The sequence below is a fragment of the Podarcis erhardii genome (genome assembly GCF_964252035.2).
Source record: "Podarcis erhardii genome assembly, chromosome: 4".
NCBI lineage: Eukaryota > Metazoa > Chordata > Lepidosauria > Squamata > Lacertidae > Podarcis > Podarcis erhardii.
The window spans coordinates 78,761,673-78,876,134 of record NC_138508.1 but is presented as its reverse complement, the minus strand read 5'-3'; the positions used below and the strand labels follow the sequence as shown (position 1 = coordinate 78,876,134).

The 114,462-nt window shown below is 43.6% G+C and overlaps 3 protein-coding genes across 10 annotated transcripts; 1 reads left to right on the top strand and 2 right to left on the bottom strand.

The window, feature by feature from the left end:
* The first annotated feature begins 5,050 nt into the window (after positions 1–5,050).
* TGFBRAP1 (transforming growth factor beta receptor associated protein 1) lies at positions 5,051–30,109 on the top strand. Its single transcript, XM_081858075.1, is given in 14 exon segments — positions 5,051–5,272; positions 7,220–7,325; positions 9,192–9,893; positions 12,326–12,520; positions 14,379–14,533; positions 17,001–17,083; positions 19,484–19,825; positions 21,078–21,135; positions 22,210–22,353; positions 22,884–23,030; positions 24,985–25,144; positions 26,877–27,310; positions 28,809–28,965; positions 28,968–30,109. Coding segments are annotated over 13 exon segments (2,652 nt in total). The 5' UTR covers positions 5,051–5,272; positions 7,220–7,279; the 3' UTR covers positions 28,997–30,109.
* A 993-nt stretch (positions 30,110–31,102) lies between these two features.
* On the bottom strand, positions 31,103–43,266 carry GPR45 (G protein-coupled receptor 45). Of its 7 annotated transcripts, XM_081858267.1 has the most exons (3): positions 43,154–43,266; positions 40,485–40,532; positions 31,103–33,402 (listed from the first exon to the last, which is right to left on the bottom strand). In XM_081858267.1, the coding sequence occupies exon 3, from the start codon at positions 33,160–33,162 to the stop codon at positions 32,026–32,028; it is 1,137 nt and encodes a 378-aa protein (XP_081714393.1). In that variant the 5' UTR covers positions 33,163–33,402; positions 40,485–40,532; positions 43,154–43,266; the 3' UTR covers positions 31,103–32,025. The 7 variants fall into 7 exon arrangements, with proteins under 7 accessions (XP_081714393.1, XP_081714391.1, XP_081714394.1 ...); XM_081858265.1 differs by lacking the exon at positions 40,485–40,532 and having other exon boundaries at positions 43,154–43,259; XM_081858268.1 differs by lacking the exons at positions 40,485–40,532; positions 43,154–43,266 and adding an exon at positions 42,715–42,874.
* Positions 43,267–49,282: 6,016 nt separating this feature from the next.
* MRPS9 (mitochondrial ribosomal protein S9) lies at positions 49,283–90,605 on the bottom strand. 2 transcript variants are annotated; one of them, XM_081858255.1, is made up of 11 exons: positions 90,448–90,605; positions 82,137–82,316; positions 72,756–72,818; positions 72,636–72,666; positions 71,018–71,097; positions 60,585–60,673; positions 58,373–58,448; positions 55,599–55,767; positions 52,309–52,417; positions 50,461–50,630; positions 49,283–49,487 (listed from the first exon to the last, which is right to left on the bottom strand). In XM_081858255.1, exons 1-11 carry the CDS (start codon positions 90,535–90,537, stop codon positions 49,396–49,398), a joined length of 1,149 nt encoding a protein of 382 aa, XP_081714381.1. In that variant the 5' UTR covers positions 90,538–90,605; the 3' UTR covers positions 49,283–49,395. The 2 variants fall into 2 exon arrangements, with proteins under 2 accessions (XP_081714381.1, XP_081714382.1); XM_081858256.1 differs by lacking the exon at positions 90,448–90,605 and adding an exon at positions 90,296–90,343.
* Positions 90,606–114,462: the final 23,857 nt, after the last annotated feature.

Sequence of the window (114,462 nt, the reverse complement as noted above, 5' to 3'; positions counted from 1 at the left end):
GCTGCGCGCATAGAAATGACGCAAAGGAGGCGGAGTCCGGGCCACGAAGGCAGCATCCGTGTTTGGAGAGCTGTGTTTACGTGTGCCGAGAGAGTGCAGTTGGGAAGGCTTCTGTATTCTTGATCACAGTGCTGCATTATCATTATTAAAATTTGTTTAATCCAGTTGAATTGTTTAATCCTATTGAATATTCGCTTGCAGCTCACCATGCATCTTTTAGAAGGATTGGTTTCTGTGCGTGTTTTTGTTTTATGGCAACTGGGATGTGCTAAAGGGTGGCTAATTCACATAAAAGGGTGGCTAATTTACTCATAATCTTGATGCAAACCAGAATGTGTTTATTTTTAACTGTTTGATTTTGTAAACTGTTTGTAAACGTCCTGTCTGCAGTTCTGCTTCGTGGCTGGCAGAAATCAGCTAGAAAAATCTTTTGCTTTTATTATTTACTTGCTTCTCACAGCGGGGAAAAACTCCACATATTTCTTTTATCATGCAAACTTGTGCATACAGTGGTACCTCGGGTTACAGACGCTTCAGGTTACAGACTCTGCTAACCCAGAAATAGTACCTTGGGTTAAGAACTTTTTTTATTTTAATTGGATTATGATTTGATATGTTAATTGGATGTTTTTTATTGGAAAATTAATAAAAACAATTTAACAAAGAAAACCTTTGCTTCAGGATGAGAACAGAAATCGTGTGGTGGCAACACAGCGCCAGCAGGAGGCCCCCTTAGCTAAAGTGGTACCACAGGTTAAGAACAGTTTCAGGTTCAGAACGGACCTCGAAAACAAATTAAGTTCCTAACCCAAGGTACCACTGTACTGTATATACTTAAAATGTAAGGCCTACTGTGTGGGCCTTCTTTCCAGATAAGTCTGCACCAGATTGCAGAATTGGGCTGGAAATCTACACACCCCTTTGTGCCCGGAAGGTGGGTGGAGGTTTCCCTCTACCCAACAAGAGAGAGGCGTGTTTTCCTCCTGCCAAATGTGTGGGTAGAAGTGCTGCCAGCAGCCCTCGAACAGGCTGTTGTGGAAGGGTTTGGCCAGCCTGGGATCCACTGGATCCTAAGGGGATCCCCCTGCTGTCACTGAATAGAATTGAACCCAATTTGGGTTTGATTGCTGTGCCAGTGCCAGGCTGGTGCAGTGAATTGCCTTCCCACCTTCTGCCCCCACTGTGCTGTGGGTGTGGCATTGACTGCCGTTTTGTCGCACCACTGTTGCCTGGCTGGAGTTTGAATTTTCTTGTTAGTTACCTCTGCCTGTTGAAGCCATAGAAACACTACCTGAAGATGTTGCCATCAAAAATAATATATTGTGGATAGAATTGGCAGTACATGGATTAGGTTTTTGACTGAATATGATGAGGCATATTACTTTGGCATTGATGTGTGAAGGATGGAACCAGTGCTTTTTTCTGGGGGTACGCATACTCCTAAACATTTTGTGAGTCTTTGTACTTTTGTACATTTACTGTATTTATTTTTCCTGATTTGAAGTATAAAACGGTTGTTTTCTTGAGTCAAAATGAGAGTACCTCTAAACATTTTTTTTAGGAAAAAAAGCACTGGATGGAACTATGAACACACACCATCATGAAGGACCTCTTGGACTGTATAATGATAGAAATGGCTACGATTTTAATACTTTAGACTAGTTTGTATATGCTTGTTTGTACAGTAATTTGAAAACCACTTCAAGGCTGGCTTTGTGAAGTAACCAATTCACATTTCATTATCCTTATTTTTCTAACAAATATATTTAACATTGTAATCAAAGTGTATCTGCTCAGAAGTATGTTTCACCTGCAAGTAAGCACCTTGGTACTTAAATGAACTTGTATTTGAGTAGTGTTTATATATATATATATATATATATATATATATATATATATATATATGCACGCACTGCTAGGCTGTAGTCCTATGCAGCATTATCTGGGAGTTAAGTTCCATTGAATATAATGGGGTTTATTTCTGAGCATGTATATATGTATACAATTGCACTGTTAATATTTAAATTGTTAGAAGGTCAAGTCTATAGGAGTGGTTGATTGCACAGATTCTGCCCGTGCAATAATCAGTATTTTTATTTGATTAGCTCATGCTGCTTGCATGTTTCCTATTCATTCCTGGGTTTTGCTACAAACTCCCAACTGGTCTTTGGGCGATTAAAAGGAAAATAAGAATGTGTACACAGATAATTGTGCTTAAACGACACATATTGTGCCTATGTGCAACTGCATGGGAGTGGCGTAACTGGACAGCTTATCAACAAATTTGTGTATTAAGAAATAAAAAAGAATGTCAACTCAGGTGGTTTTGCTCAGCCCTTGGGCAACAATGTTTTCAAGAAGTCCTTTCTCTGAGTAGTCCCACCTTTCCACTTTACTGCTTCCTATACCCTTGCTCTGACCTTCTGGGCACAATCTGCATCACTGCACAGAAGGAAAATAGGCAGCTTTCAAAAGTGTGGACTGGCGCTATATTTCTGCTTATTGTAAGTAGTTTTTAAATCACCTCAGTATCGAAAGACTTGCATGTATCTTAGTTCTGCTGTTAAAAACCACATGGATTCCAGTTCTTTTAATGGAGCTTATTTTCAGATAAATGGGTCTAGAATTGCAGCCTTTAAGGTATTAGATGGTGCCATTCTAATATACTATTTGCATAAAGAGCCTATGCTATGTATGAGAGTCTTGGGGCAGTTCTATCTAAGACATGGTCTGTTTCACTCTATCCTTCAGAGGACTTGGGAGACTTCATACAACTACCTGATGCATCACCACAAAGAAAATAATTAACGTAGAAACTTGCTGTACTGGTTGTTAATGTTTGATTCTGCTTTCTGATCCTGCCTAGCCCAGTTAAATGGGAGTAGCTGGAGTAAGCTGAAGGGGAATCATCATAACATATTTGGTATTGCAGTGGTTACAGAATCTCAGTGATTGCCGTGTGGCCAGACAGTTTTAAGTCCATGTTGTTTTCTTGGGGTTTGCCTCCTTCATTGTAGCTTTTGGGTCCTTGTCTTCATAAATGTATTTTTTATTTTATGAAATTATAAGAAAATACATAATTAAGACCAGGAAAAAAAATATTACAACTGAAAATCTATTGTACAGTTTTTAATGTTTTTTGACATACTCCTTTGTAAGTTTAAATCTGTTTCAACGTAATGGAAATGCTCCTTGACCTTTGTTTGTAACTACTGCTATTTAATTTTCAACATAATTGTCAGTCTGGACTGGACTCGTTTCCCATTGCTTTACAATTCAAATATCCATAAATATATATAAAATCTGCCAACGTAGCGTAAGACGTCATGGATCTGTAGAGCAGAAAAGCTTATACCATAATAAATCTGTTAATAAATACCGTACATGTCATGTGTTAATAGATACCATAATAAAACTTTAAGAGAGGGGTGGGGAACTAGTCCCCAGCCAGATTTCATATAGTGAGGAAGCAGCAGGGGAATGGTGGCACCAAAAGACTGAATAGGGGTGTCCCACCCACTTTGGGCTATGACATCACTGATGTGCACTCACAACCATTACACCTGGTGAAAAGGCTCAACTTGTCTAAGGTGCTACGGATACTAAAATCACTTCCTAGTCTGACCAAAATTTCAGGGCACACTTACTAGAGAGCAAACCCCATTGACCACACCCTGGAAAATCACTTTGCCGCTAACATGCCTTGGCATTGGGCTCCATACCCACCTTAGGACTGCAACCAGGGCTGGGCCCACCCATGAGGCCAGGTAAGGTGATTGCCTCAGCGGACAAGATCCACAGGGGAAGCAGATCCCAACGTAGATTGCAGAATGGTAGAGTTGGAAGGGACCAGGGTGGGGGAGCTCTAGCCCGACCCCCTGCCGTGCACCCAATGCCCTTTTAAAATGTTTTGGAGAGCATTATTGGGTTGCTCTTGTTTTTATTTCTATTATACACATTTTGTGTTTTTATGTTGTGAACCGCCCTGAGAGCTGCAGGTATAGGGCGGTATACAGATTTAAATAATAGTAAATAAACAAGAATGGAGGAATCTCAACTGAAGTACCAAGCACAGGTGGCCTTTGCTTTAAAAACCTCCCAAGGAAAGTGCAGTCTACCACCTTCCAAGGGCACCCGTCCCATTGCCATGCAGCTCTTACCTCCAGAAAGTTCCTGGTGAAGAAGAAGAAGATGACTTTATTATTGGGTTGACAGAAGAAGGAGGAGGAGGAGGTGGAGGAAGAAGACTTTATTATTGGGTTGACTACTGAAGAAGACGACTTATGGGTTGACTGAAGAAGAAGACGACTTTATTATTGGGTTGACAGAAGAAGGAGAAGAAGAGGAGGAAGAAGAAGACTTTATTATTGCGTTGACTACTGAAGAAGACTTACTGGGTTGACTGAAGAAGAACAATACTTTCTTATTGGGTTGGCTGGGTTGCCCCAGCCACTTGGGTCGGCTCCCAACCCATGAAAACACAACAGCGCACCCAACATCTAAAACTTCCCCATACAGGGCTGCCTTCAGACGTCTTCTAAAAACCAGAGAGTTGTTTTATTTCCTTGAACATCCGTGTTTCCCCCTCCTCCCTTGTCCCTGGCAGCCGGAGGCGCCTTTCGGGCAGGACTGCGACCCGAGGAACATCCTTTGGGGAGCATCCCTCTCCTCCGCTCTAGCCTGGAATAGCTCCGTCGGTTGGAACGCGGCGCGGGGGGCGCCGAGCCCGCAGGTTCGATCCCCGCCGGGGGCAGCTGCGTCTCCCTGCCCCGCGGCAGGGGGCTGGACTAGATGTCCTCCCTCCCTCTGCTCCCTCCCTTCCAGCGGGAGGAGCCTCCGTCTGTCAGCCTCGCCTTGTGACCGGAAGGGCCGCGGCGCCGCCGCCGCCGCCCCCGGAGGGAGAGACTCAGCTGCCGCTGGCTTCGCCACCGCGGCGGCGGGAGAGCCGCGGAGCAGCGCCGGCGGGGCCTGGAAGGAGGAGCGGGCTCGGCTCGCTGCGGAGGCCTCGGCTCGGACGGTCAACGGGGGCTGGGGGGGAAAAGACGCCACGCCCGCGCCTTCCTCGCCCCCCTCCTCCTTCCCGGGTCTCCCTGCCTCCGCCTCGGTCCGGCACCCTTTGCTGGCAGGGGGTCAACCCCGCGCCCGCCCCGGGGTGGGCGTGGTGCCCTTGGGTGCTGGGGGTGTCGCTGCTGCTAAGCCCAAGACTGCTCGCCTGGCCTGGTGCGTTGCTTGGTACAAAGCGCAGTTTCCCTTTCCCGATCTGGGAGGGTTAGTAAGTACTACTCGTGTGTAGCAAGTGGACGGGGTTTTTTAACTGGGGTGGGGGGTAAAGGAAGGAGGGGTGAGGCTGGTGGTAGTGGGCTGGGCTGGGGCTGGGTTGCAGCAGCCGGAGCTCCTCCCTGCATCTTGGTAAGAATGGTGCAGAGACACCATCTAAGCACCATTAGGCTCATGTATATTATATACGGTGTTTAGAAGGCATCCCTGTATAGGGAAGTTTGTTAAATGTTTTAAATACGTTTGATGCCCTGTTGTGTTTTCATTGGTTGGAAACCGACCAATATATATATTTACATAGGCTTGATAAACTTTACGCAATTTACAACAAATTTCTTAGCAATTCAGCTTCCCATTCTTACATTCTTGGCAGCAGAATAAGTACTGTGCATAAGGCAGCAGGTAATTGCAGGGGGTGGAGGAAATCCCCACCCCCTGCAATTGCCTGCTGCCTTATGCGCAGTACTTATTCTGCTGCATGTTTCTTTCTTTACTTCGTTATTACTATCTTCCCCTTGCTTATACTTCAAGGTTTAGTCATGCTGCTGGCCATATGACCCGGAAAACTGTCTGTGGACAAATGCCGGCTCCCTCGGCCTGAAAAGTGAGATGAGTGCCAAAACCCCATTGTTACCTTTGACTGGACTTAACTGTCCAGGGGTCCTTTACCTTTACCTTACTTCAAGGCTCTCTCTCTGTGTGTTTGTTTGGTTAGCTTTCGGCTAACCAGCTCAAGTTCTCACTAGGTATAGGGGCTGGGCTGGGCTGGGCTGGGCTGATTGCCTCTGTGCAGTTTCAAAAAGTAATGACGGCCATATTCCACGCCTAAAGGAAGAAAAGGTCAAGAACTGACCCCGCCTCCACACACAGGCTTCTTCCTGACTCCCTTGGAGTAGAAATAATGGCAGTAGAAAAAACACTGGTTGTAGGCAAGTTTAATGGAAGTCACACTGTCCCCAGAAGTTTGAGCAGTTCCACACTCTTCATAAGCAGCAGTGTTAGAAAGCCTTACAACATCACCTGCTGTTCTGTGGTATGTCATGTTGTTGATGTCTTAATAGAGTGGACACAGGTAATCTGTATAAAAGGAAGGTGCCATAGAGTCATTCTGGTTATCAAAATCCAGGGAGGAAGCACAGGTGTGCTGCATTTCACAATTGCAGGCGGACTACTGTGTCATTCGTGTGTTGCAATATTCAGTTGTGGATTGGCGTGGCTGAGTCTGCTGTTGTTGTATTCTATGAACTCCTCGGCACTCGAGAGCACATTAGTCAGCCCAGAATACTCATCATTGTCACTTATTAGATTTGTGTGTCGCCTACTCAACAGCCTCTGTGCGTCTTGAAAATATGCAAAACCACGAATCCAAAGTTTTAAGGCATAATTTACATGTAAGAAAACAACAATCTACAATGAGGCCCCGCATTATAGAAAAATCTTAATAAGTCTCCTTTTAACAGTAGAATTAAGATCAGTAGAATTGAGAGAAAGGTGAGAAATATTATCACATGAAAACTATTATTGTTATACAGTGGTACCTCGGGTTAAGTACTTAATTTGTTCCAGAGGTCTGTTCTTAACCTGAAACTGTTCTTAACTTGAAGCACCACTTTAGCTAATGGGGCCTCCTGCTGCCGCCGCGCTGTCGGAGCACAATTTCTGTTCTCATCCTGAAGCAAAGTTCTTAACCCGAGGTACTATTTCTGGGTTAGCAGAGTCTGTAACCTGAAGCTTATGTAACTTGAAGCGTATGTAACCCGAGGTACCACTGTGCCTTGTATACCTCTGTTGTTATTGCCACACTTAATACACGGTTAAATAGCTACAACATGCAATGGGATGAAAACTGGCAATTGCTCAGGAAAACATCGGGGAAAAAGAGCTATGCTGGAGGAGAAAAAAGTCCTGCCTAGTGACTAGTCTTTCACCCTTTTCCCCACAGTGGCCTACAAGATGCTCCTAGCAAGCCCAGAGGCAAGATGGCAACCGGTGTCCTCAGCAAATGAAACTGAGGCACGCGCCTCTTAAAGCCACTGCTTATATCAGAGGTGGGGAACCTTTTTTCAGCCTGAGGGCAGCATTGTTTCTTGGGCAGCCTTGGGGGGGGGGCGTGTCTCGTGCCAGTGGTAGGCAGGTCCACAGGCAAAAGCAGGTGGAGCAACAGGTTAAATTCCAGCCACACACAAAAGCCAGAGTGTCTACACCAATACATCTCTCCATTTCTCATCGAAGCAACGTGCCTGCACATCTCTCCATATAGGAAAGTGAAAGGCAGTTTGAGGGCTTTTTCCAGCCACGCAAAAGCATTCAATAAGAGGGTCAATGGAGGGGCATGACTTGGGTATAAAGGAGAGTCCCCTGGGCCTGAGGTTCCCCACACTTCTCTTACACCACCTTGTCTTATTTGTTGCATTTCTATCCCACCTTTTCCTCCATGGAGCTCAAAGTGACTTTCATTCTCCCCCCTCCTCATTAAAACCCCACCACAACCCTGCAAGGTAGGCTAGACTGAGAGGCAGTGACTGGACTAAGGCCACCCAGTGAGCTTCATGTCTGAGTGGAGAATCAAACCCTGGTCTCCTAAGCCCTAGTCCAACACTCTGACCACTGCAATATGTGTGGCAGAAGGAGAATATGATGCAGGTATTTTGAAGTCAGATTACACGCCTCACATTCTCTGCTGAGCCACTGGGAGTGAGCTCTTAATTCCAAAAAGTATTCCCAACCCTTATGATGGCTTTAGGAAGTCAGAAAATTGGATAGCGGCACTGTTTAGGATTCAAAAAATTGGGAAGATCTAGAAGCCGTCTTGCTTTCTTGAAAGGTTTTGAAGGTATACTCGGTTTTATGTCAGGATTAAAGTGAAAGTGACTCCCTCGCAGCTGTGTGAACAGGTAATGTGAATACAGTATTTCTGAAGCCGTAAAAGGAGAGGGGGGAAGCCACGGCTGTGCAGGAACACGGTCTCAGGGCACAGGCAGCCATATTGCAGTGTCTGGATTGGGGAATGCCTGGGGATGCCATGTGTGCTGCTTTGGAAAAAAGAAAGCAACAAAGGTGTACTAAATCAAAGAGAAGTGCATTACATACATCATCCTAAAGCAGGGGTTCCCAAACTGGTCTGTGGACGACCAGTACCTGTGAGCTACATTCAGGTGGTTATTTCATATATTGTATTTTATTGTACAGTAGACCCACAACTTATGCACATTTAACTTGTGTGCATTTAGCTTCACGTGCTAATAATAATAATATTTTTTAAGGGGATGAGTGTGTGTGGAGGGGACTTTGGCAATCCCACCCACCATTGCACCCCGTGTGTTTTGACTATATGCAATGATGGCTTTATGCGCTGTTCCTGGAACATAACCCCCAAATTAGTTGTGAGTCTGCTGTATTACAATTTGAATTCTATGGAATTCCAGATCCAAGAATTAAAAAGCAGTGGAAACAATTAAAACATCATATAGAGTCTAGTACAGCACATTACAATTGTTGCAATGGGCAGAAAAATCATTAGGTGCTCTGACAAGACTCTCAACAGTTTTTAAAGTGGTCCATGGTGGAAAAGGTTTCTTGGACAAACATACATGCAACATGTATGCCCAGTGAACCAAGGGAGGTGCTTTTCCTCTTCCTGCTGTCTGCCTGGAGCCGATAAAGTTATAGACTGCAGATTTTGAGCCAATCTGCACCAGTCTGCTTGCCTTATATTAGCTTCAGGCTAGCCACGTACAGTACAGAGACAAGTTAACAGATGTACCATTTCTGGTGTCGGGTCGGAAAGGGCACCTGTTTACAGGCGCTGTTAACAAACTGAAGGTCTGGGTTGATTCCCTTTAAACGTTCTGTTTGTTCTCCCTGCTGCTTGGGTGTGGATAAAAATAAGCTTCTCTTCTCCTTTTCCGCGGCAGGCCATCTGGAAAGCGCGATGAGTGTCAAGGCCTTCAGGCTTGTCCCCGCGGTTGAGCGGGACTTGCTGATGGGCGACAAAGCTCGGATCAACATCGAATGCATCGAGTGCTGCGGGAAGAACCTGTATATCGGAACCAATGACTGTTCCATCTACTACTTCCTGCTGGAAGAAAAGAACTCGCCAGCTGAGAAAACGTCCTTTTCCGTCTCCAAACAGCTGCACAAATACCTGAGTTTTCGGAAGCCCGTGGGGGAGCTGAAAGCCGCTTCGGCGCTCAATCGGCTCCTGGTGCTTTGCGACAACACCATAACACTGATGAACATGATGAACCTGGAGCCCATCCCCACGGGGGCCAGGATCAAGGGAGCTACGATGTTCACGTTGAATGAGAACCCCATGAGCGGGGATCCTTTCTGCGTTGAGGTTTGTATCGTTTCAGTCAAGCGCAGGACCATCCAGCTCTTCTTGGTCTATGAGGACCGCGTTCAGATTGTGAAGGAGCTTCTCACCCCGGAGCAGCCTTGTGCCGTGGCTATAGACGGCCACTATTTATGCCTCGCTCTCACCACCCAGTACATTATTCTGAACTACGACACTGGCGTTTCCCAGGACCTCTTTCCTTACTCTAGCGAAGAGAGACGGCCCATTGTGAAAAGAGTAGGCAGGCAAGAATTCCTGTTGGCGGGACCTGGAGGATTAGGTAAGGTCATAATGTTCTCTGCCTCCTGTTGGAAGGTTTTTGGGTTCGCTTAGAAAGGGTTTGTTCCTCCCATGATATGTCAAATCTTGATCCATTTGTTCCTTTGTGCTATGCTATCCAGTCTTAAAGGTAAAGGGACCCCTGACCATTAGGTCCAGTCGTAACCAGCTCTGGGGTTGTGGCACTCATCTCGCTTTATTGGCCGAGGGAGCCGGCGTACAGCTTCTTAGCATGACTAAGCTGCTTCTGGCGAACCAGAGCAGCGCACAGAAACGCCGTTTACCTTTCCACTGGAGCACTACCTATTTATCTACTTGCACTTTGACGTGCTTTCAAACTGCTAGGTGGGCAGGAGCAGGGACCGAGCAACGGGAACTCACCCCATCACGGGGATTTGAACCACCGACCTTCTGATCAGCAAGTCCTAGGCTCTGTGGTTTAACCCACAGCGCCACCTGCGTCCTTCCTATCTGGTCTTACCAATACCTTATATCTGTGCAATGAGCTGTGATCTCACAGCAGGAGAGCATGCAGACGACAAAAGAAATAAGGAAATAAAAAGCAAAAGTTGGCATACTGTTGTGGACACCGGGCTGGAGTGCTGCATTTAAAGATGCCCAGCAAATGCTTATGACAGTTGTGCAGGCACATCCCAGGCAACAGTTGTAATAGGAATGAATGCATTGAATCAGCAGGGTAAAAGGCTGTGTCCCACCAGGGCTCTATTTTCTAACTTGAGAAAACGCTATAAAATCATAGTCTGGAGGGAGATGTGCTGCTTATTGTACTGAAAACCAATTGTGTGGAAAGGCCCCAATACTCTAGCAACTGCTGATAAATCTTGTTTTGTTTTTTAAAAAATAACATGAATGAGTAGTCTGATCTTGGAAATTTGTGCTTCCTTACAGCCTGATCCTAATCAGTGCTAGGCATGCTTGAGCCCATTGAAATCAATGGGATTGGGTTTGCTTTGCTCACTGTAGGATCAGGCTGTTAGTGGCATTCCACTAAAATTGAATTCTGATGTTTTCTGGAATTTCGGGTGCCTCCCGTGTAACTTACTTGACTCATCCAATTCAGGGCTTGAATTGTAAACAGAATTGTGCCAGGACCTTCCTACTGTAAGAAACAAACTAAGTAAAGTAGCACAGGGTAACTTTGTTAAGCCAACACTGGAGTCAGTGGTGCTGCTTCAAGATTCAAACTGCATGTGCATGCTCGGGGGGGAATCGCAACCTCCTTGCTAATACCTGTTTATTTATTGTCCTGTTTTCTAACGTGCTTGGATTCCTTTTGCAGGTTGTAGAATTAAGGTTGTTTTTGTAAAGCTGCTATCCGTAAGCATTTATGGCTCAGCCGTAGCTCAGTGTAAGACCCCCAGCTTTGCCTGAGATAAGGTGAATCCTACATGGCGTAAATAGCTTGTTAAAGATGAGGGTCCGCTCTTGCTTTCCTTAATAAGTGGAGCCTTCTGTTCTTATGGAGAGGGCAGGTGGCTATTTGTTTCTGGAGGAAACATCTGTGTACTGTTGTTAGGCTTGATAGCACATGGAGCAATCCCTAAGTCCTAGATCCACAGGCTGCAGGAGATGAGGAACGGAGCAGAGGGGCCTCTCCACCAGTGAGCAAGACCTTTGCCAGCAGAGGGGCACATCTACTGCAGAGAACCGCACTATAGCCGTAGATAGTTCAGTGGGCATGTATCTACCGCCGAACACTATGGACCTTACTTTCAAACAAATATACTTGACTGTATGGTGTCCATTCCTTCTACTGTATGGTGAAGGACAGAACATTGCTGATGACCAAACGGAAATGTCATCCAACGTTCTAACATTAAATGCAACTGAGGCACCCAACATCTGGTTGAAATCAGCGTCCGCACAACTGATTCTCGCACAAAGACAGCTCACTCATCAAAGCAGTGGGCGGGGTTTGCAACCTGGCATGGGCTTCCTGTGCCTGGGTGACACCCCCTTTGCTTGCTGGCCATTCCTCCGCCCCCTCCCCGCCTAGCCAATCAGCTGCCAGCTGGGGGGGTGGAGTGAGAGCCAGGTAGGGCAGGCTCCAGCCGACCATCTCTCCAGTCAGTCTTCGGAGCGTCACAACAGTCCACACAACCGATTCTCGCACAACCTATCCTTTTATCTATTTGTCTCTAAAACATCACTTGTGAGACGGAATATTCCATACTGGTTGACACAGTTTAAAAAGGTGTAGCTTTTACTTCCAACGGTGCATGGTAGGTTTTGCTTGTCGGTGTGCAAGTTACTGTCGTGCTTGAGAGAAACTTTTCTTCAGAGCTCCTGAGAAGGCACTTTCATGGAGAATTCTTAGTGGGTAACTTTATGCAGATAACTATGTAGAAGCCGGGCAATCAGCTGGTTGTCCGATCAGACTTCTAACTCATCGCTCCCTTTCTAAACCGGCAGGCATGTTTGCAACTGTTGACGGCATTTCCCAGCGTGCTCCTGTTCACTGGTCAGAAAACGTGGTTGGTGCAGCCCTCTGCTTTCCTTACGTAGTTGCACTGGACGAGGAGTTCATTACGGTGCATAGTATGCTGGACCAGCAGCAAAAACAGACACTACCCTTTAAGGATGGTCATATCCTGCAAGACTTTGAAGGTACCTAATTGTGTACACACGTGTGTGTGTGTGTGTGTGTGTGTGTGTTGAATTACTTTGGGGAAGATCTAAGTGTTTTTCTTACAGTCTTTAAAAACATAAAAGGCAGGGACTGGCTCAAGAGCAAACCACTGAACTGCTTTTCTTAAGCCAAGGATGAAGAATCTGTGGTTCTCCAATGTTTTTGAACTCCCAACAGCCCCCAGCCAGCATGGCCAGTTGTCAAGGATGATGGGAGCTGCGGTCCATCAGCAATCTGGTTCCCCATCTTAGTCCTCAGCATTTCTCACTCCAAGTATTAAGTATTGTATTACATTCCCAGGTTATCTGTACTGCTCGGCCTGTGTGTGGTGTAGTGGTTAAGAGTGGTGGACTCGTAATCTGGTGAACCGGGTTTGCTTCCCCGCTCCTCCACATGCAGCTGCTGGGTGACCTTGGGCCAGTCACACTTCTCTGAAGTCTCTCAGCCCCACTCACCTCACAGAGTGTTTGTTGTGGGGGAGGAAGGGAAAGGAGAATGTTAGCTGCTTTGAGACGCCTTCGGGTAGTGATAAAGCGGAATATCAAATCCAAACTCTTCTACTCTTCTTATACGTGTAGCCGCAAAACATGCCCTAAGGAGCTAATGAGCTGAATGGCTTTTATTGTGTATTCTCAGGACTGATCGCACTCTTAAGGAAAGGTCGTATAATCTGTGACTCTCTAGGTGTTGCTACACATCAACACCGACATTTAGCCATGCTTTCTGGGGTTGATGGAAGTTGGAGTTCCTCATCCATGTTCTGAGGAACAATTATGCTCTGGAGCTAAGGAAACCCATACTTCGAATGTGCATACAGTGATTGAAAAATGCATATATGGGCAAACCCCCGAAAGGGGTCACTTTCCAGGTCATTGTGCGTGTCAACCTGTCGTGTCCCCGCCTAGTTCCTCCCCCTTCTGGGGCCAAAATTGGCGCACATGTTGGCACATTCGTGTGTCACTTGGACGCACACAAAATGGCCGCCGGCTGTAAATAGCTGGTTGATTCAAGAGGTTGCACTTCCTATAATAAGGCTCTGTTGTCCAACGTGAAAGATATTTATTGCCATCAGACAAAAAATATCTCTCCTGTGGGGGTGACATGGAAGTACTTCCTATGAAAGATCGTAGACACTCAAAAAATAAAGCGGTTGACAGCGTTTGTTTGGCGCTTTTGGAAAGCATGAGCAAGATTTGAGATTGTGCAAGTGCAGCACTCTTAATGTTGTTTGTACAAGTGTTGCTTCAAGTTCCTTTTTTATTCCTTTTTATGTGGAAATACAACTGGCATATTCTAAAAATAAACTGCCGGGCACTAGCTAAACCGAACCGATGTGGAGTTTCATTTCTTCATTTTAAAATGGAGGAAGAAAACGTGTTTGTAGAACCATCAGCGGCCATTTGTGTACTTGTAACTTAAATCCATGTTCCATCACTAAAATGTCAGCAACGATACTTGATCCCAATGGTAACTACATTTTTGCAAGGCCAGGTGTGCCTTCCTAACTTTGACATTATCTGATATATTGCTGTGTTTGCATTGCGCTGGATTTGCAATAATAATAATTTATTTATATCCCGCCCTCCCCAGCTGAAGCCAGGCTCAGAGTGGCTAACAACAATAAAAGTAAAACAGTTTACATAAAATCATAATCAATTAATTGAAATGCATTCTAAAATCACTTCATTCTAAAATCAATTCAAAATCAAATTTCCTCTTTAAGTTGCATTTAGTTTCTGCATCTCAGTGACTTTTCTATATATGTTTTGTTTTGTTTTTTTAAGTCATTTGTGATCATGTAAAATGGACATCTTGTTTTCATTCTTTTCCCCCCAGGCAGAGTAATTGTGGCTACCACCAAAGGGGTCTATATCTTGGTCCCACTACCTCTGGAAACACAGATTCAGGATCTTTTGGCCAGCCACAGAGTCGAAGAGGCGTTAGTCTTAGCAAAGGGAGCCCGAAGAAATATTCCGAAAGAGAAATTTCAGGTCTGTTGGTATTTTTTGAATGCATCTGGGCATGTGAAGGCAAGCAGAATTGCAAGCAAGCTTTGAAAAGCTGGAAGTCTTATTTTGAAGTATCTAGCTAGAAACTGGAGCCATTTACATGCTGGTATCGGAAGAGAGATGGGACACGGGTGGCGCTGTGGGTTAAACCACAGAGCCTAGGACTTGCCGATCAGAAGGTTGGCGGTTCTAATCCCTGCGACGGGGTGAGCTCCCATTGCTTGGTCCCTGCTCCTGCCAACCTAGCAGTTCAAAAGCACGTCAAAGTGCAAGTAGATAAACAGGTACCGCTCCAGCGGGAAGGTAAACGGGGTTTCCGTGCGCTGCTCTGGTTTGCCAGAAGCGGCTTAGTCATGCTGGCCACATGACCCAGAAGCTGTACCCCAGCTCCCTCAACCTGTAAAGTGAGATGAGCGCCGCAACCCCAGAGTCGGTCACGACTACACCTAATGGTCAGGGGTCCCTTTACCTTTACCTTTTATCACAAGAGAGAGAGAGCTGTTCTTAGAGCTGCTTCCTGGTTGCCATCTTTAAGCTATGAGATATTAGGAAGCTATAGCGCTTAGTTGGAGTGGGTGTGTTAAGAGTTAAGATTGTTCCGTTTTCTGAGTGATAAACATCCCTGTAAGCATTTGCAACTGGGATAAAAAGGCCATATGCCACCTTTTGAGCTGACTAACTTTAATCTTAAACTATTTCTTGTGAAAAAGCAAGTTTCATTTACTTCAACAGATCTTGCTTTCAGGCGGGAGTAGTAGTTTAGCAAGCGTAAAAGGTGGTGACAGGCATTTGTGGAATGTAAATATCTGTGTTCATTGGCATCATTATCTCTTTGTTGCATCTCTGAGGGTGGGAGTGACTCGCATAGACACTGTGCTCATAAGCATTGGGCTAGGACCTGGGAGATCAGGGTTCAAATTCCCACTCAGCCATGAAATCCATGGTTGACTATGGGGCAGTTGAAATATTTTGGCCTAACCTCCCTCACAGGGGTGTTGTGATGATAAAATGGGGGAAGGAGAAGACGCACGATACCACCCTGAGCTCCTTGGAAGGCAAGGTGGGCTATAAATAAAATTAATTGATTAGATCTTCTCTTAGCTATTATGCTGTACCAGCTCTCTGAAACAATTTAGGCTTTCTTGGATATAGGATCACCGTTCAAACTTTCTTGACCCAGCAACCCTTCATAAAGTCTACCTAAGGGTGGGGGGCTTTGCAGTCTCCCCACCCACTCACCTTCTCGTTTTGCCTTCAAATCACATTAGCTTGAACGCTCTTCAGATGGATAACTTGACTCTACCACCAGAGCTTATTTCATGTCCATGGATTCCCCCACCCCGTGTAATTTTGTATTGCTTAAGGCTAGATAAATTTAATTAAATTACAGTAAAGTTTAGAAGACAAATTAAGACATCAGATTCTTTTTACCGTAGAGCATTATTTCATTAGCCACAGTTGAGTCCTCTTGTTTCATCTCCTTTCGCTTTGTGCCAACGCTCGTCTTCACATGTTTTTGTATATTTATTGCTGGTGCATTTATATCTCATCCTTCTTCCAAGGAGCTCGAGGCAACATTACGTGATTCTCCACAGACACACAGACACTCTCTCACTCTTTCTCTCGCACATACACACCCCTTTGTACTTGCAGTGGTCTTGCGAGGTGGCTTAGTCAGAATGATTGCTCCAAGGTCCAGGTGCATCTCAAGAGAGTGCTTGGGAAAGGTTGCAATAGGTCTAGAATACACTATGAGTTTGCCAGGTTTAGCTTCTGCTCAAATCAGTGAATGGAGGAAACAAGTATAAATAAGCGTGCTACTTGTGGATTTTGAAAACGTTGCATCTCGATTCAAAGTAGTTGGGTTGTAGACTGTTCTACTGCCATATAACGCTTGCTTCGGGTATGAAAACTGTTTGGAACAGTTTCCACATCTGAGAGAGCATGCAACCCAGTTGCAACTTGCACGTATGTGCATTTTGCGGTGTGCACATTACATTGCTACTTTGTATGCACACAATCCACATGTTCTTATGCTGTTTCCTTCATGGGATTGATCAGCTCTGGGAATCTCATTGACTTGGAAGTGCCTGTAGGTTCTCAGCACAGACATTGCTGGAGTCACCTGGAAAAGTTTCTCATGTGTGCTTCTTTCTCTGTTGCAACTGGCACCCTTTCGCAGTCCCCAGAGGACTTGCCGGGAAGCTGATAGCTAGATAGCTATGCTTCGTAGTCTCAGGGTGGACTTGCAGCCTTACCCAACTCTCTGATTCTCCATATTGTGAAAGTCATACAAATTGCATGCAGTTATGAGCTTTAAATCAAGTCAGATTCTGGCTTAGTCCTCGTTTCAGCATGGCACAACTAGTGTATGAGCCACGCTATATATATTTTTCTTTCATCGGTTTCCTAAACGGGTGGTATTTTCCCCTCTTTGTTTCCCATTTAGGTTATGTACAAACGAATCTTGCAGCAAGCGGGATTTATACAGTTTGCACAGCTTCAGTTCCTAGAAGCAAAAGAACTCTTCAGGTAATCCCTCATGTGGGGCGAAGAACACTTTTTGAGTGTTACTTGGCAACCGATTCGATCCTTGTGCTTGGGTTTAAAGGCTTCCGAGTTCTGAAATATTGTCATGAGGCAGGACTGAAACACTTCTTAGAAGGCAAAAGATTTAGGATCGCGGACCAAAGCAAATTTGGGGTTGCTCTTTTTTGATTCGGTAGTGGCTGATGAGTGACGAAACTCTCTGACGTGTTCCCAAGTCCTCCTGATTGCTGTATACTGAAACTGTTAAAAGGCCGTGAGATAGTGCTCGTCTGTTCTGCCCACAGGCCCCTGTCTTGCTTGCATCTAGGCAACAGCTGACGTACCAGGTTTGATTTTGAATCAGCTGGGTGTTGGCAACAGTTGCCTTGGCTTTCCCCTTAATATTGGTACAGTGGTACCTCGGGCTAAGAACTTAATTTGTTCTGGAGGTCTGTTCTTAACCTGAAGCTGTTCTTAACCTGAAGTACCACTTTAGCTAATGTGGCCTGCCGCTGCTGTGCAATTTCTGTTCTCATCCTGAAGCAAAGTTCTTAACCCGAGGTACTATTTCTGGGTTAGCGGAGTCTGTAACCTGAAGCGTCTGTAACCTGAAGCGTCTGTAACCCCAGGTACCACTGTATAGGCATTCTGACGCATACTGTGTGTGTTTGCGTGCCGGCAAACTGCATAGCTTCTGGGAACTGAGCTTTTCAGTTTGCTGTTGCACATACAACGGAAGCGATGGTAAATATGGAAATAGAGTTCTTTTTGTAACGTAGCTTAGATCTGGGATTACCAACACAGCACCCACAGGCACCATGACACCAACTGCCTCTTGGGCACCCTCCAAAAACCCCTGCCTGCCCTAAAGTTTCTGAGCACAATTCAAAGTGTTGGTGCTGACCTTTAAAGCCCTAAATGGCGTTGGTCCTGTATTCCTGAAAGAGCGTCTCCACCCCAGTCGTTCAGCCCGGACACTGAGGTCCAGCGCCGAGTGCCTTCTGGTGGTTCCCTCACTGCGAGAAGTGAGGTTACAGAGAACCAGGCAGAGGGCCTTCTCGGTAGTGGCACCCGCCCTGTGGAATGCCCTCCCACCAGATGTCAAAGAGAAAAACAACTACAAGGCTTTTTGAAGAGATCTGAAGGCAGCCCTGTTTAGGGGAGCTTTTAATGTTCGATGCATTATAGTTTTTTAATATTTTGTTGGAAGCCTCCCAGAGTGGCTGGGGAGGCCCAGCCAGATGGGCAGGGTATAATTAATTAATTAATTAACTAACTAACAAACAAACAAACAAACAAGTAAATATTAACTTTTGTGGTGTGCATTAATTTCCTTGGCTTCCCATGGGCCTGCCCTCTGCCATTCCCCACATGAGCTGCAGGCATTCAAACGAAGGGAAGAGGGCAGGGCAGCTGCAGCCTTGCTTTCCAGGATGCCAACACTCCTAGTTGCCCCTCAGGAAAGGGAAACAAGGAAGAAAAGAGCAGGATCCTGCCTTATGAGTGAGGATGAGGTGGCAGGAGAAGTCTAGAGCTTCATGTGCAGGGGAAGCAACCTGGAGCATCGAAGGAGGGAGAGAGGGTTTCCCCATATACGTTCATCTGCATGGGGTGCCCAATCGTGGGTCCTAGTGGGACACTAGGAGGGGGCTTGCAGTGCTTTAACCCTTTGTCCCCCGCTGGGGTTCTAATCTAGATTTCTTAATGCTAAGTTATGGGCAGCTGTAACAAGTGTCCACATTTCCCTATTATTATTTATCAATTTGTATACCACCCTATACCCGGTCTCAGGGTGGTCACAACATAAAATCGCAAAATAAAAACGCAAAATACATAATAATAATAATAATAATAAACCCCCAATAACTGCCCCCCCCAAACACATTTTTAAAGGGCATCGGATGTCAATCAGCCAAAGGCCCAGTTGAGAGGGAACGTTTTTGCCCGGTGTCTAAAGGCAAAATGAAGGCACCAGGCAAACCTCCCTGGGGAGAGCATTCCACAGACGGGGAGCCAGTGCGGAAAAGGCCCCATTCTCGTCTTGCCACTTTCCAGATCTCACAAGGAGCTGCCACACAAAGAAGGGCTTCCGAAGGTGGTCTCATGGGTAGGTTCATATGAAAAGAGGTGGTATTGTGTGGTCCTGAGCCATTTAAGGCTTTATAGGTCAAAACCAGCGCTTTGAATTGGGCCTGGAAACGTAACTGGTAGCCAGTACAGTCGGACCAGGATAGATGTAAGATGCTCAAACTGTCCTGCTCCTGTGAGCAACCTGGTCACTGAATTCTGCCCTGCTTGAAGTATGTACCAAGCTAAGTGTCCTCTGTGTGCATGCGCACGCATGCTCCTCTGTATACTTTCCCCTTTCTTTTTGCTTCATTTAGTTTGACCCTGTAATTGCAGAGGCGGCCAGCTGGACGTCCGGGAGCTGATCTCTCTCTACCCCTTCCTGCTGCCTTCTTCCTCTTCCTTCATGCGGACTCACCCTCCCCTCCACGAATACGCGGACTTGAACCAGCTGACGCAGGGGGACCAGGAGAAGATGGCCAAGTGCAAGCAGTTCCTCATGAGCTACCTGAACGAAGTGCGCAGCACCGACGTGGCCAACGGCTACAAGGAGGACGTCGACACGGCCCTGCTCAAGCTCTACGCGGAGTCCGGTCACGAAAGCCTGCTAGATCTGCTGGTCTCCGAGAATTTCTGTCTTCTCGCGGATTGCGCCGCGTGGTTGGAAAAGCACAAAAAGTAAGCCTCTGGGTGACATTTACTAACCCCCAGTAGAGCTCAAAGTGAGCAGTTGGGCTTCCTTAGAAATGCCCAGTCGCTACCCTAATTATTTTCTGGGTTGTTGTTTTTTAACATCTTTTAACTAGATGCCCATGTTCCATTTTTAATGGTATGAGGCCTCCAGTGAGCAACTAATTTTTCTCCATAACCATTTTTCATTTTAAAAATGCAAGCAGCAAAATAGCGTTCTAAGTCCCCTAGTGCCAACTCCCGAGACTACTCTGTGTGTGTGTGTGTGTGTGTGTGTGTGTGTAAGATTATTTAATATTGTTTGTTGAAAAAAGGGATTTTAGAGCAGCTTGCAAAAGATGGTACCTGCCCTCAGGGTGTTGGTCCAAAAAGTCATGGCACGTGAGGAAAAACGGAATGGGAGGGAGGAGGGGAAAGCAAGCTCAGCACAGTACATATTCCCAGTGCTTTTTTTCTGGAGGTGCTCAAGGGTAAGCAGTACTGGCACCTGTTTTTTCTCGAAGAAAAGCAGTGGCTAAAAGTGTGGCAACTTCATGGTGAGTCCTGGCACCATTTTTTTTCCGAAGAAAAGCACTGCACATTCCTAAAATAAACATTTCTTCCTCATAACCCCTAAGTGACTTCCCCTTTTTGCCTTTTAGCATCATCATAGCTCGAAAAGAGAGCCTAACTTTCGAGAAATGTTCCTTTTCTTCCGAAGGATCTTGAGTCACCCACATAAGAACTGTTAGCTGTTGTGTAACTGTGGCATCCAAATACAGCCGTGCTTGTTGCGTAACTGTAGGAGCCTGAACTTTATGGCTGAGCAAAGGTTTGAAGGACCACCTATGTCGATCCTTCCCACTGACTTGTTCCTGCTTCAGCTGAGAAGAGGGCAGAAGACTATCGGTCTCTCTTCCAAGTGAACGTGAGAACAACCTGATGAATCAGGCCAGTGGCCCACCTGGTCCTGGTGTGTGTGCTCTTCAGAAGCTGGCTGTGTTGTGTTCTGGAATCAAGGCTACAACCTCACCCCAAAGTAGCAAATAGAAGGAAGAAATGTGACCTCCTTCGCATGTAAAGTGGGAATAAATAGACCCAGCTCACAGAAACTTTGCAAGAACAAATCCAATTCAGTTGGTCTTTATTACAATCGCAAATCAGCCTCAATAATTAAATCATTAAGCCCGTTTATCACGCAGAATGCCAAATAATGATTCTACACATTTGCCTTTTTTTAACAATACTGCTTCTTATGCAGGTTCTTCGCGCTCGGACTCCTGTATCACGCAAACGGTCAAGACGCGGCGGCACTACAGGTTAGAACGCAGCAATGTCTCCAAGGAAATCAAAGCAACACGTAAACCTTTCATGGCGAAGCAAAACGTTTCAACTCGCGTTTCAGTTCCCGTTCTGGCCATTAGGCAATTGTCATGCATGTTCATGCATTTAAAGCTGTTGTTGTTGCTCTCCAGGTAGAGAGCTGAGCTAATGAAAGGGGAACAGAATTCCTGGTGTGTCTGTGTTGCTCCCTTTTTCTGGTTACCTTTCAGCTCTTTCAGCATATCTGGGCAAGAGGGTGGCGGCAGCAGCGACCGGGTGGCAATATCAGTTGAAGGTCAGGCATGCTATTCAGGTGGCTGGTCACCCACCATCCCAGCCATGCGTATCATCTAGTTGTCTCCTGGCTTCTGGCTCTATTCCTTGTCCAGCCGTTCTGGACATTTCTCTGGACATTTCTGGTTTGCCTATCTTGCAGCAGTGAAAAAAAAAGTGCTTATTATATGAGCTTAAAACCACAATAGCTCATCTAAGATCAACTTAGGACAAGTCCCTCTTGCCTCTCTGCAGGTGGGGGAAGGTTCATAAGTCAGTGTGAAATAGTAGCTACCTAATTTTAATCCGCTTTGGAGCGCTTGTGGTCACTCTGATATCTTTGCACTTACAGGCCAAAACATTAGAAGCTGGGAGCAGGTTCGCTTATTAAGAATCGGGTAGAATGCTGCCTGTGTTCTGTGAATAAAAGAGGGTGGAGAGATTTGTACATACAAAAAGGAAGAAGGCAGGCAATGATTTGGAGTGTAGATGGGGAAGATCACATCGGGGAGATGGCACAGCATGGGCAAGCGTGCCCAATTGTTGCCAGGATGATGGGCAGGGAATGTTTACTTTTGCTCTAGGAGTCCAGCGCAGAGGCAAGGGGAAAGACCTGTACTTTGCACCCGTGCTCAGCTCCTGTTGGTGCTGTTACACAAGTCTTTGGCATCGGTGTGCTAAGTCTGTGGTTTGGGTAAATTTATATTAACTAACAGCCTGAAGAAAAATAGCAGCTGGCTTTATTGCCGTGGGATTCAACCTGAACCTGATTGTTTCATGCTTCTTTTCGGCTTCAGTTATGGGTGAAAATTGTTAACGGTGACATCCAGGACTCAACACGCACAGATCTTTACGAGTATATAGTCGACTTCCTTACGTCCTGTGCAGACCATGAATTGGTGTGGAAGTATGCAGAATGGGTCCTGCAGCGAAGCGAAGAGGTTTGTGGCTGGGTATTTGTGGGGTGAGGTTTTTGAAATTGAAATTGCTGTTGCTTGGGATATTTGAGTACCATAGACTTGTAGCATTGGCAGGGACCCCAAGAGTCATCTAGTCCAAGCCCTAGGTAGGTGTGCCATCCATATTGGTTGTCGAAACCTTCCAGGTCTAACAAATCTGTATTTCTTAATGTCATCCACTCCCGGATCCAGGTGAGATGGGCCGCCTCATGATATAATTTCAAATTAAAAATATATTTTAAAGAGAGAGGCAGCAGCACAGCTGTGTGTCCCCACCATTAATCCTGTATAAACTGAATATTGTGCATTCCCTCCCTCAAACATCCATTGTTGCACACTGTCATGTTTTCATCGATTTTATTAGCACTAGAAAAGGTCAGATATTTTCAGTCCCTTTTAACAAGTATGAGGCAACAGGTATTGATAACCTGGCACCAGAGACTTGTGTGTGGCGTCAGCCATTTATGTAAGCTTTGCAAATCTTAATATTTTTTTAATGCATCTTGCTTTAGGTTGGTGTGTACATCTTCACTAGAAGACCCTTGGAAGAAGAACAGAAGAACAGCTTTAATCCAGACGACGTCATCAGCTGCCTTAACAAATATCCCGTATCACTAGTAAAATATCTAGAGTTCTTGGTTCTAGAAAGAAGAGTGAAAGTAAGTGGTGATAGTTGGATCTGGTAGCATAAAAACTGGTGTGCATCTGTTTCGATGTTCAGTTTATGCCTGAAGCTCAAAAATAAGTCCAGGAGGTTCCTTTAGTTCTCTAGATTGCTGCAGGGCAACCATGGTAACTTGCAGCTTTAAAATACTTCTCCTATTCCATTCTGCTTGCTTATTGAGACTCTAAGTAGGCCCATTACCAAGCTGGATAATTTAACACCAGGAGGCAATTATGGCACAAAGTACACACATAAGGTGACCCTTTTGCTTATCTATGGGAGCAACGGAAAAACAAGACTTACCCTTTACATTATTTGCTCTCAGAAGCCCAGTTCTGTTTACTGTTGCAGCGTAAGCAGAGGAGGAAATGCCTCCTATAGAATCCTGCTCCCTTCTCCGGCTGCTTTTGAGCAGCCCTAAATGCATGTCCGTCCCACCCCTAATCCCAGAAAGGTGCTCTTGGGCAGCTTCTGAGGCAAAGGTACAATGTCCTTCTATACCAGACTAGAAAAGGAACTTGGCCCTCCAGATGTTTTGGGACTACAGCTCCCATGATCCCTAGCTAACATGGCCAGTGGTCAGGGATGGTGGGAGTTGTAGTCCCAAAACATTTGGAGGGCCGAGTTTGCCTATGCCTGCTCTACACTGAGGTCCAGTTCCGAGGGCCTTCTGCAAGAAGTGAGGTTACAGGGAACCAGGCAGAGGGCCTTCACGGTAGTGGCACCCGCCCTGTAGAACGCCCTCCCAGCAGATGTCAAGGCAATAAGCAACTATCTTACTTTTAAAAGACATCTGAAGGCAGCCCTGTTTAGGGAAGTTTGTTGTTGTTGTTGTTGTTGTTGTTGTTACAGTTCCCATCATCCCTGACCACTGATCCTGCTAGCTAGGGACGATGGGAGTTGTAGTTCAAGACCCATCAAGGACGGGGAACCTCAGGCCCAGGGACCACACGTGCCCCTCCTGACCTCTGTCTGACCTTCAAGACTCTTCCCACCCCCAAGCCGCATCCCTCATTGGTCCTTCCCTTCCTCAAGTGCTTTTAATTGGTTTGATTTTGTCCTTAAATTGTGGTGATGCCTCTTGCTTGTCTGATGACTCTTTGCATGGCTGGAATGTATCCTCCTATAAAAAAATAAACATTAAAAATGCTTCATTCATTTTGCCTGCCCCCACCAACCGCTGCCATGCGGCCCCTGGAAGGTTCCCCACAGTAAATGTGGCCCTTGGGCTGCAAAGGATCCCCCACCCCTGCCCAAATCTCCCTTGTCTGATGAAGTGTTTTCTCTGGGTGTTGGGTGTTCCAGCATGACTGGTGTCTCCCAACTTCTCCTGCATCAACGGGGCAAAAGCTTCCTTCTCTCCTTGCACTAGGAGTGTAGGATCTCTAGAATGTGGAATTAGGCTGTTAAAAAGATGAGCTCCCCCCCCTTTCTTTTCTCTTTTTTAAAAGCCAGCCAGTGGGTGGTTAGGAAGAAGCAATTCCAAGATTATAATTTTTTGCATAACTTCAAATGCTTTAGAAGCACGATTTTATATAATAATTGTTTTACCAAAAGCGAGAAGGACCCTGGCTTAGGTAAGCCCGCTGAATTCGAATGGGTGAGATGCAAATGGGAGGAAGGAGTGACAAAATTGTGATAAGGTAAAAGCGGCATGTGAATTAATAGATAATAGGATTCGTGCTCCTTGAGTTATTGCTAATGGTGATCATATTTTGAAAGGCAAGTGAATTATTTCTGTTTAAGTGCTGCTCCAGAATCCCTTTGCTCTTGCAGCGCACGTGGAATTTCAAACTTCTGAATTTGTCAGAGCACAGGTGCCCAGTCCTTTTGAAATGTTTTTGTTTTCTTTTTAACCATTTTGTTGTTTTTGAAAAATTGTTGGAGTATTAATAAAGCTACTTATGGAGAAAGTCTTGGAATTAAAATATTGTCTTTTATACTGGCAGAAGGAAAAATTCCACACCCACCTGGCAGTCCTTTACCTGGAGGAAGTCCTGCGTCTGAAATCACTGGCTGCAGAGAAGAGTGAAGAATTGAGCAAATCGCAGGCGAAGCTACGCAGTCTTCTGCAGAAATCTGACCTTTATAGAATTCGTTTTATTTTAGGTAAGAGAACTGAAATTGTATTTTATATGCGTCTGATGAAGGGCGTGTTGTTGTTTTTTAACCAGCTACGCAGGCAGAGAAAAGGAAAAGAACATTTGAATTGCACAAGGGTGATTTGAACTCAAGTTGTCTGAGGGATAACGCTAAATGCTTTGTGTTGATGCCGGTTCCTGTTGCAACATTACAGTGTCAGGATAACTCGGGCCTAGTTCAGCTTGCTATGGGATCCAGGAGCAGCTTCCTGCAATTCAGTGTGTTCCAGAATTTGATGCAGGCATCAGCGTAACGTGCCTGATTGCCAGAATCCTTCCACTATAACTTCTGAAGTGAGGGATCCTGGGCAACTGGACATAGCCCGTATTAGGTCATTTTGGCAAGTGTGTGGGTCTGTTCCCTGTTGCAGTATGGCAACAAATGAACCCAGCCAGCTGTCAGCATCGCCCTTGAGCCAGTGCCACCAACTGGACTCATACACTTCAGCCCTGACTGGGCTAGGCGAGCTGGGTAGCACTTCCAGAGACCACCTTCTGCACAGAAACAGGTCAAAGTGCTGTGGACTCACAGCTTAGAGTTGTGAGCACCGGATTCACTCCAACAAGAAGACAGTCGTCGCACAGCAGAGTATAGCAGAGCATAAACAACTCAGAGAGCAGCTCTGTAGAATAGCTACTTTTATTCTATCTACAACTATCATACAAATTATATACAGAGCTAAATGGAGAAGCTGAACTGCACTGAGTGTCTGCAGCTGCTCTTAGCAGCAACCTTATCTATACACACAATCTCTAACACTCAGTCTCTCTCTCTCTCCGACACACTGATTGACTCTTTGATGTGGTGCTGGAGCAGATTAAGTAGAGAGCAGAACACTGCCCCTCCTCTCTGGAAAATCACCAGACTCATCAGGAGATTCTTGGATATGGGAGGGGTGAAACCTCCTCACCAGCAACGTGTGAATTCTAAGAAGTGGCTTTAGCGGCATAAGAACATAGGTCTTTTAAACTGTGTGTTTAATGCGTTAAATGCAACCGCACTGTCAAAAATAAGGTAAATATCAGCAGGGATCCCAGTAGCAGGCTTGCACCAGAGTCTTCCCCGGGGCTCTGCTTTCTGCTGCATTTCCTCCTAGCTCCCCAAAAACTGTTTCTGAGAACTGGGGGAATCCTGCAGAGTAATGAGTAAAACAGTTGCGTTAGGTGGGATGCCAGCCCTGTGTCGGAAAGGGAATGTCTTCTGTTCGTGAATGAGTCTTATTTCCATCCTGCTCATTGTACAGTGGTACCTCGGGTTACATACGCTTCAGGTTACATACGCTTCAGGTTACATACGCTTCAGGTTACAGACTCTGCTAACCCAGAAATAGTACCTCGGGTTAAGAACTTTGCTTCAGGATGAGAACAGAAATCGTGCTCTGGTGGCACAGTGGCAGCAGGAGGCTCCATTAGCTAAAGTGGTGCTTCAGGTTAAGAACAGTTTCAGGTTAAGAACAGACCTCCGGAACGAATTAAGTACTTAACCCGAGGTACCATTGTATTCAGAAACATAACGATGAGCCCAGAACTCTACACATAACTGCCCTGCTAAGTGTCGAGAGGGAATTTTTGTTCTTGATTTTATCATTCTGCTTGCTCTTCGTTTTCCGTTGTTCTTTTAAGACGGCTAGCTTATCTGAGGAATATAGCTTTCTCTTGCACTCTAACAAGGCCTCTGCTTCAAACGTTACATTCGGCAGATAAAATCAGCGGCACAGATCTTCACATGGAGTGTGCGATACTATTTGGGAAACTGGAACAGCACGATAAAGCTTTGCATATCCTGGTCCACGAACTGAAGGACTTTGCTGCTGCGGAGGAGTACTGCGTGTGGAATTCGGAGAGCAAAGACCTTACTTACAGGAAGAAGCTTTTCCACATGCTCCTTTCGGAGTATCTAAATTCCAGCACATCGGAGCACCAACTGGCCATGGCGGCTGTAGACCTCCTAAACAACCACGCGGCCGAATTTGACGCGGCCTGTGTTTTGCAGCTCATACCGGACACCTGGTCGGTGCAGCTCCTCTCCTCGTTTCTCTGCGGCTCCATGCGGGAAAGCATCCATGCACAAAGAATGACGCAGATCGCACTGGGCTTAGCAAAAGCGGAGAACCTTACTTACACGCATGAGAAGGTGAGTACAGTGGACCCCCCAGATACAAATTAAATTCATTCCGGGGGTCCATCTGCAACCCGAAAAGTCCGTAGGCAGAGGCGCTGCTTCTGTGCATGCACGAGGTGCACAGAGCGCTTCAGCACATGCGCATGTGGTGAAACCCGGAAGTATTTGCCACGTTTAAATAATAATAATAATAATTTTTATTTATACCCCGCCCTCCCCAGCTAAGGCCAGGCTCAGGGCAGCTAACGAGCAATAATAAAAACAAGTTGAATGAATACAACTTAAAAACAAGATTAAAATACAACATTAAAATATTGAAACATTAATATATTAAAATGCAGCCTCATCACAGGAGGAGAAAGGAAAAAGAAAGAGGGGGAGGGAATCAAATTGGCTCCCTTAGGAAGCTGCCTCCCGTGCCCTTGCACTAAAATGGTTTTGCCACGTTCGTAACCTGAAAGTTACGTATCCAGAGCGGTACATAACTAGAGGGTCCACTGTATGTCATTTTAGCTGTTGTTCAACGTGGCAAAACCTTTTTAGTGCAAGGGCACGGGGAGGCAGCTTCCTAAGGCAGGTTTTCAGCTGTGTCAGAAGGTAATAAGCCACGGGAAAGAGGCAAGCCTTCCTAGACATTGGGGTGGGAAACCTGCAGTCCTCCAGGTGTTGTTGAACTGTAGCTCTCATCCTTCTTGCCTCTTGGCCAGGCTGGTTGGAGCTGATGGGAATTTCAAGTTCAGCAGCATCAAGAAGGTATGAGATTGGCTACCTCTGCTGTACACACACACAGAACCGGTGTGAGGGATGTTCTCCCAAAGCTGCCCTGGGAGAAGGAAGCAGAGTTGGGAAGAGGGGAGTATTTCCATCTTTACCAGAATATAATATATAAAATAGTGAACTATAAGCCCTAACTCCGCCTTCCATAGACCTTATTCGTCTCATAAAGTTGACACACTGCTTGACTGTAAAAGCAAGCAAACCTCAAAGCAGTTTTAAAAACAAACAAAGCAATAGAATTCTCATTAAAACGACTATTTAAATGTTCTTTAAATTTTTAAATTGGCCATAAACCAAAAGCAGATTAAAGCACACGTCTACATCCTACATATGGAATTTTGCATTCATGTACAGATGAACTACATGGCTGCTCCCCTAAAGAGCTTTTTAATACCCCTTACTGTCAGGGCTTCCAGAAAGAAACTTTGGAATTGTAGCTTGATTAGTTTACCAAAAAGCATGTCAGGGAATGATCATTGCACCAATTCTAGTAGACGGCATATGCCACCAGTGAAGTACGCAGAGGGTCGCACTCAGCTAAGTCCAACTCACGAGTAGCCCCTTTGAAATGAATGAACCTAAGTGACTCCTGTCCATTCACTTCAATGGGTCCACTCTAGCACTGAATACCATTCAGAGTAGCAATAGTCCCTGTGACAAAACGGCAGCCTCTTAGCACCCTCATCGGTTCACGTTTTCAGCAGCTCTTTGGCTTGTTTCTCCCGCTTTGCAGGTGAAGCTAAAAGGGATCCCAACGGTTCTATCGGACAGAAAGGTCTGCCAGATGTGTCAAAGCCCTTTCGGCGAGCCTGCGTTCGTCAGGTACCCAAACGGCAGCGTGGTCCACACACACTGTGCTGCGAACCGACATGTGAATTCCAGCACAAACCACATCTCTCCAGCCCCAGTGGACGGACATGAAATATGCCCAAGGTAGTGCCAGACGCTGCGTTGGTTAACTCCTTAGAGTAACCGAAGGGGACTCTGCTGGGCGAAAGAACAAAAATAAGTCAAGGAGAGAGGAGTTTGCCCTGGGGTTGATGGAGGAGGACTTTTGGTCAAACACGGCCTCTTAAACTGCTGATCTCTTATGAATGTAGGCAGCACAAGAAATTGCAGGTGTTTATATAACGAACAAATACTTTCCTCACGGTAAGGGTGCTGGGGAGGGGGTGGGGAACGGAAAAGCTTTTTAAAAATACATATACCTATATTGAAACGTGCACTGAATTCGGTGATCAAGTGGTCTAGGAAGGAGAGGGGCTGATGAGCAAAAATATCTCTTCCCCGGAAAACCGATTCTGTCTCTTGAATAAGTGGCATGAAGGAGCACTTTTCTCTTGAGAGTAGGGCATAGCCTGCATTATGTTCTCTGCCGGGTCTAAATTTTGCCTGCCGGGACAGCGTCATGAACTTGTTCTGTGCTCTTGATACTGGTTTTTTTTTTTTTTTTTTGTAAAAAAACAAAAACGATTTGTTGCACTTTTGAGCCTTTGTCCTTTATTCTCTGCCATGCAAGTCCATTTGTTACAAAACCTCTTCGAAGCGCTAGGACCCCATGGGAGCTCCTGAGGAGGGAATGAGAGAATGCATGATGGCAGGATCACCATGCTGTGAAAAGGCCACTGTTTCTGACACTACTAATTGCAGCAAAATCACCAGGGTCTGCCACCTGGATTCATAAACCATCGACCGGAGGTGGGTGTGGGTAGGTGGGTGGGAAGGAAGAGTCTTTAATAACTGTAACGACTTATTTATTATCATACAGATGTTCTGTAAATACAGTTGAATGAAATGGTTTTTATATCGGCATTCCCCTAGAGCAAACACATGTAACCGGTAATTCCAGGTATAGCTTTTGAAGAGTCTACACCTGAGGTTATGTGAAGAAATAATCTGCGGTTCTGAGCTCCTTTGCAAGAGTGGGTTCATTCAAAGGGATTAAGGGATGCAGTCACTGCAGCGTCCGTGGTTGCATCGTGATGGTGCGCAGTAAGCTTGATAACACTTAATAAATGCTCTGTGGCTACGGAAGTATAGCGTGCCAAACTTTTTTTTTTTTGAAAAGACACCACTGTGTGTAGGTAATGTGCTGTTTTACTACATTATTTGTACATACAAACATACACACCCATCTGTGTTGCTCTGTGTCACTCCTAACACAGTGGTACCTCGAGTTAAATACTTAATTTGTTCCAGAGGTCCATTCTTAACCTGAAACTGTTCTTAACCTGAAGCACCACATTAGCTAATGGGGCCTCCTGCTACTGCTGTGCCACCGGAGCACGATTTCTGTTCTCAACCTGAAGCAAAGTTCTTAACCTGAGGTACTATTTCTGGGTTAGCGGAGTCTGTAACCTGAAGCGTATGTAACCCGAGGTACCACTTTATTCAGTTTAAAAGATTGGAAAAGCAGTGCTGCCTCTTTGAGTGAAACCTTTACATTTATTTTGGGGAGGCTGTGCTATTCCTCCAGAAAACCCAAAGCAAGCTTTGGGTGCTTTTCTTCACCTTATAATGCAGGTGTGATACAGCCGAACAACTCCCTTCGTCCCCTGCTCTCTGGGACTGATGGTGGGCAGGGGGAGCAGTTCAGCAGTATCAGGAGGGTCAAAGGTCCCCCACACCTGATACAGGCTTTTGTACTTTGCACCTGAAGCAAAAGTCCTTGGAACGAAAATGGGCAGAGTGGCTGCAGAGTTGCATCGGTGCACCATGAATGTTTCAAGAGGTTTCTCCTCCCAGAAGGCTCAGTCAACTCTTGTGCTTAGCTAGTGACTGAATAGAACTGATTGTTTAAAGCAGGGTTTCCCAAACTTGGGTCTCCAGCTGCTTTTGGACTATAATTCCCACCATCGCTGACCACTGGTCCTGCTAGCTAGGGATGATGGGAGTTGTAGACTTAAGGGTCAGACTAGGTGCGGTATTATTTATCATGGCTGCCTAATAACCTCCTAGGACCAGCAAACAAGCACGAAACTATAAAAAGACCATTTAAAACATTAGTTAATAAATACAGAAACAATCGCAGCCAAAAATTATATATTGGAGAACTAGTTTTCACATCGTAAACAAGATACATGACATAAAACAGTGGATTATAGCTGAGATGTTAAAATCACAAAGGGTGTAAGAGAATTAAACATCCTCCTGGCACCTAAAGGCGCCAGATGAGCCTCTCAGGTAAGGGTATTCCACAACTTGGGTGCCATTCCTGAGAGGTCCTCTCTCCAGTGGCCATTGGAAACTTTGTTCACGAAACTGATGGTGGGTGGTGGTCCTTCATCAGTATAGCAGCCAGGGGGTTGGGCTCATCTCCTGCAGCCTCCGTGATCCCAAAACTGATCTCTCTCTCTCTCTCTCTCTCTCTCTCTCTCTCTCATACTGTTATTTTTAAGAGAATAAGCCTAGAAAGAACAAAATGTGATCTTGCATTTAACAGCACATACATAACCTGGGCTCTTCCATGAAATTAAATGTTTTAAATCACAACCCACTTTTGCTAGATTGTGCAAAATGATAGATAAAAAACAAGGGAAGATTTCTGCCTCATTGTGTTTTGTTGGGCTTCACACTGCCAATTTGTTGCCGCGTGTTGCTCTTTGCAGGACAAACCTAAATAATATAATGGGGAGTCATGGAGCTAAAATCCGATACCGATTATTTCACCGTGTGCGCTTGGCTGTTGGTGATGCTTTTTCCTAAGCAGAAGAAAACAGAAGAAAATACAGGCAGTATATTTTATTTGGCAGTGTATTTGGTAAGACCACAACACTTGTTTAACCTGACAATGAGACTAGTGTGGGAAGTGCTTCAATTTAATGGATAACAAGAACAAAACTCCCTAAGTATTCTGGGTTACAATCAACACATTAAAGAAAACAGCATGGTGCTGTGAGGGCAGTGACGGAAGATATAAGCTGCTCAGTATTTTTTTCTTTTTACGGTTCCTAAACTGCGGATTGGTGCTCGCTACAGACATATATTGTGCTTGGCCTTATTCTCCTTTTCGTTCGTCCAGGCACTTTGGGGAAGATCTTGAATGTTTTTGGCATGAACTCCAGACAGGCCTCGCGGAACTTCTTGATCCTCCAACAATAGATGACAGGGTTGAATACGGATTTGAGGTAACTCAGCCACAACACACAGGTACTGGTGATGTAGAAAGAAGGGCTGTAGTAGAAATTTCTGCTAAACACAGACATCAGGCTAAACACCGTGTGCGGAAGCCAGCACAGAGAGAAGCCAACAAAAAGGATGAGGATAGTCGTGAAGGCCCTGGTCTTGAAACTCATGTCTACGTTCATCTGGCGAGGCTTCTGCAGCCCGGTGAGGCCTAGTTTGCTCACCTGACTCAAGCAGACGCTCTCGGCGTGGTTGTGGATTCTGACGGTGTTGCGGCGGACGGTGTTCAGGATGCAGAGGTAAGAGTACAGCATGATGCTGAACGGGACGAAGAAAGCAGTCACAAGAAGCATCACGGCGTAGGCTCGGTCTGCAGGGCATTCTGTGTAGCCCAGGACACACTGGGGAGCGCGGCTCGGGACTTCTACGAACATCCACCCAACCACTGAAGGGAAAGAGATGCAGAAGGAAAAGGCCCAAGAAACCGCAATCATGACTTTGGCGCGCTGGGGGTTGAGTTTGTCTTGGCGCTGGACGATGATGAGGAATCGATCGACGCTAATGATCAAGAGTATCGAGACCCCTTCCAAGACGAAGAACCAGTACAGCATGGCAGATATTCGGCAGAAGCGAGCCCCGAAGTTCCAGCTCACCGTCAGAATAGTGACGGCGGTGAAAGGCATGCAAAACAATGACAGCATGATATCCGAGAAAGCCAAGGTAGCTAAAAGCAGGTTGATCGCCGAACGCATGGCTGGTTTCTGGTAGACAATCAGGCAGACGACAGCATTGCCCAGAAATCCAACAGCAATCATGAATAGCATGATAATGGCCAGCAGTAGCCTGAGCGGGGTTGGGAGCACTGTGTAACTGGGGTCTGTGAGCCAGGTGCTTACATTCAGAGCGACAACGAAGTCTGCAGGAGTCTGGTTGCATGCCATCACAGTGCAAAAAGCCGGCATCTGAGATGCAAAACCCTCTTCCTGCTAACTCAATCGCGGCTGCCATTTTCCCATCTTATCGGTATCGGCCATACAAACTCAAAGCAGGTGTTAGTCTGTGGCTAAGTCTGTCTGAAAAAATGTTTCTTCAGCAAGCGTTGACAAAGCAGATTGCAGCAATTTTAGAGGAGCACGGGCTTCTGCAACACCCAAATAGAAGCGTGGCCATTATCAAGTGCGTATCTTCAGAGAGACGTGGCTCTGGAAAATCAGAGAAAAGAAATATGGTGGTAACTCATCTATTGGTTTTTTAGTAATATGTCTACATTGATGGTTTCCTTTCCATTGAAAAAGTATGGGCAAGGTACTGAATACTCAGTACAGTGGTACCTCGGGTTAAGTACTTAATTCGTTCCGGAGGTCCGTTCTTAACCTGAAACTGTTCTTAACCTGAAGCACCACTTTAGCTAATGGGGCCTCCCGCTGCCACCGTGCCGCCGGAGCACGATTTCTGTTCTCATCCTGAAGCAAAGTTCTTAACCCGAGGTACTATTTGTGGGTTAGCGGAGTCTGTAACCTGAAGTGTATGTAACCTGAAGCGTATGTAACCCAAGGTACCACTGTATCATACAACAAAGTGCCACTTCTTAGTTTACAACAGCTAGCTTCTACTTACATTTAGATCTATTACTCTGGTAAGCCACTTATTCAGTGACTGGGAAAACCTTGGAAACTGGTTGCCTGGCCATTTAATAGCTTCCTTCCGACATGAACCTTAAAACCTTTTTGTTTATAGTATTTCTAAATGATCTTATTGAAATATTCAAATCAAAATCGCATGGACAAACATTAAGCAAAAGCAAGCTTCCGAGTTGTAACATGGTTCAGCATTATCTGAAAAATATTGGCACCTTGTGATTACCTCCACAGTGTGCCAATTATATTAGTTTCATTACTGCGGGATCAGGTTTCATGGCTGCTGACGGCTACAGCGAACACATTCTGTACCAGAGGCCTAAATGCTGCTCTAACTGCTGATCCTGCTCTGTATTCAGAAGCCAATCTCCTTGCTGGGACAGGACTATCTCTGATACAGGAATCAGCCTGCGGAAAAAATATGCTTAAAATAGCAGCATGGAGCAACCTAAGATGAAGAAGGGAGCATGTTTTGCTCTCTTTCATGTAGAGCAGGGGTTGGTGGCCTGTGACCAGCCAGATCTTTGCTGGAGTACAACTTCCTTTATTCCTGACCCTTGGCCATTCTGGCTGGGTCTAATGGGAGTCCAACAACTTATGGAGAGCCTCACTCCTATTGTAGAGAATGGATTTCCTTCTCCCTTTCTCTGTATGTGAACAAAGCAGGCACGTGAATTAAACACACACATATGGCTGCCCTAGGTGTAACAAATAAATACAAAATAAAAAAAATCCTTCCAGTAGCACCTTAAGGACCCCTGACCATTAGGTCGTCGTGGCCTACTCTGGGGTTGCGGCGCTCATCTCGCTTTATTGGCCAAGGGAGCTGGTGTACAGCTTCCGGGCCATGTGGCCAGCTTCTGGCGAACCAGAGCAGCGCACGGAAACACCGTTTACCTTCCCGCTGGAGCGGTACCTATTTATCTACTTGCACTTTGACATGCTTTTGAACTGCTAGGTTGGCAGGAGCAGGGACTGAGCAACGGGAGCTCACCCTGTCGCGGGGCTTCAAACCGCCGACCTTCTGATCAGCAAGCCCTAGGCTCTGTGGTTTAACCCACAGCACCACCCGCGTCCCATAGTAGCACCTTAGAGACCAACTAAATTTGTTATTGGTATGAGCTTCCGTGTGCATGCATCAGGTATCTGAAGAAGTGTGCATGCACATGAAAGCTCATAGCAATAACAAACTTAGTTGGTCTCTAAGGTGCTACTGGAAGGAATTTTTTCATTTTGTTTCGACTACGGCAGACCAACACGGCAACCTACCTGTCAATAAATACAAACCAACTGAAACACTTCTACACATAACTGTATTGCGGCCGCTCAAATAATGCAGTCTATTCAGTAATGCAATTCAGAACATCAGAAATCAGAAGTAACGAAAGCAGGAAAAAGTGCCTTGGAACAGCAGTGTTCCCTTCTGCAGAACCATCAGCTCAGCAATAACAAGATGTTCTTTTTCTGCACAATGTTCTCTCCACAAGCGGCAAACAAGCACCTCCCGTTGTCTCCTAGGCATGAGTAAGTTCTCTTGTAGGGTCCTAGGCTGCCTTAAAGTATGTTTGCTCCAAATCCCTTGTCCCCGCCCCCCCAATATTGCTCTGCTACGATTAAGAAGTTAACACACACACACAAATGCAACTCATATGTAGCCCCCGGCTTCCAACACTGCAGGGGGGGGGGTGATGGTCAGTGCATTCACTTGCAGGTTTGGGTTTGCTCAGGTGAGTTGATTTCACCCAGGAGGGAGGACCTTTAGTCCTCCAGAGGTTGCTGAACCACAACTCCCATCATCCCTAGCCACTGGCCACGCTTTTGAGGGCTGATAGCTGCCGCAGTTCAGCAACCGCTGGAAGGCAAAGGTGCCCAGCTCCTGATTCAGCAAAATAATATGGGGTCAACTGATTCTTGCCTTCCTCCACAGGCAGATTTGAGGAATGTTGAGCTAGCCCTTTAGAACAACCGCTGAGTCTGGGTCCTGCTTCCTGCAGTTCTTGTTCAGTGTTCACTCTCCCCTCCATGTGCTGTCAGCCTCGTAAAACTTGCCTCATGCACCAACCATGCGCAGTGGCTGGGTGCAGCTGTGGAGTTAGAAGCCGGACCCAAAGATGCAATGAGCTACATCCGGCCTGCAGGCTAGCAGTTCACCATCTGCAATATCAAGGAGGGATAAATTTCCTGTGCATTGCCTTTTTTGGGTTTAGCTCCCCACCGCTAACCTCCTGAGGTATCAGAACATTAACTCTTGGATCTGGACCCACGATCAGTTGTAAAGAAATATAAAATAAAGCCTGTTCACATCACCATCATAATTATACCCCACCATCTGATTTTTTTCCCTCCAGAAGTTTGCTTTAATTTATTCCCAACAAAAGATACATTGGTTTCCCCCCCCCCATTAAATACCGTATTTTCCGCTCTATAAGACGCACCAGACCACAAGACGCACCTAGTTTTTGGAGGAGGAAAACAAGAAAAATATATATTCTGAATCTCAGAAGCCAGAACAGCAGGAGGGATCGCTGCGCAGTGAAAGCAGCAATCCCTCTTGCTGTTCTGGCTTCTAGGATAGCTGCGCAGCCTGCATTCGCTCCATAAGACGCACACACATTTCCCCTTACTTTTTAGGAGGGAAAAAGTGAGTCTTATAGAGCAAAAAATACGGTATTTTCCCGAGTTTGCTCTGAAACAACAAAAATAATAATATTTGAGGAAGAAGTTTCAAAAAGGATGTCGTGGAACAACCTACCCGCTGATCTGTTGTCATTATAACCCGCTGCCTGTCAGGCCTGGTAGTGAAAAATTGCCCCATTTTTTTTTTTTTAAAGAAATTGACACGACAGAGATACATGGGCAATATTTAAATGAGCCACTTAACCTGACAGTTCCAAATGTTTCCCGTTGAAACGAAACATTGGTCTTTAAATAAATGTGCTTTGTTAAATGTTGGACAAAAGCAAGGCTTCCAACTTGAACCTTGTGATAAGAGCTATCTCTGATCAATGAACTGTCGCAGCAAGGTAGCTCTTTGTGAATGGCACAGAGCTGTGCATGCCATTCTCCCCCACGCAAGGCTTCAGCGGGGCTCCATTAGCCGGTTGACTCGGATCTCATCAGGCAAGGAAACAGCATTCATATCCGTCTAGGTGTCACCATGGCAATCCCTCACTTGAAAAGGAGACACGACCTCGGTGGTAAATTAGCGAGTGATCCCTCGTAACCAAGGGAGAATAGCGCATATTTGAAGCAAACTGACAACTTGGGGGGAAATTAGAAAACAAAGCTGGGGGGGGGGGGGGAGAAGCACCGTAAAGTAGAAGTGCGACTGGGCTGGATGAGACCAGAACACTTCCAGAAACAAGGACCAGCCAGGCAAGGGTGGGTCTCACAATCTTGGCTTATTTAAGTAGGTGGCTTCCCACAGTGAGAAGTTTACCTGCAATGTTCAACGCTCAATCAGTTATAGCTCAGTAGGAATGAATCTGCCCTACGTTCTTGCATCATAATACAGTGGTACCTCAGGTTAGGGATGCGAGTGGCACTGTGGGTTAAACCACACAGCCTAGGACTTGCCGATCAGAAGGTCGGCGGTTTGAATCTCCGCGACGAGGTGAGCTCCGGTTGTTCAGTCCCAGCTCCTGCCCATCTAGCAGTTTGAAAGCACGTCAAAGTACAAGTAGATAAATAGGTACAGCTCTGGCAGGAAGGTAAACGGCATTTCTGTGTGCTGCTCTGGTTCGCCAGAAGCGGCTTAGTCATGTTGGCCACATGACCAGGAAGCTGTATGCCGGCTCCCTTGGCCAATAAAGCGAGATGAGCGCCACAACCCCAGTCAGTCACGACTGGACCTAATGGTCAGGGGTCCCTTTACCTTTACCTCAGGTTAAGAACTTAATTCATTCTGGAGGTCCGTTCTTAACCTGAAACTGTTCTTAACCTGAGGTACCACTTTAGCTAATGGGGCCTCCCACTGCCACCGCGCGATTTCTGTTCTCATCCTGAAGCAAAGTTCTTAACTTGAGGTACTATTTCTGGGTTAGCTGAGACTGTAACATGAAGTGTCTGTAACCTGAGGTACCACTGTAGTAGTAGTAGTAGTAGTAATAATAATAATAATAATAATAATTGATTTAACTCGTTTCAGTTCCATTGTACTGATCCTCCTATACACCACTTAGAGACAGACGTAATTAAGCGGTATATAAATTGTCTAGATAAATAAATAATCTGCTTTGCATGCAAAAGGTCCCAGGTTCAATCCTTGGGCGTAGGGCTGAGAAAGAAGGATGCCTGAATGCTTGCATAGAAAGTCCCTGGTTCAGTCTCAAGCCTCTCAGAGTATGATGGGTGGGGGGAATGCCCTTTCAGTGGTCTACTCAGGAGTAGGTAAAAAGGGAGAAATTCAAGTCTCCTCCTTGACAACTACAGTCTGTGTCCTTTCCTGGCCACTTTATCAAGTATTATTAGTCTAACCCAAACGCTCTAAGCAAAACGGGGGAACCACCAAACCTTGAGTGTGTCCAAAAATCAGTATCCAATTAAGCAGGTTATTTTAAAGTTGTCTTGAAAATGGGGTAACGGGGAGAAACACCAAGTCTGTGCAATCAAAATGAAAATAAAGCAGTAAACCAGAACATTCGTCTGACCCTACACTGGGCAAAAGTTAGCATAGAAAAATTTACTCTTAATGGTCTCGTCTGAGAAGCTTCTGGTGTCAGTTGCAAAATGAAGATGTGTGCCCCTCTGTGCCCAGGCAGCTTCCAGGCAATGATAATAATAATAATAATAAAATTATTTCTACCCCGCCCAACTGGCTGGGTTTCCCCAGCCACTCTGGGTGGCTCCCAACAGATTAAAAACAGAATAAAACATCAAACATTAAAAACTTCCCTAAACAGGGCTGCCTTCAGATGTCTTCTAAAAGTCGGATAGTCATTTATTTCCTTGACATCTGACAAGGAGGGTGTTCCACAGGGCAGGCACCACTACCATGAAGGCCCTCTGCCTGGTTCCCTGTAACCTCACTTCTCACAGGGAGGGAACTGCCAGAAGGCCTTCAGAGCTGGACCTCAGTGTCCAGGCTGAATGATGAGGGTGGAGACGCTCCCTCAGGTATACTGGGCTGAGGCCATTTAGGGCTTTGAAGGTCAGCACCAACACTTTGAATTGTGATCGGAAACGTACCGGGAGCCAATGTAGGTCTTTCAAGACCGGTGTTATATGGTCCCAGCGGCCACTCCCAGTCACCAGTCTAGCTGCCGCATTCTGGATTAGTTGCAGTTTCCGGGTCACTTTCATAGGTAGCCCCACATAAAGCACATTGCAGTAGTCCAAGCAGGAGATAACTAGAGCATGCTAGTGATTGAGATGTACTTCAGGAAAGGGCCATTTTTGTAAAGTTGTAGAGGAGGTGGGCTGTCTTGGTGATAACTAGTGCCAGATTTGCAAGGCTTCCCTGAGAGATGCTAAGTTGGTGCATTGGACTACATGGTGTTCCCATCCTTAGGAAACAGAAGCTGACTGAACTGTAGGTTTTTGGAGAGAAAGGCTGAGGGCATGCCAGAACTACACTACACCCTGCAATGACAGTTTCCAGGAATCCCTAGGAGAAAGAACACCTCTTAAACTGGCCTAAGTCTGAAGCACAGATTTACCCAAATACTGTGCAGGATCTTGGTGGAATAACTGGCGCAGTGAGTTAAGACGCCAGCCTGCTTGGTTCAGCTAGGTTACTAGGCTAAGGAAGTCAAGGATTTAGTTTTTTAACTAAAGGCATTTTAAGAGATGACGCCAAGCTGGAAGATGTTTTAGAGAGATCCACTTCAAACAGGTGTTCCATCTGTTATTGCCCCAGAGAGGCTCGGATGTTTTGTAAAAATATTAAGAACTTGGGGTGGCAGAAAGGGAGAAAGAAGCAAAGTTATGAGCACTGAAAATGGAAAGGTTTCAAAACTCTGGAAATCTGGTCAATAAATAGACAGGGCACACTAAAATATGAAATAAACAGAAAGACAAAAACATCAAACTGCTGCATTATTATTATTATTTTGCAGATGAGGCAATTCTCCTGAGAATTAAGAACCTATATGTTATATAAACTTGAAGGAAAGTGTGTTCAGTAAAGAGTGTACCAGTTATTGGGGGCGGGGGGAAAGAGGTAACTCTTAACCCAGGGGTTCCCAACTTGGCGTCCACAGGGAACTCCTGTGGCATTCATGAAAGGTCTCAGTAAATTTCCCCTCAAAAATCCCTCATCCATTTGAGGCTTACCTCTCTCCACAGTCTATTTCCCAGTAATCATTTTCTTCTCGGTTAGGCTCCAACCTTTGAAGTGAACTCCAGTGGGGAAAAAGTGCCTCATCAAACAGAGAGCGAGCCTCTAAGACGTGGGTAAGTTAGGAAGACTCAGAACTTCTGACCTACACATTCCTTTCACTTTCAAAATTTATTCCTCTTCAGTTTGGCTCAAGAAGCATTACTAACAGCAAACAGCACTATTAAGGAAAGCTAATTTGAGAAAACACAGAAATATCTTTGTGTCCAGAATAATAAATAGCAAGGTCACTTATTTTTCTATGTTACAAAATTTTCAGCTTTTTTTAAAAAAAACTTTTCCTGACAATATGTATTAGAATCAGACTCACAGTATAGAAGAACTGGAAGGGACCACGACGGTCATCAAGTCCAACCCCCTAAAATGCAGGAATATTTTGACAATGTGAGCTTGAACGCATGACCCTGAGATTGAGTCTCATGCTCCACTGACTGAGCTACTATGTCTGTGTTGTGTTCCCCCCTTTTGCACTTTGTCATCTTATACATCACGTTTATGACGCCAGAAGGTTTTGCTCTATATCTCCTTAGAAATATTGTTTATAATAAAATAAAAGGATCCCTGGCCTCGTTTCATAGGTAATTGGGAGAGACCCGCATTTAGGAGAAACGGGCTCTGCTGCCATCATGGATGCTTAAGCTGCAATTCCTGCATTGCAAGGTCCCTTGAGGTTCCTCCTAACTCTACAATTCTATGATTCTAGGGCAATTTGGCTGTGAGATACCAGAGGTGAATTATTTGCTCTGCAATGAAGCTGTAGATCAGATGCCCGAAGTAAGAGCCACCCAGACAAACTGACAAATAGCTTCCTTTGGGCAAACCGCCATGAAGACAACATGCAGTACAGCAACGCACAACCATTAGCACCATACAGTGGTACCTCGGGTTATAGATGCTTCAGGTTACAGACTCCGCAAACCCAGAAACAGTACCTCGGGTTAAGAACTTTACTTCAGGATGAGAACAGAAATTGTGCTCTGGCGGTGTGGCGGCAGCGGGAGGCCCCATTAGCTATAGTGGTACCTCAGGTTAATAACAGTTTCCGGTTAAGAAAGGACCTCCAGAACAAATTAAGTTCTTAACCCGAGGTACCACTGTACTGAACAATCTTCTATGCACTTACTTCAAAGTCAGCATCTCAAGTTCATGCCCAGGTGCACAGGATATTTGGAAATCGTGGATCAGGTGAGGTATAAACCAGGCACCAGACCAGAAGGTCGATTATCTAGTGCAGGCTTCCTCAACCCCGGCCCTCCAGATGTTTTTGGCCTACAACTCCCATGATCCTTAGCAAGCAGGACCAGTGGTCAGGGATGCTGGGAATTGTAGTCTCAAAACATCTGGAGGGCTGAGGTTGAGGAAGCCTAATCTAGTGCAAGATCCTGTTCTCACAGCAACCACCCAGATGCCTGCGGGAAACCCTCAGGCCCGAGGTCACTCTCCCATTCTGTGGTTTCCAGCAAGTGATATTCAGGAGCAATACTGCCTCCGACGCTGAAGGCAGAGAGCACCCTTTGGAGCGATAGCCTTCCCTTTAGTAGTGATGCATGTCTGGAAGGTCCTTCTGTGACCCTGACTCACCTCCTTAATTAGGAATTCCTTCGGGAGGCGAACTGGGTCTGTTTTTGAGCCACGCTCCAGGTGGTAGTGGTGTGTGTGTGTGTGTGTGTGTGTGTGTGTGTCACCCTTCTGCGGACCACTGCCTTGCAGCAGAATGGTCTTGAATGAAGGGGACTCTGCCTCGCCAACTTAAAGTAAAGGCAAAGGTACCCCTGCCTGTACGGGCCAGTCTTGCCAGACTCTAGGGTTGTGCGCTCATCTCACTCTATAGGCCGGGAGCCAGCGCTGTCCGCAGACACTTCTGGGTCACGTGGCCAGCGTGACAAGCTGCATCTGGCGAGCCAGCGCAGCACACGGAACGCCGTTTACCTTCCCGCTGGTAAGCGGTCCCTATTTATCTACTTGCACCCGGGGGTGCTTTCGAACTGCTAGGTTGGCAGGCGCTGGGACCGAACGGCGGAAACGCACCCCGCCGCGGGGATTCGAACCGCCGACCATGCGATCGGCAAGTCCTAGGTGCTGAGGTTTTACCCACAGCGCCACCCACGTCCCTCGCCAACTTAGAATCACAGAATTGCAGAGTTGCAAAAGGACCTCGAGGGTCATTCTGGTCCAACCCCCTGCAATGCAGGAATCTCAACCAAAGCATCCATGACAGATGGCCATCCAACCTCTGCCTGAAAACTTCCAAGGAAGGAGATAAAAACCACTGCAATAAAAAAACAGGGTTTCCCCACAAGGGACTGTTGACTTTCCAACTGAGCCATCATTTTAGCGAAGTTCCGGCTCTCATTAAAATTTTTGACCACATCCCTTCATAAGGACCCTACATACAGTGTTTCCTTACCAGCTTTGACCGTTCGTTTCTACGCTGCACATGCTGAAGTGCAATTTAAAAAAAAGAAAAGATGATGAGGCAGAAAACTAAGTGCGGGCTAGTTACATAATACGTTTAGCTTCCTCTCCTGCACCTCGCTTACCGTAGCATTTTGCAGAGATCGGTGCAACACCCCGATTTAGTGGTGGTGGTGGAGGAGTATTTGGAAAAATGCCTATCAAGAGAGACAGGCTGCTGCCAAGAAAACCGGCCGGATAGCGAAGCGCACCATCAGAGCTCCCAGACAGACCAAAGTGCTGCACCTTGGCGCTAGACAGCTACTGCAGGCAGCGCCACGCAAACAGCCAGTCCGGGCTTCAGTTTCTTGCAGCACCGGGAAATGCACGGCTTCCCTCCCCCCCCCCTTTTTTTTTCTGCTATGCATGATGATCCCCGGTTGCTGAGAGTTTAATTCAGGCCAGATGAATATGCCTAGTTAAAAGGTAGCAGGAGGTTTCTCCACTCCCCGCAAACCCTTAAAAAAATAAAAATCCGGTAGCTCGCCCCTCCAGACAACGCGTGCGCGCATCCGAGCCACGTACCTCGTTTCCGTTGCAAGGAAGCAGGCAGCCGCGGAGAGGCGAGCGCTGCGCCCCCGAGACGGCGACCCCGGCGCGCTCCAGCCAGCGCGCACTCGGCGCTCCCGCCGAGCGCCCATCCGCGCCCAAGCGGCTCCAGGGCTGGGAGGCGGCCGAGGACGGTGAAGGGGAAAGCGCCCCCTCTACAGGCGCTCCCCCGCGGCCCACAACCGACAAGCGAGGGCCCGCTCTTTCTCGGAAACAAAAATAGATACGTCTTTATACCGCTAACCATTCCCATCCCCAGCGGCTAATAATAATAATAATAATAATAATAATAATAATAATAATAATAATAATAATAATAGTTGTTGTTGTTGTTGTCGTTTAGTCGTGTCCGACTCTTCGTGACCCCATGGACCAGAGCACGCCAGGCACTCCTGTCTTCCACTGCCTCCCGCAGTTTGGTCAAGCTCATGCTGGTAGCTTCGAAAACACTGTCCAACCATCTCGTCCTCTGTCGTCCCCTTCTCCTTATGCCCTCCATCTTTCCCAGCATCAGGGTCTTTTCCAGGGGGTCTTCTCTACTCATGAGGTGGCCAAAGTATTGGAGCCTCAGCTTCAGGATCTGTCCTTCCAGTGAGCACTCAGGGCTGAATTCCTTAAGAATGGATCGGTTTGATCTTCTTGCAGTCCATGGGACTCTCAAGAGTCTCCTCCAGCACCATAATTCAAAAGCATCAATTCTTCAGCGACTGGCCTTCTTTGTGGTCCAGCTCCCACTTCCATACATCACTACTGGGAAACCATAGCTTTAATGATACGGACCTTAATAATAGTAGTAGTAGTAGTAATAATAATAATAATAATAATAATACAAAAGAACAAGATGAAGCAAGCTTCTTTTCTCCAGCTCCGCAGGGTCGGACTCGAACCAATGGCTTCAAGTTACCAGAAAGGAGATTCCGACTAAATCTCAAGAAGAACTTTCTGACTGTAAATCAGAACTGTTCCACAATGGAAGGCATTCCCTCAAGAAGTGGTGGGCTCTGCTTCATTGGAAGTGCTAAGGCTGGATGGCTGTCTGTCATGGATGCTTTAGTTGAGATTTCTGCATTGCAGGGGGTTGGACTAGATGACCCTGGGACCCAGTTCTCTCTTGTGGCTCCTAGAAGTTGTCAGCATGCCATAGTGGCCATGCTGGCCGGCCATAGTGCATGCCATAGTGGCTTGGAATGGCCAGCTGAACCTGCATGCGAAGGTAGGCTCAGTGGATTGAATAGAGGAGACAAATAGTGGGTCCAACAGTCAAGAAGGTCTTTTTGGCAAATTCACCTGGGAAGGTAGCCCATCTAGGAGAAGGAAAACTCTGATCCTAAACCTCCACTGCCTTGTGGGATATCTTTGGGAGATGAAAAGGCTAAGGAGTGAACCCTACACAAATCCAGAGTGCAGTCCCCAAGACGGTTGGATGGTGCTTTGTACACCTTCCTTCTGGCAACTCCTGCAACTAAGCTGGTGCCAGACATATTGCTCTGCTTTCCTTTGGACCATTTCAGCGAGGTCTTGTCTGGGCAGCAGACCAGGACTTCTATACAGTGCCCAAGTTTGTGTCCCAGGGCGGTCACTTCAGTGCTGCTAACACAACAGTTTGACTCCACAGATGGATGCCTTTTCACACCCACCCACAACATAATTGAAGGACTGGCATCCTGCATTCATAGAATCCTAGAATGGTAGGGCTAGAAGGGATCTCAAGGGTTATATAGTCTAACTTCCTGCAATGCATAAATCTTTTGTGCGACGTGAGGCTCGAACCCACAACCTGAGATTAAGAGCCTCCTGATCTACCAACAGAGTTATCAGTCAAGAGAAAACTATGTGGCTCCTATGGAACATCCCCCCATTTCCCTTTCCCTCTCCTTATCACCAACCGATAAATAAAAAGCAATAAAGTGAGCAAATGGAACTAAAGACAACAAAAACTACATCTGCAGAACATTTAGAGCCACTCCCAAAGCACGCAGAGTAAGGAGCTTGCATCTGTATGTAAACTGTAATTGTGCCACTTTCTTCTTGACATTACACAGTCTTAACAGTGAGTCCAGAAGTAACTGTGGAGGCCACAGTGGGGACATCGGTTTCCAGGCAGGAGTTGATCACATTTGAGGATTTGCCAAGCGTGCCTTCCTCTTAGCTTGTTTCTCCTTTTTGTCCCGAGTTTGTGCTTCTTCAAAGTCCATGATGCCTTTGGTAAAGGCTCCCCAATTAGGAGCGCTCGCAGGCCAGTGTTTCTCAATTTTGTGTGCTTATAAATGCATTTTTTTAGATTTGCCTTGCGAGCATATTTAAATCTCTTTTGTAGTCCACCAGTATTTCACTTTCCAATCTACTAACTTACCTTAAAGGGTTCTTGCTAGTGCTACGTTAGCAATAATATACAAGCAGATTTGTCCAAACTAACAGGAATAATGCAGTTTTTTTGTGTCCATCCCACTTTAAGACAGGCTGCAGTCGCTCCAGAACCCTGCAGTGATTGTTGAGTGGAATACCTGGACATGCAGCCATTACCTTTATGCTGAGGGAACGGCACTGGCTACTGACTAGTCACAGGGCCATGTAAACGTTTATTAACATTATAAAGCCCACAAAAACTTGGGGGCAGGGTGCTCATCCCAATAGACTTCTAAGATCACCCAAGGAAATATTACTCATGGCACCACTCTACAGAACATAGGATGATAGCTCTAAAATGGGCATTTTCTGCTGCTACATCACTTTGGAATGCCTTTCACTCTGCCATACGTGAAGCAGCAATTATTTGCTTCAGTTATCTTCAGATGTATCTGTTTGTGCCAGCTTTCCCTGATCTCTGAATCAATGGGCTTCTGTTTTGATATTGATTTAAGTGTTTTTATGTTGATTCATACTGTTGCACACCACTTGGAAACGTTTAAAACATTAAGCGGTTTTGAAATACTTTCAAATTTAATTCAGTAAATACAGTATTCTAAAAAAATAATAATACTTTTCTAAAAAGATGGAAGAGTAAAGCTAAAGGCATCGTACAGGTGTCAAGCCTGTGTTAGTCTTTCGTTCTTCTGAAAATTCACTTTTTGGCAGAAGAGCCATTGGGGGAAAACAGGATGACAATGATTGGATGATGGTGTCGTGTGGATACCTCATAAAGAGCAAGTGAAGAATGGCAATTCCACTCTAAGCATGTGGCGTGGAAGCATCTTCCCCACAATGGTCAGAAAAGAAGTTGTGTTCCAGCTTGCTTCTCTGCAAAATCTTCTGGTGCAAATTAAAATTTCAAGGGTTGGGTGTTCTTTGGTTCGGTTCAGACATGCTGGTCTAAATAGCTTGTCAAAATATTGGTGCTGCTGGCTTCTCAGAGAGGAATGCCGTGATTTCCTCTTTTCAGAACCTGCTTTTCTCTTGCACCTTTAAGTACATTATTTACATTGGGAGGGTAGGCAGCTGCTGTCTCTGGGCATCCTTACAGGAGATGCAACAACAACAAAACAAAACTGGTTACCCACAATGCACTATCCAGCTTCTTTTCTTGCAACTACTGCATTATCACCGGTGTAGGCCGTGGTTCCATGATGCTGGGGCTGCTGCCCAGCCTTTCACAAGCTAGGCTCTATAGAAAGCCAATGTCCATAGAAAAGCTTGTTACGGAAATTACCGGGTGGGGTGGGGGGGCACATCTTTAAAGTTGTTAAATGATACAAATATTGTGCATAAATGTATCCTTTCGACTAGCAGGGAAGTTACCTAGCTTTAAAAATCATATAAAATCAACTCCTTTGCTAGTTTCCTTCATTCCGCCGCCAATTTGCTTCATCGGCCAAGGACTTGGAAACCACTCGGTCCCCGCCATAATCCCTCAAGTGGGAGGACACCTACACACAGGAGTACTCACTCAGAGGTGTCAATCGCTGGGCAAAGGCACTCCTCCAGACTTGCCCAGGTGGCAGACTATGCAAACCAAATTTCTATTGTCTCTTTGTAGTAGGTGCTTAGAATGTACTTCCCAATACATATCCTGTATCCGCCTGTGTTAATCATGTATAACCCTCCCCTTTTCTGATGTAGCAATGATGTAGTGATGATGCTTAATGAACTGTATGCTGGGATAAAACAGAAACTTTTAAAAGTCCTTGTCACCCTATCCTCGGGGTTCAAAATTCCTCTTTGAACTGTTGCGCAATAAACTTTGGTCTACAGCTATTTGCTCCGGTTGGTGGCTGAACTCCATCCTTTATTCCACAGGGACCCGTGGGCTCTGCCCGATGAGCTGGGTGACTGAGCAGGCTCGCACCTAGATTTTTCCGTAACAGCTGGTAATTGAATTTATCAACACTGTTTTTAGAATCCTAGAATTGTAGAGTTGGAAGGGACCCTAAGAATCATCCAGTCCAACCCCCTGAAATGCAGGACTGTGCAGTCGACCCATACAGGGATCAAACTTGCAACCTTGGCGTGATCAGCACAACACTCTAACCAACTGAGCTATCCAGGCTGTTATTTACAATGGCAAGAGATAATGATTATGCAGTGCACCAGTACAGAGACATGTTATTTAGCTTCTGCCTGAATTTACCGTTTCTGTTCCTGTATAGCTCACACAATTATTCCTCTATCCTCAGTGGGTCTTTGACATTAGCGTAAGTCTCCCACAGCATTCCTCCCCTCCCAAATAATAATTGTTAGGGCTAGTAATTAAGATAATCATAGTACATTAACTGTATGATAATTGCATAAATCTGCATACGAATAAAATAATTCTGGAGAGAGCAAAAAAAGCATTCTTCACTTTTAGATAATGCATACAGGTGTTGAAGCACAAATTATTTTAGAGAAGATGTCTCTTAAGATGCTATCTGCTTCCTGGGGTTTTTGTAATGACTTGTATTAAACACAGGCTGCCTGATTAACAGGGACACCTTTTTAGTTTATCAAAAGGTTTGCAAATTGATTAGTTTAACCAATCAACTAATTATTGCAACCCTCATAATGTTCAAGCAATTAAAAACCCTCCAAATTAGTGACCTTACTTACACTAATGCCCCCCAAAAAGTATTGTGTAAAACAGTCTGGGCTCTAACAATAACCGAGCTCATGATTTAAATAGTTTCATAAGCATATGTGTGTTAAAAAGTCTGATGCAATTCTACACAATCTCCACATTTCCTTATTTTTGCCCCCTTTGGAAATCTATGTAATTTTGTAAGGTAGACTGTAAACAGCTCCATCTTGTGGTAAGAAGGTTGTATTGACAGCCAGAATTAAATTCAATTTTAAAAACTGATTAAAATAGTTTGTGTGTGGATTAAAAGCTGCAAAGAAGGTATACATTTTTCATGCAAACAGTGACTTGGGGCATCACAGATTCTAAATATGACTTGCATATGATGACAGAACATAGACCAAACATGCTGTTTTCAGAAAGAGGATTCCTAATACAGTGGTGCCTCGCAAGACGAAATTAATCCGTTCCGTGAGGCTCTTCGTATAGCGGTTTTTTCGTCTTGCGAAGCAAGCCCATTGACAGCTTAGCGGATTAGCGCTATTAGCGGTTTAGCGGCTTTTAGCAGATCAGCTGATAAGCGGCTTAGGGCTTAGGAAAAGGGGGAAAAAGGGGGAAAAAACCCGCAGGAACTCGCAAGACATTTTCGTCTTGCGAAGCAAGCCCATAGGGAAATTCGTTTTGCGAAGCGCCTCCAAAACGGAAAACCCTTTCGTCTAGGGGGTTTTCCGTCTTGCGAGGCGTTCGTCTTGTGGGGCACCACTGTAGTTTCACCAAGGAAGAAATAATTCATTGTCCTGCTTTTTCATACTGAAGGCTCGATACTTTTGTACCTTCTGCTTTAACAACAAATGGCAGAGCTCTTGAAGAGCAACTCACATTGCCTCCCTATTCATCCTACAACTGCTGCCTCGTTCTGCACTTCCTTCCATGTTTAGCTGCCTCTATTCTGTTCCGCTCTATCCTGTCCCCACGTTTATTAAAGTTAGTTCCCACTGCTCATTCAGTAGGAAAGCAACTTTGACATCAAGCAAGTTTAATGCCTCCAACTGACACCTCTTTTTGTTTTGTCCTTTTCGTAAAAGAAGAAAAAACATGAATGGGAATTGGGGGTGGGTGGGAGAGAAACAGTTTAATTACAAATATATAGATATATATTTACACACATCCACATGTCTAAAATTTATCCATCGCAACAGATGCAATGCACTTTGTTTGACTTCTGAACTTAGCGCTTCTGCCAGGTGAACTTTTTGCGGGATCCCGCTTGGCCGGGCTTCTTCCGCTCTCTCACACGTGGATCAACTGCTAGGAGACCAGCTGCAGGGGCAAGAGAAAGGTTAGAAGAAGTTCAGTCACGGTGCTTCTATACTACACTCAGAACAGCAGCTGAACTTGGGAGAAGAAAACAGGAAAGTGCAAGCTGAAGCCCAGAGGGATGAGATCAGCTAATGATGAGATTGTACACTTTAAAATATGAAGTACGTTTCCATTGTTTCTGGATTATATTTTTTGGTTTTTGTCTTATCAAAGACAAATGTTTAAATGATTATTTATGCAGACAAGGATTAAGTGTAAGGTATTGGTTGTGTTTAGAATAGATTTATGAAAGATTTAGAAAACCTACTGATTAGAATATTTGTATGAGATTGTATGGGGAAAATACGGAATAACAGATACAAATTTGCTTAAAATGTATACAGGAAGTGCAGTGTAAGCAATGGAAGTCAATCAATGAAATTTTATTGTTGAGATATTTGTGGAGTGAATTTGGAGGAAATTCTTCCAATTTTTCTCCTTTTTCCAATATTTCTCCTTTTTTTCTTTTTATCCTTTTTTCTTTTTTGTTCTTTTTTATATATGTGTGCTTATCTGAAATATATATATGTGTATGTATTTGTATGTATTTTGCTTGCATTTTGTAATAATTATGTTAAATAAAATTTAATAATAAGAAAACAAAAAATAAAAATATGAAGTACGACCACTTTTCATGAGTGGGTTTCATAAGAGTTGCAGCCGATGGATTCCATGCCTCAAGGAATAAATTTCTGTTCAGGCAGCAATAATTCCTCTTTTTCTCCCTACCCCTCATCTGCTCTGGACGGTTGGGAGACCTTCTGGAGCAATTTGGGAAGGAGTACGAAGGGATTGCTTGGGGTGGAAGAGGAAAGAAGGGTGAAGTCCTGCTGTGTGAATGGATGTCCACTTAAGCAATGCTGGATGCAGCCCAAACGTATCTAATGTAAAACACACAGATGAGCCAGGGCAACTTTCTTCTTCATGATTATACCTTGCCTCATGGACTCCACCTCGTTTTCGGTGACGAAGCTACACAACGCTCTTGAGGAAGCTAAGCGGATCGCTCCGGCCTGTGCTGCTCTTCCTCCCCCAGAAACAGAGCAAACCATGTCGTGCTTCTCCAGGCGATCGAGAAACTGGAAGGGGAACATCAGCTGTTCTCTGAAAAACATACAAATGCATCCAGCATTATTGGCTCGCGTAGTCCAGTTGTAACACCAGCAATCAGGGAGACAGGTGGAAATGATCTAGATCAGTGGTTCCCGATCTTTCCCCACAAAATTGTAGAGGGTCTGGGTGGACCGCTTGATTATTATTATTTTTGCCTGTTGTATCAACTGTAAAGCACTGTGCTAGATGCTGTATGGTTTGTAATTGCATTTTTATCCCTCCTTTCACTTCTTTTATGTTGCATGTATATATTCCATAAAATTCAGCTTGCCTTTAATGGCAAACATAGCATGGTTGCCCGCAAAATGATGTTAATATAAAACTATGTCAAATGAAAACTCCCAAAGCAAATATCTAGAACAGGCTCATTTGCAAAGAAAGAAAGAAAGAAAGAAAGATAACCAACATAACCCTCTCTTTCTCTTTCTCTTTTGCAGTGTCACAGTCAACAAACAAATGAGTTTTGTTAAGCTTCTGAAAGGCTGCATTTGGCTTGGTGGGGAACAACTTATGCAGGCGTCTAAAGATCAGTTTCCAATAAGGAAACTGCAGCCTTCTTGTGAGTTTAAATGCATTAATCTAGCCCTAGTTACAAACAGGATGCCTTTGGTCCAATCTGGTAGGCCTCTTGCATAAATGGCACCTAGAATACCCCTCTGTTCCAATCCGTGCCCAAGATTAACGAGACTAGGTGCATTGTATCTCTGAAATCCTGGCTTGATAAATGAATTTGCATCATCACTCTCTCACGTTGGGTGGTACATTTTCCCAAGTGGAACAATCCACTTGGTGAGAAGATGAACAAACACAGAGCTTGTACAGTGGTGCCTCGCAAGACGAAATTAATTTGTTCCGCGAGTTGCTTCGTCTTGCGATTTTTTCGTCTTGCGGAGCGCAGATTCCCCGGGTATTAACGGTTTTACGAAAAAGGAAGCAAACCCGCAAGACGTTTTCGTCTTGCAAAGCAAGCCCATAGGGAAATTCGTCTTGCGAAGCACCTCGAAAAACCGAAAACCCTTTCGTCTAGCGAGTTTTTCGTCTTGCGAGGCACCACTGTATTAGGTGCTATGACAAAAGATCATGCAGAATGCTTATCCAGTTTGAGTGCAAAAAACAAAAACAAAAATACAGTGATAGAAGGAAATAGTTTAGCCCAGGAGAGAAACTTTATTTATTTATTTTTAATATACAGTATTTATGCCACTCGTTCAGCTATAGTCTAATTGTTTACAAATGCTTTTGACTTTGTTGTTTTTCAGCGCAATCCTGCACTCGGGGACCCCAGGTTTTATTGGGTGGCATGGAAAAGTCTCCAGGTGAGATGTCTTTAGTCCATCATCTTCCTGGAAGTCCTCTTGATGGGCGGTGTTCAACTCAGACATTTGTGACTTTGGTTAAACAATGGCAAGAAATAAGATGCTCCCAATTTTTTGTAAGTATTGATGGTAGGGTGGTGTGCACATGTAATACAACCTTAATCTTTAAACAAAAATGAAAACTGAAGAAACTAAGAAACCTATTCATATCCCTGCCTTCCTCTCGAAGTCACCCAGGGCAGCAGTCTTTGCTAAGACTAGACTGGCTATAGTCTTTGTTTCAGCAACATATCCCCTTGAATTTTTTTAAATAAAATAACTATCTACAGTAAACACTGACTTAGTTCACTCACCTGTCCTGCAAGACTGGAAAGTAAAGTATATAATCATCTCCATTTATAGTAATTTTCCCACTTCCATTGTCATAAACCTTAACGGTTGCTTTTGCTGTCTTTCTCCAGCCTTGAAAAAATAACACACGTTTATACTTAGCATCTCAAAATCACACGTGGCATGCTCATCATGGGAAAATCCTTGCAAAAGTGAAATTCTCTCATAATAAATATTATTTAATCCAAGTTCATCACACAGCATTCTTTCCTGGCCAATTGCAGTACTGCCCATGTTTCTTTTTCCTATGAGGCAAAGTTTCTATTTGTAATGTAACAAAAGCTATTTTATCCATCCTGGGGCCCAATACTGATTTAGTGCCTAAATTTGTTCCGGAATGGGAAAGGCTTGAGTTGCCTGCCTTTTGACACTTCCATATGTGTGAAGCTGCCTCAACTGTTCAGGTCATGGAAACAACAGAGAGTCCATCTCATAGCCAATAAATAGGGACTGTTATTCTAGGTATTGGCCATTGAGTGGGTTCTGATGCTTCCTGCTTATCTATGGTTGCTTAAATGATACCAAGGAAATTTGCATTATTATTATTATTTATTATTTAGCTGCTGGGAAACCCAAGTGGTATGGCTAAGCCCTGAGATTAGTATTATTGTCTTATGGCAGAGACACTAGCATCTTTCGACAACAAAGGCTTTACACATAATCTCTCTCCATCCGTGCAAGTAGTTGTTATAAAAATACTGAAAAGAGCTGAATAAATTGAAAAAAGGGATAAACAGCAAGAACAAAAATGTCTCATCCCATTAAAGAAAAATGGGACATGGTGGATAAAATATTCATATTGCCGCCATTACTATGAATATTTCTTTTTTTCCTCCAGCAGAGGGAAGCATACTCTGATAATTCAAAATGGCAGCCAGCATCTTCAACAGAGAAACTGGATTTTGATAAGATAGTTAGTTAGATTCAGACCTATACAACATACATGGAGAATTATTCATTAATAGTGACCCAAAACTCTGTTTAAGCATAAATACTTAGCAGCTCGTCTCATTTACTTCAAATGAAATTAGATATGCTTAAAGCCACAGGGCTTCAGATAAAGTGATTTTTAAGGTTAGCTCTATGTGCCAATTGCAAGATTTTAGGGCAGTGAGATTTCCCCAGCTGTTGATTATTGTTGATTAATTTCTGATTGATTTTACAGGTTTTTAAAACTGTCGTAAGCAGCATTGAGAACAGCAAATGCAATGGAATGGTAGGATATAAGTATTTTAAATAATAAGTATGAAGAAGTGATGGACCTGAACCTTAAGGCAGCTTGTTGCGAACTGAGAAGAATGTTCAACGCAGAAACGACACATTAGCACAATCAATGGCTGTGTTCATACATCATGGTAATTTATAGCTAATGGTTTACTGTGAATGTGCAGATGCACACACAACACCCTTCCGCTAGGGTGAAAAGGAGCACCAAACCACAATCCCCGACTTAGCGTTATTTCCAAACTAGGGATCATGGTTTGTTCAACTCCAAACCAACCCTGATTTGAAGCCAAGTTTTTTCTTGGCTTCAGATCACAGTTTGGAGTCAAACAAACACAGCATGTTACAATCCCCAGTTCAGATGTATTGTTAAATTAGAGATTGTGGTATGTTGCTCTTGGTATGGGAAGAGCAATGTGGGAGTAATCTCTGCGTTCACAGTAAAACAGTAACTGCGGCTTACTATGGCATGTGAATAGGTCATACATGGGACTATGTCTATGTTTTTAAGACTGCAATTCCATATTCACTTTCCTGGGAGTAAGTCCCACTGAACTCAGTTACAAATTGTTTTGATCATGCCCATTATGCATTTAGGGATGTAAGAAAATAAAATGATGCAATCTACTACTGATACAAAGAATGCTTTCAAAAACAAATTCCTTACTATTTTCTGTAGAGGTTTCAGATAATCTTTACACATAGGATACTGAAAATCTTTAAAGAAAAGATTATGCTTTTCAACAAATACCCGTATTTGTTTGATTATGTCTCGTTGGTATGACAATATCACCAGCATGTTTAGAAGATTCAGCCATAGTCTCTAATCTTTCTCAGCACAGACAGTAATATTAAATGGAAGAATTAACACACACACACAAGCCCAGAATCTTATCAATCCGAGTCACTGTGGTGTTGTGAAAACTGGGTTAACAACAGGTGAAATTTGAACAGCTTTGCTTGTTAAGAAAATAAGGTACTGAACTCGCCCAAATGAACTATCAGGTTAAAAAAAACCACATAAATGAGAAACACTGCTTAATAGATACAGTCATCATGCATTGTATTCTTTTATCATGAAACCAGGGGTGAATACAGCCTGATCGTAAGCCTGTGTGTTTACTCAGAAGTAAAGCCCAGTGACTTCAACGGGACTACTATGTGCCATTTTCCCGCATACGTCTGCCAAATTGTTATCTGCCCACCCAAGGAAAGCTGCTAATGGGTCCTTATGCCCTAGCAAAACAATTTCATGAACAAGTATGACAACATAGGCTCTAGTTCATATTTCACCACAAATCTTGGGGCAGCAAGCATTTCTTGGTTCAACGTCATAGGAGAATAGGAAACTGCCTTATGATCCATCTTGCACAGACCTCTGATCCATCTTACACAGTAGTGTCTACACATTGATTGACAGCTGCCCTTCAGAGTTTAAAACAAGAGGTGCTCACTGTACTATCTGGAAATGCTGGGGAATTTGAACCTGTGTCCTTCTGTAAAGGTAAAGGTAAAGGGACCCCTGACCATTAGGTCCAGTCGTGACCGACTCTGGGGTTGCACGCCCATCTCGCTCTACAGGCCGAGGGAACCGGTGTTTGTTCGCAGACAGCTTCTGGGTCATGTAGCCAGCATGACTAAGCCACTTCCGGCAAACCAGAGCAGCACACGGAAACGCCGTTTACCTTCCCGCCAGAGCGGTACCCATTTATCTACTTGCACTTTGACGCACTTTCGAACTGCTAGGTTGGCAGGAGCAGGGACCGAGCAACGGGAGCTCACCCCATCGTGGGGATTCGAACCACCGACTTTCTGATCAGCAAGTCCTAGGCTTTGTGGTTTAACCCACAGCGCCACCCGCGTCCCTCTGTGTCCTTCTGTACACAACGCAAATGCTCTAGCCCTGAGCTAAGGCCCTTTCCATGCTTGTGAATGGACAACCAGGAAAATACTATAACATCTTTGATTTCTCAGGTCTACCAGGAACTGCCCTTCTCTCTACAAAGGAAAAACAAGAACAAAAAGTTACCTTCTGCGGCACTGAAGGCCAGGCCCTGCTCATCATACTGTAGGGGTTCTATGTTCTGCTTTTTGGATTGCACAGGTAATTGCTTACGGAATTTTTGCACATAATCATCTTCAATCTCATGGCACGGCATTGCGACCAGTTTTTCTAGCAGCTGAATACACCGTGAATACTGTAGACAATAAAAAATATCATTAAGGGGTGGGGGTGCAAGTGTAATTGCATTTGCCTACATCTTCTATTTTTACATGCTTGATCTTTCCAGTTCTGCTCTTATTGATAACTTTTGACAGGATGACACTTCTGCATTTGCATGCTGCTTTCAAAACAACATGCAGATGTATCATTTTCTATGTGAATAAAGATACCTAATCCTTTTTTTTTCAACCCTAGCAACAAATGAATCCAGAATTCAAAAAAAATACAACCAACCTCTTTGTAAGACGGGATTACCACATTAAAATGAAGTTCATCTTAATTTTCAAAGAAATATTTTGCAGGCCTCAAAACAGAATCCAATTCTTTGATGAAGAGTGGCAAGAGGTAAGCTTCCCAACTCATTTCAAACCAAGTTGATATGTACATTTAAATGGAAATAATTTTATTTTCCTAAACGCCACTTCTTAGGTGATTATATTTCGTAATACATACGGAAAATGTGTATCTATGCCACTGGCTGTTCAGTCGGGAGTTACTTTAAATGTTTATAATTTTCTTTTTAAACCAAACAATCAAGCTTCTTAAAAATTCAAGAGATACTTGACTTAAAGGGCAACCTCTTGAAATAAATTATCCTTTGCTACTGTGTGCTTCGCTCCCTACATCGTGAACATGTGATTAGAAAGTAAAACGCTGCACTGCTAGTACATGGTCTTGTTATTAAGGCTTATCTGAAGGCCTTGTGGCAACAAGAAATTTAAGAAGCGGCTGTAAGTATAAAGTCTTTCACACACTGGCACACGTTTGTGTCGATGACGAATGTTGTATTGATGACCACAGATCTTAAATACCTGTTTAGTGCACACACAAAAGACAGAAATAAAGAACAGAATTAATGGGGGGGGGGAGAAGAGAGCAACAGAGGTGACATAATGCAGATGCAGGTAATTCTTTGTACAGAATACCTGATCTCTCATCATCGCCTTTTTATTACAAGTAATCCAATTGGCAGATGTAGCAGTATTTGTTTGGTATAAGCCCTCTTCACTTGTTCCTCTCCACACAATTATAATCACATGGAGAGAGCACATGGAGCAGCACCCACTGCCTTTGGGGCCACACCATCCTTGCCCCTTCCTGCTTTCTACATATTTTGGAGAATGCTGTTAAAGAGAAGCCTGCTGGACACCCATAAACACTTCCCACCAAGTGGGGAGAGCCTGAGTGCGCAATAGGCTTTCCCTTTACAAACATTCCCCCTAAAGCAGCGGTTCTCAACCTGTGGGTCCCCAGATGTTGTTGAACTACAACTCATATCACCCCTAGCTAGCAAGGCCAGAGCTCAGGGATGATGGGAGTTGTAGTCCAACAACATCTGGGGACCCACAGGTTGAGAACCACTGCCCTAAAGTGTGAGCAGTGGGGAAGGCAGGACCAGCAGGGGACCCAACAGTGGGGTCAGGGGTGCAGCCCTACATGCTCTCTTCACACAACTACCATCACATGGAGACTAACAAATGAAAAGGTTATCCTAGGTTCCCTAAAATATTCTGCATATTACACACTTACACAAACACACACACACACACACAAACAAACAAACACACTGTTGGACATTTGTTTAACACCACCACAACATGCAAGGGATTATATAGGGATAGCACGTTATGAGCCATTATTATTTTGTTTCTGCAGTGTTCTTGTTGATTTTATGTTTCTCTTAATAAATGAACTCTTTGTTACGGGGTTCCCTGCTGCACCAATGCTGTGAGAAGTAAAGTGCCTTCCAGGTCTCCAACCTTTAGGTAGTACTGCCAGCAGGGAAGCTCACAGCCATTAAGCGCTTATCTTGGGATTTAGGAAACCGCCCACTTCCTCTCTTCATATTTCCTGCTTCCACAAGTCTTGAAGCCTGTTGCCAGAGTGGCCAGGCTCATGGGAGATAAAGCAGTGAAGTAAAGCAACTAGCCAATCCTCCCGTTTTCCAAATAAGAGTTCATTTAAGGGGGAAAATAGTGATTAAGAAGAATGCATATTAAAATTAAAACAAACTTAGGATCTAGCTAGCCATACACTTTGAGCATGCTAGGAAGTTCAGCTTGCATGCCTGGAATATGCCTGACTCTTTGAGATGTTTCAATGAAGACAAAGAAAATTAAAAGAAACACCTTGGGTGGCAGAAGATTGGATAGGGAAAGGCCAACCAATGAGGAAGAGAACCGGGACACCAGGAAGCAGGTCAAATAGACAGGAAACTTTTGCAGATGGATGCTTGGGACAATTATCACTTTGTTCAAATAGGGGAAGAAGTTAAATTGGAAGGATCTCCTCTTGGGTTCCTGTCAGACAGATTTAACTAAAGAGAAGTGCTGCTTTGAGAGAATCCATTCAGTCTCTCACAGTTTTAGTGAACAAGTTGTCCAAATGTGGCTTACGTAATTTGTATAGGAATCAATACAGATTCTTCAATATGTGTGTTTATGTGCACGAAAGAGACCAAGAACATGAATAATTCCTGTCTCCAAGGAAAAGATTTTTTCAGAATCCTTAAAGAAAAACCCATGTAGCTGTTCCGTTAAAATACAAGGTTCATTAAATAAAGGAGATTAATTACTCACATCTTGATCTGACAGTTTTTCCACTATCATTTCTTCCAATTCCTCTTTAATCAGCCATCTGCTGCCAATCAGGTTTCTGTTTAAAATATCACATATATTCTCTTTTTAACTAATCATGCAATTAGACTAAGATTGCAAAGGGCCACACATACAGTCACACTTCATTTGGAAATATACTTGTCTTTTACTTTGAAAAAGTGCAAGTTACATTTACAAACTTTCTATTCCCAAAAGCCAAGAGCAGTAGCTCCAGTGTCATAATTTTACTTTACTAACAAGTAATATTTCTAAAGTAGTTGAGAGTCAAAAGTCTGGGCATCAGTTTAGTTTAAAGGCAACTTTCAGCAGCATTCTAATGCCTATGTAAATCAGCTGTACCAGAATGAAATTTAATACACAAGATTTCAAAAAACGCAACACAAAAGACCACAAACATAGCAAGAAATAGTATTTTGTCTTCCCCATAACACTTCCCTTCTATCTAGTGGTAATTTCAGGGTGTGAAGCACTGAAGTAGAAAGGGAATACAAAGTCTTCTGGGATTTCAACACCTTATCTAGATCAGCTCTGGTGCAAGCAGACTGACCAGTTGCTGGCCAATTGCAGAACACTCAGTTCCTGCAGGGATGACGTGCATCAAAAAGAGCTGTGGTAAAACACAGTAGGAGCAGCATCAGTAGGGGCAGCATAGGATTGAGTTAGCCACAATTTCAAAACAAAAATAACTATATTACTGTCTTGCCATGTGCTGCAGGCAAAAGAGAAACCAGGCATTCTCTGGTGTTGTTTGTTTCATACATCTTGTATATCACCACATGGTGGACAGCGGAAAGATGAGCGCCCCCTGGGCTTGGTGCTGTTCATTTATCAGCTTGTTCTTCTGCCCTTTAGGCTGTTTACTTTCCTTCTGTTCTTCTCATGCTTACTTTTCCTGAACGGCTTTATCTTTTATCCCTCATTCTACCTCTTCGCTTCATTTATCAAGAAGAATTCTGTTTCTTCATGCTAACCTTTCCCTCCAGTTGAAACCTTACGTTTCACCAAAACTATGTACGCACCATACATTTAAAACACCTACTCAAAGGAAAACGATCAAAAAATGGTTGGGAGCTGAAGTTTACCCTGCAAAGAGCTATAGTTTCTGGCACCCTTAACAAGCTACAGCTTCCAGAATTCTTGGGGTGGGTTTCCTTTAAATGGTGTGTATGCACCCCAAGCCTAGTCCTAACAAGGGGTGTTGCTGTTGTTTTTTGGAAGTCTTTTAACCTTCTTGTCAGGGATTTCAACAGCCACTGTTTTTCCAGTGCTCGGCTTCAACTTCCTCCTCCAATTTCATTTTCTTTTGGCCTTCCTAATCCACACCTTGGATAAGTCTTCCTTACACCACCACTCCAAGTAATGGCTCATCCTTTGGTACCAGCTGGTTCTCCTCAGCAAACGATTAGTTTCCTGATGGTGTCCCAGTGCCAATTCATTCTGACATATCTTGGCTCTGCACACAATCATTTGGATGACGATCAATCCAAGGCAAAGAGGGAAGGCATACAGAGGAGGCTGTCCTCCATGAGGAAATCATTTCTAAATGTGAAAGCAAAGCAAAGACTGTGGAGAATCTCTTTGGGGGCTGTTACATTCACTACAGTGGTACTAGCAAAAGTGACATGTGCAGTTTCAACTCTTAATCAAGGAGGTGAAAGGCAAGTCTCACTGTCAACACTGTGTTTGCTCTTCTTTCCTGCTCTAAGTTCTGCTCTTTTTCCAAGCTAGGCAATTATTATACACTTTTCCCACAGACTCTTATCACTCACTGTCTGAGCGATCTCTGCTTTAACTTTGACTCATTCCTAAAATCTTTCACTTCATCCATCTCCCCCATAGACCACCGAAAAGCTTACATTTAAGAAAGGATAAACACAATAAAGCCAGAGTATCTATCAAGTCTCCACTCCTCAATAGTCTCCTCTGCTTACCTCCCAATTCTCACCTATTTCAGACCATTTTGCATTGACACCATCTCCTCCCACCACTGGTCCTGCTAGTTAGGAATGATTGGAGTTGTAATCCAACAACATCTGGGGACCCACGTTGAGAAAGGCTGCCTAGGCTAATAATACCACATAGCATGATATATCTTGAAAATCTTGTATGAGAACTGCATCTGCATCCCTCATCCCCAACATACTTTCATTATGATCACAAAGAGACAACTTACAACTGGGATGTCTTCTCAGGCGGTAATAATCCTTGAGCACGCATTCGTTCTTGGTGTTCCTCAATACGAAGTAGTTTACCATACAATTCCTAGAATAGGTACAAGGGTGAGTTCCACTTAAAACCTTCTGCTGAAAATTTTGGCATCAAATATCACGTAGAAGTTCAACATTAATGTCTCACAATTAATGTAACTAATCTGTAGAAAGGACTCTATTACCTGAAAATGGAAACAATGTACGTGCTTTTGTAACCCAAGAAAATCCTTAATAAAAACAATAATTTTGTGTCTGTGTGTGTTAGAAGTTCAACCACAAGAATACAGTATCATAACTCCCATATTCTGCCCCCCCCCCCAAAAAAAACTGTGGTAAAAAGGGGCATAGCACATACCTTAACTAATTTCAGTTATGACAAACCATTGTGACCAGTGGTTTGTCTGTAATAATAACCAAAAGAAAAACAATGTAATTCTTCAAACAGTCCAGGCTCTTTAGCTGTAGAATCACCCCATTTAAGCCAGAACACAAAAGAATAAGGACATTTATCCGATTACAAGGATATTTATCTGATTACAACTTCCTAAAAAGAGGTTCTGATTGAGCACTCGACAATGGTATATTTGTCTCTAAACAAACCATAAGTGATAAGCTGATAACAAACCTTGCCTTCCAATTGTGGTTTGTTTGGAGAGAAACAAACCACATGTCCAAGTTGCACATAATGGTAAATCAGCTGTTGGTTTGCTTCCTCCCAGCACAGCAATAGCAAGAGCCGGGGAGTAGCACACTATAAAGCAGTATGCTGCTCGATCATATAAAACCGTAGTTTATTGATTTATTTTTAATTATGGTTTAAATTTTAATGTTATATGTAAAACAGGCCTAAGTTTGTGAAAACCAAATCAAGAAAGATTATGTCAACAGGGGCAGGGCTGGCTCACTACGTTTCTTGGCTCATAAGAAAATTATTCAGCATTTGGACTCAGCTATACAGCTGCCAATAAAACGTTTTAAGTGTGTTTTAAGTGCAATATTTTAAGCCTTATGAAAAATCCATTGTATTTTTAAAAACACTTTTAAAAAAAGCATTTTCAGAATTTTTTTTTATGTGTGTAGATTCCACCTTTGAATCAGGTTCCAGGAACTGATATAATTTCTATTACATTCTTCTCTATGTACCAGCAACCCAGGCAATTCAGGACCTTTGGAAGAGGGTGGGATAAGAGATGGTCTTGCCCATGTTAGAAATACAACACTGCTGACTACCCTTTTAAAATGGAAGCTTGTCACATGAAGCTAGCCAAACCATAAAAAATACAGTGCACACTGGCACATTCATCTCTATTCTTCTCTATAACAATCTGATAGCAGGCTCTGAAAACTTCCTTCAAGCCTATGAGGGAAGATTACAGGTTGCTATGTCCCATTATCCTTGCGAGGTCCTTCATTCTTGAGATTGGTAATGATGCTCTACATGGATGGAAGAAGAGGAAGATGTTGCTTCACTTATTGTGTTAGCTGGAATGATAGTTTGTTCATAAAGCTACATGGCCACTTTGACTCCATTATGATTCTAACCACATGGTGAATTGCTTGTTTCCCATTTGTAGCCATGCAGTGAACAAATGGTTACCTACACTTGGGATCTGTCTTGTAGTTTCTCAGACTGAAACCTTTAGACATTTGCACACCAATATGTTTTTGGAGCCCTTACCAAATAACCTCTCTAGTTTCAGAGGCTTCAGCTTACTATGTCTGGACATTTTCAAGTTTCTCTGTGAATTCAAGGACTGCAAACTTTTAAAAAGAGTCAAGCTGTGCACCAGACTCACAGCCAATGGTGCATGCAATGCAAACACAACCTTGATAACCATGCTGTCTTCCTGAACACTGGCAAAAAAATCCCTACTCCCAGCCCTGTTATAATGCTGTGTGAATGTGGCTAGGTCATAATTGCCCACAATATATTGTATAGCTCCTCAAAGGATGGGCATTTTCAGTTCACCTTTGGCTAAATGTATTTCACCACCCTCACTTATTTTTCTCAAATACAGTCTACATGGGGTGGAAAAAGATAACCTAAAGAGTTTTTATCTACTGACAAGGGTACATTGTGACATGGGAAGTTTTACTTGCTCATTTCAGATCCCATTTCCTTCATTCCTCAAAACACTCTGGCTGTTCTTAAATTTTATTGATGTGCATAGCTATAAAGGAAGGCATGTGCAAAATTATTTGCAGGATAACAAATCAATGAACAGGATAATGATGCATGCTATCTTGCAATGGTATAAGAATCTGAGAAGCATGTCACTTTGAAAACATTCACATCTGAAACATTTCAGAAAGGAATTCTTGCTTCTGCAGAATGGATAGGTGAAGATTTAACTAACAGTTTCCAGAGGCAACAGCAAAGTCATAAATATACATGCCTATATCCCTTACAAATGTGGCCATTATGCAGTAGATTTTATAAGATACTTGTGAGCCATATATATATTGTCATAAAACAGGAGGACTGCATCCTCGATCTTGTCAATTAACAAGACAGACAGTTTTAAACAAAGCTGCTGCTGCATAGTAAGTTAAGAGCAAGCACCAGGCTACTGGATCTTTGAACTATATCTTAAACAAACATAGTAGGTTATCAACATCATCAATACATTTAGACTTAGTTCTCTTGCCCCCAGGCTCAGAAGCACTGGAGAGGGGAAATAGGTGGAGTTCATATGCAACCAATATCTTAAAATGCCAGACACAGATTCTATAAGTTGCTGTTAGTTGGAAAACACTCTTCTGGTCTGTTTTTGTATTCTGTTTCTTAATTTGTTACATATAGCTGTACATATACGACATAACATGTTTGGGTTTCAAATGCCATTTTAAACAAGCCAATGATGTAACCTTGTAAAGATGAATGATATTCTGAAGACTTCTAGTACAGCGGTTCCCAATTGATGGTTCGCACAAATTTAATAATTTAAGGGGTTACGGCATTTCAGGATGCAGTCGAATTTGCAACTAAAGAAACCTTTTATGTCCCAAGCCAAACTCTTTTCAACAAACAGAGAAACAAAGATGAAACTGGGAATAGAAATGCTAAAGTAGTAATAAGCTTTAACATGTAAGCAGCATATGAAATGGAATATACAAGATGGATGATGGGTCAGTGTAGATGCTACAAGGAAGCCTATTCATATTGCATCCAGTAACCTATATAAATGGCAGGGTGGTTGGCTCAACTGAAATAAATAACTGAAATATGACAGTAAAGCAAATGGTAACAGACACATGTCGGCAAAATGTATTTTATAAAAAAATTAAATATTGCAAATTATAAAAGGCTATGAGCACAAGATACAGTAAAAAAGTGAAATTATTTTACATTTACTTTTTAAAGTGTCAGTTTGGCACTTAACAAGTATCTCTCTAATTTCCTTTAGCCTACGATTCTCATCTTTAACACCCTTACACATATTTCACATTTCCTGAGCAGAAGATGGGATGAGTCCTGTTTAATGAAATGATTTATATCACTCTTTTTAATGAAGACATCTCTAAACGCCCTGACACGACTTAAGTAAATTTACAAATATTCTACAATGATTGCATTTCTGTTTGTCAAAAGGATTTCGTGTGCAGGAAGATTTTAATCAAGTGGTGAGCACAGCTATTCTTTGAAAAGGCCGTGTGTCTCAGGAAAACCTCACATGCCGCTTTCAAAAGGCAAGCAATGGGTAAAAAAATAAATAAAAGTTGGGCGCCTTGTAATATTTTTTTTTAATTTCTTCATTATGATGGAATGCAACAAAACATATTGCCCTTGGCTTGCTCTGTTTCAGCCAAAACAAATGCAAATGGCCTGTCAGATGACAGCTGCTTGATAAGGCTCCTCGACAAGACCTGCATGCTTTACTTTTTTCCGTGAAACTTGGGATGAAAGGCAGAAGGCAGGAAGAGAATTAATGTAGCATACAGTCTAAAGGCAATGCTACAACCGTGATTAAGTAGAAAAGCTAAAAGGCACAGATTTTCCACAGCCTCTCTGCGTGCAACCCATCCGTGTAACAAGTTGACAGGCCTAGCGCGTCAGCTCCATCATCCTCTCCGACAGCTAAAACGCAGCGCTGCATCCCTTTTCAGAGAAAATTTGCGTCTGCACCATGAAGCGTTGTACATTATTTCTTAGCACTGCAGGGGGCTCAAGTCCATATGGAACCTTCACAAATATTACCACAGATCAAACCAGCAGCGTTTCGAGGCAGATTTGACATACCTATTTAAATGAACAGTAGGGGTCCTCAGGCTGCCTCAGGCTGTGCAGGAGAAAACCTCTCTGGAAAGCCTACGCTGCAGCTCCATTACTCAGCAAAGACACACTCTACATTTATCATTCATTTCATTTCTGCCAGGGCAAGAAGCTCATTTGCCCAAGGTCAACCAAAAGAAAAAACAATTCCTCTCTTCTCCCTCTACAGAAATAAATGTACCTGACAAGTGGGGATTTTGTCCTTTGGGTGTGTGGAGTACAAACACACACCAGATAATTCTAAAATGCACAGTAAAGCCACAGTGTTTTTTGTTTTTGTTTTTACAGAGGAAGTCCTCTAAATGGTACTGCAACCAGAAGTAGATACCAAGGGAAACAAGAGTTCAGTGGCATCACCAGGCTGAAAAGTTATCAATCAGATTACATATATATATATATATATATATATATATATATATATATATATATATATATATATTTGCTTTCGTAGATTTTCACGGGTACAGGAATGCAGGTTTTGGTGTCCTCGGGTGTCTTCCCGTGTAAAAGTTGGGGTGTCTAGGCGACGTTTCGACGAGGTCTCACTCGTCATCTTCAGGCTGGTGCTTTCGGCTTCTTGTTACTGGAACAGAGCAGGATCTCAGTGTTTGAGTTCCTATAAATACTGTAGAGGGGGTGTGGTGTATAGCCTCCAATGTTCTGGGCAGAGAGGAAGTTCCCAGGCTAGTGTGCCTTTTCTTCTTTTGTTCCTTAATTACTTGAGAGATATCTTGAGTGATTTCTTGAGTGATATCCTGAGTACCACTTAGGTGGGTCATTAGGTGTGGATTAGTTGTTAAAGTCTTTGTGTCTTGACCTCTTGAACTTTGTGAAGAGTTTTCCTGAGAAGATGGCTGTACTGTACTTAGTTGTGCTCTGGCTTGGCTTCGTGTATAGGGGCGAGCTGTGGTTTTGTGGCTTGTGTCAGCCAGATCTGTGTAGGGATTGCAGGGGGGTGCAGCATCCGGAGGTGCCACCATGGATTGGCTACTGGATGGTGTCTGTAATTCATCTGTGGAGAGGGTCTGGGTTTGGGTCTGGTGTGGTTGATTGGTGTTGGCGTTCTGTGTGCCTCTGGATCTGGTGTCAGTTTTTGTGGGGAGGGCTAATTTCCAGATGTCTGGCAAGCGGGATGTGTCGTCACGCTTGTTCATGTTGTGAGGGTGTTTCTCTATCTCGATGGCTTCCATGATTATTCTCTTGTGGTGATGTTCCGTGTTAAAGAGCAATTTGGAATCTGCAAAATTAATTTCGTGTCCTGTTTCTTTCATGTGTTGGAAAAGAGAGGAAGTTTTTTCTTCTTTTTTGACGGCATTCTTGTGTTCTGCGATACGTGCATTTATTCGTCTGTTTGTTTGTCCAATGTACGTGGCTGGGCAGACTTTGCAGGGTATTTCATAGATCCCTTGGTTTTCCAACTGGATTTTATCCTTGGGGTTTCTGAGGATATTGGCTATTTTTTGGTTGGTGCAAAAGGCTGTTTTGATATTGTGTTTATGGAGGATTTTGCTAATTTTATCTGTAGTGCCCTTGATATAAGGAAGGAGGGCCATGCCATTGTTTTCTTCTGTGTCTTGGTTTTTGGGGGGTGTTTCCTTTTGGATTAGCTTCGTAATCCTGTTTTGCTGGTATCCATTGGCAATTAACACGTTTGAGAGATTCTGTAACTCAGTTGTCAAGTGGTCTTTGTCAGCCAGGCGTTTGGTTCTGGAGATGAGAGTCTTGGCTACGGAGTTTATTTGTGCAGGGTGGTGGTGTGATTGTGCATGTAAGTAGCGGTTGGTGTGTGTTTTTTTCCGGTAGATAGTGTGTCCTAGGGAGCCATCAGGTTTTTTGTAGATTAGGACGTCAAGGAAGGGAAGTTGGTTGTTGGCTTCTATTTCCATAGTGAATTGTATTTTGGGGTGTAAGTTGTTGAGATGTGTGAGGAAGCTATCCAGTTTTTCTTTCCCGTGTGGCCAAATTACAAAGGTGTCGTCAACATATCTGAGCCAAAGTTTGGGTTTGTGTTCTGACTTGTCTAAAGCATTGGTTTCAAAGTGTTCCATGTACAGGTTTGCGATGACCGGTGAGAGGGGTGATCCCATAGGTGCTCCTTCTATCTGTTTGTATCTTTGTCCATTGTGGATGAAGTACGTGTTGGTTAGGCAGTGGTTGGTCAGGTCCAAGATGTATTCGGGGGGATTGTATTTGTTTTGAATAGCTGTCAAGGCTTCATTAATGGGCACTTGTGTGAAGAGAGATACAACATCGAAGCTCACAAGTAGGTCATTAGGATGTAGGTTTTGCTTCTTTATTGTTTCTATGAACTGGAAGGAGTTTGGTACGTGTGAAGAGATGGATTCTGCATAGGGCTGAAGTTGCTTGGCGAGAAATTTAGCGAGATTTTGTAGAGGTGAGCCTATGGAGCTGACTATTGGTCTGAGTGGTGTTCCTTCTTTGTGTATCTTGGGGAGGCCGTAGAGTTTGGGGCATCTGGATGATTTTTCTCTGGGGATGATTCTTAGCTGGATTTCTTCACTGATAGGAGAGGCTTTTATTTTGGATTTGGTGGTTTTTTCCAGGTAGGTGGTGGGATCTGTTTTTATAGGTTTGTAGGCAGGATCTTGGAGTAGATTTGATAGTTTTGCTTGGTAGTCCGATGTGTTCATCACCACTGTGGCATTACCTTTGTCTGCTGGGAGAATGATTATGTTGTTGTCTTTCCTCAGGTTGGTGAGTGCTTTCTGTTCTTCTTTGTGTAAATTGCTTCTGGGTGGTTTGCTGGAGCAGAGGATGTTGGTGACTTCAAGTCTGATTTTATTGGCTTCATCTGGGTTGATTTTGGTTAGGCTAGCTTCGACTCCGCATATGATGTTTTCCGTGGGGATGCGTCTCGGGGCGACTGCAAAGTTGAAACCTTTGGAGAGTACTTTGGTTTCAGTTGTGGTGAGGATCCTGTCTGATATGTTATGTACTGTTTGTTTCATGGGTTGCTGTGGAGGGTGGCTGGGCTTCTGGCGTTTCTCTAGTTTGTGGAGTTTGTTGGTGTGTGTGTCTGTCTTATGTGAGGTCTCCGTTTCAGCTCTCCAGACGGCTAGTTGTTTGCATTTGTCCCAGAGTGCAGGGTGGATTTTGTTACAGAGTTTGAGGTGAAGAGTGAGTAGATCTTTGTTGGTTTGGTCTAGTAGGTATCTTTTCTTGTGTAGTTCGTTTCTGATTAGGGATAGTTCAGTTCAATATCAAAATATCAAAACAGCCTTTTGCACCAACCAAAAAATAGTCAATATCCTCAGAAACCCCAAGGATAAAATCCAGTTGGAAAACCAAGGGATCTATGAAATACCCTGCAAAGTCTGCCCAGCCACGTACATTGGACAAACAAACAGACGAATAAATGCACGTATCGCAGAACACAAGAATGCCGTCAAAAAAGAAGAAAAAACTTCCTCTCTTTTCCAACACATGAAAGAAACAGGACACGAAATTAATTTTGCAGATTCCAAATTGCTCTTTAACACGGAACATCACCACAAGAGAATAATCATGGAAGCCATCGAGATAGAGAAACACCCTCACAACATGAACAAGCGTGACGACACATCCCGCTTGCCAGACATCTGGAAATTAGCCCTCCCCACAAAAACTGACACCAGATCCAGAGGCACACAGAACGCCAACACCAATCAACCACACCAGACCCAAACCCAGACCCTCTCCACAGATGAATTACAGACACCATCCAGTAGCCAATCCATGGTGGCACCTCCGGATGCTGCACCCCCCTGCAATCCCTACACAGATCTGGCTGACACAAGCCACAAAACCACAGCTCGCCCCTATACACGAAGCCAAGCCAGAGCACAACTAAGTACAGTACAGCCATCTTCTCAGGAAAACTCTTCACAAAGTTCAAGAGGTCAAGACACAAAGACTTTAACAACTAATCCACACCTAATGACCCACCTAAGTGGTACTCAGGATATCACTCAAGAAATCACTCAAGATATCTCTCAAGTAATTAAGGAACAAAAGAAGAAAAGGCACACTAGCCTGGGAACTTCCTCTCTGCCCAGAACATTGGAGGCTATACACCACACCCCCTCTACAGTATTTATAGGAACTCAAACACTGAGATCCTGCTCTGTTCCAGTAACAAGAAGCCGAAAGCACCAGCCTGAAGATGACGAGTGAGACCTCGTCGAAACGTCGCCTAGACACCCCAACTTTTACACGGGAAGACACCCGAGGACACCAAAACCTGCATATATATATATATATATTTTTTTTCTATAACTGAACTTCAGTACACAATTCATTCTATAGTGGATGCATGGGTTGCGAATGTGATCCGTGTGGGAGGCACGTTCGCAACCCGCAGTGTTCACAACCTGCAGCGCTGTGTCTGTGCACGCATGGGTTGAGATTTGCTGCATGTGCATAGTGCGATTTAGTGCTTCTGCGTATGCGTGATCGCCGAAACCCCGAAGTAACCCATTCCGGCACTTCCAGGTTTGGCGCGGTGCACAACCCGCAAAGGCACAACCTAAAGCATCTGCAACCCAAGGTATGACTGTACTAGATTCTTCCACAAAGTCAGCGAATCAAGTTGTACAAATAGACAACATGCATCAAATACTATCCATATTTTCCTTCTGTAGGAAATAGGTTCAGAGATTCTTTAGTGATGCCCTTGGACTCCAACTCCCATCAGCTACTTCTTGGACTCCAACTCCCATCAGCTACAACTTGGATGGTCAATGGTCAGGAATGATAGGAAATGTAGTCCTGCTATATCTGAAGGGCACTATATTAGCTACCCACGCTTTAGTGGATTGTTATGTCACTAGAAATCACAGTATGGGCTCAACTAAGAATTGCCATGCTGGACTGACCAAAATTCCATCTAATCCAGAAATTCAGCTGTGGCAAGCTAGGCAGACATAGTGTTTCTTAACACGAATGTCTGATGCCTAGCGATTACAGTTGATAGGCATGGAGAGATGTTTCCTCCTGTACCTTACTGGGTAGTGTTGGACAGTACTTGAACAGACTTTTAATCTACCTATTAATTTTTACAATTTCTGGTAAATTTCACAAAAAAGCCTTAATCCCATGCCCACACTTCAGAGGTGTCATTCTCTTTTGGACCTGGGGAAGGAACTTGTCTGTAAGTTCATAAATGCCTGTTCTTAAAAGAAAAAAATAGGCAGCTGCAGACTTTCTTCACCATACTGATGCAGGACAATTGAATAAAATTTTACAGCTTAGCAAACAAAACAAGTCAGATGGGAAATCAGCTCACTTGTTTAGTGACCACCTAATGTGTGAAGTGAGATGTGCAAAGGCAGCAGAAAAAAGGAAAGAAAGGACAAGCTAAGGACTAACACAACAACCACAATGATCAGGCATGAGGCTTAGGATTTCTACCACTACCGATGTTCATATCCTAACACAATGCAGTAGTGGGCAACAGCATGTGGGTAGCTCCCACATTCTCTACCCAGATTTGTACCAGCACCGAGTCAGTGTCAAAGTGGATCTAGATAACTGAGAGCCACAAAGTACCCATGCTCTATGGAGAGGCTGTTCTTTGTAGCCTCCGAGTAAAAAAATGCAAAAGTGGTTGAGGCTAGTGCTTTACTCAGGACCCCAATTTTAAACAAAGCAATGGGAACTCCAGTGGAACGCACACCAATTCTCATGTTTGAAAGGGTAGGATAGCTGCCAGTCAAAACACAGCACTGGCCTCTTGCAAATTTCCTGTGTGCTCAAATGTCAAGCTATTACAAGGAAATGTAAGTTAAAGCTTTAAACCTGCTTCACACATTATCTAATATGGCCGTCAATAAGAAACATCTAGCTGCCTTCTGCAACTTTCCTTTCCTTCAAGAATACTGTACATTTTAAAAAAGATTACCATACGAATTTGCCTCTGGTCATCTTTGGTTAGTATTTTACTTATCACAGCCTGAAATTCTTTCGTAGCAAGACCTGTTTAGTTACTATGGGGGAAACCAAAGCTAATAGTCATTCCTTCCTTTGGTAACGAGTTTGCCCTAAGAAAATTACAACAAACATACACATTATGTAATAAGTGACCATTATTTTGGTCCACTAGGAAAAAACCATTAGATTACTTACATGCATTACAGAATAATAGGACTGCTTGCCAGTGTAAAAGAGAAAGTGAAATGGGCGGCCATCTTTGTCCCACTGGATTGCTTAAGGAAAGGAAACAAGGAAGCAAATGTAATGGTAATCACAGAAGTCTAAAAAACAAACTATAGTTTAAACAGGAATAATAAAACCCCATGCAGCACCCAGAACCCCCTCCCACCCTGTTCAGAGAATGCCAGGATATTCTCTGCTGTTAATTTTTTACAAAAAGACAACATTGCCACCACAATCTCAACTAATAATTTATCCCACTGCTTAACCATGCTAAGGTTATGATCCTGTCTAATATGTGACAGTTCTTCACTCTAAGCTTATTACCTCTCAGCCTGGTCTTACTGGTCACAGAAACTAAGCATTTATAGGAACATTTAGCATATTAAAAAGGCACATACTACCTCAGCCTTATCTATTTGCAGCTAAATATGCTTATTTCTATAATATAGCCCAATGCTAGCTCCCACTGATCTAAATAGAACTTGCTTCCAAGTGTTCATGCTCTGTATTGCAACCTCAAGTTGGCATCAGGCACATTTACATAGGGAATTATAGCAAAGCACACACAGAAGAGAAACCAACAAGAATGAACTGGTATGAAAAGTGCAGCTCCAGATTAGATAAAGATATACCAGCAATATAGAGCTGCAACTACAGCAACAGGCTGTGGTCAGCTCTTTTAAAAACATATACCGTTTCCCTCAATCTAAAAAGTCAAAATATTTAAGGGCCAAGATTTGTGAACCTTAAGGATAAGATATAAACACTGATTAGTGACTGCAGAAAGCTTTAACCACCACCTGCAAGGCTAAAAAGGTGGGGAATTCCGCTGTCCCAATATTACATTTTCGTTACGATCGCCAATAAATTTCACTATCTCTTTGGTCAACTGAGAAATGACCATATGAAGATTAAAAGAAGAGCAAAATAACAAATAAAGGAATCACACAAATATGGCCTGGGATCCAAAGGGCCTGGCAAATTATTCTGCATACCCGAAGAGTATTGAACTTGTTTTATTATTTTTACTATATCCTCAACCCCCACTGACACACAGCAAGCCACTTCTGAAACAGGTATTCTGAAGCAGACTGTGATGTGTCAAGGGTATCTTTGCTTCCTAGTGAGGAAGGGACCCCTGACCATTAGGTCCAGTCGTGGCCGACTCTGGGGTTGCTGCACTCATCTCGCTTTATTGGCCGAGGGAACCGGCGTACAGCTTCTGGGTCATGTGGCCAGCATGACTAAGCCGCTTCTGGCGAACCAGAGCAGCGCACGGAGACGCCGTTTACCTTCCCGCCGTTTACCTATTTATCTACTTGCACTTTTGACGTGCTTTCGAACCGCTAGGTTGGCAGGAGCACGGACCGAGCAATGGGAGCTCACCCCGTTGCGGTGATTCAAACCTGCCGACCTTCTGCTCTGTGGTTTAACCCACAGCGCCACCCACAACATATAAAAACCCAGTGGGCATGGCAAAATTCCAGATGCACATTTAGTAGCTTTTTGTATCCCAGCTTTCGTGTACATGTGAACATAACAGAAAACAACTTAAGTGGTTTCACATACATAGTCTACCTCCACATACCTCTTTGCTTTGGAAACATTTCTTCGGGATGCTGTTTAAAAATATAATAAAATAGAGAAATGTTAGCACAACTTATACAAAAACTCTCTTTATATCTACAGCACTGAATCGTGTTCTTACCTTCATTACAGGTCTGGCCCTTTTGTCAAACAGACCAGAAGGAAAGAGATAGGCAATAGCTTTCTGCAAGAAGAGAAAAATAAAAAATTGTTAAAAATCAAAAACAAAAAAACCCTTTATTGATGATAATAAGGGTCATAAATTACAGCTCTCATCTCAGGAAATCTAGCACAGAGATGGGTAGACTTTATGCCTGTGGGATCTCTACCCTTTGACTTTCTTTTTACTAGATCTCCAAGTTGAGGTAGATAAAAAATACCACTGGAGAGGCAGATGGACCAACATACAGTATTTATTGAGAAGCAAGGCCTCTGAGCACATGCTAAGCCCCAGAACAAAACTCACAGTCCTTTCACACACAAATTTCCTCCCGATTTCCTCCTAAGCCTTCTTTGTTTCAGCAGTCTTATTTTGGATTGAAAGTACCCTTTGTGTTCTTGCCATTGTTCAACGATTGGGAGACAGAAACACTTGTCAATCTGCTGCAAATCACTCTGAGGTCTACTGGCAGATCATGGTCTCCTTTCAGCCAGCCACATAAATTTGCCTACGATTCATCAACTCAGATAATATTAACTGTCAAGGTTAAACTCATACACTACCTTCCTAATTTGGGAACATGTATAATCCAATACCCTCTGTTTGCTTTAGGATGCTGGAGAAGGGAACAGAGTGTCGTTTACCAACAGCCAGCGGGAGTTTGCCAGACAATCTTATTTTGCTTTGACCTATGCTTCCAGAGAGAGGAGAAGCCCTATCGTGATCCTTGACATCAGCGGCAACTTTCTCTAAAGCATCAGTACATCATCATCATCATGTGACTTCTAGAAGGTCAAAATAACTGGCCCTGATACACTCTTATTGGCTGCTGCCTTTTTTATCATCACCAATTTTATGATTTCCATTGTTGTGAGTTGCAGGGCAGGAGGGAGGCTATATGCCTGAGTCCCTTCTAATTCCTGGATCCAGTAAGGGTTAAAATCTAAGTAGGGATGGGCCATTAAGGTAACAAAGGAAGTGGCTCTGTGCCAGACAGCCCCCTCCCTCAACTCACTGGGAGTCAGAAAGGCAAAGGCCAGGGCTGGGATTTGTGTGTGCGAGCTAGAAGCAAGAAGCTTCTAGCTTCTGCAGGGCAGACAGCTGGGAGAGACAGAACCATGCCTGATTCCTGTTTGAATCAAAGCCTGCGGCTATGAGAGAAGCAAGACCCTCTTGGGGTGTTAATGCTCTGAGTCCCTCCATCATAAGCTTAGGTTGTTTATATGTGTAAATAAACCTTATATCTTAAAGACACCACAGTATCAGCTATCCCTCATTCCAAGGAAACCAAATCCTGGGTAAGCGCCTGAAACCCCGCACCGCTCAGAGATTGGCGTGTATGCTTCTGGAAAGAAGTACCTGATTTCACTGTGTTGTGTCCAGACACCCATCCTTAAATAGGAAAGACATTGTCTTTTCATGGAGGACACGCAGAACCAGTGGAGGCTCCAGATGAAGAGTGGGAGGTGGGTTTTGCCAGTGAGTTCTATCCACCAACAGTTTAGATCCAACCCATTGAGATAAACTTGTAAGAAAATAGCTCCAACTCTGTGACACCTCAAGTCTGCATAAGGTCTGATGCACACGCATGCATTTTCCCCACTTGGTTCAGGCTGCAGGTGAAAGCACTTGCAAGTGCTAGCTATTTCCAACTTTTCAGCAAACAAGGAAGTCCGTAATAGCTCTGAGCTCCATGTCAGCAGAGTGGATGAAGCTCTGAGTTGGGCTAATGTGTTTACATTGGTGTGCCAGGAAGATATCTAGTATGACATCTTAATAATTTTAAAGCTATCTAATATAGCATACCTGTGCTACAATGTAGCACAGAGGTTACATAAAATTATGTAAAATTCATTATGATTCTGAACCTTGAACTGTTGCATAAAGAAATACTAGTGCAAGCAAAATTTGTCTACAATGAGAAGAAAAAGTCTCAAGTCTGCAGTTAATATTTCTCTCTCTGAAGAATTGTGTTGTATTGCTGGTTACATTAACTCAAGGCTATTACACACTGATAATATTTTCTGTGGACACAGATTGGTTTGTCAACGCTATCAACCCACTTAATATGCGTGGAGTGTATAAAGACCTCACCTATTACTTTATTAATACCCTATTGGCATTCCAAACAGAAATTCTGAGAATTCAGCAGCAAACAGAAAGGATTAACTTGATTTTCTGGAATGGTATTTTGATTCTCTTAGTGACTTGATGAATTCCCATTTGTTAGTCAGTGGGGATATTGTACATATACAGAGTAGGTGAACATTCATTTGTGAACAAATGGGGATTAATTATAATGACAATAGAAAAACCCACTGCAAGCCAAAGGATATTAAACACCATATAAAATAACATATCAAAAGAATATATTATGGAATACTGGGACCGACTATGTATACTTATTAAGCAGTCTCTTCAGTGCCAGCTTCTGCTTGATGATTCAAACAATAATTTCAGCTACAAGAGCATAAACACTGACTGTTACATATCTGTAATTAAAGTAGAACAGAATATTGCCTGTGTACATGCTAAAGAGGTAGAAAACGAGGTGAAGGCAATGATGAGCACAAACTATGAGTGCTCTGCACAAGACTTTTCAAGGATCTGCTTCTTTCTTGGTGGCATTCCCACATCACTGAATGGTAAGAGATCCACTTGGACCCTCATTGAAAATCTGAACTGAAACCAAATGGATAAAATGGATTCACATGCACATGCAATCCCAAGTAAGGAATTTCCAATAAAATTTCTATCAAAAACAGCAAAACTTTCTGCTGGTTTATCATAGAATGGTAGAGTTGGAAGGGACCAGGAGGGTCATCTAGTCCAACCCCTTGCACGGCAGGAATCTTTTGCCCAACATGGGGCTCAAACTCACAACCCTGAGAATAAAATTATCATGCTCAACCTGAGCTAACCTACAACCTTAAAATCATACTTTTGGGGTGATCTGAGATAGCAAGGAGGACATGTTCATCTAGACTGCGGGCACAGGAAGATCCAGCTGCTAGTGCTGCTCATATCTATCATGCAAACATATGGCACTCTAAAGGACAACGACCTAAAGGTGACTTACTGTGCAATGCTAGCATAAGAAAACTTGCTCTAGCATGTGCCAACATCAGGACTCCTTCAATTAGTGCTATTAGGATGCTGAAATCTTAAGTCAGAATCCTGTTACTGTTCCACAGATCCACGACTTTTTTCACCTTATTATGCGGCTTCCAATGAAAATTCTAATGTTTTCATTCATATCGTGTCATCATGAAGCCCAAGGTACTATAGGGCTCTTAAGCGGTCCAGTCACTGGTGATGCTTAGCTTCAGCAAAGCTACTGCAATTGGTGCCCTCAGACCACAACACTTTTTTGTTTTTTAAAGAAAACTTAAAAATGGTTAAAATCACAGCAGAAAGCCCGATTTCTTGTGGACATCTGTATTTATGAAGACCATGCTTTACAGAAGCAGCTCACCACACCATCTCCTTAAACTCAGGGCAGCTTCAGATGTGATCTTTGCTGCAATGCAAGATCCTGATGCTGAATGAAATAAGAGAGAAACTGTGGCACACAAGTGCAAGTTAAGAAGGTGCTTTGTTTTACAAATGTTGTTCAGTATTAATATGATGAAAATCTTTGGAGGCCCATGTATTTCTCCAAGTGTCTTAGGGTCATAAAAGCGACAAAATACGCTGTGCCAAGATTAGAGGTTGGGACTTCAGTAGCAGACAGGTGCCTCACGTTTTCCAAAAGTGAACTAGAGCAGTGCTGGTGAGCTGACCAATGCATACCATCACTCTACAAATAACACTTTTAAGTCTATTCCTTCTATGAAAAAGAAACAAACTCCTGATGACTCACCTCTCATTTCTTCTCCACCAAAAAGTTCTAATTTATTTTTTAATCGAGACTTTAAAGAAAAGGTGTGGCATTCAACTAAGTTTTACTCAAAGTAATCCCACTGCCGTTAATGTGGCCGGGGCAACCCAGCCAGATGGGTGGAGTATAAGTAATAAAATTATTACTGTTAATGGACCTAACTTAGTCATGTTCAGTAATTTCTCTTATTTTATTACTTTATTTATTTATTTCCTCACACTGGAACTCAAGGCAGCTTATACAAATTGAAACAGCCTACACTGAGTACGGCTTAGTTGATTACCACTCAAATAATTCTGTTCAAACAACTAAAGAAGCTGAAAGAAAGCATCCAGTCCAAATTACAGGTGTCTTGAAAATATTAATTACCAAATGTTTAATGCATATGTATTCAATACTAGTCACATTTAAAAAAAAAAAAATAGTTTGATTCGTATGCAACTATGGCAACACAGTTTTTCAGTTTTGATTAATCTGATTGTTTTTTACTTGTCTGTCTCTTCTTTGGATAAATGTGCAAGCAGCAGCAGAGCTTAAGTCTGAAGGTGGGCTATAGAATTCTAAATGACCTAATATTATTTTATTGTAAAGTTAGTAATATGTACTCGTCTAATTTGTGTTTGATTTGTTTCATAAAAATGTGTTCCTTTATAATTATTATTTATATTCCAATTTGATATTGGGGTGGGGAGACAGCAGCTTATGCTATGCTGAACATTCAGCTGAAACAGATCTCGAGAAATAGACCTATACATGCCAAATCAAATATGAGCAGAAAAGAAAGATGAATAGGTAGGCTAAAACTGCTGCGGGGGTTATATACTCCCATATTTTCAGGACCCAAATTACACAAAAACGTTACTCTGGATAAACGTTAAGGGTAAAATTAATGTAGACTTTGGTACCCTTTTTTAAGTGAGCTGCAATCACATGTTCTGATGGATCCTGAAGGAAGCAGGAATTACTATAGCCTCACATGAAAAGAAAATAGATACTTTGGCTTCAATAAAATGTTATCAAATGTTATCAAGAGGAAGACACATAATTCGTTTTCAAATACAAACTAGGTCTCATGTCTGTTTCCAGGTGATATCATCACATAACTGCATGAACCCCAGTATTTTTATTTAGAACTGGGTATAAAAAATGATGTTATGTTACCAGCCAAATGTATAGGCAATATATAAAAATTTAAAGTATTTTCATGCTTTCTTATAGGAGTCTCTCAACTGATGTTTTATTCTCATCTGAAATATGAGTTTTAGCCAACAGGCTTTACAACATCTCCTCCAACTTTCTTCCAACCCCCTTCAAAAGCAACCTACAGCTACTTTATATTTTGTAATAAAAATCAAGGTATCATAAACCTCCCCCTTGGTAGATTTGCAGCAAAAAGGGGGGGGGCAGGGGAGAGACATGTTCTTTTGGAGCAAAGGAAGCTTTCCCTACACCTTTTATTCCTTTTAATAAATATGCTTTACGCAATAAAATTATTCGTCAGAGAGAACTATGCTGCTCTGCCTCTTGGAAAAAGGCATTTGTCAATGAAGTTAGTTTCTTAAAACATTTGTTTTACATTTATGCATTAGACATTAGGTCATTATGCATTAGGTTGTGGGTTCTAGCCCCACAATGGGCGAAAAGGGGATTGGACTAGATGAACCTTATGGTCCCTTCCAAATCTACAGTTCTATGATTCCATGAAATGCTACAGGCAGTTTGCAAATCAGTACAATCCAGACGTTTGGCTTACCCTACCCACAAACTTATTTAGCGCTCACATATACCAACAACTCTCACCTTTCTTTATCAAGCTTTGAACAAGGAAGCAGTCTTCAACAGAGGTCCAAAATAAATAACAGGATGATGTGACTGCATTTAATGGATTATAAAAAATCATTCCAAGTTGGCTTGGGTACTGGTTGGGCTACCTTTTTTTGAATGGTTATATGTTAATACCATCCAACTGTTCAAAGCTAAGGTGTGTTTGCACCATACATTAAAAATGAAATCACAAAATAAAAGGATTACATTCTCAACCCAGGGAAAAGCACTAGGTCAGGACTGCAATCTCTATTAATTAGGTATCCCAGCTGGGCAGCGGGTATGCAGCTGTTAACTTGATCAATGACTTACCTAAATGTCATCTCTACTGATTCGCTTATAAATTACCAGCAAGTGAGACTAATGTACAGGTGCTAATTTATTTAAACTGTTCTCTACAGTTCTACATAGCTTTATAAACTGCATCTGGCACCTAATGTTAGCTGTCAGTTGTACTTAGACATGCCTGTCCTAACGACTCTGTTCATTAGAAATGAGCACAAATTATGAAATATTGTGAAAAATGATACATCAAATGGAATGGGCAAAGCGAATCAATTAGAGAAACTTCATACTGCATATTCACACATAGGAGAATAAAACATCCGGATTTCAGAGCACGGTCTATAATACCAATTAAAAAGCAATTGGTAGACTTCTGCAGAGTTATATATCAATTTACTGGAGTCCCCCCGCCTCTCCCCAAGACACACAGTTGTAATTTATAGCTTAACTTTTTATTTCTAAAAAATAAAACCACCAGGAAAGCACTACTCTGCGCAAAAAAAAATCTCGTGAACGCAATGACAACCCCGTTAACATATTTCTCTGTATGACTTGTTTCAAAACACACACATCCAAAATGCCAGTAAGAAAAAGAACCCTAGGATGTCTACTTTGGAAATGCACGACACACACTGATTAACAGTAGACGACAGGAGATGCATAAGTACTCATCAGAAGGAATTATTACCATTCCAAGTGTAAAGCCTGATAATTCTGCTGCCAGTGCTAAGCGGCTTTTATATTTTTATAACAGAAATTTAATTATGCATAGCAGACACTGTTATACAGCCTAAGTATTTACAACACCTGATGTTATTTGAACAAGCATTACAAGTACTATGCTTTGCTAAGTAAAATGTTGTTCTTTGTTGTCTTCTCTTTTTTAAAAAAAGATAACGTGTTGAACTGGTCTTATACTTGACATCTGCAAGAAGGAGAAAATGAGATTTTTCAGGATATACCTCATTTTTCTCGAGGAAAAGTTTTCTTGAGGCGGTAGTTTGCAATAAACTAGACTTGGGCCTAACTCCTAATTCACAAAGTTTTATCTAAAACCTCCTGTGTTTCTTGGCCACAAGGTTGGGGTTTGGTACATGATCTTAAGATTACGTCATATTAGGGCTCAATATAGTTTCAGGTGACTCCCCCCCCCCAAAGCATCTAATATTATTGGAAGGAACTGCTGGGGAAGAACTGACATTTGTGAGTTTAAGAATCTATCTAACTAGACTGTTTGGAGGCAAGCTGTGTTCTAAAACACAAGGCACTAGTAAATACATATAAAAGCAGCAGTGTGGTGGGGAGATCATTTTTTGCAGAGAAAAGAGCAAAGAGTTCCACACTCTACCCATGCCTCCTCCCTGCAAAATGAATGAATGATCTCTTCCCCAAATGCTTTTTCCTTGGCCTGATTTCAAGATCAGAACTTATCCCTTACAAAGGTGGGAGGGAGAGGCAGTCAACCAAGTTAGGGGACTGAGGGAAGAAAGAAGGCAAGGAATGAGTTCAACTGCCCCATTCTCGCCCACTGCTTCGTTCCCTATTTTTGCAAATACACAAGGGAAAGTAACACTTTCCGTTTTGATTTTTACCAGTCCCAGCATTCAAATAGGGATGCTGGCAATCACTTTGTCCGGGCTGCTGAAATTTCCCACTGCAGGATGAATTGGAGTAACTGCCCCTGGCTAGTGTAAATCAAAGCTTTTCCATCCTACGTATTAGTTGTTATACCCTCATTTCCAGGCCAGTCTTCCTTTCTGCAGAAAGAATGTTGGAGTCATCACTGACTTGTTTGGGCTACATCATTAACACCTCCTGGCTGCTGTGGCACATGCTACCTAGGATCAGAGAGAAAAGCGTCCCGGTATGTGTTTTGAACCAGCGGCATTGTTAGGAGTAGCACAGGAGTCTGAGTTCCAGATTTTTTGGCACTGGGCTTATGGAATCATCCACCATTTTAAATTGACCAGAGCCAAATCTGTGCCCCAAATCCTAACAATCTCCCTTCAATCTCAGGGGAGGTCAACAAGCATTGAATTGGTCTGTTAGCCTTAACGAAGTTAATAAACATGAGGAAATTCAAGTAATTCAAGCTTAAAGAACTGACTTGCTTATCATAAGGTTTTTAATGCTGACACAGACTCTCTAGTGTGTGCCTTTACATCAAAGGTGCTCAGAAATCAATGCAACTCCATATAAACATGGCTTCATGCTGAGGCATGCAATGTGGAGGTCAAAACTTGAACCAGTCTAATAAATAAATTTGTACTGGGGGGGGGGGGTAGCATATTATAAATCTCTCCCTTTGTCCCAGTAGCACAAGAGTTTTTGGCTGTACACTGTAGAACCAACCAGCAAGGTGCATGTGCCATTCTGGAAAGAATCAGGAAAAAGGATAGGACCAAGAGGGAAGATAAGACTATTTTAAAAAACTGAAACAACAAGAATTAAAATTGCCCTTCTAGATCAGAACAGTTGTGCAATATTTTGTTTTCAACCATGGCCACCTACACAGCCTGCTTTCCAACATTTGTAGGTAAGTTAATGTGCTTCCATCTTGCTCGTCACAGCACCCAGTATTCAGAGATATTCTGCTCATTTATGTGGAAGTTACATTAAACTGCAATGGCTCACAACTACTGACATTTTGTGCCATACCATCAAAAAATAACACAGGGTAGAATGTGGTGGGGTGGGAGAGATTAGATTGGAGGGAAGAAGGAAATATTAGTTCCAATGATTTTTTTTATTTTATTTGATCAGCAAAGCACCTAACACAGGGGCAACCAGAAAGAGTTAAAGCTCAATGTCAAATATGTACTTGAAGTCACAAATCAAAAGCGGAACAGGCATGTTTACTCTGAATAACCTCCTGTAGGTCTTGCTCCAAAATAAGCACGCAGAGTAGCAACCCAAGTGTTGGCCCTAAGTGTTGAAAAAGGTCACTTGCCATGCTAGCTGTTATAGTATCATACATGAAACCCCAGCATAAGTCTACCCAGCAGGTCAAATTACGGGTAAATGCTTCCAAATGCTATATAAACCTTGATAGCGGTTCTTACGACCTCAGATCAAGGGGATTATCCATTAGTAGTTTTAAAAAGAACCTGCTGTGCTTTAGCAAGGTATAGTATAGAGTTCTGCAGTGTGGTGTCTGACCTCGCACAGTAGTAGGGGTAGAATCTCTATTCAGAGCCACAGTTGCAATGTTTTCTATGTATAGTAGCATTCGCTTGTACGCTGACAGTTCGATTAAAATTCACGGAGAGCTGAGGGGCTCATGCTGAAGCAAAGAGCTTTCAATTCTGAAACCCTGCAGTAAATTACTTCTCCAACTGAGCAACCATACTTACATCAATATCCTCTTGGGTAAAAGTTTCTGGATCTTCTCCCATCATGTTGGCTAAATGTCTCTTTCCTATGTTGAAATCTTCAGTCTGTTTTTTGATAAAAGCTTCTGTGTACTTTTCAGGTCCTGAAGCGGCAACATTTTTCCTCTGCACTGTTGTGGTAGTGCAGATCAGTCTTAATGTCTAGGGAAGGGAAACACAGATCACAAACCTCAAAATAAAAAGGACAGCATGGATCAAGGCATAGAATCCAGCAACTGTGCTGAAGCTAAGACAGTCTGGACTCCTCAGTGCCTGGTAGAGACACTACCAGGGAACTCTTTTTATGCTGCCTTTATTTCACTGACAGAAGATAGATAGGCAGGATATAACTGTAGAAAAACACATATACAAATGTGAGCTCACTTGAATTCTTGGATAAATTATACTGTCCCAAATGCATAACCCATCTCACAGGGCTATTGCTGTGGAGCTAAAATGCATCTTAAACTCCAATACATTTTAAAATTTAATACATGTTAACATAAGACAATCCACTTAATTTTCCAGTTAAATACTACTGGAACACTTCCAGGGATCTGGAGCTTGTGATTTATATGAACTGAGTGAAATTTCATTGTTCCTTTTAAACATAAAGCTCTAAAGTAGTGGTAGGAAACTTGTGATCCTGCAGATGTTGGATTCCAATTCCCACCAGCTTCAGCCAGCAGGAGAGATGATGGGACTTATAGCCCAGTAGCATCTGAAGGGGCCACATTCCTATTCTAGAAGAAGAAGAAAAGCCCAATTCTATAAAAGAAGTGATGTGGCAAGATTAATTATTGCTCTGTAAATATCTGGCATCTGCTCTGTAAATAAATTCTCATTAGGGGCTATTGTTTTCCGAGAAACTTGGTTTTCTGAGACAGATGTCAAAATGAAGCAAGTAATCATTTGTTTTTCAAAATGCCTGCCTTTAAACATACAAGACGTATTTTATTTACATATCCCCAACTAATATAACTAATAATCAGGTAACGTGTTCCTATGATATTTCTGGTAAGAACACAGATAAGGAAGGTGGAAGATAGGTCTAGGTCACTTATGGTAAGTGTTGGCAAAGAAAACAGGGGTGGGATGGGAAGAAGGAAGAGAAAAGGAGCTGTAAAGAGAGTCCACTCCTCTAGAATTCTATGTGCCTAAACCTTCAGTAAAACAGGTTACTTAGTTTTCAATATTTTCATGCACCTGATTTTTCAGAAGCGAATGAAACTCAGGACATTCAAGAGGCCAAATTTCACACACTCAAATCCAATCTGGCTCACATCCTCTTTCATGTGTTAGCTAACAGATGTAAAAAAAATAATGATAGAAATATATATTTCTTGAGTGCACTGAGAATATATTAAGGCTGCATTTCATAAGCACATTTACTTGGAATAAGTCTCACTGAACTCAGTGTAACTAATTTACAAGAATACAGTCTTAGTACCATATACTGTATTGAATGCATGTGTGCAAACACTTATTTTTAAAGAAATTCTACACCGTTCTTGGTAAATGTTGACCAATTCTTAAAACTTCAGATTCTGAGGACTCAAAGCTTTTTAGCATATTTGCCTACCATATTGACTAAGACAGCCCATTTTAAAAGCCTGGCTGACAGTTTTGGCTGAGCAATTTACTTCCTCCCTCTTAAAACCCTAGTGCGATTGCCATCAATGCCTACTAGTGAATACAATTTCTGCTCAAAACAATGGTCCAAAAGACAGTTATCTTCTGGCTTTTATGGAATCCTGTAAGATATGGCTAGACAGATTTGTTTTTCTTTTACCAAGATAATCAGTGGGTAAGACAACTGTAATTTCAATCAAGCACTCTGCCAAAGGAACAGAAGAATCACTGGCAAAGCAGTAATGGCTCAAGCTTGGCAAAGAGCCATCCTTATGCACTACTTTATTTGTCCTGTGTTCGTATTAACAAAGCTTCTCAGCAGTCTAATTATTCCATAAACAGATTACTGGAGTTGTCTCCCTGGAAAGAAACAAGAAAAAGAAATGGGAGGGTGGAAAAGAAGTTGGAAGGTGAAATCTTGTAGATCTACTCAACAGTTTTGCTAGAGAGCAATTTAAGGAGTTGGCCATCTAGTGGTCAAATCTTTTAGGCTACAATGTGACACATATTCTTACTTCAGTTTGAGTTCTGTGCCTTGCGTGTCTAGCCTATACAGATCTACCCAAAAGAAAGTCCCAAGGATTTCAAAAGAGAGCCTATTCCCAACAAGTCACAAAGTTTCTGGCCTTTTTTGCTGTCCAATAGCTGAAGTGCTGAATTCAGATATGAAATATTTTCCATAGTCTTTCTTTGAATCATAAAATTTTAAGAGTTGGGAGGGACCCTAAGGATCATCTAGTCCAATGCCCCACAGTGCAGGAATATGCAGCTGTCCCATACGGGCATTGAACCTGCAACCTTAGTGATATCAGCAACACACTCTAACCAACTGAATTATCAAGGCCTCTCAACAGCAACAAATGAAGGCCTCATGCCAAAAGAAATAAAGTGTCCTTCCTATAATTCCTTGTATTACCCCTTACCAGTAGCACTCTTGTCATAAAAAGCAAGCCCCAGTTATAGAACCAATGGCATCTTGTCCTGATGCCACACAAGAGCATTTCTTTGGTGATATCCCAACCATCTTTTATGTAGTTAAATATGAGCTTTCAAGGTCTGAAAACCACTGCAGAAACAAGGACAATGATGAGTCCTAGGGAGGCAGAGCTCGGTGGCTCTTCCCACTTTCCAGGAATAGAAAATGGTACTGGGAAAAGTGATTTCTTGGCTTTTCTCTTTTAACCTGGATAGTATTTTTCATCCATGACAGATAAATACATTAGCTTGCCCAGATACTTTTAAGTATTGTCACGTGCTCCCTAGTTCCAAGATATGAAGTGTTCAAGAGGCAGAACACCAGGGATTTGGATGAGAAGGGCACTGGAGGTTTATGGTGTATTTGTAATATTTGCATTACTTAGAAATATATAAGCAGAGCATTAGCAGGATGATCAATCTGCCTTCAGAAGGCAGATTTTGCATAAACTGTGGCTCCCCCCTACAGGCTCCACCAGCTAGACTGAAACTGTTAGAAGCTGGTGAATAGGCTCTCTCTGTCTCTGTCACACGCACACACATGCTTTTAGACCCAACCCCTGTAGGTGAATTGTCCACACAGGGAACCACCTACACACATTATTATTAGTCAAATAGAAGCAAACTCAAAGAGGCTTATTTCAGAGTAGACAAGCATAGGATTTTACAGTAAGAGATGTTTACTTAATTATTTGCAGGTAATTCTGTATTAAAGCTGCAAGACACTGCTAGCATTATTTTGATCTCTAATTTATTACTATTATGTTGAAAATCAGCGGCATAGCTGCACTTTTTTTAGACAAACCCCAAAGTTGTTGAGCTTTTTTGAGCCAAAAAACAAGATTTTTCAACTGACTCCTAAGATCCAGGACAAAGAACTGCCTTTCGGAAATCCGCACCCCCCCCCCGAAATCCCAGTAATGTCCAGGAAAATCCAGACGTATGGCAATCCTAGAATATGGCTATATTGGAATGATGGTAATATTGCTGTTGCAACCTACTTTAGGTCAAGTCACAACCCAGTAGTAAGTCCTAGTCCACCAACTGAAGACCAGTGTCCCGTCTGTTCATCCTGGTAGTACAGTTTTGTATATTGCATTGCCTTGAACGTTATTATGGCCCCAGACTTGTAAGCATCCATTCATTAATATAAGGCATAAGTTGTATTAATCAAAATTTAAGTGGGGAAGAGTCAGAGCTGAGTGGGAGAGCATCTGCTTTGCATGCATCAGTCCTTGGCATCTCCAGGTAAGGCTGGTGAAGACACCTGGAGACCCACTACTAGAAAGCTCAGACAAACATCTTTCCGCAGGGCCTGCAAGACAGAGCTGTTCCACCAGGCCTTTGGCCAAGGCACAGTCTGAGCCCCTCCTTTGGTAACCCTCACAGAACTCTAGCCCAGTGGTTGGCATTAATTTGATTTTGAACTGATTTTAAAATGAATTGATTTTAGAATGCTGTGTTACTTTTTTTGTTGTTAACCGCTCTGGGCCCGGCTTTGGCTGGGGAGGGTGGGATATAAATAAAATTTATTATTATTATCATTATTATTAAATACTGAGTTAGATGGACCAATGGACTGATTCAATATAAGACAGATCCTACCAATATAAGCCTATACATATTACAAAAAACCAAAAAACAAGCGGGGGCCTTTCTCTGGTGGCACTTGAGTTTTGGAATTCCCTCCCTCCCACCCACCTCAAATGTGACGGACACGAATTTTATTTGGTTTTAGCTACCAGTTAAAAGCTCATTTCTTTGTTGATGCTTTTGGTAGGGAGGGCTTGTGAGGAGGCGCAGTCAGCATTGATTGTGCTGTTTGCAGGAACAGTTAGGTACTACTATGCTGAGAATTTTAGTGTTGGTCACATGATACGATAGCAGTATGCAACAAGTTTCTATTTCATTAGGTGACCCTGCTCTGGGACAGAAATTAATTAAATAAAGCAAGCAAGGGGAAATACGTACTGAGTTACATTCCATTTGCCAGCTTATGGAGTTCTTAAATGTTTAAATTCAAACCAGAACACGGCTGCAACATTTCATGTAGCAAATTGGGAGAGCCCATCCTTGCAAACTGTTACATTCCATCAATTATCCTCATATTGCCCATGGTTGCTCTCCACTAGCACCTCAGCACCCACTTGTAAGGGTGGGGGAATTTGCTGTGCAATGGCTGAACAGTAACATTTCATTTTTGTGCCATAGAACGCAACAAGAAAAATACACTGGTAACAATAATGCTATTAATATTATCAATCCTTCTGAACATGCATTTCAAATAATATAGCTTCTTAAATCATTTTTAAGCAGAACAATTAAATTATCATTAATACGTATCTTAAAACATATAAAACTATACTGAAATGTTGGGGGACAAGAATTTCTCTGACAATACAGTAAGAATGGGGACCAAACTTAAAGAAAATTGTTTTGTCCATATCCTGTTTATTTCAATATTAAGCAATATTTTAATTTTGACATCACAGCCTATTTCCAAAGCTTATTTATCCTGTCACTAATATGAGGAGGCAATAGGTGAGTTTTCAGTTTCTGGGAAAACAACATCCTCGCTGCAATGATCATCTCTAGATTAGTTGTAGTCTAAATATTCTCTTCGGATTAAAGTGTAATTTAGTAACAATAGCAGAACTCATAACATAGAAATTTACAAAATTAACATCTAACTGTTATTGTTATTGTAAGTAACTTCCTTATCCTTATTCATCACACTTAGTACAACTGAAGTTAAATACCACCTTGACATTACTTTCAAGCAGTTTTCTCTTATAGTTTGATTTTTAAAAAAGAATGAGCTCTAGCAATTTCCTGATTTCCATGGGGATCCTATTTCCAGTATCCCGCACCCATTTAAACATGTAATGAGGATTCTCATTCACAATCATACCTCTGTTTCACAAAATAAATTCAAAACAATTTTTATCTTTTTAGGACAGTATCCTCAAACTGTTAAATCTCTTAAGAACCTATTAAATATAAAATTCTTTTAAATCTCTTAAGAATCTCTTAAACGTCATGTAACAACACAGTGTATATGAAGTATTTAAACCATCATAAATTCTCAGGATGCAAATAGTTTCTAATTGTTGAGTAACTGCTCATATTTCTGGTTTTTATTAATCTTTCTATCTAATCAGGTTGTTTGTCCAGCATCAAATGTCAAAGTCTGATAAAATCAGGTGAAATAGTGGGCATTACATTCCCATATCTTTAACACAGTAGATACAGTTTTTGACTGTTGTTCTACAAGTTCTATCTTCCTACAGTATTTTGTGCAATGTGATTTTAGTAAATAATGATACATGTTGTTCAACAGTGTCCTATACAAGTACAGGCCCTCTTGTCTCACACCTTGGATTATCCCAAGTCCTTTTTGCATAATGATAACCAGGTTTCTTCTGTGCTGTATAGATGCAATATACTGCAGCAAAGGAAAGTTGGCTTCTAAACTTGGTCTTGCTACTTTGCGGTATAATTCTGGCTTCTCCTCTGCCTAGCGGAGCAGGTGTGCAGGTGAGCAATGGCATGACCTGCACTTGCACCTTCTGCAACCTGAAAAGCCCCCCCCCCGCCCACTTTTTCAGTTACAAGAGACAGAAACCTGTGTTTAGGATAGCCCCAACCAAAGAAAAAGATGCCCCAATAGCTCCAATTAAATCCTTCCTCTGTTGCAATGAAGTACTCTGGCAGGCTTGAGAGCTTGGGCCTTAGAAGCTGCCTGTCAAGAAGGAAGCTCCCTCTACAACAGAGACTGGAAGCAGGAGAAGAACAGAGCTCTCAACTGCAGTAAGCTTGTTTTGGAAATTGGCAAGGCTAGGTGGTGGGTCTGGCTTTCAAAGGAGCCAGCAGATGCAGCACAAGCCCCATTATATTGGAAGGGCAGCACTCCGTCTTTTTTCAAGAGACCACTCTGTATGGTTATACTTTCTATCCTTACCTTTACCCTTTGCGTATAACTACCGGAAACCCATTTGGTTGTTAAGTTACAGCTCTTGTGTGAACCTTATTGGGGATTCCTCTCCTACAACTCTTCCCCTCTTTCTTCTCAAATAAGCTTATTGATTTAAGGATCCTATGCTCTTTTAAAATGTGTGTGGGGGGGTATTGGGTTGTTGTTGTTATTTTGATTATGTATTGGGTGGTTTTATATTTTGATTTTATTCTGTGAACTGCCCTGAGACCTGCGGGTAGAGGGTGGTATAATTAATAAATTAGTTAAGTTTTTTTGAGATCAAGGGGGCTCCTGACCCTGCCAGGCTATGATGTGGTGGCAGCTGAACTATGCAAAACTGAAACTGGTTGATGGGAGAGCCCAGCTGAGAATTTATCTGTAGTTGAAAGCAAAGTATACCCAAACAGATGAGACATATTCACAAACAGAACCACATTTATTATTCATTATGATTCATGATGGTTTCCCCTCATTCTTCTTCTTCCAGTTAAATCAGGGCTAAACATGCACGCACCTTTGCACTTATACCTTAAAAACATTTGGTTTGTGGATTAGGACAGTGACCCAGTGAGCTCATTGCTAGGCAGAGATTTGAACCTGGGTACTGTATATATTTAAAGAAGATAAATAAATAAGTTAATTTGCATATGTGTAAGATATTAAAAATAAATTTAAGGAACTGCAGAAAGAGGGAGAAAGGAAGTCAAGTTTTAAAATGTGAAAATGATTGTGAAAACAGTGAAATGTATATATCTGAAAAGTATATATATAATAAAATAAAATAAAGAAGTTGCTCCACAGCACAAAAAATAATAATACAGGGATCCCTTGTGATAAGGAGCAGAACACGATGTTTGTATATAAAAATATGATGGGCGTGGGAGGCGTGTGGTCTTCCAGATGTGACTGCAGGCCCAACTCCTATCCTAACAGCACAGAAGCCATGTATGTGTATGTGTGTAAATTTGTGTGTGTGTAAAGAATAATTTATTTGTACCCCACCCATCTGACTGGGTGTACAGTGGTACCTCTAGTTGCGGACATGATCCATTCTGGGGTGCCGTTCACACCCCAAAATGTCCGCAACTGGAGCGGCGCTTCTGCGCAAGCGTGGAGCGCGATAGAGTGCTTCTGCACATGTGTGAAGTGCGCAAAACGCTTCTGCGCATGCGGCGATACCCGGAAATATATGCTTGCCGCGTTTGCAAGCCGAAAAGGCGCAACATGAACTTAACGAAACACGAGGTATGACTGTGTATGTGTACATACACACACACACACACACAATGTGTGTGTGTTTATATATTTATATATATATATATATATATATACACACACACACACACACACACACAGAGTATGTGTATCTATATGTGTGTCTGTGTGGAGAGAGCCGTGACTTTAATGCCAAAGTACGACCGCAGGCATTTCACAGCCCTGCCACATAAACCTATTGACAGGCATGCGAGGTGGGAAGGCAGAGAAGCGATTTGACTCGAGTCAACTTCGGGCTACGGAGCAACCTTGAGGAAGGAAAGATTTCGGGGACTGAAGTTACCTCACATGGGACTTGGGGGGGGGGAGGTGGCATGGGAGAGAAAAAAACAGCGCATGCGTCGCCGAGCGCTCAGAAACCGGCAGCTCTTTACGTGAGCGGCTACTCCCCTCCCCCCCCGCGCTCTCTCTCTTCCTCCCTCCCTTCTCTCTTACCTTCAGCCCCGCCAACCGCTTCCCCGTCCTCACCGCCCCGCTCCACGCGCGGCTCCCGAGCAGCACGCGCCCAACCGCCGCCACTACCATATTTGCTAAGGGAGAGAAGGGCGGGGCAAACGGAGAGACCCCTCCCCTATCTGCCGTATTCCGTTCAGCGGTCCTCCAACTGTCGCACACGCAGCAGCACGACGGCGGAGACGTCCCTCCTGATTGGCCGCAAAACGCGACGGGCGGGCGGGCGGGCGGGGGTGTTGGAGGGATGAAAAGAGGACGCTCCGCCCTCAGGAGGAGTCATGTGACTCTCGAGCTGTGAAGCGGCAAAGCCACTCATAGTTATGTAGCCGCGCGTGCAACATAAGTCTGAGTGGGAAGGGGAGCAGCATATATATATTTTGCTTGCCTGTTTCTGTTTAGAACCCCGGGGAGCCGCAAAACCCCGAGGAAGGAGGAAAGGCTGCTATTTTTTCAGGACTGTCCGCAGTTGCCAGATGTTTAGAAGAAAAATAATGAGTGGCTGCTGTGTAATCTCCCAACCGTTGGATATTCAGCATTATTAAGGAACATCTATGGATAACCGACTGGATCTTCAGTAGTTCTGCAATAAAAAAAAGTAGATAGGGTTGCAGGTGGCTGGTGTGTCTACCTACACACTGTGTCTTTAAAACGAATTCAAAGCACGTTTTCTGCCCCCTCCCCCCCCAGATTTCTAGGTACTGTAGTTTGTTAAGTGGTGCTGGGAATTGTAATTCTGTGCAGGGTGAACTTCAGCTCCCAGAATTCTTTGAGGGGGTGGGGAACGTGCTTCCAATGCTTCTTCGTGTCTTGTTATTGTTCATTTTTAGGATACACACACTGTAGTTTCAGGGCTGGGAAAAGGTAAATTAAGGCTGCCATCTTATTCACGTTTGCCTAGGAGTATAGGACTGAGTTAAACCTGGAAATGTGCAAGAAGGGATGCAAATTTGCGTGAACCATAAAATTTGTGCTTCTTGGGGTCAGTTGGCATTCTGGGGAAATGCCCAAATGTAATGAAGTCCGCATCTTTCCCCGCTTAGTTGAAATTTTTTTTTTTTTTTTTTTTTTTTTTGCGTGATGCAGCATTGAAAAGGAAAAACAGCCAGTAATAGTCACTCAACATTTATTACCAACACTGTTTCCTAACAGTCAATCCTTCGGCCCAGGGAACTCTGGGAACTGGGGCTCTGTGAAGTAACGAGGGAGACCATAGCAACTTTCTGCACTCTTAAAAAACTACAGGATTCGGGGGGGACAGACAGACCCATGACTGTATAAAATGGTATAATACTGCTTGTATAGTACTGCTTGTATAGTGTGTATAGTACAGTGTATAGTGTGTAAATGAATAGTGCAGATGATGTCTGTATTAAAATTCCAAAAAACAAAATCTTCAAACAATTTACCACTGATGGTATGCTAAGCAGACCTGGATTTATCCATGTTTGCAAGACGGAACTGCAGCAAAGTGAAGAACAAATGCTTCTGGAATCCATAGTTCTGCAATGAGTGACATCCAGTATTGATTTCAGTAGATCTACTCTATATATGAATAATGTCAGATACTGCCCAAAATGTTGTGGCGACTGTTAATCAAATGCCTGATTTGACCTCCAGAAAATGGTGCAACCTGCTGGGACGTCATATGTATTTAAGTTGTTTGATTTTTAAAATAATAATTTTATTGGGCTTTAGCTGCTTTGGGAACCTGTAGGTCGAAAAGCAGCATATATTGAATAAATACAGTGGTACCTCGGGTTAAGAACTTAATTCATTCTGGAGGTCCGATCTTAACCTGAAACTGTTCTTAACCTGAGGTACCAGTTTAGCTAATGGGGCCTCCTGCTGCCGCTGCACTGCCACCACACAATTTTTGTTCTCATCCTGAAGCAAAGTTCTTAACCCGAGGTACTATTTCTGGGTTAGCGGAGTCTGAAACCTGAAGTGTCTGTAACCTGAAGCGTCTGTAACCCGAGGTACCACTGTTAAATAATAAATCAAAGGCTCTGGCTCAGAGAGCGCATGCCTTCTAACCTACAGACAGATGGGGAAGCAGTAACATGAAATCTAAGAACCTCGCAATCAGTTGCTATCCAATCTACAGCCAAATACCACGTCACTATTGTATTTCCAATATATTCACTCTCCCTTTTCCAGAAGATGTTGGCATCTTAACTGCATAATTGCAGCTAAATGTAGTGTACAATTTCTGTCTGGGGATATTGAGTGCAAACCTCTTTCCCGTTAGAAAGAATGACCAGTGCATATTACATCCAGCAACGCCTCCGTCATTCCAATTGCTGTATAGGCTGCCCCTCTTGCCAGGGAAGCCAGCTGCAAATTCAAATGCGCCTGCGTTAATGGGAAAGATTTCAAACGCAGGTAGTTAGTTTAAAAACTGCCATTTCTTTTGCATGCACTGATAAAAATCAACATTTATTCAATGTGCAATTTCCTTGATTACTTTGAATATTTTTGACTTTTCAGAAATGACACCACACCTATCTGTGAGCTCTGTACACTGGTTTTGGTTTATTCAAATGCCCTTTCTACAGACCTCAATTTCAGGTTCTTCCCTACTAGGATTGCAAGCCTAGAGAGAATTAATGATCAAGAATGTAATATCTGGATCAGAGGATTTCTTTCTGTTTCAAGTGTACAGCAATTACGATTAAAAAATATGCTTGGCACAGAAAAAGAACAATGTTTTATCATTTTTGCATAAATGTAACATTACAAGAGGGACGCGGGTGGCACTGTGGGTTAAACCACAGAGCCTAGGACTTGCCAGTCAGAAGGTCAGCAGTTCGAATCCCCGCAATGAAGTGAGCTCCCATTGTTCGGTCCCAGCTCCTGCCAACCTAGCAGTTCGAAAGCACGTCAAATTGCAAGTAGATAAATAGGTACCACTCCGGCGGGAAGGTAAACGGCGTTTCCGTGTGCTGCTCTGGTTTGCCAGAAGCGGCTTAGTCATGCTGGCCACATGACCCGGAAGCTGTCCGCTGGCTCCCTCGGCCAATAAAGCGAGATGAGCGCTGCAACCCCAGAGTCGGCCACGACTGGACCTAATGGTCAGGGGTCCCTTTACCTTTACCCAACATTACAAGCTTGTGACACTGAATAAAAGAAAACCTGCATGATGTTTAGGCTACAAAACAGTGGAGATGGGTGACCTCCAATTTGTGTTGGAGGTCATCGAGTTTCATCTCTGGATCTAATCCGTGCCTGGCCCCTTCTAGAATTCTGAAGCTGCAGGTCACTGTTGATTTCAGAGGTCAGCTACCTCATACAGCGGCAGGAGAAAAAGACTTGTGGCTCTCCAGCTTCTGTGTTGGTGGGATTCTTAACTCTCATCAACTGCAACCGTCAAAGCCAATGGTCAGGGATGAAGGGAGTTGTAGGAGACGTTGTTACAGAAAACAGTTCAGAGAAGTAAAAATAGAGTAGACTGGCCTTTGCCCCTTCTCTACCAAACAGACCCTACGCCAAACTGATAAAACCACACAATTCTCAAATCTTTTTGCTTCTCATTCTGAAAATAAATATGATTCTGATAACAACGTTATACTGTCATATGGATGCCCCATCTGTAACTTTGGTTCTCTGAAATCCTATGGTTTCCTTTGGTGCTTTCTCTTGACATTTGAATAAAGAGGGACTGAATGGTGGTTCTGGTGGGGCTATTCCTTCCACATCTCCGTCCATTGTCTCTTTGCCACTTTTCTTGATAGGCCTATTACTCTTGTCTTGATACAGGAATTTCCCCTCCAATCTTGGCAGGGCCATTTCTTCATCTTCACCTGATAATGATCTCCTTTTCCCCCGCTCACAGTGCTACAGCATTTTCCTTAAAAAAAAAACAACAGAGACATGTACTTTACTCCTAAATAAGAAATTGGATGATAGCAGTACTTTCTTATAGTGTCATTTCTTCCCTGGATCAAATTAGTCTTTTCTGTAATAGAGCCATGGAGCCATGTGGCGTTTCAACAGGACAGAGCCGTTAAGAACACAAGAGTCCTGCTGGATCAAACCAAAGGCTTATCTAGTCTGGCATCCTGTTTTCACAGTGGCCAACCCACAAGCAGGATCTGAATGTGTTATGTACTGAGTTGAATAGGATCCAAAATGCAGCAGTCTGTTTAGTCCTAGAACAATAGGATTCAGAATGCAGTAGTCTGATTGGTCCTAGAACAATGCAGCAGTATGATTGGTCAGCAGGAGCCACCCAATCCAGCTCCAGGTGGAAGTGAATCCGCAACCTGATTGGCCTACAGGAGAATCCCGGAATTAGCCAACCATGTGCAGCCCATTGTGTAAATAATGTATGTAAAGCAGATATTGTGGGGGAACTTCCATTCCTCCTCACCACTATGAGCTGAAAAAAGAGCATGAAATCCACTCTCGACTCTGAGTATATTTCAGAATGCAATAGCACTCTCTTTGCCCAAGTTCCCCATTAATTGGTGTTCAGATGCATACTGGCATAATGCAAGCCATAGTGACTAGTAGAGCTTTATGCTCCAGGAATTTGCACTAACTCCCTTTTTAAGCTACCCACGTTGGTGGCTAGCACTACATCACGTGGCAGCAAATTCCAAAACTTAACTACGGTGGTACCTCGGGTTACATACGATTCAGGTTACATACGCTTCAGGTTACAGACTCCGCTAACCCAGAAATAGTACCTCGGGTTAAGAACTTTGCTTCCGGATGAGAACAGAAATTGTGCTCCGACAGTGAAGCGGCAGCAGGAGGCCCCATTAGCTAAAGTGGTGCTTCAGGTTAAGAACAGTTTCAGGTTAAGAACGGACCTCCGCAACAAATTAAGTACTTAACCCGAGGTACCACTGTATATGCTCTTTGAAGAAGTGCTTCTTTTTGCCAGTCCTGTTCTGAATCATTAGGAAAGGTAGATTGTGCTTCTGATTACCTTTAATAATAATAATTTTGTTATTTATACCCCACCCATTTGACCGGTTGCTCCAGCCCCTCTGGGTGGCTTCCAACAGAATATACTACCGAGAAAGCCCTTTGTAACCTCACCTTTGTATTACTTGGATTTTCAAGCAGCAGTTCTCAGATAAAAGAGGGGAAGGAGAACTGGGAATGTAACCATGAGTCCCTGAGGAGGACTCTTCTTAAGATCCCATAGGGCTTTTAGGATGCAATTCCAGATAATCTCTTACCTCAGTGCTGATTTGTAGATTGCAACCAGTATGCACCCAGACTTGTCTTGTGATCTGATAGGGTTTAAAGCTGCATTCCAGTGTCCTGGAGGTTCTGCTAAATATGATTAGAAAGGACCAATTGGTTAAAGGTATACAAGTGGGAGCTAAACAGTACAAACTGAAAGCTTTTGCTGACGATTTGGTATTGACTTTACAGGAGCCAGAAGCTAGTACTAAAAGGGTATTGGAATTGATTCAAGAATTTGGTCAGGTAGCAGGTTTTAAGTTGAACAAGATGAAAACTAAGGTTTTAGAGAAAAATCTAACTGTGATTGAGAGAGATAAGTTTCAGAAGGAGACAGGATTAACATTGGTTAAGAAAGTGAAATACTTAGGGGTAAACATGACTGCCAAGAATGTGAATCTATTTAAGGATAACTATGAAAAATGTTGGACTGAAGTGAAAAAGGATTTAGAGATATGGTCAAATTTGAAGTTATCATTGTTAGGCCGAATTGCAGTGATAAAAATGAATGTATTGCCAACGATGCTGTTTTTGTTTCAAACATTGCAAATTCTAGACAAAATGGACTGTTTCAAGAGGTGGCAGAGAGATATTTCTAGATTTGTCTGGCAGGGCAAGAAGCCTCGAATAAAATTTAAGATATTAACTGATGCTAAAGAAAGAGGTGGATTTGCCCTGCCAGACCTTAAACTTTATTATGAATCACCTGCATTTTGCTGGCTGAAAGAATGGCTGCTTCTTGAAAACACTGATGTGCTGGATCTGGAAGGTTTTAACAATGTATTTGGTTGGCATGCATATTTGTGGTACGACAAGGTTAAAGCACACAAAGTGTTTAAAAACCATATTGTTAGAAAAGCACTGTTTAATGTTTGGATGAGATACAAGGATCTGTTAGAAAATAAAACCCCAAGATGGTTGTCACCAATGGAAGAGAAGGCTCAGAAAAAACTCAATATGGAGGCCAAATGGTCGAAATATTGGGAAATTTTGGAACAAGATGGAGACAGAATAAAATTGCAGAGTTTTGAAAAATTAAAAAATAGAGTGCGAGATTGGCTCCATTACTACCAAATAATGGAGGTATATAACACAGATAAAAATTGGGCTTCCAGGTGGAAAAATCAAAATTGGAAACAGAATTGTTAGATCCCAAAACTAAGAACTTGTCAAGAATGTATAACTTGCTGTTGAAATGGAACACTCAGGATGAAATGGTGAAATCTGCTATGATTAAATGGGCACAAGATGTTGGACATAACATTATGATGGCTGACTGGGAACAGTTATGGAACACAGGTATGAAATTTATGGCATGTAATGCCCTAAGAGAGAATTTAATGAAAATGATTTACAGGTGGTACGTGACACCAGTCAAGCTTGCAAAAATTTATCATTTGCCCGAAAACAAATGTTGGAAATGTAATGAGACTGAAGGTACATTCTTTCACCTTTGGTGGACATGCCCAAGGATTAAGACATTCTGGGAGATGATCTATAATGAAATGAAAAAGGTATTTAAATATACCTTCCTGAAGAAACCAGAGGCCTTTCTCCTGGGCATGGTCGGCCAATTGGTGCCAAAGAAGGATGGAACATTTTTTATGTATGCAACAACAGCAGCAAGAATACTTATCGCAAAGTATTGGAAGACTCAAGATTTACCCACCTGGGAAGAGTGGCAGTTGAAGTTGATGGACTACATGGAATTGGCGGAAATGACTGGCAGAATCCAAGACCAGGGAGAAGAGATGGTGGAAGAAGATTGGAAGAAATTTAAAGATTATCTAAAGAAATATTGTAAAATTAAGGAAAGTTAGAAAGATGTTGGAATGAAGTTACATGGCTTTAACAGAAATGCTATAAAGAATTAAGTACAATAGATTGTAAATGGATTAAAGGAAAAAATAATGTTAGAATTTGTTAAGTTAAATGATAGGACAGAAAATTGAGGAAGATGGAAAGGATTTGCTGAAACAATTAATCAAAGTGGAATACAAAAAAAGGGAGGTGTGAGGAGGCCGCTGAAACAAGTAAATGAAAGTTAACAACATTGAAAGTATTGGATGTGTTTTTTAAAAATTGTTTTTGTTTTATTTTTGTTATGTATATGTAGTATTTTTGTCTTTGTAATGTATTGTATGGTTTTGTTATGTTTAATTCTTTTTCTTTTCTTTCTGTAACTTTTAAAACTTTAATAAATATTATTATTTTTTTTAAAAAAAATAAAGCTGCATTCCAGAAAGGTGTCTAACAGCCAAACCACTCATGATGTGGGAGAACTATGATAAGATCTCCCAATATTTTCCTTTTGTTCAGCCACTTCTGGTAGGCAGCCTGTTTGTTTGCTTAGGCAATTATTGGGGGTATGGAGAAAAAGATAGGTTTAACCATTCCACACATGTTGTTGTTGTTTAGTCGTTTAGTCGTGTCCAACTCTTCCTGACACCATGGACTAGAGCATGCCAGGCACTCCTGTCTTCCACTGCCTCCCACAGTTTGGTCAAACTCATGTTGGTAGCTTCCAGAACACCCTCCAACCATCTCATCCTCTGTCGTCCCCTTCTCCTTGTGCCCTCAATCTTTCCTAACATCAGGGTCTTTTCCAGGGAGTCTTCTCTTCGCATGAGGTGGCCAAATTATTCCACACATACCCTGTGCCATTTTCCCATTCTCATGTACACCCAAGCTGTTGTTCTCTGCTGGGGGAAATGGAGTGAAGCATACAAGCCATAGGTCCAGATCTCATAGCTGTGACTTAATCCTTTGAGTGTTTACACTGGTACTAACCCTTTGCCAATTCTCTGGCGCTTCTGAGCCTGCCTTCATATTGGCCTCTGGAAGCTACACCAGAATGTTAGAGGACCCTCTATGGTTTTTTCTGGACCGGTGTAGCAAAATGATCTCAGGTCAGAATGGAATGGAATGGAAAATCCAAAATGCATATGTACAGAATCACATAGCATGGCATTCTTAGAATCAGCATTACTCATAATAAGTATGAGCTTTATCTTGAAGGTCACTGCAGTTTGGTTAGTTTCTCCAGCAGAAGTTTAAGGATTTGTAATACAAACCTATCTATCTATCTATCTAACCTAAAGACCTTGGCTTTCACTCTTATGCTTTCTACACTTTAGGCAATGCAATAGTAATGTCTCCGATACCCAGTCAGATTAATTTTGAATGAAAACTGCCTATTTTTCCTATAAAATATTTGGACATACTGCCCAACCATAGTAATGTGTGTATAAAAATAAATGTGGATAACTCCATCAGAACCCGTTTCTTATCCATTATGTATATAAAGGAAACATGAAATTAATATTTGCTGTATTCAGTAATATTTGCTGTACATTCCTTCCCTGCAGTCTTTTGCTGCTGAAAAATTTGTGATGGCTTTCTAACTCCTGATGTTAATCAAGTGTGTGTGTGTGTGTGTGTGTGTGTGTGTGTGTGTAAAATCAGGCATATTATGCAGCTCTACAAGATGCTTTCCACACAGTTTGTTTTGAAATATTATACACATCTCATTTCTTAGACTGATTATATGCTTATTATTTGAGGTTATACTGACAGAGAAATAGCTTTCTCAATGGAACCGTAAAACAGCTGATTACTTCCTGAAGTACCTCTTTAAATAAGAGCCCTCCCAATAAAATACCTTTAACAAATTCCTTTAATCTTGGAATACAGCTTTTAATCACCTTCAAGAGCTGATGCTGCAGCCTCCGAAAGGGCAAAAATGACCGTCTCCAGACTGATATATCTTTTGAGCTTTAAAACTAATGTTTTTCTGGTGTCTTGCTTTAATTAATCACCTGTAATTAAAATAGATTTATTTGCATTCTTTCTTGATTTGGAGTGGGAGATTTGAAGGTGTATGCTTCACCCCCACGATGTTGATAGGTAATACTGCTCATATCTATAACAGTAAACAAATAGATCTCAATGGTTTAGTTGTTGGAAAGTCAAGGCACACTAGTCCACATGATAATATTCTCTACAGCACAACGGCTACCTCCTCTTCCTCCTTCATTTTAAAATAATGTTTAACTAGATTTTGGATCAGTTTTAGGGATAAGTTGTGTCAGGGTTTCTGGGAGAAGTGAGGAGATGGCAGAGGAGACGGAAAGCGAGTGGGAGGAGGGAGAGAGAGACGAGGAAGAAGATGACGGAATTCGAAGGGAATCTATGAGCCTAAGCAGTGAGTCAGAGGATTCCCAAAAGGGAGCTAGCATGATCAGGCGAAAAGCAGGAGAAGAGAGAAGCTGTGAAAAGTCAGGGAAGGAGGGGAGAAAGCCCAGTGAAGCACAGACGCTGTCAGAGGGGTCTCAGCCGGAACGGAGTAAAGGGGGTGGAGTTGTCAGCCTCTCGGAGGGAGGAGGAACAGGAGAAAACAGAGAGAGGGGGTTGGAGCAAGGTGTTCAGCCGGAAAGGGTAGAGAGTGGAACAGGGGGCAGTATAGAGGACGAAGGAAAGGTCAAAAGCAACGTACGCGCGCCAAGTTCAAACATAGAGGCGCGCGGAAGTGGGGAAAGCTCAGAGGAGGAGCCCGGCCCCAAAGCCAGAAGGAGGGGGCAGGAGGCGGCAGAGGATTCAGCCTCAGGCGAATCCCGGAAAGAGAGAACCCAGGGGGGCAGAAAGACCCTGCGGAAAAGAAAGGAGAGGAAGAGGTGGTCTAGAGCCAGGCTATTAAGTTGGTGTGGAGGAGGGGAGGAGTCAGAGGGGGACTTCGGCGGTCTAACGTGACAGACGTACAGCCACAATGCTGAACTGTGAAAGAAGCAATTATCTTCAATAAACTTTTCCTGTAAGTAAACTACAACGGAGTAAGGTCTCTCGTGAGCTGGGACCCACCTGGGTGGCTGTGACAGAAAGTCCCCCTCCCTCTGAAAGCAAAAATTTTTTTTTGCGAAGCTCACGAACGGGGCAGCCATGAGTGCTGAGGAACAGCTGGCTGCACTCCGGGATCAGATTACCACTCTCACAACGGCAGTCATTGCTTCGCAGAAGAAGAATGCTGACTTGGAGAAAGCGTGCCAGGATTTGCAAGCAAGGTGGGAAAATGCGGACAAGGCGGGGACCCCGGGCTCCAGAGCGGAGGGCATTGCGCTTGGAAGGAGGGGGGGTGCCCTAGTTTCGCATTTTAATGGCAACTTGCAAGACTATCCCAACTTCAGGGCAGATGTCGTGTATGCACTGCATTTACTCCGTCATGATTTTAGAGATGAGGAGGAGAGAGTGGGATTTATTGTTTCGCACCTGCATGGGGAGGCCAGGGCTTGGCTACGCAATCTGTGGCGCGAAGATGGACCAGCCCGTCGCAATGCAGATGCGTTTATCAAGGCAATGGATGCTTGTTTTCAATCCTCTGTGGATAAGGACATTGCGCGCCGGCAGATGCACGGGCTGAGGCAGGGGAGAGCCACTGTACGCCAATATCATTCTAAATTTTTTGCATTGCTCACCGCCTTAGATTGGCCGAAGGACAGTCTACCGGTCAGGGATCTTTTTTGGGAGGGATTGAGCCCCTCCGTCAAGGATGAGATCGCAAGGGGGGACAGACCCCAGACCCTGGAAGACGTGGTGCAACGGGCTTTGGCTATAGGAATTCGACATGAGGGACGTCCGTGGCACGAGGAGGGGGGGCCCCAAGCGCGCGCGCAAGCAAAAGCTCTCCCTTTTGTGCACAGGGATTTCAGCCGTGCGCACCCCTCACCAATGGGGAAGGAAGGCGAAGAGCCAATGGAGATTGGTGGTGCTAGGGCTCAAAAGCCATCCCAGAGCCCCATCCCTGCTGCAGCCAAAGCGAAGCCTCCTAGAGGGACCAGGAAGTGTTACATCTGCGACAGTGCACACCATATGGCGAAAGAGTGCCCCCAGAGGCTCCAGAAGCACACTGCAGCACTAGCAACTGTGACAGCAGAGGTGCAATCAGAGGAGCAGCTTCAGGGAAACTGCAGTGCCTGGCTGGAAGCAGAGCTACTGGGGCTCAGCCAGGCGGATCTGTAGAGAAGTCCCCAGCATCCTTGCAGCGCATGGACCCTTTACCTCCCAAACCAGCAGTTTTACTCACAGCAACACTCCAGCTGCCTGATGGGCGACTTCTCGAGGTTCCAACAACCATCGATTCGGGAAGCAACGCCGATTTCGTGGGATTACAGTTCGTCAAGCAGCATAACATAGCGCTCCTGCCTGCAACGACGCCTCTGAACGTGGTCACGGTAGACGGCAGGAAGTTGCTGGGGGGGCAAGTGGTGCAGCAAACCCCTCCCATGATGATGCAAATTGGAGACCATCGAGAGCTTATTAGTTTCAATGTCACCCACTTATCGGACACGCCCATCGTGTTGGGCATGAGTTGGCTGGACAGGCACAGTCCCGCGGTTGCTTGGTACCAGAGGCAGATCACCTTTTGTTCATCGTATTGCGCCCAGAATTGCATCCAAACCGATCAAGGAGGAGAAGCCGAACAGCAGCTGCATCTGAGTATGGTGCAAGCGGTTCCTCACAAGTACGCGGAGTTCTTGGAGGTTTTCTGAGAAAAGGAAGCTGACAAATTGCCGCCTCACAGACCTTACGACTGCGCGATTGACTTAGTGCCAGGCGCGCAGTTGCCAACTGCCAAGCTGTACTCCATGTCGGAAGACGAGCTGCAAGAGCTTCGGGAGTTCATAGAACACAACCTCAAGCGCGGATTCATCCAGGAATCTAAAGCAGCGGGAGGCAGTCCTGTTTTCTTTGTGAAAAAGAAAGACACGCCCCAGAAGAGGCTCATTGTGGACTACCGGTTCATAAACAGACTAACTAAGCCCAAGGCCTTCCCCATGCCCAAAATTGACGACCTTTTGGCTACAGTCAGGAGGGGGAAGATTTTTACCAAGCTGGATTTACGTGGAGCTTACAACCTCATCCGCATCAGGAAGGGCGACGAGTGGAAGACGGCCATGTTCACTCCTTTGGGCACGTACGAATACAGAGTTATGCCCTTCGGTCTACAAAATGGCAGCCATGTTTTCCAAGCATTCATGCATCACGTCCTGGCAGGTCTCCTCTACAAGAAGTGTGTCTGTTTTCTCGACGATATCCTGATTTTCTCGGAATCGCCAGAGGATCACGATAAGGACGTGAAGGAAGTTCTGCAGAGGCTGAAGGAACACAGGCTGTACGCCAAGTTGGAGAAGTGCCAGTTTGATGTGAGAGAGGTAGATTTCCTTGGCTACAAGCTGTCCGACGAGGGACTGGCCATGGACAAGACTAAAGTCCAAGCGCTGTTGGACTGGAAAAGCCCTCGAAATCGGAAGGAGGTCCAGAGGTTCATCGGCTTTGCCAATTTTTATCGCAAGTTTATTAAAGGTTTTGCAAACGCGACGGCGGCAATCACTGACACCCTCAGTTCCAAGAAGAAGAAGTTCGTCTGGACCGAACAAGCAGAGCGATCCTTTCGGAAGCTTAAAAGCCTTTTCGCCTCCGAGGAGCAGCTGCTGCACGTGAATCCTGGCAGGCCCATGCGGGTAGAGACAGATGCATCAGACAGAGCAGTTGGGGCCGTCCTCTTGCAAGAGGATTCGCAAGGCAACTGGAGACCGGGTGCATTCTACTCCCGGAAGCTCAGCAAGACGGAGCGCAACTACACCATATGGGACAGGGAGTTGTTGGCCATTCATGCAGCTTTCAAAGCGTGGCGACACTTCTTGATAGGAGCCAAGCACACGGTGCAGGTCCGCACGGATCACAAGAACTTGGAGTATTGGCGGACGGCTAAATTGCAAACCCAACGACACATGCGCTGGGCGGAATTCTTTGCGGATTTCGATTTCAAAATAGAATACATCCCTGGAGACTCCAATGTTATAGCAGACGCGCTGTCCCGAAAGCCTCAATACCTGGAGGAAGTAGCTCCAATCGCAGCGAAGTACATTTTCGCACCGCAGGCGTGGACGTGCGCTACCATCGCAGTCGACCTGGACGCGGTGCGACGCGCGCTGCAAGAGGATCAGTTTGCACAATCCAAGATGGAGGAGCTCCGCAGAGGGTCGCCTGACAACAATGAGTTTCAGTTGCAGGATGGACTTTTGACTCGCAAGGGCGCCCTTTACGTGCCCACCGACGAGCTTCGCGCCACGGTTTTGCAACAATTGCACGATGCCCCGAGTGCGGGCCATTTCGGCAAAGAGAAGACGATGGAGTTGGTGGCAAGGGACTTTTGGTGGCCCCAGATGCGAGGAGAGGTGGCGGACTACGTAGCCAGGTGCGATATCTGCCAGAGGTCCAAACCAGTGCATCAGAAGCAGGCGGGATTGTTAGAACCGCTGGAGACACCGCAGCAACCGTGGGAGAGGGTAGCGTTGGACTTTGTTACAGACCTGCCCAGCTCCAGAGGTAAGACGGCGGTGTTAGTGGTTGTGGACTTGTTCACCAAGATGGCGCACTTCATTCCTTGTGCCAAGGTGGCGACGGCAGAACAGACCGCAAAGCTCTTCATCGATCACGTCTTCAGAGTGCATGGACTACCGCAGTCCGTCTTGTCCGACAGGGGGCGCCAATTTGTTTCCACTTTCTGGCGGAAGCTTCTGGGTATCTTGCACGTCAAGATCAACCTGACGTCGGCGAGGCATCCACAGACCAACGGTCAAGCGGAGAGGGTCAACGCGATCATGCAGCAGTACCTACGGTGTTACGCCAACCAGCGACCCGCGGCGTGGGTGGACTACCTGCCGATGGCTGAGTTCGCCTACAACAACACGAAGCACGCATCCACCGGGGTGACGCCTTTCTTCGCGAACTATGGACGTCATCCCAGAACCTTCCCGAGCTTTACAGCACCTGAAGGGGGGGGACCTCAAAATGCCGACCAGTTTGCAGCAGAGTTGCAAGAGGTGCACGAGGAGCTGCGGAGACATTTGGAGCTGGCAAAGCAGGCGTATAAGGTGCAAGCCGATAAACACAGAAGGGCGGGGGAAGACATTCAGGTTGGGGACTGGGTATGGTTAGCAGCCCACGCGATGCCGGCCAGGTCGTTGGCCAAAAAGAAGTTAGAACACAGGCAGCTAGGACCATATCAAGTTGAGGCTAAGATCAATCCGGTGGCTTTTCGCCTAGCCCTTCCGGAGGGCTCCAGGGTGCACCCGGTCTTTCATAGGTCGGTGCTCACTCCCTACAAAGCCCCACACAGGTTTCAAGAGTCAGAAGCACCTCCAGAGCCACGTAGAAGGGCGCCTGAGAGAGGGGAGTCGCCAAGACCAGAACCTCTTAATGAGGTCACAGAGATACTGGATTCACGATGGGGGGAGGAGGGAGTTGAATATTTTCTCGCCAGGGAAGGCACTCCAGTCTCTGCAAATAGCTGGGTGCCGGGTTACGCTTTGGACGAACCCCTGTTGAAGGAGGAGTTTCATGCAATTTTTCCGCACAAACCCATGCCCGAGGAGTATTTTGATGATTGGCTTTTCACGCCCACTTTGTCGGGCAGCACGTTCGGGGGTTTCTCCTCGCCCGAGGGCTCTACGCCCAAAACAAGCCCGACCAGGGATCCCCGCCTGGGGGGGGGAGAGACAAACCCTTATTGGTGGGTGGATCAGCCAAGGGAGGTATGGAGTCAGAGGTGGATGATAGGTCCTTGGCAGGCAGCGCCAGGAGAAGCAGTGAGGGAGGAAGAGACTGTGATGCCTTCAGGGGGGGAACCCGAGTTCGAACACACGTATACGGAGCTGCCAGAGGAGAAGATTGACGTGGACACCCGGTATCCTGAACCGACCCAGGAAGAACCACATTTCCCTCAACCTGCACCCAGCGACCGGGAGGGGGGAAGGGGGGGCTTCGAGGGGGGGATGGATGTCAGGGTTTCTGGGAGAAGTGAGGAGATGGCAGAGGAGACGGAAAGCGAGTGGGAGGAGGGAGAGAGAGACGAGGAAGAAGATGACGGAATTCGAAGGGAATCTATGAGCCTAAGCAGTGAGTCAGAGGATTCCCAAAAGGGAGCTAGCATGATCAGGCGAAAAGCAGGAGAAGAGAGAAGCTGTGAAAAGTCAGGGAAGGAGGGGAGAAAGCCCAGTGAAGCACAGACGCTGTCAGAGGGGTCTCAGCCGGAACGGAGTAAAGGGGGTGGAGTTGTCAGCCTCTCGGAGGGAGGAGGAACAGGAGAAAACAGAGAGAGGGGGTTGGAGCAAGGTGTTCAGCCGGAAAGGGTAGAGAGTGGAACAGGGGGCAGTATAGAGGACGAAGGAAAGGTCAAAAGCAACGTACGCGCGCCAAGTTCAAACATAGAGGCGCGCGGAAGTGGGGAAAGCTCAGAGGAGGAGCCCGGCCCCAAAGCCAGAAGGAGGGGGCAGGAGGCGGCAGAGGATTCAGCCTCAGGCGAATCCCGGAAAGAGAGAACCCAGGGGGGCAGAAAGACCCTGCGGAAAAGAAAGGAGAGGAAGAGGTGGTCTAGAGCCAGGCTATTAAGTTGGTGTGGAGGAGGGGAGGAGTCAGAGGGGGACTTCGGCGGTCTAACGTGACAGACGTACAGCCACAATGCTGAACTGTGAAAGAAGCAATTATCTTCAATAAACTTTTCCTGTAAGTAAACTACAACGGAGTAAGGTCTCTCGTGAGCTGGGACCCACCTGGGTGGCTGTGACAAGTTGTATCATGTGAGTACCTCTCCAAATAATGGATTTCTGATTCTCCACCCTCCTTATAACTGCAAGCCACACAAGGCCACACAATAGCATTTCGACTGGTGCCTAATTTCCCCCTCAGACTTCCAGACATCCTGGGAACTACATGTCCCCAAATCTGTGTTTGCTGAAATAATGGCATTGGTTCTTAGGTGATGGGAGGCATGCTTAGCCCTCCAATTCTCCTCTGAAAATATAATAATTAAAAAATGTCTGAGGATATTTCAGGGAAGAGTTGGTCCGCAAGGGAAATAGTTCCTTTTCTCAATGTGTATGGAGTTTTGAAGATGTATGGTAACTCCTTCCATGATGTTACCAATTATGCATTTAATTTATTAGATTTATATCCCACCATTTCTCCAAAAAGGTCAAAGAAGCATACATGATTCTGCCCCCCCCCCCACAATTCACCCTCACAACAAACCATGAGGTAGGCTAAGCTGAGAGACAGCAACTGGTCCAAGAGTCACATACCCCTCAACTGCCCCGGAGAAAACGGGACATCCCATTCTTTTCTCGTGAGAGGACAGTGGCAAAAATGGGTGTCGTGATCTCACACAATTTCAGGCTGCACTTTTTTCGGGCACAGCGGTCCAAATCATGTGTTTTGGGGTGCCGCATAAGATTGCTGCCCTGAAAAAAAAATTGTGCATAAAGCACAATCCTACCAGAATAAAATAATAGAAGTAGAGATATAGTCCAAGTCTTGGACTCCTTTCTAAGCATGAAATATGTAACGGTGCTGGAACATAAACTGAGCAATCATCTAAATCAAGGGTAGTCAATGTGGTGCCCTCCAAACGTTGTGTAGAGTCCAACTCCCACCAGCCCATGACTGTGGATGATGGGAGTTGTAGTCTAGAACATCTGAAGAGCCCCATATTGACTACCTCTGACCTAAGTGATTTCAAATAATAAGTCACATAAAGCGCATCCTCATCACTGGTGCATTAGCATTATCATCTTCTGCTAAACAAGAATAGTTTCCAACATGTGCAAGCACATGTATAATAGAATCTTCCTATTCTAGAAGTTGACACCTAGCCAGCAGATTCTATAGGCCCTGAGTTGGGGGGGGGGATTTCAATGGCACCCCCCTTATATAAATTTAAACACTGTTTACAATAAGCCATTATCATTAATTTGGTGCAAGAGCATCTGGAATGCTGACTGAGGGATTATTCACACTACATTGGAAGTTTCTTGATGGGGTTTTCTCTGACAGTGGTGGCCAGATGGTACATGATTTGGTTCTACCAGGGGAAATTTTCACTCTCTTTCCCCTGCAATTGTCATAAACATTGTAGTAGAGAGGAGGCCCACAGCTGTTCTAAGAATCATAGGATGCAGTTTCTCTTATCTTCCTACATGACCTTTCTCCTGGTGAATCATGGGTAGTTTGAAGGGGTTTTTTTATTTGACATTGTCACTTTTGTCATTTCTTTTGGCTGGTAAGCAACATCCCCTTTAGAACAGTGGAACCAATTAGTTGTTGACTCTTCTTGACCCAGCTTCAGCATTGAGGGTCTCCTGAAATAACCTCTTGAACTATGCAAACTCTTCTGCTGTTGGAGGCCTACAGGTGTACAACAAAATGGACTGAGAAGCAGGAGCCAGGAAGAATTTGATATCTTGCTCATTTGTGCATGGTGTTATGGAGTGTCTAGCTTTTGAACCATAGGGCGGTGTCATTTTCTGCCAATGTGTCCTCTGGTATCTGGAAGTGGAACAATATCATAGAGGGTGACTCGCATGAAAGTACAGTATATATTATGTTGACTACATGTGCTTCTGTTTCTCATTGACCCTGTTATTGTACGTAGGTCATGATGATGGACATGGCTTTTCAACCAGTCGTTCACTTTTTGACAAAAGTAGAAGTCGCAGCACTCCATCTCCTCAGCGTATTGCGAAAGAACGATGTCAACATACTGCATCACGGTGTTGTAGGCTGGTTTGACATCAACTGATAGGAAGTGCCTACAGAGGGTGGTGAATACAGCATAAGATATTATGGGCTGTCCCGTGAATCCGCTGGATGACATTGCGGAAGAACATTGCCTCAGGAGAGTGAGGAAAATTCTCAGGGATGATTCACACCCTGGCCGGCAATTTCTTGATTTCCTGCCCTCGGCCAGAAGATATAGAAGCACAATTAGTCGCACCAACAGGGTAAAGAACAGCTTCTATCCATGGGCTGTTAGGCTGCTGAATGAAAAGATAACAACAGGGCAGCTGACTTTTGGGTTTGGTGGATGTGCATCAATGAACGAGGGGAATTAAGACTAAGAGAGCTGAGTAGGGGGTGCTCATGTAATCTCACTGTATACAAGTTGTGCAAGTGACAATAAAGTATTTCAATTACCAGGTTATTGCTAGGCTGATGGAAGATTTCCACTTTATATTGTTATATTGTTACTAGAAATGGTGGAAGAATCCACAAAACTCACCTGATTTGATCCAGGTGCACCACTTCTTATTTATTTAACAAAAATTAACATGACCCACATAGGACCATGAGTCACAGTCCTGCACATACCTTTTTGAGATGGTCCAAGGGCTCCAGCATTTTCTGAGTCTTTTTCTTTTTCAAGTTTTCCTTTCAGAAAGCTTCAGAATAAGTCATCCAGCCACACACAGCCTAGAGTGGATACAACACAGGTTTTCTTGCTCACTTTGTATGGGATAGAGCAAATTCCCCTGGGAGCAATTTTAAATGACATCTCATTGCTCTCAAAGGGAATTGTACCCAGGGGGCGGGGGAACATGGCTGTTGGACCTATGTCTTTAGTGACTGCTAGCTACTTGGCAAATGATTTCTAGACACATGTATTTTTAGTCATGGAAAGTGTTCTTCTTTCTTCCTGTTGCTGTTCCCAAACTGATTTTTAGGCTAGCCTAACTCATTCTTTAGTCCAAAGTGCAGTGCTAATAAGTTCTGCTGCAACTCTTTGTGCAGAGGTGAAATCTACTGAACCAGCAGAGGCTAGTCATTCAATCCTGGTGTTTGAAAGTTCATTTTCTCCCATTATCCCAGACATCGGACTGTGGTGGGCTCCCCTGTCCGTTATGCCCCTGTAGCTTGCAGGCTTCCACATTATTTCAACTGTCTGGGACACTTAACAGGGATGCAGCTGGCAAGAATGCGAAATGCATCTTTGTTGAAACCAGCCATGAGCTTTGAAGCTTCAGTCCTGTACCCACTTACCTGAGAGTAAACCCATTGACTTCTGAGTAACGCTGCACTGAAATACATTTGTTTTCAGTCAGGGGGTTTGATTTCAGGCTTACTTCAACCATATCTATGCATCACTCTGGACCGTACAATTCCTTATATTATGTTTTGCTCTATATCCCCCCTCATCCATTTTCTAACTTCTACCTTGGAGCGTATCTGTGTGTGTGTTCGGGTTAAATGAAGAGAACCTTTGCAAATAATAAAATCAATGCATAAAAACAAAACATATAGTATTGGACCGGCTCTATTTTAAGGATTAAATATCTTGATTTTTCTTTCTTCTTTCTTTTTGCATTCATTTAAATTTTATACTTTGCTTTTTCATTTTGTTAAAAATGAATTGGGGGTAGATTTTGTTTTTGTTTTTTTAAAACGAAGTTCTTACTTCAGCCAGGTCACGTGACATGGAGAATAAGATACATATTGTCAGAACAATCAGAAGTCTGCACCCTGGTAAACAAATTCAGGGTTTTATTGTGTGGTGTTTTATGTTATTTCATTTTAGGTAATATTCCTATTGTGATTTTCTTTTTCACCATGCCAAGGTTTATAATTTTTTGTTGCTGTTTGTCACATTTTGATATATATAAATGCATGGCTATTACAAGGGAGATGCAAAAAATTGCTTTGCTTCCAGATGTAAATCAGCTGTATTCACACATTTCAGAGAACATTCCATTTTCATTTCTGGTATACATTAGCCGACCTCCACAACTCCAATTTTATTTAGAGTTACTTTGAAGAGGATTTTGCAGTGTCAAAGCAAAGAAATCCAGGGTAGGCCCACTGCAGCTGCTGTTTCTGTTTCCTAGTGAGATGTCCAATAGGACCCTGTTACCACAGGGGCATGAAGGATGCTTCTTACAGTATTTCCTGCCAGGAATGGGTACCAAAGGGGGAAGGAAGTACAACTCTCTTTTATTCCTTTTAGCCCTATCAGTACTGGACTGTAGGGAAGGGCCATAGCTCAGTGCTAGAGCACATGCTCCTGTGAGATGTTGCAAAAATATTTGTTCCCAAACTTCCTCTCCTTCACCTTCTTCCCCCCTCAACACTTATATCCAAAAATGTGTACTAATCTTGAGAGCTGGTAAGTGCAAGTATGTATCATCCATAAAAGTGCCAATTTCACACTGATTCATTCCAAAGTACTCTAATTGGAGAACAGCCTTTACCAAAGGTGTCATGGACTTTGAAGACGCTCAAACTCAGAACGAAAGGGAAAACGCGCTAAGAGGAAGGCACACTTGGCAAACCCTCACCACGATCAACTCCCGCCCAGAAATCTATGTCCCCACAGTGGAAGGACATGTGGATCCAGAATTGGCCTCCACAGTCACTTACGGACTCACAGTTAAGACTGTGTTCACGGAAGACAATCTTACTTGGCTACGAGTGATCACCAAAGAATCCGTAAAAAGTGCTAATTCCACACTTCTTTTGACTGGCTCATTCCAAAGTACATATGGGACCCGCCACAAAAATGTTCTTTGTTTTGGCCAGGTAGCATTTCCCTTTTCCAGGACACTCTTTTGTTGTCTACTTTCTCAACCATTTTTCAGTTCCTTCCTCCAATAACCAGGCAACATTTTGTGCTCACTAAGCGCGCTCAGGCTGTTTTGGAGTGTCTCCCTCTTAGGTTCCCTGCTCCCAAATAATATTCTGTTCACATTTCTACAAACCATGGGGCACTCCCGAACCTTCAGACACCTCCCTCATGTGGAAAGTCGGTGCCATTTTGAGCAAGGATCCACACTGAGCAAATGAGTTTGCTGTTAGTATGTAAGAACCCTAGAATTACATTCAAAGAGAGGATGAAGTCATATCCTATTCCTTTTCGTTTAGAGGATGCCACTGGAATGGCAAAAGGGTATTTGTGATCTGGCAATAGTTTATGTGTTTTATCTCAGCAAAGCATGCTCTGAGACCCTCTTCATGTGAATTTTGATTTCTCATTCTTCCGGTATGTACATACAAAGGCTGGCACATATATTGCCCTTCTTCAATATTCTGCATTTTCCTTCAGTTGACAATATGGCAATTGTTCCACTTACCTTGTAATAAGAAAATAGCCAGCAGGCTTTAAGTTGAGCAGCAAGTAAGATGAACACCTTCACAGTGGTAAATACAATCCATTGAAGAGGCTGAGGCAATCTGAGGAATAGCGTCATTGCAGGGGACACAATTTGGCCAGGATCCTACTCTCTACCATGGGAGGATAAAAAGTCACTATTAACACTAATCATTCAGTATTTCCCTAAGAACAGGCAAACATACAAATTGTTAGCACTCAGAAGTAATGTTTCCCACATAACTCAGCTCGGGGCAGAGGCTGAATAGTGTCATACCTTTCTGTCTTCTTCCTAAGGGGAAATAATTTGTTTGGAATAATGCATGAATTCTTTAGTAGAGAAAGTACCTGAATGTGGTCTCCTATGTAATTAAAGTAATTATGCATTTTTCTGAGATTCTTGAGTATTATTTCAGAAAGTGGGGGAAGAAGGTGAATTAAACAGGTTTTGGGGAATTCCACAATGTTTTTCCTTTTGCCCCATGCCTTTTCATATTCTCCACTTTCAATATTAGGCTCCCACTATTAGCAACGCAACATCACCAGTAAGCTATTTCCACCTCTCCTGAAAATTCTGATAACAATAATGATGCTGTTTCTATTTGGGAAACTCTGTTGTCTTCAATAATATTGCTTATAATTGACCCCATCATAGGTGAAAGCAGGAAGTGAAAATGCAGCTACCTCTTTCTGAAATGTCATTGAAAATCACATTCTAACTAAAAAGGAATGCATTTCAATTATGAATTTTTGAGAGATAGCTATATATTTAGAGAGCCTAATCTGCCCAAACACCATTTGCAGTCAATATATGCCATAAGTGTCAGCTGATTCTGAAACTGAGGACAAACGTAGTTAAACTTGTAAATGTCATCCGCTATATCTCGTTTAATAAGATGACCCTTTTCTTGTCTCTCATTTTAAACTATTGGTAGTGCTTCTCTCCATTCAGAATTAGAGCAAACACAAAAGCACAGCAGTAATCTTAATTTCTGAGCCTTGTTGAAACTCTAAACACACATATCTGACAGATACAACCGAGATTAATGAGCCATGACCAGAAGTTTGATTTTTCTGTCAAGTGCTCCCATCCGTTTTTAATAAACAGAGGAACAACATAAACTCCAGAACTTGCTCTTTGCTGTTTAAGCAAAGCAGGTTCCTTTATAGCTATATGTCAACGCTCTGTTATGGCTCTGGCACCCAGATCTTAAAAATATGCATAGCTGCCACAGTGCATCAATATAGCTACATCATCATTCTGTTAAAAGGCAGCGGAGCAGTTCTGTCTTGCCACGTTATGTCAGTTTCATTCCAACCGGTAGCTGTAACCGGATTCAAAGGCCATTATAGCCCTCTTCAGGCGCTACCATTAAGAAAACACATGAGGAGGGCAGTGGAAACTAACACACGCTAGCTCTGTCCCCCTACCCTTGTTATTTTCATTGTCCACCAACCCAAGGAGTGCAACAATTTGAAGAGAGCTTTCCTTCCACCTGGAGGCTGGCTTTGCATTTAAGAATCCTGGTTTTCCCGGGTTCCAAATCACATAGGGAATCCCAAAAAATCCAGGACACTCCCCATTTCAGACATGTTGCCATCCTCCACACAAAGGCCAAATGCAGAGCCCAGAGCCAGTGTGGTGTAGTGGTTAAGAGCGGTAGATTCGTAATCTGGGGAACTGGGTTCACGTCTCCGCTCCTCCACATGCAGCTGCTGGGTGACCTTGGGCCAGTCACACTTCTTTGAAGTCTCTTAGCCCCACTCACCTCACAGAGTGCTTGTTGTGGGGGAGGAAGGGAAAGGAGAATGTTAGCCGCTTTGAGACTCCTTCGGGTAGTGATAAAGTGGGATATCAAATCCAAACTCCTCGTCTTCTTCGTCTTCGTCTTCTTCTTCTTCTTCTTCTTCTTCTTCTTCTTCTTCTTCTTCTTCTTCTTCTTCTTCCTGTGGGGTGAGGTGTTCCTTGAGGTATTAGGGTCCTGAGCTGCCTACGCCTGTATAGGTCAAAAACAGGGTTTTGAACTGAGCTTGGAAACTAATCTGTAGGCAGTGCAGTCATGCCAGATTTGGCTTTACATGCTAAGAACGTCTTGCCACGGTCAGGAATCTGAATATTGCATCAGATGCTGTTTCCAAGCCATCTTCAAAGGCAGCCCCATGTATAACACATTACAGTAATCTAACCTGTGGTTACAAGAGCACATACAACAGATGTTAGGCTGTCCCTGTCAAGAGAGGGCTGCACCTAGAGCACCAGTCAAAGTTAATGGCACCGAGCCCACCTGAGCCTCAAGTGACAGTAATGGCTCCAGAAGCACCCTCACAACTTGGCCGGAATTGAACTCTCTCTGAAGGAACAGGTTTGCAGTTTCAGCCATCGCTGTCACTGAGACACAACCATAATATGGAGAACCTTTTATCAGGCTCTAGTTTTTTACTGACAGAGAAACAATTTGTTATGTTTTGCCATTTGAGTGACCATTGCAGCCAGTAACTGCCATTTTACTGGTATGACTCACAGGACTGGGCTTTAAGCCACTCTGTTTCCCCTCATCTGGTCTGCTTGGGGATACTTTGGCAATACTGTACTATCTTTTTCTGTCTTCAGTTTGGCCCAGGCCTCTTCAGAAATGATGCTCTTTTAAAAAAACATTTCCTGTATCTGTAAGTGGAATTAATTGGAATGCATATACAATTTCAAAATGGCTTTCCTCCATTTTTCTTGATCACATTAATAATGTTCACCATATGATGTATTATAGACTAAAAGCCATTTCTTAGCATTATACACACCACCCACCCACACCCCCACACACCATATTTTTCTG

Excerpts from the sequence above, each read along its gene's own strand:
- GPR45 (XM_081858267.1), bottom strand. The coding sequence starts at position 33,162 with ATGCCGGCTTTTTGCACTGTGATGGCATGCAACCAGACTCCTGCAGAC.
- MRPS9 (XM_081858255.1), bottom strand. The coding sequence starts at position 90,537 with ATGGTAGTGGCGGCGGTTGGGCGCGTGCTGCTCGGGAGCCGCGCGTGG. Across the intron at positions 55,768-58,372 it reads AAAAACTGTCAGATCAAGAT|TATTCACGGTGTATTCAGCT; the intron begins GTGAGTAATTAA and ends TATTGTCTACAG. Across the intron at positions 50,631-52,308 it reads TTTCCAGTCTTGCAGGACAG|AGAACAGCTGATGTTCCCCT; the intron begins GTGAGTGAACTA and ends TATGTTTTTCAG.